The 143,698-nt window shown below is 48.2% G+C and overlaps 1 protein-coding gene and 1 pseudogene across 3 annotated transcripts; both read left to right on the forward strand.

Annotated features, from left to right (window-relative positions):
• LOC100623026 lies at window positions 303–3,174 on the forward strand (annotated as a pseudogene).
• On the forward strand, window positions 12,159–117,189 carry EVA1C (eva-1 homolog C). 3 transcript variants are annotated; one of them, XM_021070917.1, is made up of 8 exons: window positions 12,159–12,679; window positions 52,525–52,721; window positions 55,857–55,980; window positions 65,738–65,890; window positions 92,020–92,166; window positions 103,607–103,687; window positions 104,675–104,764; window positions 116,622–117,189. In XM_021070917.1, exons 1-8 carry the CDS (start codon window positions 12,520–12,522, stop codon window positions 116,996–116,998), a joined length of 1,329 nt encoding a protein of 442 aa, XP_020926576.1. In that variant the 5' UTR covers window positions 12,159–12,519; the 3' UTR covers window positions 116,999–117,189. The 3 variants fall into 3 exon arrangements, with proteins under 3 accessions (XP_020926576.1, XP_020926577.1, XP_020926578.1); XM_021070918.1 differs by having other exon boundaries at window positions 12,341–12,679; window positions 65,741–65,890; XM_021070919.1 differs by having other exon boundaries at window positions 12,341–12,679; window positions 55,860–55,980.

A 143,698-nucleotide genomic window follows, 5' to 3' on the forward strand; every position in this document is an offset into this window, starting at 1 on the left:
TGTTAAGGATTCAGGGTTGGCACAAGCTGAGGCATAGGTTGCAGATATGGCTTGCATCCGGTCATCGCTGTTGCTGTGGCTGTCGTGTAGGCTGATAGCTGCAGCTCCAACTCAATCCCTAGCCTGGGAACTTTCATATGCTGCAGGTGCAGCCATAAAAAACAAAGAAAAAGTTTATTCAAAAGAAAAAGACCTATGCATGTACAGGAACTTGATACATGATAAAGATCCACTACTTTTTTGCAATGGGTTTTCCACCAGAACACACGTACTGTGAAACCCACCACTGGATCTAAGCCAAAATGGGAAAGGAAAAGACTCATATCAACTTTGTCATCTTTGGACATGTTGATTCAGGCAAGTCTACCATTAATGGCCATTTGAGCTACAAATGTGGTGTGATCGACAAAAGGACCACGGAAAAATTTAAGAAGGAGGCTGCTTAGATGGGAAAGGGCTCCTTCAAAGATGCCTAGGTCTTGGATAAAGTAAAAGATGAGTGTGGTATCACCCTCAATACCTCCCTGTGGAAATTCAAGACCAGCAAGTATGATGTGACTATCACTGATGGCCCAGGACATAGAGACTTCATGAAAAACATGATCACAGTCAGGTCAGCCACACTGTGCTGCCTCGATTGTTGCTGATGGTGTTGGTGAAATTGTCTCCAAGACACACATACCCGGAAGAGTTAATATTATCAAAATGACTATACTACCTAAGGCAACCTACGGATTCAATGCAATCCCTATCAAATTACCAAGGACATTTTTCACAGAACTCGAACAAAATATTTTCAAGTTTTTTTGGAAGCACAAAAGACCCAGAATAGCCAAAGACATCCTGAAAAAGAAAAATGGAGCTGGAGGAATCAGGCTACCGGACGTCAGGCTATATTACAAAGCAACAGTCATCAAAACCGCATGGCACTGGCACAAAGACAGACATGTAGATCAGTGGAACAGGATAGAAAGCCCAGAATTAAACCCATGCACCTACAGCCAACTAATCTATGACAAAGGAGGCCAGAATATACAATGGAGAAAGGACAGCCTGTTCAATAAGTGGAAAACTGGAAAAGAATGAAATTAGAACACTCCCTAACACCATACACAAAAATAAACTCAAAATGGATTAAAGACCTAGATATAAGACCAGACACTATCAAACTCCTAGAGGAAAATGTAGGCCAAACACTCTCTGACATAAACGACAGCAACATCTTCTCAGATCCACCTATCAGAGTATTGACAATAAAAAGAAAAATAAACAAATGGGACCTACTCAAACTTCAAAGTTTCTGCACAGCAAAGGAAACCCTAAACAACACAAAAAGACAACACACAGAATGGGAGAAAATCTTTGCAAGTGAATCGACTGACAAGGGATTAATCTTCAAGATTTATAAACAACTTCTGCAGCTCCATACCAAAAAAACAAACAACCCCATCCAAAAATGGGCAGAAGATCTAAACAGACAGTTCTCCAAAGAAGACATACAGATGGCCGAGAAACACATGAAAAGATGTTCAGCGTCACTCATTATTAGAGAGATGCAAATCAAAACCACGATGAGGTACCACCTTACACCAGCCAGAATGGCCATCATCCAAAAGTCTACAAACAACAAGTGCTGGAGAGGGTGTGGAGAAAAAGGAACCCTAGTACACTGCTGGTGGGATTGTCAATTGGTGCAACCACTGGGGAAAGCAGTATGGAGATGCCTCAGAAAACTAAACATAGAACTACCATTTGATCCAGCAAGCCCACTCCTGGGCATCTACCCAGAGAAAACCACGACTCGCAAAGACACATGTACTCCAGCGTTCATTGCAGCACTATTTACAATAGCCAAGACATGGAAACAACCTAAATGTCCATCAACAGAGGAGTGGATCCAGAAGATGTGGTATATATACACAATGGAATATGACTCAGCCATTAAAAAGAACGAAATACCAGCATTTTTAGCAACATGGATGGACCTAGAAACTATCATGCCAAGTGAAGTCAGCCATACAATGAGACACCAACATCCAATGCTTTCACTGACATGTGGAATCTGAAAAAAGGACAGACTGAACTTCTTTGCAGAACAGATGCTGATTCACAGACATTGAAAAACTTATGGTCTCTGGAGGAGACAGTTTTGGGGGTGGGGGATATGTGCCTGGGCTGTGGGATGGAAATCCTGTGAAATCAGACTGTTATGATCATTATACACCTACAGATGTGATAAATTCATTTGAGTAATAAAAAATTTAAAAAAGAAAAAAAAAAGACACACATACCCATGGGCATGCCCTTCTGGCTTACACACTGGATGTGAAACAACTAATTGTTGGTGTTAAAAGAAGAGATTTCTACAGCCAGAAAGAGATATAAGGAAATCATTAAGAAAATTGGCTGTTAACACTCACATGGTAGCATTTGTACCAGTTCTGCTTGGAGTGGTGCTAACATGCTGGAGCCATGGAAAGCCACCCATAAAGATGGCAATGCCTGTGGAAACACACTTCCTCAGGCTATGGATGGCATCCTGCCACCAACTTGTCCAACTGCCAAGCCTTTTTTGTCTGCTCCTCCAGGATGGCTACAACATTGATGGAATGGAATGGTACTGTCCCTGTGGAGACTAGTGTTCTCAAACCCAGCATGGCAGTCGCCTTGGCTGCAGTCAGCATTACAACTGTAGTCAAGTCAGTTGAAATGCATCATGAAGCTTTGAGTGAAGCTCTTCTTGGGGACCATGTGGGCTTCGATATTGAGAAGGTGTCTTTCAAATGTCTTCACCATGGTCCTGTGAGTTTGACAGCAAAAGTGACCCACCAGTGGAAGCTGCTGACCTCCTGACTCTCCTGAATCATCCAGGCCAAATCAGTGCTGGCTACCCACTTGTGTGGCTTGTCATGCAGCTCACAGTGCTTGCAAATTTGCTGAGCTGAAAGAGAACCTTGATGGCCATTCTGGGAAAAAGCTGGAAGATAACCCCAAATTCTTGAAATCTGGTGAAAGCTTCGTGCCTGGTGCATTTCAACTGCCATATTGATATGGCTCCTGGCAAGCCCATGTGTGTTGAGAGGTTCTCTGATGATCTTCCTTTGGGTCATTTTACTATTTGTGACATGAGACAGCTGGTTGCTGTGGGTGTCATCAAAGAAGTAGCAAAGAAAGCTGCTGGAACTGGCAAGTTTAGGAGGCTAAATTAATATTGTTCCCAATACCAGTGACGAAGAATGATCTCGGAACTCTTTGTCTCAGTTGGCCATTTAGGTTTAATAATAAAAGACTAGTTAATGATAATGTATCATAAAAGCTTTTGAGGGAATGAGAATTTTTTTGTGAGCCCTGCGTGCACCTACATCACCTACAGAAGGCGCCCTTGTCAATTCCTAGTACCTTCCCTTGCTGGGTTGCAGGTACTGTACCTTTTGAAGTGGCAGGTTTGTTTATCCCCAGCAACTGTGCAGCATCCTTGGCCTCCCAAGGACTTTCCCCATCCTTCTGAGGCTTTTGCTAAAGGATTTTTATTGCTGTTGACCAAAGGGAAACAGACTGGGCTCATATATGCCAATCCTTCTTTTTTCCTTCTAGGAGAGAAACAATTACTAGCGGGGCCGATGTGGTCAATATATTCACCTTTTAAAAATGGTGAAATTAAATTTTAAAAAATTAAAAGTTTAAATTAAAAAATTTTAAAGCAGAAAGATTTTTTTAAAAAATGGGAAGCATTTAAAGAAGAAGAAAAATGAAGGTGCTAATGTGTATTTTACCACAGTAAAAAATAATTTAGGAAAAGCAAGTTTAGAGAGTGTCAGCCTTTGAGGATTGGAGGAACTGATGTCAAATTCGGCTGGCAATTTATGTCGTTGCTTTTTTGTTTTGGAGGGTGGTTTGGCCACGTCCATAGCATGTGGAAGTTCCCTGGGTCAGGGATGGAACCCACACAACAGCAGCGACCCAAGCCACAGCAGTGACAATGCCAGGTCCTTAACCCACTGAGCCACCAGGGAACTCCTCGGCTGGCATTTTGGAGGGAAGAGAGGTCCCAAGAACTCAGCTATGTCACAGTGGGCAGGAAATGGGTGAGGAGGTCATCAGAGTGGCCAGAGGTGGGGAGAAGGAGGGTGTTTGGAAACCAGGGTCAGGGAGAGTGTCCCAGCCAGTCCACGGAAAGAGAAAAACAAAATGCTGGTGAAGAAGCCCAGCCCAGTTTCCTGACAGGGGACCAAGGTCACTGGCATCCAGAGAAACAAGTTGGAAACAATTTCCATCATTACCTAACAAGGCAAAGGGCATTTCATCACAAAGACATCCCTAGGGGGTTATATAGAAACCAAACACTGTCTTATGCTCAAGAAATACTAACATACTAAGCTATGAAGTGGTTATTATTATTATTGTTTTTTTAGGGCTGTACCTGTGGCATATAGAAGTTCCCAGGCTAGGGGTTGAATTGGTGGTGCAGCTGCAGGCCACCACCACAGCCACAGCAATGCCAGATCTGAGCCTCATCTGAGACCTATGCTGCAATGTGCAGCAATACTAGATCCTTAATCCACTGAGCAAGGTCAGGGATCAAACCCACATCTGAATGAATACTCTTCGGGTTTTTAACCCACTGAGCCACAACGGGAACTCCTGAAATGGTTATGGTTATTACCATGGGTGAGGCTTCTTCTCTGACTAGCCTGAATTTCAGCTGTTGGCTCTAAACTGTACCACCATCCACAAGTACCAGTAGTGGCAGAGGTGGGATTCGAACCTTTGAACTCTGACCATGGAGTCTGTACAGTTACTCACGGCCTTCCACTGTGTCAGCTGGCAGGGCAAGCCTGGTGGTTCTGAGCTAAATGTGCTTCTTTCCAATGTACTGTGGTGATTCCTTCCATCAGCACGCTCCCCCTCCGCCTTTTTTTTTTAGGGCTGCACCCGCATCACATGGAGGCTCCCAGGCTAGGGGTAGAACTGGAGTTATAGCTGCTGGCATACACCACAGCCACAGCAATGCCAGATCTGAACCTCATCTGTGACCTACACCACAGCTCATGGTAACTCTGGGTCCTTAACCCCCCGAGTGAGGCCAGGGATCGAACATGAGTCTTCATGGATACTAGTCAGATTCGTTTCCACTGAGTCCCAACAGGAACTCCCAGCACTCTTTCCTTTCTGATGGCAGAGAATGAGGTAGGAAGAGAAGGGGGTTGGGGTCTCTGAAGCAAACTGCCCTGTCTTTTTTTCTTTTTAAGGCTGCACCCATAGCATATGAAATTTCCCAGGTTAGAGGCTGAATAGGAGCTACAGCTGCCAGCCTATATCACAGCCACAGCAACGTGAGATCCAAGCTGTGTCTGTGACCTGTACCACAGCTCATGGCAACACCAGATCCTTAACCCACTGACCGAGGCAGGGATTGAACCTGCATCCTCCTGGATACTAGTCAGGTTTGTTTCCGCTGAGCCACAACAGGAACGTTCAAATGGCCCTGTTCTTGGAGGGGGCCCAGGCAGGCTGGATGCCCTGCAGCATTTGCTAGAGGCAGCGTGTCACTGGTAGCAAGGAGCAGTCTCAGACCTTCTGGCGGAACCCAGAACTTTCCAACCTGAGAGGTGTCTATTCCTTCTAGGATGGAGTCACACTCTCCTCCAGAAACTGAGCTTACTGCTTGGAATACCTGGGCATTTTCACACTGAAATCTCTCACAGATCAGAAATTAATCATTCATGATCTCTAAGAACCGCCCCCCCCCCCAAATCTGCTTGTGCCACGAGACATTCCTTCATTACAAAGAGAAAAAATATGAATAACATAGAAACAAACTGAGAGCCAAAAAGAAAGAAGAATATGTATTTAACAAAATATGAAGGGAATTCCCTGGTGGCTCATTGGATTAAGGATCCAGCATTGTCACCGTTGTGGCTCGGGTCACTCCTGTGGCACAGGTTTGATCCCTGGTCCTGGAATGTCTGAATGCCATGTGCATGGTCCAAAAAAAGAAAAAGAAAAAGATATCTTAAGGAATGGCAAGGAACCAGTATAGATTTAGCCCAATTTCCTGAAATCTCACATCGTATTTAAATAAGCTATGGGCTTTTAGAGCCAACATGACTTTTGAGTCCAACATTGTCATTTTCCCAACTTGAAAAACCAAAAAGCAGGGAGGTCCAAGGTGGGTGACTGTTTGTCAGTGGCAGAGGACAGACTGCTGCTCTCGATAACTTTGACCTTCATGGACACCGGTTTTGAGCCAATATGTAAAGGCCGCCTTCCATAGGCTTTCGGGCCAAACGTTCCCCACACAGCCTCTCTAGAGCACCCCAGCTTTCCCAGTCTTCAGGGAGCAGACTCTTTGCTATTGATATGGCTCTTTGGTGCCAGCTCTATAAACAAACCACTGTTTGTTGCTTTCTAAAAATAAGCCCTTTTAGCTCTGGACAACATTCGGCCTCACTATCCCGAGCTGAAAGGTTGGTTTCTTTGCAGCGGACAAATGGTGGCTTATGTCTTCTCGGAACGGCTGCAGCCCATCTTTGCTGAAAGCCCCAAAGCCTTCTCTTGATGGCCCAGGGAGAGGGCAGGCTCAGGGCCGGACTTAAGTGCACAGCATACAAGCATCCTCCAAAGCAGGTTTAGGAGGGAAGTGGCCAGGATCTCAAAGAAGGAGGAAAATAGAGATGCGACTTAGAGCAGGAGAGGAGGAAAAAGGTTGCTTCTAAAAGGGAAAAAAAAAAAAAAAAGGCAGGAATTAAGGTACGTAATTTACAATGTCCTACAGGGATGCCTCTCATGTACAGAATAGTCCACAGAGTTGTGGTTGCCAAGGGTGAGGTTGAGGCGGGGGTGGGGAAGGAGATTGGGAGTTTGGGGCCAACAGAGGCAAACTATTGTATATAGATGGATTAAACAACACAGCCCTACCATAAAACACAGGAAAGTATCGTCAATAGCCTGTGACAAACCATAATGAAAAAGGGCATATATCTATACATATATATACACATAACCATCTCACTTTGCTGCGCAGCAGAAATTAACACACCACTGTAAATCAACTATACTTCAATAAAATTTTTTTTAAAAGACTAGGTGTTCAAGGTACAGAAGTACTTCTCAAACTCATGCAAGAAGGGGCAAGATGACCAGGGGTGCCGTCACGTGGAAAAGGACACTTTCATTTTACTCCATCTTGGCATCCATTCCCTAAGTTCTGTGCCTTTGCTGTAGAAGACAGCTTCAAATCCTGCTGCAGATGATCCGTGTGAGTTGTGGTGTTGGTCTCTGCGTCTGAGACATGGGGATGCTGGGAGTACCAGGGCCAGCTTCATGGGCATATGGCCCTGTGCTCAAAGAACGCACACTGGGAGTTCCCAATGTGATCAGCGGTGTCTCTGCAGCTCCAGGACACAGGTTCAATCCCTGGCCCAGCAGAGTGAGTTAGAGGATCTGGAATTGCCGAGGCTGTGACGTGAGTTGCAATTGTGGCTCAGATCTGATCCCTAGAGTGGCCAAAAAGGACCAAAAAAAAAAAAAAAAAAAACAAACCCCCAAAAACCCACTTTGGATTTAATGCCCTGCTATCACTCTCTTGAAATTCGAAATCTTTTTTTTTTTTTTTTTTTTGGTCTCTTTTTAGTGCCGCACCTGCAGCATATGGAGGTTCCCAGGCTAGGTGTGAATTGAAGCTGCAGCTGTCAGCCTATGCCACAGCCACAGCAACGCCAGATCCAAGCTGAATCTGCAACCTAGACCACAGCTCACAGCAATGCCGGATCCTTAACCCATCGAGCAATGCTGGGGATTGAACCCTCGTCCTCATGGACACTAGTCAGGTTCGTCACCACTGAGCCACCATGGGAACTCCTCGTAATCACTTTTGAAGAAGGAGCCATGCACTTTCATTTTGCGCTGGGCCAGTGAATTATGTAGGTGGTCCTATATGATTGTATAATATGTTCAGAGAGGGAAGTGGGGGTGAGGAGCAACCGGCTTCCTTTTTGTTGGGGGCACAATAAGTCTGCACACCAGAGAGGGAAATAAATGGAATTCTTTAATTTTCTTGCAAGATTCCAGCGTTCTTAAAGAGATCAGATTAGGATTAAGATCTGATTTGCCAGAGAGTAGCTGAGGGGCAAAGCAGAGGGCAGGCAGGGACCTTACCCACGACCCACAACCACCTAGTCACACTGCCCTCTCCACGCATCCCTCTTAGCTTTCTAATCTGGCCACTTTGCTTTTCTCTCTGGGCCTGCAAAGCCCCAGCGCCTTGCACAGGCACAGCCTCCGGGCTACCCTCCCCTCTTGATCATCCCCTTATCATCCACTTTGTGATCATAATTTGATATTTAAAAAAAAAAACAGCGTTATGGAGATATAATTCACATACCCCACAATTCACCCATTTAAAGTGAACAGTTCAGGAGTTCCCATTGTGGCTCAGGGGTAATGAACCCGACTAGGACCCATGAGGACAAGGTTCGATCCCTGGCTCCACTCAGTGGGTTAAGCATCCAGCGTTTCAGTGAGCTGTGGTATAGGTTGCTTATGCAGCTCAGATCTGGCATTGCTGTGGCTGTGGCGCAGCCCGGCTGCTGCAGCTCTGATTGGCCCCCTAGCCTGGGAACGTCCATATGCCATAGGTGCGACCCGAAAAAGACAAAAAGAAAAAAAAAAAGAAATAACTCTCCACTCCTCTTTCTCTCAACTCTTGGTAACCTCTAATCTCTGTCTCTATGAACTTGCCTATTCTAGATATTTCATGTAAGTGGAACTACACAATATTTATCATTTGTGTCTGGCTTACTCTACCTAGCATCATGTGTGTAAAGTTCGCCCATGCTGAAGCCTGTTCAGTGGGTTTTGGCATGTTACATTATTAATTTGTTTGAAGTTGTGGCAAATTCTTTACATAAACATTGCCATTTTAAGCGTACAGTTGAGTGGCATTAATTACATCTATGGTGTTTACAGCCATCACTACCATCTATTTCTAGAACTATTTCATCACCCCAAACAGAAGCCCTATAACCATTACAAAATAACTCTTGGACTTCCCGTTGTGGCTTAGCAGTAGCAAACTTGACTAGTATCCATGAGGATTTAGGTTCGCTCCCTGGCATCGCTCAGTGGGTTAAGGATCCGGCGTTGCTGTGAGCTGTGGTTTAGGTCACAAACACGGCTCAGATCCCAAATTGCTGTGGCTGTGGTGTAGACCAGCAGCTTCAGCTCTGATTAGATCCCCTAGCCTGGGAACTTTCATATGCTGCAGGTGCAGCCCTAAAAAGAGAAAGAGAAAGACAGAGAGAGAGAGGGAGAGAGAGAGAGACAGACAGACAGAAAGAAAGAAAGGAGGGAGGGAAGGAAGGAAGGAACTCTATTCCTTTTTCTCCCAACTCTTGGTAACCTCTAATCTCTGTCTCTATAAGTTTGCCTATTCTAGATATTCCATGTACGTGGAACTACACAATATTTATCATTCATGTCCAGCTTAATCCACCTAGCATCATGTTTGTAAGGTTTGTCCATTCTGCAGCCTGTATCAGAAGTTCACTCCTTTTTATGACTGTATAATATTCCGTATTTTGTTTATCCATTGATCTGTCCATTGATGGACACCTGGGTTGCCTCTACCTTTTGGCTCTTGGGAATAAGGCCATATGAACATGGGTGTCCAAATATCTCTTGGGATCCCTGCTTTCAATTCTTTCGGGCATATAGCCTCTGGACCCACTGCTGACCCTTCCAGCCCAGTTTTGCTCATCAGCCAGAGACACCATCACACACCTGATTGCATCAGTCATCTGCTTACAACCCTTTGCTGGCTTATGATGGAAATGCGCACAAGGGCTTAGGATAAAGATGTAAGTGCTGGAGTTCCCGTCATGGCTCAGTGGTTAACAAATCCGACTAGGAACCATGAGGTTGGAGGTTCAATCCCTGGCCTCGCTCAGTGGGTTAAGGATCCGGCGTTACCATGAGCTGTAGTGTAGGTTGCAGACCTGGCTTGGATCCTGAATTGCTGTTGCTCTGGCGTAGGCTGGTTGCTACTGCTCCGATTAGACCCCTCATCTGGGAACCTCCATATACCTTGAGAGCAGCCCTAGAAAAGGCAAAAAAAAAAAAAAAAAAAAAGATGGAAGTGCTCACCAAGGTATAGGTCCCTGAGCTCTGGCCGCTGACCTCTCTGTGTCACCTTGCCCTGCCCTTTTCTCTCTGCTCCATCCCTTCCACGCTTCTCTATGGAACTGTGCCTCTTGGGTCTCACATATGCTGATCCCTTATCCCAAGATGTTCACTCCCCACAGATACCTAGCTTTCGTTTGGCCAACTCTTCCCATCTTTCTCAACCATCTTGTCTTATAAAGGTCCCTAGCACCTCCCTCTCCTGCTCCTTCCCTCCCCTCTCTGGCTCCTTCTCATGGCCCCTTGTCATTCACTTGGCATTACCTGTTCTACCTTGGTCTTCCTGGCTGTACCAATGACCACTACTGACTGAATGCTTGCTCGTTCCAGGCCCAGTCCTACCCATGTCACCCGTATCAACTCATTAAATCCACACAGTGAGCCTGGGACATTTACAGATAAGGAAGCCAGGGGATGCTGTCACAGCAGCAGTGCTCCCACAGGCATCTGGAAGCCTGTGCATCCCTATGGGACAGTTGGTGGCAGCCCCTAGGCCTGAGGGAGCCTGGTTCCCTTCTGGTGCCAGCACTCCCAGTTCCCAGCAGAGGATCTGGCACACAGGGGTACCGAATTCACATCTGAAGTAAATGAACGGAATGGAAAGAATGTAAGGGAACTGAGTTTTGAGCAAACGTCCCTTACCGAACGGCTTTTAAGTGCCAGGCATCCTTACCCACCCTCCTTGCCTCAGTTTCAGAGACCTAGAAAGTAGGCAGGAATACTTACATCCAAGGGTTATTGAGAAGGTTGAGTACTTTAATGTAGATTTTAAAAAATCATTGTGTTTGGCAGGCTGGGTCCTACGAACAAATACTGATCTTTGCATCCCCCCATTCCCACTCCCATTCCCAAGACAGGGAAGAAGGGGCCGGCATCTCAGTTCCCCCCACCCTGCCCCGGGGACCCTGGAGCACTAGGTGGGACCCTATGACATCCGGTCCTCCACGATCCCTGCGGCCGGCCTCTAAGAGGGTCCTACAGGTAGGCCAGCGAGTCTCGGTTTTCTTTCTCCAGGCCTCCGCGCCTCCTTCTGCGGCGTACGCGGGGCAGTTCGGACGGAGCCTGCGGGCGCACTGTGCCTGGTCCCGCCCTTGGGCCTCATTATCTACATTTCCGCGTCAAGCCTGCCGAGAACTTGGCAGGCCCTCCCGCGGTGTTCCGGAACACTTTGTGCCCAGCGCCCGCCGGCCCGGCTCTCCTCCCTCCCGCCGGCGCCGCCTGGCCCGGACGCCCCGCGTAATCCGCCGGTTTGGGTCGGTGGACCCCAGGGACCACAGCCGGCATTTCCCCCCCCACCCCACGCACTTGTCTTCGGTTCCCCCGAAGCCAGGCTCTGCAATCTGCTCCTCCTCTTCGGGCTGGGTGTCCAAACGTGGGTTACACCGCGCGTAATCGAGAGGTTCAGAAAGATGCTGTGGCCCATTTTAAAACAAAGCCCAATTATTAGCTTTCGGCGGCTGTTTGTGCCGGTCCAGTGTCAGATCCCCTGAGCGCGGCGGACAACCAATACGCAAAAGAAAACAGTTGCAGCAAAAAGAAATCGGCTCTGGAGCCGCCTGATCCAGAGAACAATGCCTGCCCCGCGATGGTTCCCGTCCTGGCTGCCTAAGACTTAGCAATGCTCTGAGTCTCAGTCTCCTCTTCTGTGAAATGGGGATAACTGTGCGAGCCTGGCGATTCGGCACGTGGAGCGCTGCAGGTCGCAAAGACGTCAATGCTGAGTTCCACACCTCCGGGTCCCCACCGTCCCGCGGCCCCCACCTCGGCCTCGGCCCCGCCCCGGGGCGACGGGGCTCTACGCGCAGCGCTGGCTCCAAAGTGCGTCACCGGCACCGGCCGCGCTCCTCCAGCGGCCAGGGCGAGGCTGGCACGGGGCCAGCGGGCCCGGCCGGGGGTGCCGGACCGTCTCGGGGCGGGGACCCGGGCGGGAAGGGCGCTCAAGTTGCGCGGCTCGCGGCGCGCTGCTGGGGGCGCCCTCTGCGGCGGGCGGCGCGCCAGGGACCAGCCTCCGCAGCCTCGGAGCGTGAGAGGCTACACTTTCCCTTCGCCCCCCGCCCTCGTTTCCTCCCGCGCGGCCGCAGCGGAGATTTCCTCTCGGGGAAACTACGCGGATCCTTCCCGGGGCTCGTGGCCCCGCCCCAGTTCTCCGCCCCCTCCTCTCTGCTGGGGAGCCGGTGCCGGCCCGCGCCGGGGAGGAGGCTCTGGCAGCCTGGGCCAGGAGGTGGCAGGGGGCCGCGGATCCGCCGGCTACCGACTCGTCCTGCCATGTGACGCTGCCCTCCGCCCAGCGACCCCCGGCGCGCCCCTGGCCCGCGCTCGCGCTCCTTCGCGCTGCGCACCATGCTTCTGCCGGGACATGCGCGCCCACTGCCCGCGCCCCAGCCCGCACAGCATCCCGGCCTCCGCAGGCAGGTAGAGCCGCCCGGGCAGCTGCTGCGCCTCTTCTACTGCACTGTCCTGGTCTGCTCCAAAGAGATCTCAGCGCTCACGGACTTCTCCGGTAAGAATCGACCTCCCTCCCTGTGTGCCCCCGGCGCCGCCGTGCACCCAGCTGAACCCTAGGTTGAAGGGGGGCGGACGCCCGAGGGGTCAAGGCCGGGTTGGTTTAAAGTTGGGGCGCAATCAAAGCTGGTTTTCTTGCCCAGTGTGAAACCTTAGTATATGTAGCTGCGTGTGGGGTGGCAGCAGGGGATGCCCCACCCCCGAAGGAAGGGTCCATATGGTGTTTGGAGTTTCTCTTCCAGTGAGTTGACCTCGTCACTTTCCCAGTGGCAGGACCCGGCTCTGATGGGTGAGGGTCCGCTGGTAGCTCCTTAAGTTGATAAGCTGAGACCTGTGCCCCTCTTGGCGCTGTTGGTACACGTGTTGGTTCACGTTGCACTTGGTTTGCCATCCGCATAGTCTGAGTGTGCCCCGACCAGCCTCTCGGGTGCCCATGTAAGGAGACCAGCCCAGGAGACCCTTGACCTGAAGTCTATACGGACACGGGCTGGGAGGTCTGGTGGAGATGCAGTGGGAGATGAGTTAGAAGCTTACAGAACAGAGAGGAGACTCGGTAACCTCTCTTCACTAACCAAAAGTACCAGCATCTGCCCCTGGCAGCCCCAATGCCTTAACCAAAAATAACGACCTCCCCCCCACCCCCCAGTAATGGGTGAGGTTTTTCTTTTTGGTGACTGGGACCAAGGGCCCCGGCAGCTGATCTCGGTCAGTTCTGGGATGGTAGGTGTGGTGCTGCAAAGTGAGAGAAGTTTCTGGGTTGATGAGGGCTATAGGAGCTGAATTTTTACAGCCGGGCTTGCTTAGCCCAACAAGGTCCCTGTATCAGACCTGGGTTTCCCCCTGGCCAGGTTGGAGGCCTTTCACCCTTTCCTCACCCCTTCCCAGCCCAGGAAGCAGCCCTGAACCCCACGCTCCCCCTTCTCCAGCATCTTCTGCCAAGTCCATGCTCCTGTATCCCTGCCTCAGGGTCTTTTGCAATATAATCATGGTCACTCCTCAGCCCTATTGGTGCGGTAGACTCCTACATGGCAGGGGACCCTGGCAAAGCAGAGCTGAGTTGGGTTTCTAGTTTACTTACAGAGAATGTCATTGTTAGCTGAGAGCCCTTGGGTCAGAGGTTCTTTGCTTTGAATATTTAATATCAAGGCAGTGTTTCTACCTAGCAAAAGAAGCCAAGATATGCCTGTTTGGCAAGGAAACTGTGGTCCTTAAAATCCAGCACCAGAGGGTTAGAGCATTGTGGTAAATGTGCTGGGAAATGCTGAATTTCAAGTGCTATCGACTTTTGATTTTTTGTAAGAGAACTTTCTTGGCTGCTAGAAAAGTTCTGTCTTTGCTGATGTAAGCTATAGAAAGCAGTGCTGAATTCAGCCACCATCAGGCTCTGAATATTGTTAAGCAAAGAACTGAAAGCCGACAAGCCCTTCTTTTGTGACATCATTGTAACTGAACAAATATTGCTTGAGGTAAATTGCGGTGTAACCATTAGATTGTTTTCACAGATTATAGACCCTTAGCGTTTGTTTCTTTAGTGAAGCAGTTACAATCCTTGAAGCAGGCTGCAGGTTACCACCCCAGCCTGGGATTGTCTGTATGCAGCAACTGTTGTTACAGAGGGTGAAACTTGAGTTATCAAACTGGGATGCTCTGTCCTGGGAAATAGCTGTTTTCGTACATGGTTTTCTACATGAATAAATGATAAGAGGAATTTTCTTCTGCTTTCAATGGGAACCTACATTCCAGGGTTTAAAACTCCCCGAGCCAGTGTTTGATGGGAGGTGATATTGCCAGATCTAGCCACAAGGAGCTCCCATTTTTCCTCTGGTCAGCCTTACTCTGGAGATCTGAAGATCAGGGAGAAAGTGTCAGGGAGCCTCTTGGGGAGAGCGAAAGAAAAATAACCTCTTAAATCACAGACATGTCTAGATGGAAATTCTTTGTGTGGCATTCGGAAAATGTCAGAAAAGGCTCAACTGAGGAGAAAGATGAAGTCTTCCGAAGTTGATTGATTTGACTTGAGACTTAATTGACCTGTAGAGATCCCCTTACCATGTGACATACAGCATCCAGGAAAATTCCTGTGCTCTGAAGATGACAGTCTGAGTGTTCCCTTGAATGTTTTAGTTGAAGCAGTGGCTCTTGATCACGTGACTCCCCACTCCAGCCCACCCCTCTCCCATCCCTGTGGCCTCAGAGCCTGATGCCCTGTTTTCCTGGGGACAAGCGGTCCTGTTCCTTTTTATGAACTTGGAGGGCTGTGTAGAAATCAGTGCCTATAAAGAGACAGCGGACCCTCCCCCGTGGAGCTTGATGGCAATAGCTGAGCACTGGAGAGCAGCATCTGACCATGCAGTTACTTGCTTACTTTTCTAAACAAGGAAACATCAAAAACCGAGACAGAGGGAGGGTGGAGGGAACTTGGGACCCCCTTCAATCTTCGTGAAGAAGGATGGTGAATCCAGGTGAAAGAAAGTGCCAGAAGGAAAGAGGTCCCAGCCATTGTCTGTGCACTGTAGGGCCTCCTGGGAGATTAGCAGTGCAGAGTTTTTGGAAAGTTACTTAAGCCTTTCTCTCTTCTTTGCAGTTATTCCTTGAACCTTTTTCTGAGGCTGTCAGCTGGTGTAGTTTTCCTGGGTCATTGATTTTTTTTTTTTTTTTTTTTTTTTTTTTTTGCCCCGGGGATTCCAGCATCAAATCTCACTCTTAATCAGCCAGGGGCTGCATCAGAGACTCCTCCTCCTCCTCCACAGGCTCGTGACTGGTGCTAATCACCTACAAGCCGGCCAGGAAACAGGCTCCCTAAACACCCCCTTCCCTCTCCTCCCTGAAGACATTGAGATGCTGCCAGCGGCCACTGGAAGGCTATCATCACTGCATTAAAAACGCATCCCAGGAAGGCCAGAACAGTTCATACAAAATTAGTGCCTCTGATCCTTAATCCCAAACTTGAATGCACTTGGCTTTCACCCATTTTCCTCCTTGGGATCTGTTCTGTTCTTTTGACTGCATTCCCAAATTGAGGATTTGGCCTGAGAGGTCCAAACGGATCATTGATTTTTTTTAAATAGAAATATAATATCAGCATCATCTTTGTTCAAAGAACAAGGGAGGGGCGAGGGTAGAGGGGAGGGAGAGGTGCCTTTCTGGTTCCAGCCTTAAAAAGCTAAGGATCCTCTTTTGGTCCTGCTTTAAAGAGTGATGTTTCAGTGTCTCTGAACTTGCTTTGCCACATCCCGCAAGGCTTGTTCCTTTTTTACTCTCCGCTGAGAGCAAGAATCAGTCTTCTCTCTCTGCCCTTCGCTTTCTCTCTTCTGTTTTGTTTTTTCTGTCTTTTCTTTCTTCTCTAAGAAGTTCAAGGTGATTGATGGGCTAATGGGGAGGGAGGAGAGGAAAGGATGGAAAATTCATCAAGTTCCCACTTGGATCCCTAGAAAACTCCTGGCTTTTGACAAAGTGGTCGCGACCATATGTTTACACATTTGGTTTTACCCTGGAGCACGTAGTGGTGAGTGTGGGAAGCAGAAAGGAAAGGTGATGAGAAACAGGGACCTGGGGCAGCTTTTAAGGCCTTCCTTTTACTAAAGTGTCCCCAGATGTCAGTAAAGGGCACTGCATTGTGGGAGGGGGTCTCTGGGCAGAGGTCCTACCCTCTCACCCTGCCTTCAGTAGCCCAAGAACTGGGGCTTGTGATCAGATCATTTGCAGCCCAGTGACTCAAACTGAGCCTAGCTCCTTATTTCATTGACCAAGAATTTCTGAATGTAGAAAAATGGTCGTTCTGTTGATCTTGGGGGCTCAGGGATGGGAACTTGGTCCTGATGGAGCTGTCCGTTTCGGTTGGAGAGTGAACCTTCCAGTTCTGCTGCACGCTAGAATCGCTTGAGTCTAAACAAAGGTATGGATGCTCTAGCAGCAATGTAGGGCTCCTGATTTAATTGATCTGGGAGAGCCCGGTGTTGGTCTCTTTTTCAAAGCTCCCCAGGCAATTCTTTTTTCTTTTTTTACTTAATGATTTTTATTTTTTTCATTAGAGTTGGTTTGCAGTGTTCTGAAAATTTTCTACTCTACAGCAAAGTGACCCAGTCTCTCTCTCGTTCTCTCTCACACACACACACCTTCTTTTTCTCACGTTATCCTCCATCATGCTCCATCACCAAGTGACTAGATATAGTTCCCAGTGCTATACATCAGGATCTGATTGCTTGTCCACTCCAAAGGCAATAGTTTGCATCTATTAACCCCAGACTCCCAGTCCATCCCACTCCCTCCCCTCACTTGGCAACCACAAGTCTGTTCTCCAAATCCATGAGTTTCTTTTCTGTGGAAAGGTTCACTTGTGACATATATTAGATTCCAGATATAAGTGATACCATGCGGTATTTGTCTTTCTCTTTCTGATTTACTTCACTTAGTATGAGAGTCTCTAGTTCCATCCATGTTGCTACAAATGGCATTGTTTTGTGCTTTTTAATGGCTGAGTAGTATTCCATTGTGTATATGTACCACATCTGCTTAATCCATTCATCTGTCAATGGACTTTTAGGTTGTTTCCATGTCTTGGCTATTGTGAATAGTGCTGCAATGAACATATGGGTGCATGTGTCTTTTTCAAGGAAAGGTTTGTCCGGATATATGCCCAAGAGTGGGATTGCTGGGTCATATGGTAGGTAGTTCTATATTTAGTTTTTCGAGTACCTCCATTCTGTTTTCCATAGTGATTGTACCTTTTTTCTTTTTTTAGCCACTCCATGGCATATGGATCAGATCCAAGCCACAGTTGTGAGCTACACTGCAGCTGTGGCAATGCCAGATCCTTAACCCACTGTACCGAGCCTGGGATCAAACCCATGTCTCAGCACTCCAGACGTGCTGTGGATACCATTGTGCCACAGCAGGAGCTCCAAAGCTCCCCTGACAATTTTAGTGTGCAGAGTTGAGAACCATTGCTCTGGTATTAAGAGGACAAGGCTGCCTCCTGCCCCTGTAGTCAGTTCACCTAGAGGCACCTGGGAAAGATGGGGGTCTCCCTGCTCCCGGCCCCTCTCAACCAGAGCTCACCACTGGGGTGACCGGGATGTGTTTTCCCAGCTCTCAGTGTGTGACTGTATCTCAGCACACATGTATGCACACACTTATACATACGTGCACCTGTGCCTGCGTGCACACACACAGCTCTGCCTTTTATTATGCCTCCATCCCATCATCCTTTGCTTCAGGACTGTCCTTACTTTCAAAACTTTTATGGAGCAAAAAGTCAGCTTGTAACCAAAGAAAAACAAAGCGAATGTCTGAAGGAGTTGTCCAGCTGTCAGAGAAGAAGAGCGATGAACAGTAAGCATCTCAAACGGTTAGTCTGTTTCCATGGAAAGTAACTACATTTGTAAAGTGTTCTGCCGGCTCTTTCTCTAGCTGAGAAAGAGGAGTCTGGGCAAGCGAGTGGTCCTTTATTGATGGTTTTGGTCTCCCAGGCGTTTTATTGGAAAGGGCAGCCTAGCAGCCGTTTCAAGGAAGGAACAGAAAGAAAGGCAGCGAGTAAAAAGTAGTTGATCACAGTGTTATCTGATTTCAGGCTCGTAGCAACCCTGTGACACAGTAAGTAGGGTGTGTGTGGGGAGGTCACTTTACAGATGAGCCGCCCCACTCTCAGAGGGGCCTAGCTAACTTGCCCAAGACCCTTCAACTAGGAAGCAGAGCAGAGGCAGACCCTAATGTGAGCCCAAGGGTGGGGCCAAACTGGAGGACTTGATCTGTGCAGGTGCTGAGTGGGGGACAAAGCCAGAAAAAGGGTGCTATAATTGGCCTAGCCTTCCTAAATAGTTCTTGGATCGACCTTGGCAATCTCAATTGCCCTCTAAGTAGACTGACCTTTGCCCATTCCTTCCTTCAGCATCTTCCCATCACTGCCCACCCAAAGTAGATGCACACGCAGGGCGATCAGAGGATATAAGAGAAAACATTAGACGTTCTGTTCTTTTCTATTTGTTTCTTTTCTGTCAAAAAAAAGGAGGGGGGGGCTGTGTTTTGCCTGTAGTTAACATGTAAGTTGACAATAGAACAGTACATACTTTCTAAATAAATTATGGACATTGGAGATGTATTCTCAAGATGTTTTTACTGATGGGGTGTTTATGATTCTAAAAATTTAGAGGCCACTGTTCTTCTCAGCCATCCTGTCAGCATCTTTAAAATTCTTGAAAAAGCACCACTTTGGGGGTAATGTACACTGTAAGAACAACCGCTCCCCTGTAACCCACCCCTATCCCCACCTTGCCCTGTACCCCAGTTGCACAACCATTGGTGAAATTCAGAGACAGGATATGAATCCAGTAAGTGGTTTCCCAAAAATCCATACTCCTATCATTCAAGCTAAGTAATGAAGGTGGAAGCTTGGGGCAAGGCTCTGTAAACTTTTTTTTTTTTTTTTTTTTTTTTTTTTTTGTCTTTTTGCTATTTCTTGGGCCGCTCCCGCGGCATATGGAGTTTCCCAGGCTAGGGGTCTAATCGGAGCTGTAGCTGCCAGCCTACGCCAGAGCCACAGCAACGCGGGATCCGAGCCGCGTCTGCAACCTACACCACAGCTCACGGCAACGCTGGATCGTTAACCCACTGAGCAAGGGCAGGGATCGAACCCGCAACCTCATGGTTCCTAGTCGGATTCGTTAACCACTGCGCCACGACGGGAACTCCGGCTCTGTAAACTTTTATGGCACTTGGCCACTATTTGAAGGAGACTAGGGTGTTTGTATCTTTCTGGAAGGAAATAGCATAATGACATTAGTCCTAGAGTCTCCTAAATTTTAGCACTGGATGGTGACTCTTAAATAGGAGGGTGGCTCATCAAACGACTCTAATCTGTTTTCTCTAAGCTTCTTTTTTCCCCCAAGGAGGGTCTCTAATTCTGCTACCCTTTAGCTGGCCCCAGGGTGTGCACCATCTCAGTTTAAATTCTGACCCAGCATAGGGGATAACTTCTTTCTTTGGTTACCTCAGCACAAGTAAGAGACATTAGTGAATTAAAGGCACTACAGTGTGTCAAGCATGTAGAGCACTCTGTGCCACACAAAGTTCTAAGAACTTCATGTTTATCAACTCATTTAATCTTCACAACCCTATGAAGGGGATACGGTTATGATAAGGTAAAAAAAATGGAGGCAAGAAAGTTTAAGTAACTTTGGGGGATTTGAACCCAGGCAGCTTCTCTAATACTAAAACAAATTAATTTCAGGTTGTTTAAAGCAATGCCACTGCTGTGATAGTTATCTCTTAATCTCCCAGATGCAAATTTTCCCAGGGTTTATAGGTATTGTCCATTCCAAGTTGTGTCTAAAGATATCACCATTCAGCCCTAAATAACTGATTATGATATAGGAGCTAGAATCCATTTCTGCAAATCTGGTGGAACTAGTGTTCTAAAATTATTTCCCCCAAAAAATACCTAGATCTACTGAATAAAATATAATAAGCATCCTTTAAATGCATGATTGAGTGACTAAGTGGAAGGAGTAGCAAGGGAACAAAAATGAAGAAGAATCAGAGAACCAAAGAAGTTAGCTGGCACTGACCCTATGGCTACACTGGGGCCTTTGATGGTCTTTAAACCACTTTAAAACCAGGATTTAATAGGTACACAAAGACAAGGGACAAGGCATTAGACCAATGTCAAGTGAGGAATTGGAATAAAGATCTCCATATAAGATCAGGACCTGGAAGGGCTAAGCATTCATAAAAGTATGCATGAGAAACAAATCGACCTTCCTGCAAAGAAAGATGACAAAGAAACATCTTAGCCTGGGTTCGAAATTGGAGGAAAAAATAATCTCCCTTGAGAATAAGTAACCATAATTCTGCCATTTCAAGAGTCTGGGTTTTGAATTCACTTTACCTTTACCAGGAAACCCAAGTGGAGAAACTAAAAATGTTCCCAGGGTATGTGAAAAAGGCACACAAATACCTCCTGCATAGAAACATAGGCCCCACAAGATTCCCATAGATAAAATTCTGATCGTGAACACACAATCCAAAATTACATTACATGAACAATAGCACCAAAACAACAGAATTTTTAATAAATAAAAGAGAACATAAAACACAAAAAAATAAAAGAGGGAATATAAAATATGAGGAAGAAATGAAAGGCTATCAAGAAAGAAGTCTTTTTTTTTTTTTTCTTTGTATGGCCATATTCGTGGCATATGGAGATTCCCAGGCTAGGGGTCAAATCGGAGCTACAGCTACTGGCCTATACCACAGCCACGGCAACTCTAGATCTGAGCTACATCTGTGACCCACAGCTCATGGCGATGCCAGATCCTTAACCCACTGAGCAAGGCCAAGGATCGAACCCGAAACCTCATGGTTCTAGTTGGATTCACTTCTGCTGTGCCACAACAGGAACTCCAGAGCAGGCATATTTTTTAAAGAACCAATGTATCTAATAACATAAAAAATATATTCCTAGGAGTCCAAAGCTTGATGGATGGGTTAGATATAGCTGAAGATAGAAATAGTGAACTGGAAAATAAAGCTGGAGAAATTGTCCTGAATGTAGCAAAAGAGATAAAGACATGGAAAAAAAGTTTATAAGATGTGGAGGGTGAGATGAAGGCTTAAAGAATAGCTGCTCAATATTCTAGAAAGAGAACATAGGGAAAATGAGGGAGAGGCAGCACTTAAAGTGACAATTCCTTCGAGGCAGTTTTCAAGAGTTGATAAAAGATTCAGTTTCAAGCATCCCAAGGAAGATAAATAACAATAATTTGTACCTGTCATCTTAAAATTATAAAATACTAAAACAAAGTGGCAGTCTTAAGACAATCAGAACGCAAAAATTTTTTCATCTGTAAAGGCTTTGCCATGACAGTATAAGCCAGAAGCCAGTGAAATATTTGCCAGGTTTGGGGGTGGGGCAAAATCTGTCAGTGCAGAGCTATATACCCAGCTAAACTATCTTCAAGCATGCATGTGAAATAAGGGCAAGTGTACTACTAATAAATCCTACTGAAAGAACTATTAAAGGGTACACTTCCTGAAGAAAGACACTGGGTCTAGAAGGAAGGACTGAGATATGAAGAAAATGAGCAGGAGTTCCCTTGTGGTGCAGCAGAAACAAATCTGCCTAAGAACCATGAGATTTGGGTTTGATCCCTGGCCTCACTCAGTGGGTTAAGGATCTGGTGTTGCCATGAGCTGTGGTGTAGGTGGCAGATGTGGCTTGGATCTGGCGTTGCTGTGGTGTAGGCCAGCAGCTGTAGCTCCAATTGGACCCCCAGCCTGGGAACCTCCATATGCCATGGGTGCAGCCTTTAAAAAAAGAAAGAAAGAAAAGAAAATGAGCAAAGACATGGTATAATTTCTAATGCACTTTACTACATTTCTTGCTGTCTTCCTTCTTAGAGAGTGCCATCTCCTTGTCTTGAGAGAGATGTTCTCTGAGATATTTTGTCTTTTGGCAGCTAAAATCAGGAGTTTTATTAATCCAGTTGAACTCTTCCTCAGCCTCAGGTACCCAAGACTTCCCCAGGTGGGCATTATTTCCATCATGGTCACACAGTGGAAGATTTATGTGAAAGAACAGGAACTATTCTCAAGTCTTTCAGTTATCAGGTGCTGTGCTAGGTGTCATATAGGCCTACTCTAAAGAGTCAGTTCTGTCCTGGCAAAGCTTCCTTCTCAGTGGTTTCATGGTCACACAGATAACAAAGCAGTTTTGAGGGATGAAGCTAGATTTGGCAGGTTACGTTCTCCAAATGGTGTCCAAACCACAGGGCTCGGAATTGAGGGTTTAGTAGCGTACCCAGATGAGACCTACCAAGATGGACCAGTGGCACAATGGATGATGCATCTGACTACGGATCAGAAGATTCATGGACCTACCAGACAGCATCGCTCATGCATAGATTTGACATCCCCACACCTCCCTTTCTGGACCCCCATGTCATTTGCTCAGCTCTGGCTCCTGAAGTTGAATTTCTCCTGCATCACCAAGTTAGGGAATGAAGTGATGCTGAGAGCCAAGTTTTCCACCCACCCTGAATCAGGCAGACATTAAAATTCAAAACTCAGGCCACTGAATCTGAAATGTATGTTTGCAAACTGTCTGATTTCATGTCTGCCTTAGATGTCCCGTGCATACCAATCGCCTCATTTGAGGTTGGAGGAGCAGGGAGGAAGGAACCTAAGCATGATCTCCAAAACAAATCTTGAATTCGGATGAGGATAATAGAATGTAATCCCGTTTCAAGTCTGTCAGCATTCCTTTGATGATTACAAATGAGTCCCTTTGCCCCTGCAGCGTGGGGGAATAATCTGGATAAAATAACCCTTTTTGTCTGCGAGGGCCGGAGCGATGCATACTGGGGACAGCTTTCAGAGTAGTGTTTCAGAGTCTGAGAAGGGTGCTCTGCGACCAAGTCTGCCTTTCTCTCATCTTAGAAGAGTTTTCACTCTTTTCATGTTCAGCGGCTTCCAAAGTTCTCAGGCTTAAAAATCATAAATCATTGCACTGTACCCTGGAACGAGAGTACCCAGGGTCACGGAGCCCTTTTTCCTCTGTTTGTTCATTGGGAGACAGGTGGCGATGAGAACGCATGATCTTATCTAGAAGGCCAATTTGTACAGCTTTTGAGGACTGCGCCTGAAGGAGTGCACGCAATTATAATCCCCTTTGTAGTAAAAAAAAAAAAAAAAAGTATATGACCCAAGTTCAGGCTCACACATCACTTTCTTGTCCATTTGATGGTGAAGCTAAGCGACAGTTGTTTTTATTTTATTTTATTTTATTATTATTTTTTTGCTTTTCAGGGCTGCGCCCACGGCATATGGAAGCTCCCAGGCTAGGGATCGAATTGGAACTATAGCTGCCAGCCTACACCACATCCACAGCAACGCAGGATCCGAGCCGAGACCATGACCGACACCACAGCTCATGGTAATGCCAGATCTTTAACTCACTGAGCGAGGCCAGGGATCAAACCCGCATCCTCATGGATCCTAGTTTGGTTCATTAACCTCTGAGCCATGAAGGGAACTCCCAAGGGACAGTTGTTTTTAAACACCTTCCTCTATTGTGTGAGGCCTAAACCACCTTCCAGAGTTAACAATGCAGAGTTCCTGCTGTGGCTCAGCAGGTTAACAATCCAACTAGCATCCACGAGGACATGAGTTTCCACGAGGACACAGGTTTGATCCCTGGCCTTGATCAGTGGGTTAAGGATCTGGTGTAGCCATGCGTTGCAATGTAGGTCACCGATGCAGCTGTGCCTGCGGTGTAGGCTGGCAGCTGCAGCTGTGATTTGACCCCTAGGCTAGAAGCTTCCATATGTCGTGGGCGCAGCCCTAAAGAGACAAACAAAGTTAACAATGCCAGATGCTTTGTGGGCAGGTCAGACCAGATGCAAAGACAGCCCCATCCACAGCCTTGGGATGAGAAGCTGGGTCCAAGTTCCCCAGAACCACAGGACTCACTTGTGTGGAGTCAGTCGTACAGCCTGTGGTCTTCTCTGTTTTGCTTCTTTAAACCTGAGTTCAAGTCTAAAGTTCCCTCTCTTCTGAGTTACTTTTTTTTTTTTTTTAAGCAAGGGAGCCCCAGGACTTTTCCCTCCAAGATTATGTGTAAACAGTGTTATGACTCCCTAAAGCCATAAACCAGAGCTTTGAGAAAAAGTCTCCTTTGTCTCCCACTCTGTTTATCTCTGGCCATTCAAGGTGAGTTAGTTGGGCTTGTCTGTCTTCACCAAAAATGCCCTATGGTCCTTATAGGGCATGGCTGTCTTTAGTCCGTGAAAATTTTGTTCGTTCCTAACATTTAGGCTAACCCAATGATTCTTGATATTGTGCTTGGTGGAATGTCAGGCAGAGAAAGACAAGTACTGTCTAATATCACTTATATGTGGAATCTAAGAAATAAACCAAATGAAATGTATAGACAAAACAGAAACAGACCAGGCATAGAAAGCAAACTAGTGGTTACCAAGGGGAAGGGAAGCGGGGAGGGACAAATTAGGGGCATGGGATGAACAGATACAAACTACTGTATATCAAAGAGATAAGCAACAAGGATTTACTGTATAGCCCTGGAAATTATACTCATTAGCTCGTAATAACTGATAACGGAATGTACTTTGCAAAAAACCCGAATCACTTTGCTGCACCCTGAACCAACCAAATGTTGAACATCAACTCTACCTCAGTTAACAAAAAAATTTTTTGGAGTTCCCATGGTGGCTCAGTGGGTTAAAGACCTGACATAGTCTCCATGAAGATGTGGGTTCAATCCTTGGGGAGGGAGTTAAGGATCTGTTGCCGAAAGCTGCATAGGTCGCAGATGTGGCTCAGATCTGGCATTGCTGTGGCTGTGGCATAGGCTAGAAGCTGCAGCTCTGATTTGACCCCTAGCCTGGGAACTTACATATGTTGCCTGTGTGACCATTAAAAAAAAATTTTTTTTTTTAAATAAACCAATGATTTTCAACCCAGGGAGATTTTTGTCTCCCCAGGAATATTTGGCAATGTCTGGAGGCAATTCTGTTTGCCACAGCTAGGGGTGCTGCTGGCATCTAGTGAGTAGAAGCCAGGGATGCTGCGAAACATCCTAAATACAAGGCACAGGATGTCCCCCAGAGCAGGGAATAATCTGGACCTCATTCCTCAGGCCGAGGTTGAGGAATGCTGGGTCTGGCCAGCCCACATGTCCTGGTTTTATTTTCTACATGTTTGGAATCTGAAGAAGGTGGGAAAAATTTTTTAAAAACCAAGGCTGAGTCTAGAAAATTTAGAGATGGCTCCATGACGCTCTTCTCAAGGCCCACTTGCCTCCTGCAGCTGCCAAGGAGTCTTCAGTTCCTCAAAGCCAAGGTCAATGCAGGCACTGCTGTACCTCCTCACACTCTCTCATCAGGAGGGTTTATTCAGGCCCCCGTACCTCCACCTTCCTCTGTGGAACTTGCCTCTGTCTTTGGCCCTTTGGTCTTCCTCATTTCAAGCTCAAATACTCACCATCATTCATATCGATGTGAAATATCCCTCTGGATGGAGAGGTGTTCAGACTTGACGTTGGTGGCTTGCTTGCAATTCGAGGATGTACTTGCAGCACCTCTCAATTATGTCACAACTTTAGTGAAACAACCCTGGGGTGGGGATGGGGGCTGCAATTTCATTTGAATTTTTTTGTGGCAGGGGGAGCTATGTGGAAGTTCCCAGGCCAGGGATTGAACCCTCACCATAGCAGTGACCTGAGCAGCGCCAGTGACAACACCGGATCCTTAATCCATGGCACCATAAGAGAACTGACTTGAATTCATTTTTTAAACTTTTTTTTTTTTTTTTTTTTCTGTTTTGGCCACCCCTCGGCATATGGAGTTCCCAGGCCAGGGATCAGATCCAAGTCGCAGCGGCAACCTACTCTGTGACTACGGCAATGATGGATCCTTTAATCCACTGTGCTGGGCAGGGGATTGAACCTGTGTCCTGGAGCTACAGAGATGCTGCTGATCCGTTGCCCCATTAAAGGAGCAAGCAAGTCTTGAAGACCTTGCGCAGATCTGCTTTTCTTTGGCTCCTCCCACTGCCAGCTCCTCCGTTCCTGCTTCTGGTTTGTCCTGCACCCTCTCTATTCCTTCCACCTGTGCACCCACAGACTGAGACCTAGGTACCCGCTGCTATTTCTGTGCCTCTCTGTGCTCTATGTTATACACTCTCTAAAGAGACCTGTTCAAAGACGATGCTAATTGCATGGCTGTGCAGTGCTGATTCAGTGCAACCCTGTTCACTCCTCTGTCCCCAACGCCTTCACCTCATCAGGCCACATTTGAAGCTCCTGGGGTCATGGGATTGGGCACCATTGCAGTGCCCACACTGAGTAGAAGGAGAATCACATGGATTCCTCTAAAATGATCCTTCCCACCCCTGCTCAGAAGCCACCAGCCCGGAGGCCAGCCACCCACTGTCAGAGCTTGCCTCCCTCCGCCACCCTCCTTCCCAACAGGTTGCAACTCTCGTTAAAATATTTCTTTCCTTCTGCCAAACAACAGCAAAAATATAGTATTGTTTCCAAAAGAGCGAGCAAGGGCACCAGCAGGAATGGGTGTGCAGTATTTGTACAGTTTTGTGACTCAGTACATCTGAATCTCCAAGCATTTTAAGAGCTTTGTCCAAAAAAAAAGGTCTATTGTGTGGCTCTTGGCACCGAAAAAATAGGCCTGTCAGAACCCTGTTTCAGATTTAATTTTAAAGTGGGTGATGGAAGAATGCTGTCCAACAGGAGGCTTGGCTGTTTTTTTCTCATTTCTGCCCATTCTGGTGTGAGAGAGCTCGAGTTTTCAGAACCGGTCCGTATCAAGAGATCCAAGCACCTTTCCTCGACACCTTCCTTAAGACATCACATTCCTACGCCAAGTAAAGTGTGTCGTTAAAATGAATAGGACTTCCTTCGATAAAAGGAAAAACAGGAGTTCCCATTGTGGCTCAGCAGTAACGAAATCAACTAGTATCCATGAGGATGCGGGTTCGATCCCTGGCCTCGTTCAGTGGGTCAAGGATCCCGATTGGCCGTGAGCTGTGGGTAGGTCGCAGACACGGCTCAGATCTGGCATTGCTGTGCCTGTGGCGTAGGCCGGCAGCCGTAGCTTTGATCCCTAGCCTGGGAACTTCCATGTGCCACAGGTGCAGCCCTACCAAAAAAAATAAAATAAATAAAAACATATTTGACTATATATATATTTGATTATTTGACTATCGTTGTGGATGTGTATATATTTATAGACATACAGACTATATTCTTGCAGGATTTTTTTTTTCAGGACACTTAGAGAATTATTTTTTCTAAGTTAAAGTATAATTGATTTAGATGTTTGAAGTGTACGCAAAGTGATTCATATATATAGTCATATATATATATATATATATATGCATGAAGAATATATGCATATATTCTTTTTCAGGTTCTTTTCCATTATAGGTTATTACAAGATCCTAAATACAGTTCCCTTTGCTATACAGTAGGTCCTTGTTATTTACATGTTTTATTTTTTATTTTTTAATTTTTTCCTTTTTTTATTACTCAAATGAATTTATCACATCTGTAGGTGTATAATGATCATAACAGTCTGATTTCACAGGATTTCCATCCCACAGCCCAGGCACATTCCCCCCAGCCCCCAAACTGTCTCCTCCGGAGACTATAAGTTTTTCAATGTCTGTGAATCAGCATCTGTTCTGCAAAGAAGTTCATTGTGTCCTTTTTTCAGATTCCACATGTCAGTGAAAGCATTGGATGTTGGTGTCTCATTGTATGGCTGACTTCACTCAGCATGATAGTCTCTAGGTCCATCCACGTTACAAAAAATGCTGGTATTTCATTCTTTTTAATGGCTGAGTCATATTCCATTGTGTATATATACCACATCTTCTGGATCCACTCCTCTGTTGATGGACATTTAGGTTGTTTCGGCTATCACAAATAGTGCTGCAATGAACGCTGGAGTACATGTGTCTTTGCGAGTCTGGGTAGATGCCCAGGAGTGAGATTGCTGGATCAAATGATAATTCTATGTTTAGTTTTCTGAGGCATCTCCATACTGCTTTCCCCAGTGGTTGCACCAACTGACAATCCCACCAACAGTGTACTAGGGTTCCTTTTTCTCCACACCCTCTTCAGCACCTTTTGTTTGTAGACTTTTGGATGATGGCCATTCTGGCTGGTGTAAGGTGGTACCTCATCGTGGTTTTGATTTGCATTTCTCTAATAATGAGTGACGTTGAACATCTTTTCATGTGTTTTTTGGCCATCAGTATGTCTTCTTTGGAGAATTTACCTGTTTTATATATAGAGGTGTGTATCTATTAATCTCAAATTCCCAATTTATCCCTCCCCCTCCCTTTCCCCTTTGGTAACTATAAGTTTATTTTCTATGTCTGAGTTTATTTCTGTTTGTTTCAACACACTTTTGACAATAAAGGCTTAGAGACATTATCGATTTTCCCAAATGCTTCATGCATTTGGTATTTACTTTTCAAATAGATGTTATAAAAAATAAGCAGAAAAGGAGTTCTCGTTTTGGCTCAGCAGTAATGAACCCTACTAGTACCCATGAGGACACAGGTTCGATCCCTGGCCCCTCTCAGTGGGTTAAAGGATCCGGTGTTGCCAAGAGCTGCAGTGTAGGTCAAAGATGCAGCTCAGATCCCACATTGCTGTGGCTGTGGTGTAGGCGACAGCTGCTACAGCTCCGATTCAGTCCCTAGCCTGGGAACTTCTGTATGCTGCAGGTGCGGCCCTAAAAAGAAAACGAAAAAAAAATTAAGGGAACCGAAGCATCATTTTCAACCCTTGGATTCAGCTGAACTAGGAGTAGGGGGTACCTCTGGGCTGGGAAGCTCTCTCACGATGTTGCCACGACATGGGAGTGACTTTCTACCCAAACCAGTTCTGGGGGCCCTGCCTCAATGCCACTGGTCCTCAGCAAAACAACGTGTATTTCCTTCTTCCTGGTTTCTTAAAAACTCCCTTGAAGACCTGGTCGGTGACTGAATTATATATTTTTTTTTCTTTCTTTCTTTCTTTTCATTTAGAAAGTGGGGGACCAGGAGGCACTCTGTTCCGCAGAACAAAGGCGCCAAGGCTTTAACCCACATGACTTTTATTAAGGAAGGTGATGAGATTATTATTAGTGGGATTAAGGAAGGTGACAAGATTAGCGGGCAGGAACAGGCATAGGCAATAATGAGGTTATCTTCTTAGTGACACAAGGGGGTATCCTTAGGACATAGTGCAGCAGTTTATAGAATAACCTGGTTAATATATAATCCTTCATCTTGTTTTTGAAGGAGACTCTCTACTTTAGAACTCTGCGTCCATCATATTTGCCTTCTGCAGAGTTCAGCTGTTCCGTGGTCTCACCATCACCCCCTTTTTTATGTGTTTGTTCATAAAGACAATCATTGTAAATTTTGATTGTAGGGCGTTCATTGGGTTTCTATGGATCAACCCATAATTCTGCAGAAGTATTAGGTGGCATGGATGGCAGTTTGAGATACTGAGAGTTTTACTTTTAAAATGTCAAATACGGAGTTCCCTTCATGGCTCCGCAGTAACGGACCCAACGAGGATCCCTGAGGATGTGGGTTCGATCCCTGGCCTCTCTCAGTGGATTAAGGATCTGGCATTACCAGTGAGCTGTGGTGTAGGTCACAGACATGGCTTGGACCTGGTGGTGTTGTGGCTGTGATGGGCAGCTACAGCTCTGATTTGACCCCTAGCCTGGGAACTTCCATATACAGTGGGTGCCCCCCCCCAAAAAAAAGACCAAAAAAAATGTTTGGTCAAATGTTTGTGATTCAGTCTCACAGATTGGGTTCAAATTGCAGTGCTGAGTGTTAGGTTGTAAATTTCTGTTCTTATCTTTATTAATATTCAGCAAGCTGTGAGGAATGGACATGGCAAGACTGTATCTACACTTTCGTGGGCTCTGGGGAAGGGTCAATTTGATGCAGTCACAGGAGCCTGAGAACCTTAGGAGAAAGCATTAAGCATTTCTCACTGCAGGGCATCTGGGGTCTGGGGCTGATGCCACTGCATACAAGATCCTTCCTTGATTGGATTTTAATACAATTATCACCAGGGAATTAAGTCACAAAAGGACAATATACAGACTTCAGAACAGAGCTGTCCAATAGAAATATGATGTAATCCACATAGTTAATATTAAATATGATAGTAGCCACCACATTAGAAAAAGTGAAAGAGGAGAAATGAATTTCCACAGGAAATTTTATTTAACCCAATGTGTATTATTTCCACATTAATTAGTGTTTTAAAAATTATTGATGAGATGGGATTTTTGTTTGTTTTTTGCTTTTGAAGACTTGGAATCTGATGTGTACTCTACACTTACAGCAATCTCAGTTCAGACTGGCCACATCTCAGATGCTCAGTATCCACCTGTGGCCTGGGGCGCCGTCCTAAGCAGCGTCTTGTTAGAAGATTGAGCAGGGCATGAAGGTCTTTAGGAATCTAGGGCAGAGTTGGGGCCTCAGGTATCACCTCTTTGTAGGGGTACCTTCCTCCCATGGAGCCCCACCAGGCCTGCCTAGTGAAGGGGCCGGGGACAGCTGCCTCAGTCCCCTGGGAGCCTGGCCTCCCCAGCTGACCCTTGGCCTCCTGCCTCCCCAGCCCTTTCCTAAGAACCCTCTTAGACATCCATCCTTGAGAAGGGAGAGGTCTGGTAGGAGTCACCAAACTGGGACAGAACCTTCCAGAACCTTCCAGAAGTTGGTCTTCCCTACTCACCTTCATCCCATTCTGCCACCTAGACATCAAAGGATTTCAGGCTGTGCAAACGCACTACGGAGCATCACAGCCCAGAGACGCAAGAACTTTTGAAGGCTGCCCTTGCTTAACCTCATCCCACAGCAGAGAGAACCCAGACTGGGCGCCGAAAAGGGATTTGCTGGGATATCTCCCAGGTTGTAGAGTCAGGACTGAATTGGACCCAGGACCCTGCCCTTGTTTAGAGTCACTGTTCTGCCCTCACGATCAGCTCTCAAAAGGGACAGATGTGAGAGGTTCAGAAAGACCCCAGCCCAGAACCCTTCCCACCCACAATATCACGGGCTGAACTGGCTGTTTACTCTCTGGGCTCGTACTAGAATCATCTTGGATTGCTTTCAAATAAAGCGGTGTCAGGAGCTTTCCCCACCCCAGGCTAAGTGAATCAGACTTTCTGGGCTGGGGCCTGGGCATTGATATTTTTAAACCTCTCAAGGTGATTCTGATGTGCAGTCAAGGTTGAGACCTGCTGGAAAGCATTGCGCAACTTTTAATCTATCCGTATATGCATGAAATAGTAAACACTTTTTATGATGTTTTTCCAGACGTAGAAAATGTGTAATACCAGTACAAAGTCTTCCTTTGTACTCTTCACCCAGATTCCCCAGATGTTACCGTTTATCACATCCACCTTATCCTTTTCTAAGTTGCGGATAAGATGTCCCTACTCACAAGCTCTTCCATGTGCTCCTCAAGAACAAGGATACTCTCTTTCCTAACCAAGAGCAGTGACCAAAATCAGGAAATTAACCTGCTATAATATTGTTTTCTAATCTGTAGACTTTGTTCAGATTTCACCCGTTGTCTCAATAATGTACTTTAGAGCAAAAGAAAATCCCAGCGTGTGCACTGTTTTCAGTTGTCATGTCTCTTTGGTCTCCTTGCAAGCTACAACCGCTCTGCAGTCTGTATCTTTCATGACACGGGCATTTGGGAAGATTATAAGATGATCATTTCGTAGAATGTCCCTGAGTTTGGATTTGTCTGTTTTTTTTTTTTTTTTTTTTTTTGTCTTTTTGCCATTTCTTGGGCCACTCCCGTGGCATATGGAAGTTCCCAGGCTAGGGGTCGAATCAGAGCTGGAGCTGCCAGAGCCACAGCAACGCCGGATCCGAGCCACGTCTGCGACCTACACCACAGCTCACAGCCACGCCGGATCGTTAACCCACTGAGCAAGGGCAGGGATCGAACCTGCAACCTCATGGTTCCTAGTCGGATTCATGAACCACTGCGCCACGACGGGAACTCCCTGTCTGATTTTTTTTTTCATGGTTTCTTCTTATGCGTTTGTACAGGATGTCACAGCAGTGAAGCTGTGTTCTTCTTGATGCATCGCATGGGGAGGAATGGGGTGTCGTCACCCCGTTAGTCTGAAGTGACATTGATATTTGGAGAAGGCATCTTTTAGGTGACAGGTGCCCTCATCAGCCATCCTCATGCAGGGTGAGTCATTGTAGTTAGCAATATATGTAGCAAAGCTGCAAGGGTCTTGAACTCGGGAGAAGCAAGTCTTAAAGCGGAAGAGGAGGAGGAAAAAAAGATTCTGGAACCTGGAGTTTGGGCAAGGGGACCTAGTCCCGAAAAGGCATCCCCAGTGTTGCTCCTGCTGTTGGGATGAAGTGACAGGGGAGCATTTGTTCCGGAAGGGGCTTAGGATGAGGAAGAGCATCAAGGAAGAGAGACGCTGCTCACCTGGGGCTTTGGTGAGGACTAAGATGTTCCTTTTCAATGCTCCATCTGTCACAGGTCAACGCTCTTTCTAAGCTTTGGAGCACCTTGCAGCTCCATCTGCTTTTCCTTTGGGATTGATGGCTTCCACTTTAGCCCCAGACATAGTTGCTTTTAAGATGATGACCAGCTTGATACTTCTGGTAACTCAACCTGTTTATTATCTATTGCTTATCTCTACATCAGATGTGGTTCTTACCACTTCAAAGAATGCTAGAAGGTCAACTGTTTGCTTCTGGCTCGGAAGACCTTCTTACTCCACATATAAACCTATTCTTTGTTTTATAAATGATCAAAACTTGGGTTTCCTTCTGTGTGTATGTAGGGAACAGGCATTGGCAGAGGGGGAGCAGGGGATGATGTTTACTTCTGTCCATCTGGTGCCCCAAGCCTCCCCAGGACCCCTGAGGAGCGAGCGGTTTCCTTGGGGCACGGCTGTCGGTATTTCTGCTCATGATTGTCTTTGGCTCATTGTCAGAATGTGTCATTCCTTTTGCTTTGTTCCTGCTCCTTACTTCATATATTTACCTTCACCTGGGCTGTTGGAGAAACATCACGTAGTCATGGAGATAGTGGCCACAACAAATGGAAGTTCCCCAAACTCACGTTGTCCCGCAGTCACTTCCTCATACCTTGGAACCAAACACCAACGAATGGAGGTGATAATAAGAAAGATGAACATTTATATAGACTTGACTCCTGAGGTCTCCCACAAAAAGATACGCTGGAGGTTTCACCCGGTACCTGGGACCTGATTTGGAGATTGTCTTTACAGAAGTAGTCAAGTTAGGAGTTCCGTTGGGGCGCGGTGCAAACGAATCTACAACTAGTATCCATGGGGGTGTGGGTTCCATCCCTGGCCTCGCTCAGTGGATTAAGGATCTGGCATTGCTGTGAGCTGTGGTGTAGGTCACAGAATTGGCTCAGATCCCAAGTTGCTGTGGCTGTGACATAGGCTGGGAACCTCCATATGCCAAAGGTGCAACCCTAAAAAGCAAAGTTAAGTTAAGGGGAGGTTATTACAATGGCCTCTAACCCAATATGACTGGTGTCCTTATCAAAAGGGGAAATTAGGACAGAGTTAGACACATGGGGAGAATGCCATACAATGATTACAATTATGCTGCCCCAAGCCGAGGAGCAACCAGAAGCTGGGGGAAAGGCCTGGCAATAGATCCTTCTCTAGAGACGTTGGAGGGAGCCTGGCCCTGTTGATACCTTGATTTGGGACTTCCGGCCTCCAGGCCAGGGAGCCAGTACAGTTCTGTTCTAAGCCACCCGGTTTGTGGCATCTTGTTACAGAAGCCACAGGAAGTTAATAGAGCAGATTTCTGAGCACTCTGCGTGTTATAGCTCATTTACCCTTGACAGCGGTCCCCTAAGATAAGTGCGTTATTATCGTCTTCAGTTTATGGATGGCTGTCTTGGGTCCAGAGGGATCGGGCAGCTGATAAAACCCTTCTTTACCCAACCCCCTAATATCCGCCTCCGGCTGTCATCGTATTTCTCGCCTCTCCTTCCACAGCCACCCTGTGCCTCTTTTTTTTTTTTTTTTTTGGCTTTTTTTTTAAGCTATTTCTTGGGCCGCTCCCATGGCATATGGAGGTTCCCAGGCTAAGGGTCTAATCGGAGCTGTAGCCGCCAGCCTACGCCAGAGCCACAGCAATGCGGGATCCGAGCCGCGTCTGCAGCCTACACCACAGCTCATGGCAATGCTGGATCCTTAACCCACTGAGCAAGGCCAGGGATCGAACCCGCAACCTCATGGTTCTAGTCAGATTGCTAACCACTGCACCATGACAGGAACGCCACCCTGTGCCTTTTCTTGCCTTCTGGCCTCCTCCCTCTCAGTCTCCTCTCGGGGGCCATCGTTGTGTCCATCTCTTAAACATCTGCATCCCCCGGCGTCCGGCCCACAGGTGTCCCACGAACCATTCCCTCAGGTTTCAGCTGCCACCTGTGCGCAGATCACTTGCTGGTTTCTCTCCTCCGAGGCCCTTCTGGAGCTTCTAACTCCAGACACGCAGCTGGGATGCCCCACAGGCACGCAGAACAGAATCACAGACCCTGCTCTTAATGTCAGATTTCCCAAGAGGATGGCACTGCCCGTTCAAAATCTGGGAGGCCTCCCCAGGTCTCCCTTGTCCCTGTGCCCTCGTCCCCCTCACCCAGCCCCACGGACTCTAGGGCTATGTCACTGTCATTTCAGCCTGGACCAGCTGTGTCACTGCCAGGCCCCAGTGCAGAATAAAAATAGGGGCCCCTTGTTCAAAAATGCAGAGGAAAGAGCTATTAAAGGCCCTAACATACCTTTTCTTGTCATGTTTTTTTTTTTATTGGCTCTTCAATAATTTTTAAGTTTTTTAAAAAATGAGACTTTGAATTATTAGCATGGATTTTTTTTTTTTTTTTTTTTTTTAGGGCCTCGACTCTGGCATATGGCAGTTCCCAGGCTAGGGGAAGAATCGGAGCTGCAGCTGCCAGCCTACACCACAGCCGCAGTAACATGGGATCTGAGATGTGTCAGCAACTTACACCACAGCTCACAGCCACACCAGACCCTTAACCCACTGAGCAAGGCCAGGGATCAAACCTGCATCTTCATGGATACTAGTTGGGTTTGTAACCCATTGAGCCATGACGGGAACTTCTGCATGGATTATTATTATTATTATTATTTTGCTTTTTAGGGCCATACCCGTGGCATATGGAAGTTCCCAGGCTAGGGGTCCAATTGGAGCTGTAGTCACTGGCCTACACCACAGCTCATGGCAATGCTGGATCCCCAACCCACTGAGTGAGGCCAGGATCAAACCCTCATCCTCATGGATACTAGTTAAATTTGCTTCCTCTGTGCCACAATGGGAACTTCTGGAAAGCCTTCTATTAAGGTTGAAAATTTTATAAAAGAGGAATGAGTGAGAATTCCCATCATGGCTCAGCAAAAACAAATCTGACTAGTATCCATGAGGATGCAGGTTTGAACCCGCATTATATATAGAGAGAGAGAGAGTCAATTATATAGTCAATTATATCTTACCGTGGCTGTATTTATCTCACTCTAGTTCTAATAAAGAAAGACCTGGGGTGTGGAGTTCCCATCATGGCTCAGTGGTTGACGAATCCGACTAGGAACCATGAAGTTGCGGGTTCAATCCCTGCCCTTGCTCAGTGGGTTAAGGATCCGGCGTGGCCGTGAGGTGCGGTGTAGGTCACAGACACGGCTTGTATCCCGAGTTGCTGTGGCTCTGGTGGAGGCGTGGCTACAGCTCCGATTCAACCCCTAGCCTGGGAACCTCCATATACTGAGGGAGTGGCCCTAGAAAAGGCAAAAAAAAAAAAAAAAAAAAAGAAATACACTGGGGTGTTCCCTGATGGCTCAGCAGGTTAAGGATCCAGTGTTGTTGCTGCTGTGACCCAGGTTGCTGCTGTGGGCTGATTTGATCCCTGGCCCAGGAACTTCCGCATGCCATGGGCGTGGCCAAAAAAAAAAAAAAAAAAGGGAAAGAAATACAGTGGGTTCTCATTATTCAAGGTGGTATGTGCTATAAAACCCTGCTGTACGCATTGAAATAGCAAATCCTGAGCCATCATTCCCAGGGGAATACAAACCTGGTTTTATGCATGTTTGTGTTTCAAGACATCTTATTTAACATGCCTTGCTGATTCGCTAATGCTGACCTCATTGCCAGCAGCATTGTGATTTGTGCCTAGATGCAGCCACTCTAACACATGCATTTTCTCAGTAAGGCTCATCCCAGCTTCTTGTGCTTAGGGACACGAAACAAACACCACCACGCTTGGGGCTGTTTGACACAGCAAAATCACCAGCATAAAGCACAGAAATGAGAAAAGCATTGCACCAGCTAGCCCTGAAAAGGACAGGTGTTTATGTGTGCGAGCCGAAACCAGCAGGCAGGGGGTCCATTCCAGCTGGAACCATGCAAGTTGGAAGACTCGGATTTTTCTGAGAATGGCTGAGAAAGTCCCAGGAGAATTGATGTTGCGGTTGCAAATAGATATGAGTGAGTAGGTGAGTTTGCAAAAAAAAAGCAGTCTGCGAATCATGACAGGCAGCTGTCTATACCAACGAACCAGGGTCGGATTTTCCTCCGGTTAATCATCCAGAAGCTGGCCAGCAGCCCGTCCGTGGAAAAGACTCCAGCGTGGTAGTGAATAAAGCAGACATAATGGGATGTGATCACTCAGCTGTCACCCCAGCGGTTGTGTATAAAGAAAGCAACAGCCTCAGAATAGCAGGTGTAAGCTGAGGGCCATCAGAAGTAAACAGGTTCTCAGCCAAAAAGGAGAATGGAAGAGTAGGCAAAGAGAGCCTGGGAGGAGCTCCTGCTGGCCAGTGGAAACGCATCCAACTAGCATCCACGAGGATGCAGGTTCATCCCTGGCCTTGCTCAGTGGACTGGGGATCTGGCATTACTGTGAACTGTGGTGTAGGTCACAGATGCGTCTCGGATCCCACGTTGCTGTGGCTGTGGCCTAGGTGGGCGGCTACAGCTCTGATTCGACCCCTAGCCTGGGAATTTCCGTATGCTGCAAGTGAGGCCCTGAAAAGCAAAAACAAAAAAACAGAGCATTCAGGAGAAGGAAGAAAGCCTGGGCCCCCAGGGACCCTTGAGGGAAGCCGAGCCCACTGGAAAAGGTTTACACCAGGCCCAGGGGCAGGCGTGCCAGGGGTTCAATTAACGGTGAATATAAGATGGAAGCCAGGCCAGCCTGATTACCAGGCGGGCGGCTTTATTTCTCTGTATTTGCCAGCCTTTCCTGTTTCTGCAGAATGCAAAGGAAAAATGCTGCTACCTCCCCTAAGTCGAAGGCGAAACCAAAGAAGGGGGAGACCTGCCCCCAAACCCTCTGTTAGACCAACGAGGGGAGCTGTCACAGATACAGTCTGTCACCTGGCCTGTTCCCTAAGCGTAGCCACTTGCATGGGAACGTCACAGCTGTGGCAAGTTTGAGAAACTTCCCTGCTCTGATTTTGCTACCTGCTTAGGCAACAGAACATGTTTAGTCAAAAGTACAGAAATGGGAGTTCCCGTCGTGGCGCAGTGGTTGACGAATCCGACTAGGAACCATGAGGTTGCGTGTTCGGTCCCTGCCCTTGCTCAGTGGGTTAAGGATCTGGTGTTGCCGTGAGCTGTGGTGTAGGTTGCAGACACGGCTCGGATCCCGAGTTGCTGTGGCTCTGGCGTAGGCCAGTGGCTACAGCTCTGATTGGACCCCTAGCCTGGGAACCTCCATATGCCGTGGGAGCGGCCCAAGAAATAGCAAAAAGACAAAAAAAAAAAAAAAAAAAGTACAGGAAATGTGCCCTGCCCCCAAATCCAATCATTTTCACCTCCCCAGTAGCTTTATTTATTTATTTATTTATTTTTTTTTTAGGTTTACAGTGTTGCTCACCAGTCATCATCTTGGAAAGCTAAAAGAAAAAGTTTTATTATTAAGAGTAGTGAAAGCACTATATGGTTTTCCAATGAATTGAATCAAGCACCAAATGCGTGCCCTTGTCTTCATTTCTGCCTTGAGCGGCATCACCGCTGCCTGATCATCTACACGGCTGAGGGTGGCCCACCGTGAACTAAACCATCTGGAGTCGAAAGGCTGTTTCGGGGGCAGTTGGGAGGCAGGCACCTGTCCGCCCCCACATCCGTGTGTTGGGCCGTGTTGAGCCCTCTGGTTGCTCGGCTTTCCTGAGTGTTTCTGAGAGCCTTTTGTTGTCAAGGGGGCCAGAGCCACTAATTTGGCCAGTGCCAAGCAGAAAAGATCAAGTGTAGATTTCATATCTGAGTTTTAAGTGCTGCTAAAAAGTCGCATGAAGTTATCAAATGCACCTCCCTCCTGCCTTCATCGCCAAGTGGCTCTGTGGTTTAGGGGGATACTCTGCATCCCAAAGAAAGAAAACGTGTTCAGTGTGAATGCCTTGGGTATTTGGGTAAATGGGGATCGATCCACTTACTTTTCGATGAATCTAATCCAGATGTTGTTGGTTTGACCACTTTCTGGGTGGGTACCTGGTTACCGAATAAGGTGTTCATTTTTATAAGATGTGAACTCTGGTTGAAAAAGCTCAAAGGAGGAGTTCCCATTGTGGCTCAGTGGTAATGAACCCAGCTAGTAACCATGAGGCTGTGGGTTCAATCCCTGGCCCCCCTCAGTGTTGCTGCAGGCTGCAGTATAGGTCATAGATGTGGCTTGGATCTCGTGTTGTTGTGGCTGTGGTATAGGCTGGCAGCGGCAGGTCTGACTGAACCCCTAGCCTGGGAACTTCCATATGCTGCAGGTGAGGCCTTAAAAAGAAAGAAAAGGAGGAGGGAGAAGGAAGAGCTCAAAGGAGCACCCATCAGACTGTTCAAAATAAAATGTGAAGGTGCAGCAGAAACTAATCCAGCTAGTAACCATGAAAACTCAGGTTCGATCCCTGGCCTCGCTCAGTGGGTTAAGGATCCGGTGTTGCCATGAGCTGTGGTGTAGGTCACAGGCACAGCTTGGATCTGGAGTTGCTGTGGCTGTGGTGTAGGCCGGCAGCTGCAGTTCCATTTCAGCCCTTAGCCTGGCAACTTCCATATGTGGTGGGTGTGGCCCTAAAAAGCAAAAAAATGAAATGAAAAGATAAAATGGTGAGGGTAATCGCACAATTGTAATTCAAGCTCAGTCCAGTGTATTGAGAATAGTTTATAATCAGATAATTCATATCTTTCTCTATTTCTCTTTTTCTCTGTGTATAAATATACATATATGTATTATTTGAGTATAGAAATATGCATGTATATAATATATGTATATATGTGTATATATACATTCCTGTGCTATAAATGGCGCAGAAAATCCTCTTTGGGGGCTCTTGAAAGATCATGCTAACATGGAAATTGCACTCAGGCGAATGGAATTGAAGGATCCATTACACTCACAGGTCCCACAGGAGGGAGACACAGCAAGCCATGCAGGGCTCCATATGGGCGAAGCACCCAGGGGGTGGCTCAGCCACGCAGGTGGGGGGGCTGAGAGAGAGAGAAAGAGAGGACCCACGGGCAGGTGCCTTCACTGGCAGACAGAGTGGCACGCACTGCAAAGTCATGAGGAGTTGTATTGGTGTGTTGGAATGTCACCGCTTCACAGTCAGGGGAGCCCAGGGCAGGGACCAGGCTTATCACACGAGTGTAGCTGATGGTCTGTGCAGGATGCTCACAGCCCATTCATGGGGATGTGGAGGCACTAGGAAGATAGGAGGTTTACAGCGTTCCCTGGTGCTGCAGTGGGTTGGGAATCTGGGGCTGCTGTGGTGCAGGTTCGATCCCTGGTCTAGGAACTTCCACTTGCTGTGGGTGTGGCCCAAAAATGGACAGTGCAATTACCAGCAAGATCTCTAAGTACTGGACAATGGTGGTGCTGTGAGTATTGATCAGAATCTGAGTTCCCCTTGTGACTCAGGGGGTTAAGGACCCAAAGTTATCTCTGTGAGAATGCGGGTTTGCTCCCTGGCCTCATTCAGTGGTTAAGGATCCCAAGTTGCCACAAGCTTAGGTTGCAGATGTAGCTCAGATCCGGTGTTGCTGTGACTGTGGGGTAGGCCGCTGCTGCAGCCCCAATTCAACCCCTGGCCTGGGCATGTCTATATGCTGCAGATGTGGCCATAAAAAGAATCTACTGCTCAGCCATTCATCTCTAGCCTGTTCTTGCTCTGCTGGTCTTGTTCACACACTTAAAAACTATTCATTACCAGGAGTTTCCTGGTGGTTCAGCAGGTTAAGGACTTGGCTTTGTCACTGATGCAGCTCAGATTCAATCTCTAGCCCAGGACTTCTACTTGCCGTGATGTAGCCACAAAAACCACAAACAGAAGTTCTTGTTGTGGCTCAGTGGTTAACGAACCCGACTAGTGGCTCAGCGGTTAACGAACCCCACTAGTATCCATGAGGACACAGGTTCCATCCCTGGCTCACTCAGCAGGTTGAGTGCTGCCCTGAGTGTAGTGTAGGTTGCAGACATGGCTCGGATCCTGTGTAGCTGTTTCTGTGGTGTAGGCTGCCAGCTACGTTCTGATTCGACCCCCAGTCTGGGAACCTCCACATGCCTCAGACGTGGCTGTAAAAAGGAAAAAAGAAACAAAACCAACAAACGAAAATCCCCACATTATTCATTGCTTTCCTTCTATATGTCAGACTTTCTAGCTTCTGGAACTAGAGCAATAAATAAAACAATATCCCTGCTCACATTCAGGAGCGGGAGAGAGTGACAGCGCATCTGCATGTAGTGAATTAGCAGAATCAGGGATAGTGGGGCAGGAAGGGCGTGTTTCTCAGAGCAGCTCCGAAAAGCCTGTCTGATAAGGTTACATGTGAACAACGGGCAGGATGAAAGGGTAGAGGGGAGAGAGAAAGCAAATATTTGGAGGGAGAAGCTTTCTGGAAAAGAGAACAGCTGAAGCAAAGATCCTAAGGTGGGAGTACGTGTGGCCTTTTTGAGAAACAAGAAATTGGAGCCGATGGGAAGAATTATAAGGGTGAGGTCAGGTAGGTAGTGGCGCAGTGGTTAACGAATCTGACCAGGAACCACGAGGTTGCGGGTTCGATCCCTGGCCTTGCTCAGTGGGTTAAGGATCTGGTGTTGCCGTGAGCTGTGGTGTAGGTCGCAGATGCAACTTGGATTCGACCTCTAGTCTGGGAACCTCCAGATGCCATGGGTGTGGCCCTAAAAAGACAAAAAGACAAAACAAAAAATCAGAGGGTTGGTGTGCAGAAAGAGAAAAGAGGGGGTGTTGGGACAAAACACTAACAAGGCAAGAGACCATTGAATAAGTGATCGTCAGAAACCAGGGTTAAATACAAGAACTCGAAGCCACGGGAAGTGGGAAACGGCGCCTGGTGCCACATGGAAGAAGAAAAGCGTTCATTCCTCAAGGCGGAAACATCACAGAGAGAACTGGGAGCCGTTCCTTTAATTGTCAAATGTTAGCAGCCAACTTCCAGGGTTAATTTTTTCCATTATTATGGATCAGAAATTGGAGAGTAGGAGTCCCCATCATGGCTCAGTGGTTAACGAACCCGACTAGCATCCATGAGAACGTGGGTTCAATCCCTGGCCTTGCTCAGTGGGTTAAGGATCTGGCCTTGCCATGAGCTGTGGTGTAGGTTGCAGACTCGGCTTGGATCCAGTGTGGCTATGGCTGTGGCATAGGCCGGTGGCAACAGCTCCAATTCCATCCCTAACCTGGGAACCTCCATATACTGCAGGTATGCCCCCCCCCAAAAAAAAGAAATTGGAGAGTATTTTAATCCCATACACTTTGGGGTTCCTTTAAATGCTCTTGAAACTATGGAAAGCATGGAACATTTTGCAGTTTTTGTGCCTTCAGAAATAGTATTTTGGGAATTACCGCTGTGGTTCAGCAGCAATGAACCAGATTAGTATCCATGTGGATGTGGGTTTGATCCTGGCCTCAACCAGTGGGTTAAAGGATCTGGCGTTGCTGTGAGCTGTGGTGTAGGTCTCAGACACAGCTCGGATCCCACCTTGCTGCGGCTGTGGTGTAGACTGGCAGCTGCAGCTCCCATTCCACCCCTAGCCTGGGAACTTCCATAGGCTGCAGATTTGGCCCTAAAAAGGAAAAAAGAAAAGAAGAAAAGAAAGAAAATCAAGCAGCTTTATTGTCAAAGAGAATAGCTTGAGTTTGTTGAGAAAAAAGTGGTCAGATTGGATTTTCCCGAATTTGTAGGTGTAAAAGTAACATCTCAGGAGTTTCCTGGTAGCTCAGCAGGTTAAGGATCCAGTATCGTCCCTGAGGTGGCTTAGGTCGCTTCTGAGGCACCAGTTCGATCTCTGGCCTGGGAACTCCCACATGCCTCGGTGGGGGGGGGGCGCTCCCCCCACCCCCGCAAAAAAAAAAAAAAAAAAAAAAGTAACATATCAGAAGCCAGCAAGTTAGCCAGATTAACACTCAGCTGGTTCTTTTCAAGAAGCACAAATGATTAATGGTATAATCCCCGCCATGAATATGAGCGTGTCCTTAGGGCAGTTTTATAGAATATGAAAGCAAACGTCATTTACTCTTTTCCCGGATGTCTGAGTCCTAAATCTAACTGAAAGCTAAGCCAGGAACCAGTGGATTCAGGGCTACTTGTCCTTGCCTGTTTGAGGGGCTCCCTCTTCCCTAGAGATTGAACTCCCCATCTCTTTTCCACCCAGCACCCCCATGCAGTCCTCAGGGAATGAAACTGACATGCCCAGCCGGTGTGTAAGGTGCTCTCCTTGTGCTGTTTCTCATCACCTGCCTGTCAACCCTGTAACGTAGGTATGTCTCCTATTTTACAGATGAGCAAACTGAGATCTAAAGGAGTTATAGTTAACGTGCCTGAATAAGCAAGTGATCTGAAGGATTGCAAAGCCTGAATTCCCTGCATCGCAGCTGTGGCCTCCACCTCTGTGCTTTGGCGCTTCTTTTCCAGGGCCACACTCATTGGAGAACCACCCAGTCTGCCTGGTCATATCCCCTCTCTCACACACATCAGCACATGGAAACCTCCCTGCCTGTGGGCATTCCATAGAAGCTCACTCAGTCTCTGCTTCCCACTTAAACTAATGCAGTGTTTTGACGTCAGTGGCAGGAGTTCCCACTGTGGATTAATGATCCTACTTGTCTCCGTGGAGACTCTGGTTCAATCCCCAGCCCAGTCCAATGGGTTGCTGCAGCTGTGGTGTAGGTTGAAGCTCTAGCTCAGGTTTGATACCTGCCCTGGGAACTTCATGTGTCTAGGGGGTGGCAAAAAAAAAAAAGTGGCATTGTGAAGGGTGGTGACTAGTAGGCTAATTAATGAGACTGCTAATCCCTTTTATCTCTTTAGTAATTTTACTGACTTCAATGGTAGCCTTTCAGTAGCAAGGTCTTAGCTCAAAGAAATGATTTCCCCCAAGGGGACTGAAGGTCACCTGGGATGGTGTCAAACACAGTCACAGACCAGTGAGATGTGTTTGGTGAAAGTTCTTGTACTCAAAGACCTACCTGCTTCCTACCCAACACAAGTACTAGTTGACAGAATGCCAGAGTATTAGTCAGAGTAGGCCAGCTGCTGAAACCAGCAACTCCCAAATCTTGGTAGGATCATCAAGATAACGCATTAGCTCTTGCCCATGCCCTGGTCCAGTGGAATTGGACAGGCAGAGAGGCTGTGCTCCATGCGGTCATTCAGGGACCCAGGTTCCTTCCATCTTGTGCTTCCACTATCTCCTGCGTCCTCAGAGTTTGTCCATGTTGTGTCACTCTCTCACATGTGACAGCAGATGGGGAGAGAGAGTGAGTAGAGGATCACACGGGTTCTCGAGGGACAGATCTGCAAGTGACAAGCATCACTTCTGCCCTCTCTCCACTGGCCAGAACTTTCCATGGTCCACTATATTATCCGGAGGCCTGGAAAACCTGCTCCTCCCATGTGTGTCTGCCCTGTGTAGATGCTCATGTTACCTCTGTCCTCCTCTGGTCTGTGTTGGGGTCTGAGCACATCATTTAAGAGCAGCACAGTTCCCTTCATCGCCCAGGTCACTTGCGATGCCCTCTCAAATCTCTAAAAATAGTCTGATGGCTCTAGTTGTCTTCATTATCAACCTCTAGCATCAGCTCTTTCCTGCCAAACCTGGGACTAGAGAAGGACTTAAAGTCTAAATTCACTTTTTGATCTAAATGCTCTTGGGTGTGTGGTGCCCAGTCATGAGCCCTTTATCCATTGTGGGGTTTTTTTCCTGCATCGTTAGATGCATTGACTCATTGCTCTAAAGCCCCGTGGGCTGCCCTTTCCTCGTGCTTTAGCCAAACTTTTGAAACACACTCACAAACACAAAAGAAAAAAAAAATACCCTTTTCTGGAAAGAACTTCAAACAAGTAGAAACACCTTTAAGTATTTGTGAATAAAAGGGTGTAGTCTCTTATCTAAAGCATTAACTGACTGGAGGGTGCTGCTTTCTTAAAAAAAAAAAAAAATGGGGGTGGGTGGCTAGCGATGATAACACAATTGAATCCCATTCTCTTTCCAGAAGTCAGGCTGTGAAATTGGCCCCTGGTGATTAGGGACCGGAGGGCAAGGATGTGGGGTCCGGGCCTAATGTACTTGTATCTTGCACTTGGAGTAACTCAGGCCAACATCAGTCCTTGGGAAACTTGGACTTTTGTGGCGGCCTTCTGGCTTCAGAAAAAAAAGAGCAAGCATTCACAGCCAGCTTGGCGCAGAGGAAACGAATCCGACTAGGAACCATGAGGTTGCGGGTTCGGTGCCTGGCCTTGCTCAGTGGGTTAAGGATCTGGCGTCTTGGTGAGCTGTGGTGTAGGTCGTAGACGTGGCTTGGATCCCGCGTTGCTGTGGCTCTGGCGTAGGCCGGTGGCTACAGCTCCGACTGGACCCCTAGCTTGGGAACCTCCATATGCCACAAGAGCGGCCCAAGAAATGGCACAAAGACAAAAAAAAAGAGAGAGAGAGAGAGAGCGACCCCACAGACTCTCCTTCCCCTTCTACCACATGAGAACACAGTGAGAAGAGGCCAGCTCTGAACGAGGAAGAGGGATCTCACCAGAATGTGACCATACTGGTGTCTCGATCTTGGACTTCCAACCCCCAGGCCTGTGAGAAATGAATTTCCATTGTTTATAAGCCACCTTGTCTGTGGTGTGTCGTGATAGCCTGAATGAACTAAGACAACAATATAATGGGTTGACTGTCCCCAACACATGGGAAGAGTGAGTGGGCTCATTGGGGAAGCCAGAGAGCACACTGGAAGGGGCTTTAGACTGGGAGCTGGATCATCTGTCATCTGCCCTTTGTTCAAGGTCAACCTTGGCAGCAGGCTCTTCCTCTTGCCTGTTCCTACCTTCATCTTGGGAGGGGCCTAGTCCAGAAGGCATCTTCTTGGCTCCTGTCATCCTCATTTCCAATAACCTTTTCTTCCATTGACCTCTTACACCTTCTTCCATGGGCATTTCCATCATCCGAAGCTGCTCCATCTAGGAATCCATTCAAGCAATGTCTGGGCACAAGGTTGCTGGTGTCATTGACTGTCCCTAGTCTGGCCTTGTTGGGTCTCAGCAGGGCCTCTGTTCCTTGGGCCTCTCCTGTGCTCATTTGTTTCCCTGTATTGAGCTTGGAGCCTACAGTCCATCATTTCAACTGTCTCTTGCTAACACCCACTTTCAAATTTGTTTGACCTTAACCCACAGTAAGAAATAGAATTTAATAGGAATCCCATTGTGGTTCAGCAGAAATGAACCCATGAGGATGCAGGTTCGATCCCTGGCCTCGCCCAATGCGTTAAGGAGCGGGAGCTGTGGTGTAGGTCACAGATGTGGCTTAGATCTGGTTTGCTGTGGTTGTGGCATAGGCCAGCAGCTATAGCTCTGATCTGACCCCTAGCCTGGGAACCTCCATGTGCTGTGGGTATGGCCCTGAAAAAAACAAAAAACACAAAGAAAGAAATAGAATTTAATATAACCTAGGGCTCATGTGTATATATATTTATACACACACAAACAAATATGCATAGACCTCTCCCCACTTTTAAACAATCGTAATTATTTCAAAATCTTTCCCTGGACATTAATTCTTAATCAATAATCTTATTTCTCTCCTCATCTTCAGCAAGCTATTGCAAGGGTTACCTGTACAAACTACTAGTTTCCCACGGCTGCTTGTGACAAATTATCACACACTTAGTGGCTTGAAACAACACAGGCTTGTTTTCTTAGGGTTCTCAAAGTCAAAGTCTAACATCAAGGTGTTGGCAGGGCTGCATTCCTTCTGGAGGCATCAGGGTACAATCTGTTTCTTTGCCTTGTCCAGTTTCTAGAAACCGCCTACATGTTTGGCTCCCGGCTCCCCCATTCCAACCTCTGGTTCTGTTGCCACATTTTCTTCTTCTGACCTTCTTGTCTCCCTCTTGAAAGGACCTTGTGATCAGATTGGTTCCTCCCAGACCACCCAGGAGCATCTCACCAGCTTGAGATCTTTACTTAGTCCTTGTGGCAAAGCGCCCCCCCCCCTTTTTGTCTTTTCTAGGGCCACACCTGCGGCATATGGAGGTTCCCAGGCTAGGGGTCCAATCGGAGCTGTACCGCCGGCCTACACCACAGCCACAGCAACTCGGGATCTGAGCTGCGTCTTCGACCTACACCACAGCTCACGGCAACGCCGGATCCTTAACCCACTGAGCAAGGCCAGGGGTTGAACCAGCATCCCCATGGTTCTTAGTCCGGTTCGTTAACCACTGAACCAGGACGGGACCTCCCCGAGTCCCTTTTATAATGTAAAGTAACCTATTCAAAGGTTCTGGGCACGGAGGGGCTGTTATTCTGTCTACCACGTGACCCATCTTAGATTTTCCTTAATTTCCTCTGACTTTTTGACCTTTTCTAAACAGACTTCGGTTTCCCCCTCACCATCCCAGATGCCTCACCAAGGGGCCTCGGTGCCCCCCATGTTGCTAACAGCAGTGGGTAGTTCTTTTTTTTTTTTTTTTTTAAGGGCTGCACCTGCGGCACATGGAAGTTCCCAGGTGAAAGGTGGAATCAGGAGCTACAGCTGCCGGTTTTCACCACAGCCGAAGCCATGCAGGATCCGAGCCGTGTCTGCGACCTACACCACAGCTCACGGCAACACCGGATCCTTAACCCACTGAGTGAGACCAGGGATCGAACCCGCAACCTTATGGTTCCGAGTCAGGTTTGTAACCCACTGAGTCACGACAGGAACTCGCCGCAACGGGCAGTTCTAATTGTTCTTCTTCTTGACCTCTTAGCAGCTTCTGACACAGCATGTCATTCGGAATGGGGTCTGGGCGGGCACCTGTGGAGACCACAAGGTGGGAAGGCCGGTGGCCTATCCTCACATGTGCTTCCTGCTGTCACTGCGGAGGAGGCCACGTGCAGGTGGGGCCACCTGCTGTAGACGGTGTTCATGACCCTTTGCTGTGTAAATCAGCCACAGGCTCCACACTGTCTAGACTTTATTGGTATAAAGTCTTGGTCACAAAACTTTGCAGGCACAGGTTTTTTAAACAAACATTTTTATTTAGCTACCCACAAAAAAAGTACACAGATCCCAAGTGTGTAACTGGGTGAACTTTCACAGTGAAAGTAAAACACATACCCCACCCTTCAGGTCAAGAAACAGAGCTTTGGGAGTTCCTGTCTTGGCTCAGTGGTTAATGAATCCGACTAGGCACCATGAGGTCGCGGGTTCGATCCCTGGCCTTGCTCAGTGGGTTAAGGATCTGGCGTTGCCGTGAGCTGTGGTGTGGGTTGCAGACGCGGCTCGGATCCTGTGTTTCTGTGACTCTGGCATAGGCCTGCTGTGACTCTGGCTAGGGCTCCAATTAGACCCCTAGCCTGGGAACCTCAATATGCCGCGGGAGCAACCCCAGAAAAGGCAAGAAAACCAAAAAAAAAAAAAAAAGAAAGAGAGAGAGAGAGAGAAAGGCAGAGCTTTGTCAGCTCACACGCACCCCACCTCCTGTCCCCTTTCTGTCACTAACCCCTCTCTTCCCCCAGGTAGCATTATTCTGGGGAGGCATGGGTGGTTTTATGCTTTTTGGGTTTTTTTCTCTTTAAATGGACTTTTTTTTTTTTTTTGGCCAAGCCTGTGGCATGCAGAAGTTCCCAGGCCAGGGATTGAACCCAGGCCACAGCAGTGATGCCAGATCCTTAACCTGCCACCAAGGAACCCTGAATTAGAGTATCTTTTTAAGAGAAGTTTTAGGAGTTCCCAGTGTGACCGGGTGGGTTAAGAACCCAGTGTTGTCTCCCTGAGGATGCAGATTCCATCCCTGGCCTTGCTCAGTGGGTTAAGGATCCGGCGTTGCCAAAAGCTGGGGCATAGGTCACAGATGCGGCTCAGACCCAGTGTTTCTGTGGCTGTGACGTAGGCTGGCAGCTACAGCTCCAATCTGACCCCTAGCCCAGGAACTTCTATATGCCACAGGGGCAGCTGTAAAAAGAAAAGAGAGAGAGAGAAATAAAAAGAGAAGTTTTAGGTTCACAGCGAAATGGAGCAGAAAGTTCAGAGTTTCCCATACACCCCTGCCCCCACACTGGCAGAGCCACCCCCACTGTGGACACCCCATACCAATGGTGCATTTGTTATAATCAGTGAACCAACTTTGACCCCTAAGTATCACCCAGAGTCCATAGTTTACACTAGGATTCACTCTTGACATTGAACATTCTACAGGTTTTTAAAAAATGCATAAGGACATGTGTTCCCCATGATGGGGTCAGGAAGAGTGGTTTCATTGCCCTAAGATTCCTCTGTGCCCCATCTATTCATCCCTGTCTCCCCCTGAATCTCAACCACTCCTGCTGGCCATGAGCAGAGTCTCCATAGCTTTGCCTTTCCTGGACATATAGTTGGAATCCCATGGCGTGGAGTCTTTTCCAACTGGCTTCTCTCACTCGGTCATATACATTTAAGTTCCCCCATGTCTTTGGGGGCTTCATAGCTCATTTCATTTTAGTGCCGAAGAATATTCCATTATGGGATGTAGGCACAGGTCTTCGAAGAAGGAATTGGGCTGAATCTAGAGCAAGTTCTCCTGCTGAAGTCTCTTCTTTGTACTTGTGGCCTGTTAGGACTGATAGACTGGGAGGGGGCCTCCCCTCTCCCCTCAAAGTACAGAAGGGCCCCAAAGACCTGGAGTTAGTTCTGGGCATTCAGCATCTGCCTTTAGAATATCACTCTCAGAACATGCAGATGGGATGCTGGTGGGCTTGGACCACTGCACTGCATCGTACTGTGTTTCTGATGTACATGGTTCCATGGAGATCAAGTTCATTTACTGGGGACAGACTACATGGAAAAGAGGGTGAACAAAGGTGATGGCCCGAGCACAGAAGTTCCTTTCACACTCGTGGAACAGTCTGTGGAGCAGGCGGTGGTGCCCTCGATGAATCTGGGACCCAGGCCCCTTCTGTCTTGTGGCTCCACCTGCCTCGGGGCCTTATCATTACCTTCGTGCATTGCCTACAGTAATGCACAGCCTTTTTTCTTTCTTTTTTTCTTTCTTTCTTTCTTTTTAGGGCTGCAGGTGCATCGCATGGAAATTCCCAGGCTAGGGGTTGAGTCGAAGCTACAGCTGCCAGCCTACGCCACAGCCATGGAAACACCAGATCCGAGCTGCGTCTGTGACCTACACCATAGCTCATGGCAATGCCGGATCCTTAACCCGTTGATCGAGGCCAGGGATCGAACCTGCATCCTCATGGGTACCAGTTGGGTTCATAATCCGTTGAGCCACAGTGGGAACTACCGCACGGCCTTTCGAACAGATCATAAGCCCTAAGCCGAAGGCGTGGTCCCAGAATTACTCGAACATTTCATCAGCTGCTCCGCTGTAATGCATGATGGGGTGAGGAACAAGAAAGTTTTAGTGACAGAGCTAAAGAGACCCAAGGATGGGGGTACCAGCTGGGGAAACTTCAGGGTGGGGCTGGCCTAGGGGCAGCATCAGTACCACCCTGAGTCCCCTATATGGTTCATAACAGGATGCTGAGATTCTATGAAGAAGGCTGGGACTTACACACATCATGGCTTTATCCGGGCCTGCCTGTGTCCTACATGATGACACTGACCTGGGGCCCCTGGACCCCTGGAGGCCCAGTCCCTCTCAGTGTCTGTGGGATGCACCTTGTGAGTGACAACATTCCAAAAAGCAGGACCTGGCTCATATGCCTGCTGCCTGATGGCAACTTTGCTGCTCAAGCTAGACTTTACTGCTCTAAGTCAAGTTAACTTGGGGTAGCTGATTTCTTGGCTATGCTTATGATGGTTTTCAAGGGTGGGAAGACCAAAAAAAAAAAGGAGTTGCAGTGCGAGGCCACCCGTCTGGATGAAGTGTGCTGGCGAGGATGCCCAGTCTCCATCCTCAGATGGGCATGCGTGGATTGGCAGGTGTGACCACCCTCTGGCAGAGCATAGAGTCCCTTTTCTGTAACTGAAACCTAAGCAGGAAGGAGTTCCCGTCGTGGCTCAGTGGTTAACGAATCCGACTAGGAACCATGAGGTTGCGGGTTCAATCCCTGGCCTTGCTCAGTGGGTTAAGGATCTGGTGTTGCCTTGAGCTGCGGTGTAGGTCGCAGACGTAGCTCAGAATCTGCGTTGCTGTGGCTGTGGTGTAGGCCAGTGGCTACAGCTCCGATTGGACCCCTAGCCTGGGAACCTCCATATGCCGCGGGAGCGGCCCAAGAAATGGCAAAAAGACAAAAACAAAAAACAAAGAAAAAAACCAAACACCTAAGCAGGAAGAGCTCAGCACCACCAGTCTGGGTGGGAATCCGGGAGTTCTAGAGTGCCTTCCTCCACGCCCCCTTCCCCCCGCGCCCCCATCAGAGGCCGAGGGCTGCCAAACCATCTCCCACGCACCTCGCCAGAAAGTCCCTGGCTTCCCTCCCAGCTGCCTTGCGATTGACCTTATGAGGTGTGAGAAGGAGGAAAGGAATCTACATTTCAGATCAACCTTCCTTCCTCCTTTCTGAGAAACAGGCCAGGCCTCCAGCGCCGGCCAGCCCTCAGAGCCCAAGGCCTACAGGACTCCCCCCAGCCTGCTGGAGATCCCGGGACGCTGGGATCCGGAGCCCGTATGAGTTTGCCAGAGCTGCTGTAACAAATAACCACATACGTGGGTGATCAAAACCAACAGAGATGCATCCTCTCACAGTTTTGGAGGCCGGAAGTCTGAGATCAGGGTGTGGGCAGGGGAGTTCCCATTGTGGCTCAGCAGGTTATAAACCTAACTAGTATCCATGAGGATGCAGGTTCGATCCCTGGCCTGGCTCAGTCCGTTAAGGATCTGGCGTTGCTGTGGCTGTGGTGTAGACTGCCAGCTGTAGCTCCAATTCGATCCCTAGCCTAGGAACTTTCATATCCTGCAGGTGTGGCCCTAGAAAGAAAAGGTGTCGTTGGGCCAGGGTGCCTTGAGAGTTTCCAAGGGGGCCTCTTTCCCTACTTCTTCCGGCTCTGGTTGCTCCCGACAGTCGTTGCTTGGTGTTCTCGCGGAAGCATCACTCTGGTCTTGACGTGGCCGTCTCTCTCCGCGTCTCGGCTCATCAGGACACCAGTCATGCAGCGTTGAGGGCCTCTCTCACTCCAGTGTGACCTCATCTTAACTGATTACATCTCCCGCAAGCCTAGTTCCAAACAAGGTCACGTTCTGAAATTCTGGGTGCACTTGAACTTGGGGAAGGGGCACCATTCAACCCATAACAGGGCACGACCACCTGCCCCTTCCCCTCCCTTCAGAGAAGGCGCTTATCGAGGGCAGAGGGCCCACCTCGTTTTCTCCTCCAGGACTGAGGCAGGCCAAGGAGCGAGTTCCTGAAATAAAACGGCCTCCCCTTGTTCCAGGAAGGCCTGGCCCCCTTAGTGGGAGATGAGAGAACCCAAGTCTCCCCAGGACAGGCCTCCATATGCCCAAGGGACATCCACTCATAATTTTTTCCTGCTTTAGAGAGATGCTTCAGGGCCAGTTGGCTCCTGGCCAGTCCCTTCGTGCTTCCTGGTGGGAAGGTGCTCCCGGAGCCTTACAAGGGGCCATCTCAGATGGAAAAGCTGGCACCCGCTCCCACCGCCCCAGGCTCTGGGCTGTCCAGGGTCCTCTCGGGCAGCAGCTGAGCAAACCCCACCCCCCGCCCGCCCCCGTCTTCCTCACAGACCGCCCTTCCTCCCGGGGGAGCCCACGTCCTCCTGTGCTGAAATCCAGGAAGGAGGGGTGCGTTCCTGGGCCTCTTGTAACCCAGCTGAATATTTTCCAGGTTACCTCACCAAACTCCTGCAAAACCACACCGCCTATGCCTGTGATGGGGACCACTTGAATCTGCAGTGCCCTCGGCATTCCACCATCAGCGTGCAGTCGGCATTTTATGGGCAAGATTACCAAATGTGTAGCACACAGCAGCCTGCCTCCCAGCGGGAAGACAGCCTAACCTGTATGGCGCCTACCACCCTGCAGGTATGGCCTTTCCTAGATGCTGAAAGGTGACAGAACGGTTTCTTCACACTGTCCCTCTCTGTCCCCTCTCTCTCTCTGCATATACTTATGATTATATAGTTCACTCAAGAGTTCCCGCTGTGGCACAGAGAATGGCTCAGTTTGCTGTGGAGTTGCGGGTTCAATCTGGAGCCAGGCACAATGAGTTAATGGATCCTGCGTTGCTGCAGTTGCAGCTTGGGTTCAATCCCTGGCCTGGGAACTTCCAAATGCCACGGGTGTACCCTCAAAAATAAATAAATAATTAAATAATAAATAAATAAATATTTTAGTCAAAGCAAACCTGATCCATGAAAATCTCAATGTAGATAAACCGCCAATTTTCCAGGTGAGCTATTCTTCGCGTCTCAAAAAGATTCTTTATCAAACAAGTCTACATAGAATTCCTTCTTATTGGTGCGCCCCCGAATGCACTCACAGAATGAATTTGTCCATAGACACACTCACTGCAGTAAAGCAGAGGACGGTCGTGTCATGTCCGGCTTCAGTCTCCAGGCCCACGTCCCCCATCCGCGTCCTGGTAGAGAGGGAAGGCTGTGGGTTCTTTAGTGGAAACCGCAAGGCAGACATCAGAGGTCATGATCAAATTCTTAAAGAATGCATTTAAGGAAGGGATGTATCAGTAATTATTCTCTTTTTTTTTAATGGCGTGCTTCTATGGTTGTAGATAATCATGTTATTCTGGTTTGGGGTACTTTGGGCAGCCGCTGCTGGTTCATCCTTCTAGATAGTACCAGGAATTAGGGGTGGGAGTGGAACAGAATCATTCTTTCTTCAGTCGGCATTAGGGAAACATTTGATCTTCGAGGAAGCCCAAACCAATATATCAATGATGACCTTAGACTGCTTTGGCTTCCAATGATCCAGGCAACCTCTACTCACTGCCCCTGGGCCCTCAATGATTATAACTAATTGGCCAGGGCTACAGAGTCACTTGGCCTTGAATTTTTTTTAATGCTTCCAAAGTTCCATGTGAATCCATTGATGTCAGGGTAGTTAGAGCAGGCAGCAAATTAGATGTCAGCTCGATTTTGTCAGTCGTGGGAAATGGTGAGTAAAGGTAAATTTCCTAGAGCAACTGAGGAGAAATGGAATTAGCTTTAATGCTGTGCTGCTCTCCCTACAGCCTGAAGAGGAGAAGCAAACATGATGTGATGATGGAAGGATTTTTCTATTTTGTGTACTATGTATTGCTCCCATCCCAAGCATTGTAAGATCTGGGTAGAGACACCAAATGAGGAGCCAAAAGAATGTGTTTGAATGAATCCCTTGGTTTCCACACCCTGAGGAGAGATTACAGGTTCCTTGTGGAGCCAGGCAGTTCCTTTCCCTGTGAGCCCCACCCTATCCCTGACCCTTCCCTCTATCCTCAGAGGGCCCCATTCTTCACCCCAATAGCCCTATCCACCCATCCCTGCTACCCAGGCAGTCTGCTGTCCTCCTAGGTACAAGAGAAGAATGTTGGCCAGTGCCACCAGGGCGGAAGTGCCTACTTTGTGAAAGTAGGAACTCCTGGCACCCTGCAGTCCCAAAGCTCTGGCACCAACCTCATCCTCCAATGTGGGTGCCTGCCTCTGCCAGGCATCCCCGAGGGAAGAGGATGTTCCCATTACCAGGCAGACAAGTCAGCATTTGTGAACACAATTCTGATGTTGTTTGCAAGATGTGTTTGCCAGAAACATCTCTGGGCGCTGCTCTTTCATCTAGAAATCAAGAGATCCTTTACTTTGTGTCTTTTGACCTGCTTTTGGGAACTGAGGCAAGGTGCTTCCTCAGAGGGCGGTTGCTTAAGGAAGAAGAGAGTGGGTTGATGTCTGCACAGGAGCAGTTCACCTGACCTAGCCCATGGCTACGTGGCTACAGGAAGCCCCCACCGCATTTTCCAGCTGTAATACAGTTTGGAGGGAGCTCTGCCTTGGGACTCGTTCTGTGGTTGCAAAACAGGGATCCATCCAAGAGCTGTGTTATTTCATGCTGCTCTCAGCCACGAGAATATGCATCATCACCTGGGTCCTCTGGGTTTCCCTGTGCATTTTTCCTGATTTTATGCTTATCTGCAGGGCTTCTGAGGTGATGGGGGACGCCTGGTAGGGCCAGTATCTTTCATGGAGATGTCCCATGAGCTACTATGAGAACATGGCGACTCAGGTTCCTGAATCGGCACTAAATTCAGTCCAGCAGGAATAACTAAATTCTTGGGAACATTTTTACTGTACTTAGTGTCCTTCTTAACCAAAACCAAGAGGAGGACCTCTTTGTTTGTTGTGGGCAGGGCCCGATCTATTTGGGAGCTGAGAGGGCAGCAGTGGGCACCCACAACCCACTGTTGGGTGTTCCACGAGCTTGCACAGAGCACACTCGCTCACAAAGGTGTGATCTGCCTGGAAAAGGTCAGGAGAGATTTGAAGGAAAGGTTTTAAGCAAAATGCTCAACGGAAGGCCTGAGTATTCCACTAAGAAAATCGCTCCACTGGGGAGAAGTGGGTCCGTGCCCTTGAGGTTGGTGAGGGTGGGAATCAGCTTTTGAATTTTCATTTGTTGGCCTGGGTTTGGGTTTGGGTCTTCAAGGGGTCCCCCAAAAGCTGAGCACTGCCATGGCCGGGTTGGGGCATTTCTAAGGATGAGAGGCTATGGTTACAATTCCTGATCCCCCTCATGCTCAGCTATAAAAGCAGGGTTCCCTCCTGGAAGGGGACCTCCAAGGACCTTCTGGTTCATCCCTGGTACCCCGATTCTGCTCCCCACCCTGGGAACCTCCTTGAGGGGGCGCTTTTGCCAAAACTGTCAGCAGTGATGTTGGGTGAGGCAAATTGGAGGCTGCTTTTCTGCTGGGGGCCCAGTCTGTTGGAGCAGGGTTCTTCTTCTAGGAGGATGGGGAGACAGGGAGTTGGAGGCAGGGAGCCCACCGGCTCAGCCATGTGCCTGTGCTTCTGTTTTTAGAGGCAGCCGGTACCAGCATGAAGGTTTTAAAATGTGAGTCCCGGGCCAGACTGGCACGTGCCCTTCCCGCTCAGAGCCCGGAGCTGCCCAGGTATGGGGTCTCACAGACAGTGTGTGGTTTTTAAGTCTGTCCCTTTTTCTACCCCCTTGTTTTAGAAGGTGCTGGATGAATGCCAGAACCAGCGGTCCTGCCATCTCCTGGTCAATAGCCGTGTGTTTGGACCTGACCTTTGTCCAGGAAGCAGTAAATACCTCCTGGTCTCCTTTAAATGCCAACCTAGTAAGTAACTTCCGAGGGGGACAATGTGTGGGGGTGTGGGCTCCCTGTTTCATTCACACCCTGGACGAAAATGCTCCACCAGTTGGCATTTGTCCAACTTTGAAACTCTTAACAGGAATGCTGGGCCTCATCCCATGTGGCTTTTCAATTTGTGTGTTTATGTGTGTGTGTGTGTGTGTGTGTGTGTGTGTGTGTATGCACATGTGTGTGCACTTACCTGTGTGCATTCTTGCAAATCCATGAATTAAAAAAAAAAAAATCCAGGAGTTCCTGCTGTGGAGCAATGGGGTTGGTGGTGTCTTGGGAACGCTGGGATGCAGGTTCAATCCCCAGCCCGGCACAGTGGGTTAAGGATCCAGCATTGCCACAGCTGCAGCTTAGGTCACAACTACGGCTTGGATCTGATCCCTGGCCCGGGAACTCCATTTGTTGCAGGGCAGCCAAAAAAGGGGGAAAAAAAGTCCTTCCTAATATGTAAAACTCAGATGTATGGATGCCGAAGGTACCAGGGTGGCAGGAGGCTGCAATTGGGTTTCCGCAGTAAGAGGTGCTGGCTCTCCTTTGGAGAGGAAGGCTTGTCACGGGGCTCCCTCCCAGCTGAGGGGCGGCTTGCTCTTCTGAGGGGGTCGGGGGCACAGCTGCCACCTGAGCTCAGGTTTCCAGATCTTTAAGAACCTGCTTCTTTCCACTTTCATCTTGAGCGGGGCGGTCCGGAAGCAGCACCCTTTCCTAAGGAGAAAGAAAGAGGAAGCGGACTTGGCTGGAGCATCCGCTTCTATTCTGCCCTTTTCTCTACTGACTTTTGTCATTTCTAATGCACCCTGTTTTGCGGTCAACCCAGAATTGCCCTTCAGTTAGTAGGTTGCACCTCCAAGCGTAAGTGGTCTGCCTAAGAGAGGCCATAGGTAATTACAGATTCCTGGTAATACTTGAAAAACTTGTTGAAAAGACAGCAATGGTATAGGAATGACATTTAGACAAACATAAGGGATAATAAATGTTTAAAAAATTTTTATTGGAGTATAGTTAGTTGGCTTACAACGTTGTGTCAGTTTCAGGTGTCCATAGAGTGAATCAGTCATACATATACATATAGCCATTCTTTTTCAGATTCTTTTCCCATATAGCTTATTAAAGAATATTGAGTAGATTAAGAGATAATAATTTTTAAAATTTTGCACTGCCACCCTAATGCAACTGTTCTCATTGGAGTTTTTTTGCATTTTGTTTGTATTCTGTTTTCAGGGGTTTGTCTGTTTGTCTGTTTTTTGCTTTGTTTTCTAGGGCCGCCCCCACAGCATATGGAGGTTCCCGGGCTAGGAGTCGAATCGGAGCTATAACTGCTGGCCTGCCCCACAGCCACAGCAACTTGGATCCAAGCTGCATCTGTGACCTACACCAGAGCTCACAGCAACGCCGGATCCTTAACCCACTGAACGAGGCCAGGGATCAAACCTGCATTCTTATGGATACTAGTCAGATTCATTTCTGACTTAGAACGAGGCCACGAACCTGCACCTTATGGATACTAGTCAGATTCATTCTGCTGGGCCACGGGAATCCTGTTTTGGTTGTTTTTTTTTTTTTTTTTTTTGCATTTGGTTTCTGCCTCTGGGGCCCGCATCTCCCAAGACGCTGGTGACCTGGGTCCCCTGGTGGGTGACAGGTTGGCGACGCACATGGAATGGTCTCAGGAACACATCTGCGGAGGCACCCTGTATCCTTTCGACAAACATTCAGGCTTCTGTCTCAAACCCTTTCTTGCTGGGGCCCAGATACTTCAGAACCGCCCTGTGGCTCAGCCCAGACAATGCATTCAAACACACACTCCAACTCACACATACACTCGCATGCGCACTCTCACACACAGCGCACACACGTAGACTCTCACGCATGCGTGCTATCACATCCACACGCACTATTATACAGGTACACATGGTCTGCATGTAGTCACACATGTACACAATCACAAACCCCCGCAAGGAAGCCCAAACGTTGCAGAACAAGCTCACACCCCCACCCCCGTCCCTGCCCCCACCCCCACTTCCCAGGAATTCTCACCAACTCCAGCCCCACTCAAGAGACTCAGGAAAATCACTTCTCAGGAAGATCCCCGTGTCCTTAGTGATATCCCACCACGGCTAAATCTCTGAAATGACCATGCCCTGGCTGTGTCTTTGGCCATGCCCTTGGCCTCGCCCTTGACCGCCTTAGCTTTGCCTTCTTTTTCTCTTCTGTCCATGTACTGCCACAGTCTCTCCTTTTCTGTATGTTAGAAATTTTTCATAATAAAAAGCTGGGCAGGACTAGCCTCGTGAAGAAGTGAAAAGGCCCTTGCGAAATTGGCAAGACGTGCCAAACCAGTGCCAGGACTGCTTCGTTTCTGTGTGGGGCAGTTAGGGCCATTTGCTAATTTCATTTCAGCAAACACTTATTAAGCACTTGCTGTGCACAGGCGTGGACCGGGTTTTGGCTGTGCAAACTCACATCTTGGGGAGGATTCCTGGATGGTGGCTCTGCCTTGGACATTTTCCAATGTCCCTTCATCCAGCGAGTGTTTCCTAACACCTTTTTTTTTGTTTCTCTTTTTGTCTGTTGTCTTTTTAGGGCTGCACCCGAGGCATATGGAGGTTCCCAGGCTAGGGGTCCAACCGGAGCTGCAGCTGTTGGCCTACACCACAGCCACAGCAACGTGGGATCCAAGCTTCGTCTGCGACCTACACCACAGTTCACGGCAACGCCGGATCCTTAACCCACTGAATGAGGTTAGGGATGGAACCCACAACCTCATGGTTCCTAGTCGGGTTTGATAACCACTGAGCCACGACAGGAATTCCATCCTAACATCTTCACCCGGCAGGTTGCTTCTCATCCTTTAGATTCTAGACTAAATATCACCTTTCTCCAGAAAGACTGTTATCTGTCCCAGAAAACATTGGAAGAAGGCCCCTGGGCCCGTGGTGCTAAGCTCAGAGGAGGGCTTGACCTTGGCCCGGGTTCAGGGAGGGCTTTCCTGGCAGATTGTGATGAACTGCAGGGGTGAGGTCAGGGCACAGAAAGATCACTCCTTAGAGAAGCTGCAGCTGGAGGGTGCACGGGGCTGGAGGGAGCAAAAAGGAGCACCAGGCAGAGAGCTGGAGCAGGATCCAGGGCCCTGACAGCCAGGGAAGGGGGCGGAGCCTGCCTGTAGGGTAGCATTTAAGCAGGAAGGGTCCTGGGTAGCATCACAAAGCCCCTTCTGGCTGCCCCGGGCATAACAGATGAAGAGGGGCATCACAAAGCCCCTTCTGGCTGCCCCGGGCATAACAGATGAAGAGGATGCCCCTTGTATCTGCATCTGTTTGAGCTGCTATAACAAAATACCGCAAATTAGGTGGCTTCTCATCAACGGAAATTTATTTCTCTCAATTCTGGAGGCTGAGAAGGCTGGGATCAAGGTGCCCACGGATGTGGTCTCTGCTGAGGGCCCGCTTCCCTATAGACGGCTGTCTTTTTACTCTGACTACACTTGGCAGACGGGCAAAAGGAATCTCTCCAGGGTTTCTTTTCTAAATGTATGAATCCCATTCAAGAGGGCTGTACGCTTGTGACCTAAGCACCTCCCAAAGGTCCCACCTCCCTAAAACCATCACGCGAGCATTAGGATTTCAGCATATGCATTTTACAGTGACACAGACATTCAGACCAGAGCCCCTCTTGTGACCGGGACATGGGTGGCCCGAGGCACTGCAATTTGGGAGGCAGCTCCTATTGCTGCTCTGAAATAGAGGTGGAAGTGAGGTTGTCCCCACGCCATCCTGCCTCTTTTTCTGCCATCCTCTCGCCTCAGGCACTCCTCCATCACCCCAGTTCCAGCCCCTGCGTGACACTCTGATAGTCCAAAGGCCCCCCTGCAGCACCAGGAATGCGTGGACCCAGCGGTTACAGTGAGAGCCAGGCACACCCATCTCTTCCCACCCCTGCCTGTGTGCCATGAAATCTGCCAGGGAAGAAGTATTTACACCAGGGAAATTGGCAAAGGCTACAGGACTTGCTTTTATGTTTGTTTTTTGGAAAGTGTTTTACCAGAAAATTCTCACTAGAACCTTCTTTTCCCTGACCTTGTGCCATGCTTCATCTCCTCCCTAAATCTCATCCCTTTGGAGATTTTTAGTTTCAGCAAGGCTTTGAATTTAAACAGCTCTGTGTTCATAGTCCTGTCTGTTGTGTAGCTGCTGTGTGACCTTGGGAACCGTCTGAGGCCCCATAACTCAATTACGAAATGAAGATAATACGCTTTCTGCATAGGTCTGTTGTAAAGACTCTAAAAATACCATGCTCTAGGTAAAATGCTTAGCACAGGCTCAGCAACTGGTAGTTCTTATTCCAATAGGCAAATTAAAGTAGTTCTTGTTGAAGATCTGAATGACTGGGAGTTCCTGTTGTGGCTCAGCAGTAACAAACCCTCGTATCCATGAGGTCGCAGGTTCGATCCCTGGCCTCACTCAATGGGTAAAGGATCCGGCTTTGTCCTGAGCCACAGTGTAGGTCACAGACATGCCTCGGATCTGATGTTGTTGTGACTGTGGCACAGGCCAGCAGCTGTCGCTCCAACTCAACCCCTACCTTGAGAACTTCCATATGCCATGGGTGTGACCCTATAAAGAAAAAAAAAAAAAAAAAAGACGTGAATGATAGAAGGCAGTGATAATTCCAACGGATGGGTTGAAAGGGCTGTGGTCTGCCCTGGGTGCGGGCAATAGCGGCATACACAGTCAGCTGAGTGAACAGTAAAACACAATACAAACCCAATTAAAAACACAATAAAAGTAACTAAATGTGTCTGCACGTTATCATTGCCAGGCACTGGCAGTCGTAAGTAATGTCGGGAATAACATATTTTCATCAGGGCAGATGACTCCTTCCGCCCGTCTTCAAAAGACCACTGCTGATGTGCAGAAACATCTGTGCATTTTTTTTTCTTCCTTTTAGGGCCACACCCTCGGCATATGGAGGTTCCCAGGCAAGGGACTGAATCAGAGCTGCAGCTGCTTAGCCTACAGCACAGCCACAGCAACTTGGGATCCAAGCCGCATCTGCGACCTATGCCACAGCTGGCAGCAAGGCCGGATCCTTAACCCCCTGAGCGAGGCCAGGGATCGAACCTGCACCCTCACGGAGACTAGTTGGATTCTTAATCCGCTGAGCCACCCCAGGAACTCCTGTCTGTGTGTTATTAAAGAGGATTGAATCACACACATAGTCCTTTAATTAGGACAGAGAATTTGTTGCTCTTGTCCTTCAAGCAGAGTCATGGTTCCAAATCCACAGGGATATTGGCGCCTCCTTTCTGGAAGGCTGTCCATCCCTTTTCTAATCGAGACAGTTGAGCACTCTGACTCAGCTCTAAAACAAATTCTAGCTTCTCTAAGAAAAGCAGCAATGAGGTTAAGAGTCCCCTTGTTCTTAGAACCTAGAAATGTCACTTTTTTTTTAATTTGATAATGATTTTTATTTTTTCCATTATAGCTGGTTTACAGTGTTCTGTCAATTTTCTGCTGCACAGCAAGGTGACCCAGGTACACAAACATGTATGCATTCTTTTTTCTCACATTATCATGCTCCATCATAAGTGACTAGATGTAGTTCCCAGGGCTATACAGCAGGATCTCATTGCTTATCCATTCCAGATGCAATAGCTTGCATCTGTTAACCACAAATTCCCAATCCATTCCGTCCCCTCCCCCTCTCCCTTGGCAACCACAAGTCTGATCTCCATGTCCGTGATTTTCCTTAGAAATGTCCTTCTTGGAGTTCCCGTTGTGGCACTGCGGAAATGAATCCAACTGGGAACCATGAGGTTGCGGGTTCGATCCCTGGCCTCGCTCAGTGGGTTAAGGATCCAGCATTGCTGTGAGCTGTGGTGTAGGTCACGGACGTGGCTTGGATCTGGTGTTGCTATAGCTCTGGTGTAGGCTGGTGGCTACAGCTCCGATTAGACCCCTAGCCTGGGAACCTCCATATGCCACGAGTGAGGCCCTGAAAAGACAAAAGATAAGAAAAGAAAGAAAGAGAGAGAGAGAGAGAGAGAGAGAGAGAAAGAAAGAAAGAAAGAAAGAAAGAAAGAAAGAAAGAAAGAAAGAAAGAAATGTCACTCGTAAGTGACAGTGAATTAGTACCTTCCCAAGGAACCGATCAACTCAACATCATACCGCAGTAACCCCCAAGCAAAGACCATGACACAGGTGCCTCCATTCCAGGAGATGCTTTGCCTGTGATCTGGGGACAGGAATCACTGGAGGCCTTACGGGGGAGTGTTGTGTTACTCTGGCTGCGTTTGGCTGGACCACGGCTACCTGTAAAGAATGGTTCTTGATCAGGCAGATGGGAGCTACTGAGTGCATTTCATGACATGCCTTTAAAAAACAAAACAGGAGTTCCCATCGTGGCGCAGTGGTTAACGAATCCGACTAGGAGCCATGAGGTTGCGGGTTCGCTCCCTGGCCTTGCTGAGTGGGTTAACGATCTGGCGTTGCCGTGAGCCGTGGTGTAGGTTGCAGATGCGGCTCGGGATCTGGCGTAGGCCGGAAGCTATAGCTCCTATTCAACCCCTAGCCTGGGAACCTCCATATGCTGTGGGAGCGGCCCAAGAAATAGCAAAAAGACAAAAAAAACAAAAACAAAACAAAGCAAAACTCTTCTTATTTTTAAAAATTCTGATAAGAAGGAAAGAGAGAAGGAAAGAAACCATTCCTGTTCAGAAGTTTCCGGTTGCCTGAGATAAGGCTTGGTTTTTCTGTCCTGCCTTCTCCCCCTCCTTTTTGGTAAGCTCTGCCAATGGAGGGCATTCTTAGCATTTTTGGTATTCTTCTTGTTGGAAGGGCGCTGGAGCTCTTTTGGTGTGTCTACCCAGGCCCTCTGTTCTCCATCAAAGGCCGTCGTTCATGCTGGACCTTTGAAGTCAGGCAGTATTTCGGTGTTGGTGGGATTTAGTGTTTAGTCATCAAAAGCACTGAAAAAAAAACACCCCATACCCGTGCGGATATGACTCACCGAAATCAAACCCGCCTATGTCAAGGTCAGACTCAGTGTTCTTTTTATTTAGCAAAAGAAAACAAAGCTTTTCTTGGCTCTAAGTTTAAACTGTTAAAGATTCCAGTTAGCGGGTCAAGGGCATCCTAAACATTTGCTGAGTCATCTTTCACCTTGCCCTCCTCTGAGGCTTCCTCAGGTGTGTTCACAGGCTAGAGAGGAGGGGGAGTCGGTGAGCATCTCTCAGTGGGTTTCTGCCCTGCGTCTTTTGTTAATGAATCTTCCCACCGTCAGGTTTGAAAGAAACGTTGCCAAAGTTTTCCGGCCCCAGAGCTGATGATCATCTTGAGATCTGAAAACTCTTTCCTGCAGTTCAAAAGTTTGGCCTCAGAGTTCCCGTCGTGGCGTAGCGGTTAACGAATCTGGCTAGGAACCATGAGGTTGCGGGTTCGGTCCCTGCCCTTGGTCAGTGGGTTAACGATCCGGCGTTGCCGTGAGCTGTGGTGTAGGTTTGGCCTCCCTGCTGCTCCTCTGTTTTTAGGGAGAAGGCATGAGGATTTATAAGTTACCAAAAGATGGAGTTTACATTTGGAAATTATTTTCTTACTGTTTTTTGTTTTTTGTTTTTGTTTTTGTTTTTTGTTTTTTGGTTTTTTTTTTTTTTTTTGGTCTTTTTAGGGCTGCGCTCACAGCATATGGAGGTTCCCAGGCTAGGGGGCTAATCGGAGCTGTAGCCGCTGGCCTACACCACAGCCACAGCATCATGGGATCCGAGATGCGTCTGTGACCTACACCATGGCTCACGGCAACGCGGGATCCTTGACCTCATGGTTCCCAGTCAGATTTGTTTCCACTGCGCTGCTATGGGAACTCCTCATATATTTTAAGTATGAGATTTAAGCATCAGCAAGTCCAAGATCTGAAGGTCCCACCAGCCACCTTTGCCTTGGTGTTTACCACTCATAATTTCTTCTTCAGGGAATTTCAAACTGTTTTTGTTTGTTTGTTTGTTTGTTTAGGGCTGCACCCTCAGCGTCTGGAAATTCCTAGGCTAGGAGTTGAATCAGAGCTGTAGCTGCCGGCCTACACCTTCCAGCTTCCAGCAACGCTGGATCCTTAACCCACTGAGCGAGGCCAGGGATCGAATCCTCATGGATACTAGTCAGATTCATTATTACTGAGCCACAGCAGGAACTCCTCAAACTGGTTGAATTGCAACCCAGAGTAAAAAAAACATTTTACGTTTTGGCCCAACATAACATACACACAACTGAAAAAAAAAAATCTTTTCAGTTATAAAAAGTGTGCATCCTTATTTTGTGTGAGGTAGTTTGATGTTTTCCAAGCTATTCTTTATTTTTTAAAAAATCCTGGTCACAACTCATGAAATAAATTTTATGACCTATTAATGGGCCTCGAATGACAATTAGACTACTTTCGAGTAAGGGATCAGCCTGCACCTCCAATCCAGGAAAGAAAAGTGGAACTAAAATATGAGTGGAGGGAGTTCCCATTGTGGCTCAGAGGGTTATGAACCCCACTAGTATCCAAGAGGCTGCGGGTTTGATCCCTGGCCTCGCTCAGTGGGTTAAAGATTCGGTGTTGCTGTGAGCTGTGGTGTAGGTTGCAGACATGACTCAGATTCTGAGTTGCAGTGGCCGTGGTGTAGGCCGACAGCTGCAGCTCTGATTTGATCCCTAGCCTCTGAACTTCCTAAAAAGACCAAAAAAAAAAAAAAAAAATCCGACTGCAGCAGCTCAGGTGCCTGTGGAAGCGAAGGTTCAATCCCTGGCCTGGTGGGTTAAAGGATCTGGCATTGCTGCAGCTGTGGCTCGGATTCAGTCCCTAGCCTGGGAACTTCCATATGCCATGGGTGCTGCCATAAAAATGAAATTAAACAAAAGCAGACCCCCCAAACCCAGTAAACTATATTTTCCTCAGGGTGCATTTATAATGTCAATTCTTTATGATGTTTCAAAGGGAAATGTCACTGTGGTACATGGATTAAACAAATAAACTTTCCCTAAATACTTAGGGAATATGCTATGAGCTGGCTGGAATCTTCCTGTCCCAGGACACATGACAGCCCAGGTGCTGGTTCTTCCTGGATCGCCTGACTTAGGGCCAGCTTTTCACACTTCTCCAAAGAGGAGTCCTTCACAGACATGGTGCCTTGTTTTATTTTGTTTTGTCCCCCCTCCCCAGAAAGGAAATAAATTACTTTCCTATCATTTCTCTCTGTGTAAATAAATACACAAATGGGTGGCTGGAACATTATGAAGTTGGGTGATGAGGTTTAGCTGGACTCTCTCTGAGGTTCATCTTCTCTCGGTAATTCCTGGTCTTTACCTGTGTGCGTCCCAAGATGACACTTGAGAAAAGGCTCCTTTCAATTATGGAATATGTGACCTCAAGTGGGGAGAGAGAGGAACTTCCTCGGTGGCCAGGTCCGTCCCACGACCTAGCCCAGCGAGCCCAGCCATCTTCATCTGAGCATCTCTCCTCCTCCGTTTGGTCCTTAGTGTAATTGCAGGGTCTTTGCACTTGTCCACAGATTGTTTCCACCCGCCTCCTGCAGAAGGATGCTAGGGTCAGAGAGCCCGTGGCAGGCAGGACCATCCTGTCTCCTTCTCTGGGAGGTGGGGGGCAAGCCCCATGGGGATGGGACGGGTCCAGGATGGGGGCGTGCCCGCTGATTCCTCCTGAGGGAAGCTGATGGTGCCGCTGATTTTTGTTTCTGCTTCAGATGAATTGAAAAACAAAACTGTGTGTGAAGACCACGAGCTGAAACTGCACTGCCACGAATCCAAGTATCTCAACATCTACTCTGCGACCTACGGCCGGAGGACCCAGGAGAGGGATGTCTGCTCCTCAGAAGCTGGGCGGCTCCCCCCCTTCGGTACGTGTTTTTATGTGACTGTTATCAGGATGCTGTTGGAGAGATTAGGTCTCTGGCTCCCCCAGGAAAGAGGTCACGCGATGGCTGGGACCTGGATCAGAAGGAAAGTCAAGGGCAGGGGACAACCACCCATATCAGGGTCCTGCCTCCTTCTGCCCCGTATTCCCAAATCCTGTAGGAGTTCCCTGGTGGCTCAGTGGTTTAAGGATTCAGCGTCGTCTCTGCTGTGGCTCAGGTTACTGCTCTGGTGTGGGTTCTATCCCTGGCTCCAGGAACTTCTGCTTGCCACAGATGTGCCAAAAAAAAATCCATCTGTTGTTGTTAATCTATGCTGAGTAGTTATTGAGTGCCTGCTGTTTGCAGGGCCCATTCTAGGAATGTTGCTCAGTGACCAACACAGAGTCCACGTGGAGCTGGCCTTCCAGCAGTGGATGAGGAGGCAATGAGAAAGCAGATAATAACTGAGCTAATATCGCATTGCAGGTGCAGATATGCATCCAGAGAAAAGCGCATGGGGAAGGGAGGGAAGGAAGGCACAGTCGTATGGAGCGATGGGTGTGCTGAGCAGAGACTCGGGGGAGGAGAGGCTGCAGATACCTGGGGAAGGTGGCTGAATGGAAAGAAGGTCCCTAAAGCTGTGGCAAGGGTTAAGAAGAGCTCAGGGAGTTGTTCTTAGAAGTCTGCAACTTGGAGCCAAGAGATGATGGCCAGGATATGCCCGAAAACGCCACCCTTCAGAGTCACCCTGTATTATTATTATTATTATTATTTTGTCTTTTTGCCTTTTCTAGGGCCACTCCCACGGCATATGGAGGTTCCCAGGCTAGGGGTCTAATCAGAGCTGTAGCTGCCACCCTACGCCGGAGCCACAGCAATGCCAGATCCGAGTCATGTCTGCAACCTACACCCAGCTCACGGCAATGCCAGATCCTTAATCCACTGAGGGAGGCCAGGGATCGAACCCGCAACCTCATGGTTCCTAGTCGGATTCATTAACCACTGAGCCATGATGGGAACTCCACCCTGTATTATTATTAGTCAGGGTTCTTCAGAGAAACAGAACCAAGAAGATAGATAGATAGATAGATAGATAGATAGATAGATAGATAGATAGATAGATAGATAGATATACACACACACTTTTTCCATGTATAGAAAGAGAGACGGATTTTAAAGAATTGGCTCACACAATTATGGGGGCTGGCAAGTTTGAAATCCATGGGACAGGCTGGCAGTCTGAAAACTCTGGTAAGCGTTGATGTTCAGTCTTGAGTCTGAATGCCATAGGACACCAGGCTGGAAACCTTGGCAGAAGTTCTCCGTTGCAGCCTAGAGAAAAAGCCCTTTTGCAGAGAACCTCAGTCTTTGCTTTAAGGCCTTCCATGGATTGGTTGAGGTCCGTTCTCGTTATGGAGGATGCTCTGCTTTGCTCAACACCTACTGATGGAGGACTTCCCGTTGTGGCGCAGCAGAAATGAATCTGACTAGTAACCATGAGGTTGCAGGTTCGATCCCTGGCCTTGCTCCATGGGCTAAGGATCTGGTGTTGCCGTGAGCTGTGGTGGAGGTCACAGACATGGCTCGGATCCTGCATTGCTGTGGCTGAAGTGTAGGCCAGCAGCTGCAGCTCCAATTTGACCCCTAGCCTAGGAACCTCCATATGCTGTGGGTGCAGCCATAAAAAGCAAAAAAAAAAAAAAAAAAAAAAAAAGTCTTGTGATTGAATGTGGGTCATATCTTTTTTTTTAAGTTGAATTACAGTTGATTTACAGTGTTTTAGGTGTATGGCAAAGTGATTCAGTTATACATATACATATATTTTTTCAGACTCTTTTCCATTATGGGTTATCACAAGATACTGAATATAATTCCCTGTGCAAATTCCGGGTCCTTGTTGCTTATCTCTCATATATATAGTAGTGTGTATCTGTTAATCCCACATTCCAAATTTTTCCCTCCCCTTCTTCCTCTTTGGTGACCGTAAATTTGTTTTCTATGTCTCATGTTAGTGATATCTTAAAAATACCTTCACAACATCTAGACTGGTGTCTCACTAAACCGCTGGGCACTGTAGCCTAGCCACAATGACATATGAAATTAACCATCACATACCCTAATCTGCGGTGGTGAAACCGTCTGACCTCCACTTGCCATATTACCAGAGAGAGCAGACTCATTTGTGAAACAGCCCAAGAAGTTATGCTTTATTCATCCAGTCTGTAGTGAGCTCCTTAATGGGCTAAATTGCTACAATTGCTCTGTGAATCCCATGTGAAATTAAACATTGCCTTTAACAAGAAGTTCATGTGTTAAGTAATCTCTTGGATCTAGGGAGCCAAAAAAAGGAACATAAAGTGACCCAGCTACATAGGCCAGCTCTCAGACAAGACTAGAGAGAGAGGAGTTCCCCTTGTGGCTCAGCGGTAATGAACCTGACTAGTGTCCATGAGGATGTGGGTTTTTGATCCCTGCCTCTGCTCAATAGATTAAGGATCCAGCACTGCTGCAAGCTATGGTGCAGGTTGCAGACATGGCTCAGATCCCATGTTGCTATGGCTGTGGTATAGACTGGCATACCATTTTGACCCCTAGCCTGGGAACTTCGCTATGCTGAGGGTGCAGCCCTAAAAAGACAAAAAAAAAAAAAAAAAAAAAAAAAAAAAAAGGCTAGAGAGAGAACCACTTCCCAAGGAACCGGTGTCATGCATCACCAAGGCTCCTCGCCCCAGCATTCATGGAAGGAAAGTTCTTCCATCAGCATGCTGGAGGGATGTCTGAAGGGCAGCTCAGGCAGACCGCAGAAGCAGGCATCCAGCCACTCTTAATTAGCTCCCGTCTTAATAAGCTTGGCTGCCACGTGGGGAGAGAGGCACTTGCGAGGGTGGTTCCTGCTGCCCATCCCTTTCCAGTGCTCCAGCCATTGACCTGTGAGGTTGGAAGCTCCATTTTCCCTCTCGTGTAACATCTGCATGCTCAGAATGTCTCCACTCCCTCCTCCCTTGTTCCTGCAGCTGCGTTAGGTCAAGGGACCATTGCTGGGTCATCACCGGCGTCCCCCTGTCCTTAGACACACTTTCTCCCTGCAGTGGCTGGAGGCAGCCTTCTAAGAGGCAGATCCGATCACTCTTCTCCTGAGCATCCTGCGGGACTCCCTGTGTTATCTGGTTTGCTTAGCTGGACAAGGCATCGTTGATGTTCTGATCTCTTTCTACAGAGAGGGACCCCACTTCTTAATATAAGGGTGTGGCGCCCTATTTCTCGGGCTCCCTGAGTCTAGCTTAGCCACGTGTGTTTTGGGAGACAGCCGAAAATAACTTCTATTTCAGTGGATCTTTTGAGCAGATGTTGGTCAGCCAGGTAGGTAGATCTGATCTGTTTGTAGGCTGAAAGACAAACAGCCATTCAATGTGTAGGTCTCTGTCTGAGGTTACTGGGAAATTGGATGGGAGTTAGTCCCCACCGCTCATAGCATATGGAAGTTCCTGGGCTAAGGGTCGAATCAGAGCTGCAGCCACAGCAACACCAGATCCAACCTGCATGTGTGACCGATGTTACTTGCAGCAATGCCAGGTCCTTAACCCACTGATCAAGGCCAGGGATTGAACCCACATCCTCACGGACACTACGTCATGTTCTTAACCCACTGAGCCACAACAGGAACTCCGGGAGTTAGGTTTAAAGGGAAAGTCATTAGCCAAAGAAAACATTAGCAGATGCCATGGCTGAAAGACAGGTTTCCATAGAGAGTTCGAGAAATCCTCAGGTCACCAGGCTGTTCTGATGCCATAAATAAGCCTTGTTGACTCGGGAAAGGTCTGTGCATGGGAGACTGGGCCCTTTGCTTGGCAATCCTGATTTAAAAGCTTGAATCCCAGCCAAGTTGCAGGGCAAAAGCAGCCTGCCCGCCCCTCTGCCCACTGTCCCTTGAGGACCCATGAGGCTGAGGATCAGGTACTTCCCTGCCTTCACGAACTGCAGTCCACATGCTGGAAGCTCTCTGGCCCTGAGCTCTGCAGGGCACAGGGGCTCAAAGGGAAAACGAGAGGGTCCTCGAGCGAACCCCTTCATCTCAGCATCTTGAATGCCCATTCACCTCGTGTGCAGAGATATGAACCACAGGCTGCCTGTGCTGATGAATCCTCTTCGTCTAACCAAAGGCTAGGAAACAGTCCACTCCTTGGCCCAGGTCAACTGGACGTGAAGGCTTAAAACTGCACTTGGGGAGTTCCTGTCGTGGCGCTGCGGAAACGAATCCGACTAGGAACCATGAGGTTTCGAGTTCGATCCCTGGCCTCGCTCAGTGGGTTAAGGATCCAATGTTGCTGTGAGCTGTAGTGTAGGTTGCAGACACGCTGGGATCTGGCATTGCTGTGGCTGTGGTGTAGGCTGGCAGCTACAGCTCCAATTCGACCCTTAGCCTGGGAACCTCCATATGCTGTGGGTGCGGCCCTAGAAAAGAGACAAAAAGCAAAAAAAAAAAAAAAAAAAAAAAAGTCACTTGGCAGGTTCACCCCACAAACTCATCAGTTTTCCCTTTGGGGTAGACACACTTTAATTTTACCCCCTCTAAACAGCACCCTCTTTTGACCTCCTGTCTCCCATCCACTGCCTCTGCCAGTCCTGTAGGCTCTCCCCCCACCCAGCATCCTGACTCCAGCACATTCGCTCCCAGCCCACCCTGAGCTTCTCTCACCTGGACCATCCTGGCTGCCTGCTGACTGATCTCCCACCTCCCTTCTCCTCGATTCTGTTCCCTCCCTGGGTCCCCTCCTCACTTAGCCATCAGAGGGGTTTTTATTTAAATCAGATTAGATCACATCCCACCCCACCCTCAACTTAAAGCCCCCCCCCTCTGCCCCCTGGAGTTAGAATAAATCCTGCCACCCCCCTCCTTCCTTCAGTACCTCTGGAGCACTCTGCACATTTATACCCCAGGGCCTTTGCACAAGCTCCTCCTTGGGCCTGGAATGTTCTCACCCCACAACTTGGTGTGGCTGGCTCTGTCTCATCCTTTAAGAATCAACTCAGGGAGTTCCTATTATAGCTCAGTGGTTAACGAACCCGACTAGTATCCATGAGGATGTGGGTTCGATCCCTGACCTCACTCAGTGGGTTAAGGATCTGGTGTTTCTGTGAGTTGTGGTGTAGGATGCAGATGTGGCTCAGATCCCGCTTTGCTGTGGCTACGGTGTAGGCCAGCAGCTACAGCTCCGATTTGACCCCGAGCCTGGGAACCTCCATGTGCTTCAGGTGCAGCCCTGAAAAGACAAAAAAAGACAAAAAAAAAAAAAGAATCAACTCAGGAGTTCCCGCTGTGGCACAACGGGATCAGCGGCATCTTGGGAGTGCTGGGATGCAGGTTCGATCCCTGGCCTGGTGCAGAAGGTTAACGATGCAGCATTGCTTTGGCTTAGGTCTTGACTGTAGCTTGAATCTGATCCTTGGCCTGGGAACTTCACATGCTGCGGGTTGGAAAAAGAAAAGAAAAGAAAAAAAAAAAAAAAAAGAATCAACGCAGACATCATCTCAGAGAGGTTTTCCCAGGTGCTGTGCCAGCATGTCACCTTGTCCCTGCTGTTCCTCCCGAGCTGTCCTCCTATTTGATTGTCTCTGTAACATGGAAATAGCTGCTTATTGGCTATGGTCTCTCTCCCCAGGAGAAGGGAAACACTACAGAAGCAATGGTGGTCTCTTTCCTCCTGAACTTCCAGCAAGCAGAACAGGGCCTGGCTGGCATAGAGTAGGCACCCATGTGAATCTTGAGTCCCATGAATGAATCAGAACCACCCCCGCTTCCTAAGTGAGGCAGCCCCACTGGCTTCGGTCAGGTAGATGGTTGCGAGCCTGGTGTAGTCACAGCTTCCACCCTCTCGTGAGATGCTGGAAATCCGACATTTTTTCTTAATGTGAAATTTTCCAACTTTTAAAACACAACGTGAGCCAAGCAAAACATGCCTCCAGGCTGCATCCGGTCCCGGGGCCGCCTGTCTGTGATCTCTGCTCTCGCTTTCCAGTTATTACTGCAGCTCAGCCGCATCTCTTTGAAGAGGGAGGCGGGCTGTTTATTTTTAACCCTGGAACCTGGCACGCGTTTCGGAGGATGATTGCCTAAAGGCGCGTGATCGGGTCTCACCGTGGGCCTCTGAAGGGTCAAGTGTGTGCTTTTCCTCTGGCGTAGGAGCTGAAGTTGGGTGCCACACCCCATGCTCATGGTCTGGGTGCCCCCTCCCCAGCGGGCCCCGTACCAGGCTCCGTGTGCAGTCAGCAAGCAGAGCAGAGTGGGCTTTTGTATCAGATACACAAGGAGAGCATTTTTAGTCCTTTTTAAAGATGATTATGGGGAATATTGCTGTTTTGCACAAGCGCCATAATTTTATTGAGCAGAAATAAGAAGATTCAGCTACAAATTTTCTTTTTCTTTTTTTTTCTTTTTTTTTATTTTTTTATTTTGCCATTTCTTGGGCCGCTCCCACGGCATATGGAGGTTCCCAGGCCAGGGGTCTAATTGGAGCTGTAGCGGCCGGCCTACACCACAGCCACAGCAACTCAAGATCCGAACCACATCTGTGACCTACACCACAGCTCACGGCTAAGCCGGATCTTTAAACCGCTGAGCAAGGCCAGGGATCAAACCCGCAGCCTCATGGTTCCTAGTCGGATTTGTTAACCACTGAGCCACGACGGGAACACCACAAATTTTCTCATTAAATGAAAAGAATCTCTTCCAGGTCCTGGTGTATGAGCTGAGAACAATTTTTATATAATAGCAATTCTAAAACAGATACCTTTGAATTATGTTTTGTGTTTGTTTTGCTCTTTAGGGCCACATTGCAGCACATGGAAGTTCCCAGTCTAGGGGTCAAATCGGAGCTGCAGCTGCTGGCCTACGCCACAGCCACAGCAACACCCGATCCTTAATCCATTGAACGAGGCCAACGATTGAACCCACCTCCTTATGGATACTTGCCAGGTTCATAACCCGCTGAGCCACAATGGGAACTCCTGAATTCTGCTTGTTGTTGTTGTGTTTTTGTGGGGTTGTTTGTTTTTGATGTTGTTGTTGTTTTGGCTGAGCCATGCAGATGTTCCCAGGCCGGGGATCGAACCCTCGCCACAGCGGTGACAACACGAGATCCTTAACCACTAGGCCATTAGGGAACTCCTGAATTCTGTTTTTGAATTTAACTTTATGTCTTGGCTGGTTTTGCACATGGCCAGCAGAATCCTAACAAAGTCAATCCCTCCCTCCATGAAGGGATACAGTGTATAACTTACTTAACCATCTAGAGGCTAGATTATTTCATTGGTTCTGTTTTTTAAATATCATAAACAATGTATAATGAACTTGTGCTTGTAGCCTTTGCTTTCTTCTGGATTATTTCCTTGGGATAAATTCCCAAAAGTTTTATTCCAAAAAGAGGGGAGGGGCATGTTGACAATTTGTTTTGTTTTGTTTTGTTTTTTTGTCTTTTTAGGGCTGCACCCAAGGCATACGGAGGTTCCCAGGTTAGGGGTCTAATCAGAGATGTAGCTGCCGGCCTACACCACAGCCACAGCAATGTAGGATCCGAGCCATGTCTGCGACCTACACCACCGCTCACAGCAACGCCAGATCCTTAACCCACTGAGCAAGGCCAGGGATCGAACCCGCAACCTCATGGTTCCTAGTCAGATTTGTTAACCACTGTGCCATGATGGGAACTCCTACAATTCTTCATAGGTCTTTCCAAAATCTTTTCATACCAATTTATATGTGTAAGCAGCAACATAGAACTATGGGTTTCCCTACAAATTTGGCAGCATTGCGTGTGATTTTTCTTCGTGTTTCCAAGTAAAGAGGTATAAAATGGCATATATATGTATGTATATACATATGTGTGTGCGTGTGTGTGTGTGTATATATATAATTTTTTTTGTCTGCCCCGAGGCATATGGAGTTCCCAGGCCAGGAATCAGATCCCAGCTGCAGGTGCAACCTACGCTGCAGCTGCAGCAACACAGGATCCTTAACCCACTGTGCAAGCCTGGGGATCTAACCCTTGTCCCAGCGCTCTAGATACACCCCTGATCCCATTGCGCCGCACCGGGAACTCCTCCTTTCTCTCTATTTTTATTTGCTTGTCTTTGATTGTTAATGACCTTGAACTTCTCTCCATGCTTTTGTGATTTTGTATTTGTGCTCGCACACATTATGTCTCTGGCCTCTGTCCTTTTTAAGGGTGTTGTTGGCGTCTTTATTTTTTTCATAACTTTTATGAGCTTGAGACAGAGTAGAGATATTAACCCTTTACAAGCTGTTTCTGCTGTAAGTACACCACCCCACAGTATGTTTTGTTCTGAACTTGTCGTCCAGGTTTGTTACAAAGGGCTGGTTGCTTCTGCGTACTTCATACATAGGCAGAGTTCAAGAGGAAAGGGCGGAGTGCTGGTGGAGTGGGGGACACCCCTGGTGGGAGCCAGGCATGTGCATGTGACACCCTCCCCCCCAAGTCAGGGTGTGATGTCATCATGCTCCTCCCAGCATCCTCAGGGCCCCCCAGGCTTGGTTGCCAGTACCTCCCCTAGTGAGACCCAGGCTCTTACTGGACATTGCCAAGGTCATGAGGGTACTCATGCCATCCTCAGTAAGGCCTCGGGGTCTGGGCCTGGAGGAGGGTGGGCAGAGCCTCCACGTTCTGTGTGTGATGCTCTAAGCTGGTCACATCTGGAATGTGTCAGGGCAGGTGCAGCCATGGTGAGGCGCAGTTCACTTGCCACACCCTGGCTTTGAACAGTGCTTCCCAGCCTGCCCATGTCATCACGCACAGAAAATCATACTTGTAGGGCCCGATGTGGTAAAGGAGGAGCTGTCTAACCTCAAAATCAATAGCCTGAAGCTCCACCCTGAGGATGCACCTGCCGCAGGGTGCAAAGGTCACAGATGCTGGACTTTTCCTCAGCGCCCTTAGATTTTCACTGACCACCTCCTCAAAGGCCTTTCAGCGTGTGTCCCCTGCTCAGTCCCAAAGCTAGCTTCATAGTTTTAGGATTTTGTTACTTCAGCACCCCGCTTCCAAGTATCAGAATGTGTATCTGTTTTCTATTGCTATGTAGTGAAATACCCCCAACACTCAGTGGCTTAGAACAAAAGTGAACCTCTATTTCCTCGCACTTTCTGTGGGGCAGGGATTCCGGGGTAGCCTGGTTGAGAAGTGTTTGCTTAGGGTCTCAAGGGGTCTCGAGAAGTTGCCACCAGGATGCTGGCTTGGGCTGCAATAATCAAGGCTGGACTTGCAAGGCGGCTCATTCACATGGAGGTCAGATCGGTGCTGGTGGGTGGTGGGAAGCTTTGCTTCTCCCCATGTGGGTCTCTTGAATGTCCTTGTCACGTGGCAGCTGGCCTCTTCCAGAACCCAAGATGCAGCAGAGCAAATGGAAGCCACGTCTGTCAGCTCCGTTAAACTTCATAGGTCACACAGACTGGCTGATTCATTGAGGGCGGGGTCTGCACCCAGGAGTGAATCCCAGGAGGTGGAGACTATTGGGGGCCATCTCAAAGGCTGTTATGGGCTGCATCACGTCCCTAAAATTCCTTTGTCATGGAGTTCCTGTCATGGCTCAGCAGATAATGAACCCGACGAGTATCCATGAGGATGCGAGTTCCATCCCTGGTCTCGTTCAGTGGGCTAAGGATCCAGTGTTGCCTTGAACTGTGGTGTAGGTCAAAGATGTGGCTCAGATCCTGTGTTGCTGTGGCTGTGGTGTAGACCAGCAGCTGCAGCTCCGATTCGACTCCTAGCCCGAGAACCTCCATATGCAGTGGGTGTGGCCCTAAAAAGGCAAAAAATAAAATAAAATAATAGAAAATTCCTTTGTTGAACTCGTAACCCCTGGTCCCTTAGGCTGTGGCTGTTGAGGGAGATGGAGCCTTCAAAGATGGGACTAAATGAAACTGAGGTCCTGTGGGCGGGTCCTGGTCCCCCGTGGCTGCTGTCCTTGGGAGAAGAAGAGGAGATTGGGACACGGGCACACACGGGGAAGAGGCGTGAGGACCCGGGGAGAGGCTGGCCATTTGCAGGCTGAGGAGAGAGGCCTCAGAAACAGCCAGCTCTCCTGACATCTTGGACTTCTGGCCTCCATCACGGAGAGGAAACAAAATTCTGCCTTCAGGCTGCCCGGTTCGTGGTACTTGTCACTCCAGCCCTAGACACGAATCCGAAGGCTGACCATCATGGCTATCAAGTAAGAAAGAAGAGTGGCAAGGCGGATGACCATGCCATCAGTCAAAAAGTGACATCTTACGGTCACACAGGTTCAAACACAGATAGATCTGGTGTCTCTTCGGGAGGGTGGTAACCCAAAGACACTTTTGAAAGAACTTCTAGCAAGTCAGATCCCTCAGAACTTCTGCCTCATCTGGGGAGTTCCCATGGTGGCTCAGTGGTAATGAACCCAACTAGTGTCCATGAGGATCTGGGTTCGATTCCTGGCCTCGCAGTGGGTTAAGGATTCGGCATTGCCACAAACTATGGTGTAGGTTGCAGATGTGGCTTGGATATGGTTTTGCTGTGACTGTGGTGTAGGCTGGCAGCTGCAACTCTGATTCGATCCCTAGCCTGGGAACTTCCATATGCTGTGGGTGTGGCCCTGGGGGGGGGGGAATCAGTCAATCAATCAATCTTATGTCTCACCTAGTGGAAGAGAACCTATAAGGAAGGTATGAAGGTGATTGATCAAGGAGTTCCTGTTGTGGCTCAATGAGTTAAGAACCCAGCTAGTATCCACGAGAACGTGGGTTCAGTCCCTGGCCTCACTCAGCGGGTTAAAGATCTGACATTGGTCCAGATGTGGCTCGGATCTGATGTTACTCTGGCTGTGGCGTCGGCAGGCAGCTGCAGCTCCCATTTGACCCCTAGTGAGGGAACTTCCATGTGCTGTGGGTGTGGCCCTAAAAAAAAGGAAAAGAAAGCGACTGATCATTATTGGTTCTAAATGAACACCAGTGAAACAGCATCCTAACCCCAGAAGGGAGTGACCCTTCCCAGAGACCTGGGCATGAACTTCAGAAAGCAGACCCACGGAAAGGTCCCTTGGCTGGGTGTCTACAGTGGCCCGTCATTTCCTGCTGCAGCTACGTTTTCTGGGTGGGCTCCAGGGATTCTGTTTCCTTAATAAGAGAGTGAGAAAACTACACAATAGGCCTCAAAGGCTGGGCTCAGGGTGCCCCAAGGCCCAAGTGTGGGCAGGTCTGAACTTCTCAGCCAAGGATCAAGGTTCCAGGGCCTCCCACTGCCAAGACAGAGTCTCTTAAGAGCAAGCAGCCTCATTATCTAAATAAACACAGGTTGGAAGGAGCAGTTAACTTCAGTTTCAGTGTTCAATGGTAGCCAAGAAAATAAAAATTAAATGGCTGAATATCTTGTTATCACATGTGTTGGGGCAGAGGGTGCTTTGCCAGGAAGAGAAGGTGCAAACAAAATCAGCCTGGGAGGGAAATAACCACTTAAAAAAAAAAATTCCTGCCAGTGGTTCAGAGCTCTGTGTCAACAAGGAAATGGTCAGACCTGAATCGGACCTGAATTAGCTTGGGCCTCTTCCTGAAAACATGCTGTGGGTTCTTTCACTCTCACCAAGATAAATTCTTTCGCTCCCAGGGCCGCTATGAGGGCCAAAGCATGCCTCCATAAATCACGCGGGTCACAGGACCTCCTGGGTCCAAGAGGATTGTGGTCTTATCAATGGGAATCTTCTTTTTTTTCCTTCCTCTAGTAGCCTTAAAGAAAATGGCCGGGCTCACGTCCTAAGAAAAGATAAAGTTTCTAGGGCTCTCCTCCAACTCCGACAGGAGTGCGAATATTGGTCTAACTTTCCTGGATAACACTTTGGCCGTGTGTATCAAAAGCCTGCGTGTTTTGAATGCCCTTTGACGAAGCGATCTACTTCCAAGAATTAGAACCTATCATGGTTGTGTACAGATATTAAGCTCTGAGGATGTTTCACATAGAATTCTTTGTAACATTAAAGAATGGAGATCATCCGAAATGGGGATCGTCACTCTGGTGGGGTATTGTAAATAGAGCCAGTACCTCCACAAAATGAGAAACTCTGCAGCTCTGGAGTTCCCATCGTGGCGCAGCACGAACAAATCCGACGAGGAACCATGAGGTGTCAGGTTCGATCCCTGGCCTCGCTCCGTGGGTTAAGGATCCGGCATTGCTGTGAGTTGTGGTGTAGGTTGAAGACTCGGCTCTGACCCTGCATTGCTGTAGCTGTGGCATAGGGCGGCAGCTGTAGCTCCGATTAGACCCCTAGCCTGGGAACCTCCATATGCCACGGGTGTGGCCCTAAAAAGCAAAAAGAAAAAAAGAAAAGAAAAACTCTGCAGCTCTTTAAAGTGATCTTATGTTAAATTTTTTCACAAATACCTTAATAAATGAGAAAAAGTAGCCTACGGAATAATACGTATTGATCCTTTTGAGGGGGAAAGACATACAAGAGTGACTAGAAGGATGTTATTTAAAGGTGACTTTTTTTCCCTTGAGAGTGGGATTTAGTGGGATTTTTATTTTCCTGCATTCAGCATATTTGTGATTTTAAAGTTTTCAATTACAAACTTATATTTATTTTGAAACAAAAAAAACAAAAGGGAGTTCCCGTTGTGGCGCAGTGGTTAACGAATCCGACTAGGAACCATGAGGTTGCGGGTTCGGTCCCTGCCCTTGCTCAGTGGGTTAGCGATCCAGCTTTGCCGTGAGCTGTGGTGTAGGTTGCAGATGCAGCTCGGATCCCGCGTTGCTGCAGCTCTGGCGTAGGCCGGTGGCTACAGCTCCGATTTGACCCCTAGCCTGGGAACCTCCATATGCCCAAGAAATAGCAACAACAACAACAACAACAATAACAACAAAAAGACAAAAAAAAAAAAAAAAAAAAAGTATGGGAAAAACATCAGTCGTTGTCGGACTTCTAAGAATAATTCAGACTGTTACTTCTTCCTGATGGAAGCGGCTTATATAAAAATTATATAGCTCATCCTCAGATCTCTTGGGATTTAAGGTTTGTTTTCACCTGAGAGTTGTGCTTGGCTAAGAACCCCAAATAATAATGAGACGCCTAAAGATAGCAAAAATATTCACGAGCAACCCTGTGCATCCGGAAAGCAGTGAAAATAAATAAATTGGAAGACAATTCAAAGGATACATCTTTGCTCCTCAACTTTTCATGGCTTCTGGGGCAAACTGAGTCATCCAAAAGTATAGGTTAGTATTACACGTGCAGAAATTTTTACATTTCTGACCAAAAAATCGCCTCAGAGACCCTCATATTTAAAAGCAATCATCTACCCAGATGTGAATTTTTTCTTTTCTTTTCTTTTCATTGTTCTCTCTGTTTTTTCTTTGTTTGTTTGTTTCTCTTTTCTTTTTTTCTATTTAGAGCTGTACCCATGGCCTATGGAAGTTGGCACGCAGGCTAGGGGTTGAACTGGCCTACATCACAGCCATAGCAGTCAGATCTGAGCCGTGTCTGCAACCTCCACCACAGTTCACGGCAACGCCAGATCCTTAACCCACTGAGCAAGGCCAGGGATTGAACCTGTATCCTCATGGAGATTAGTCAGGTTTTTAACCCACTGAGCCACAATGGGAACTCACTGAATTTTCTTTTTAAGAAAGTTCATTTTCTACACATTCATTTCAAAGCAATGTAAGCTCACAAAAAGTTGGAAAGTACCTTAAAATTGATATGGGGGAAAAAACAAAAAAACTTCTTTCCCTTAAACCTCCCCAATATCCTCTCTTACCATCTTGGAGATTCTCCTTCCAGTCTTTTTTTTTTTTTTCTCTTCTTATTTGCAGGTTAAGCTTTAATATTTAGGTCTGAATGTATCATACCCTACATGCTTGTTTTCACTCAACAGAACCCAAAGAAAGCAAATAATTTAGATCATTGCCGAGACCAGCTCAGCAGGATGGGACTGAAGAACAGGTGCTGTGAAACTTAAGGAAAAAAGTCAACATAAAACAAGACACAGAGGGAACTCCCGTTGTGGCTCAGTGGTTAACGAATCCAACTAGGAACCATGAGGTTGCGGGTTCGATCCCTGGCCTTGCTCAGTGGGTTAAGGATCCAGCTTAGCTGTGAGCTGTGGTGTAGGTCACAGACGTGGCTCAGATCCAGCATTGCTGTGGCTGTGGTATAGACCGGTGGCTACAGATCCGATTCGACCCCTAGCCTGGGAACCACCATATGTTGCAGGAGCGGCCCAAGAAATGGCAAAAAAAAAAAAGCCAAAAAATAATAATAATAAAACAAGACACAGAGACATTTATCTTAAGTAAAGGTGGGAACCGGGGGACTCAAGGTCTCAGGGACCAAGAGCATCGCCTTAAGAAACCACACTGCTTTTATTGTATTCTTTAGGATGACGTCAAGTGAGAAGGGGATTGTAGGTGCAGGATATAGGTTTTTTAAGTTATTTTAAAAGTCACAGAGCCGGTTGCTGGTTAAGCTTTTACTCTGACCTTTAGGCACTTAACGATCATTAGCATTTGAGGAAGCTTGGCGTCAGCTATCTATGCACAGCATCTAGAGAATCACCATTGTGCTTCTGCAGAGGGCATGCCTGTCTGCAGCAACCCAGGGTGCCTAGGTTTGCACCTTGGTTCTCCTCACTAATGCATATCCTGCTCACAACCCCTCTTAAACCCCTTGGGGCCATGGGGCTCCTCTTTTATTCTTAAGAGGACATAGCATGCTGTGCAAACGGCGTGCCAATCTGCGCAGGTCGGGTGTGCCCAGACCAACACATTAAGTCCTCATTCAGCTGAGCACATGAATAACTTATGCCTTTAGGTCTTTGTTCTTAAGCTTAAGTCATTTACCAGCACTGCGACTGTTTTCCAAGCAGGAAGATGGGGTAAAGCGGGACCGGATGGAGTTTTCAGCAAAGAGACCAAGAAAAGATTGTGGAAACATGTCTCGTGACAGATTATAAATTCTCTAAATCCCAAAGGCCTTTTTTGAAAGTACCGTTTTCCCATCTAACGTATGTCAGGGGCCTGATAGCAGTAATGGTAGGTGACACCCATCGGGCCCTCCACACGTGGCCTGTGTGGAATCGTTATGACCACCGGTGAGCCTGCTCCCTGTATCTTCATCATGCAGCTGAGGAAACAGGCTTAGCAAGGGGCTGAGCTACCCACTGCTCCATCCTGCCCCTCGCAGATGCCACAGGCAACGGGTCTTCTGGGATCTTAACCACAGGAGGTATTTCATTCAGGCTCAGAGACGGCTGCTGAGCACAGCTCCCATTTATGTGGGCTTTGACTTCTGCAGTTACTTTGTGCAAACCTCATAGAAAGCAAGTAAAAAGGGTGTTCTTCGTGCTGCGTGGGAGGGACACAGTCTGAGTGAGTTGAGCAGATACCAGGTGCTGGGCCAGCCACAGGGTGACTGACTCCCTGTGCCCTCCGGGAGCTCTCAGCCCCACGAGAGATCCAGGCACAAAAGCAGCTAAAGTAACACAACACACTGGAAGCATCCCTGCTGCCCACCGCAGACCTGAGTTCCGTGGGGCAGCCCTCTCCCCTGTATTCTTATTTTTTTGCTTTTTAGGGCCGTACCCGCAGCATATGGAGGTTCCCAGGCTAGGGGTCCAGCTGCCGGCTTACACCACAGCCACAGCAACTCGGGATCCGAGCCGCATCTTAGACCTACACCACAGCTCACGGCAACGACGGATCCTTAACCCACTGAGCGAGGCCAGGGATCGAACCCGCAACCTCACGGTCCCTCGTCAGATTGGTTTCTGCTGTGCCACTGTGGGAACTCTCGTCCCCTGAGTTCTGGAAACCACTGCCTTTGCCCCTCGGGATTGGGGATAGTAACATTTCTCGCTGATCCTGACCCTGGGCTCCTGCACTGACTCTGAGGTGTTCGCATCCCCATTCACACCTTCGTAGAGTCTCTTTATCAAGCTGGCTTTCCATTGTCCAATGTGAGCTGTGGCTGACCTGCCAGGACCACGACCAAGCCTTTCAATGACTCTTCCTCTTCACAGAGACATATTTGATGCTTTGGCACTTGAAACATTTCATTCCATCTTCCTCGACTGCTTGACATGCTCTGTTCACCTTTTTGAAAAAATTTTTAAATTGTCGTTGATGTACAATGTTCTGTCAATTTCTGCTGTCCAGCAAAGGGACCCAGTTATACATACATATACATTCTTTTTCTCACATTATTCTCCATCACGTTCCATCACTAGTGACTAGATATAATTCCCTGTGCTATACAGCAGGATCTCATTGCTTATGCACTCCACATGCAAAAGTTTGCATCTACGAACCCCATACTTCTAGTCCATCCCACTCCCTCTCCCTTGGCAACCACAAGTCTGTTCTCCATGTCCATGCGTTTGTTTCTTTTCTGTAGATGGGTTCATTTGTGTCGTATATTAGATTCCACATGTAAGTGATATCATATGGGATTTGTCTTTCTCTTTCTGACTTCTTTCACTTAGTATGAGAGTCTCTAGTTCCATCCATGTTGCTGCAAATGGCCTTATTTTGATCTTTTTTATGGCTGAGTAGTATTCCATTGTGTATATGTACCACATCTTCTTCTTTTTTTTTTTTTTTTTGTCTTTTTGCCATTTCTTGGGCCGCTCCCGCGGCATATGGGAGGTTCCCAGGCTAGGGGTCCAATTGGAGCTGTAGCCACCGGCCTACACCAGAGCCATAGCAACTTGGGATCCGAGCCGCATCTGCAACCTATACCACAGCTCACGGCAACGCCGGATCGTTAACCCACTGAGCAAGGGCAGGGATCGAACCCGCAATCTCATGGTTCCTAGTCGGATTCGTTAACATCTGCGGGACGGGAGCTCCCCCCTTTTTTTTTGTCTTTTTTCTTTTTTTTTTTTTTGTCTTTTTGCCATTTCTTGGGCGTACCACATCTTCTGAATCCATTCATCTGTTGATGGACATTTAGGTTGTTTCCATGTCTTGGCTACTGTGAATAGTGCATAGGGGTGCATGTGTCTTTTTCAATAAAAGCTTTATCCGGATTTAAGCCCAGGAGTGGGATTGCTGGGTCGTATTGTAGTTGTGTTCGTTCATTCATGAGAAGCCGCCAGGTTGGGTCCAGGGAGCTGCATCCTTTAGGCTGGAGTATTCAGAAGCAGTCAAAGATGACTCTAAGTCAGAGTGAGTTGCAGAGAAGAGCTGAGCCAGGGACCGACAGGAGGATGACAGCTCCCTGACACCCCTCCAGGCAGCCTTTCTCAGCATAGATTTGAACTCAAGGGCCACCCCCGCCCCCAACACATTCTGAAGCCAGGTACATGGGATGTTTGCACTCCCTGGTGTCCATCTCAGCTCAGTCATTCATTCATTAAATGCATCATTGTTGGGGGCCTCCTGTGAGCCCAGCACACCAGTGATCAGGCACTGTGAAATTGGATTTAGCAAAATCAATCAGAACCTTCATGAAAGTACTCAGATCAAGTGTTTTTATAATTATGTTCCTCACCATTTGTGGCTATATACATATTTATATACATTTATACATTGGACAGGTAAGAAATATATACACGCATCATCACATGTAGGCACATACGTATATACGTGTATGTTTATATGGTCTGTATATACATGCTTCGTATATTTTAGTGTGAACAAATAATATACATATTTCAGTAAACAGATGTATACTAAATATCTATTTCATTTTATCTTATTTATTTTTTCCTTTTTTTTCTTTTAGGGCCACCCCTGTGGCATATGGAAGTTCCTGGGCTAGGGGTCGAATCAGAGCTGCACCTGCAGGCCTACGTCGCAACCATAGCAACATCAAATCCAAGCCACGTCTGTGACCTACACCACAGCCCACAGCAACGCCAGATCCTTAACCCACTGAGCAAGGCTAGGGATCAAACCCACATCCTCCTGGATACTAGTCGGGTTCATAACCCGCTGAGCCACAACGGGAACTCCTAATTTATATATTTTGTATGTGTGTGTATATTTATTTGTTTATTTAACTGTCTTTCCCCACGAGCCTTGTCTTTCCAGCATTTTATGTTCACCACAGATCCTTCCTTTCATCTGGGCACTTTCACAGATCTCTCTTGAATGTAACAGACAAAGATGGAGCTTCTGCATCTTCCTCTAGCCGTGTGTGCCTGGGGTACCGCCTCAGAACCTGGAGTTCCCTGGAACACAGTTTGAATGCCAGTGCTCTTGGTTTTTTTGTTTTGTTTTGTTTTTTTGTCTTTTTGCCTTTTCTAGGGCCATACCTGTGCAGCATATGTAGGTTCCCAGGCTAGGGGTTGAATTGGAGCTATAACTGCTGGCCTAAGCCACAGCCACAGCAACGCGGGATCCGAGCCGCATCTGCAACCTACACCACAGCTCACGGCAATGCCGGATCTTAACCCACTGAGCGAGGCCAGAGATCGAACCCGCAACCTCATGGTTCCTAGTTGGACTTGTTAACCACTGAGCTACAACGGGAACTCTGATGCCAATGCTCTTGGAAGAGGAACTACCCTTTACTCATGGGGGGCTGGGGGGGGTCAGATGCTCTGCGAGCCCCTTTGATGCACGTGTTTAGTCTTTGTCTCCACGTGTCAGCCCTTTTAGGTTATCTGGGCCGTGAATTTGTCTCTGACTCTTGCTTCTCTTATTCTGACCCTTTTCTCTTGGGGGCTCATTGGTCTCTGGTTCAGGCCCCAATCTGTCTTCTGCGAAGGCGTCTTTGGTCCTCACACCCCTTCCATCAAGCCTGCTGAGCACTGCCCTGACTTTTTGTTTTGTTTCGGTTTTTGGTTTTGGTGTTTTGTTTTGTTTTGTTTTTTGTCTTTTTGCCATTTCTAGGGCTGCTTCTGCGGCATATGGAGGTTCCCAGCTAGGGGTCTAATCAGAGCTGTAGCCGCGGGCCTACACCACAGCAACGTGGGATCCGAGCCTCATCTGCAACCTTCACCACAGCTCACGGCAACACTGGGTCCTAGACCCACTGAGCAAGGCCAGGGATCGAACCCGCAACCGCATGGTTCCTAGTCGGATTCGTTAACCACTGAGCCACGACAGGAACTCCTGCCCTGACTTTGCATCACCCATCTTGTGTGCTTCTGTCTATAACTAGCCACCCACACCGGAGGAAGCTCAGGTCCCCTGCCATCTCCAGGCTCATTAAATTCCCATTCACAGTGAGGGACTGGCTTTTGTCCCCTTTGGTGGTCTTTCTGTTTGTTTGGTCATGTCCTTGGCATGTGAAAGTTCCTGGGCCAGGGATTGAACCCGTGCTACAGCAGTGACAATGCTGGATCCTTAATCCTCTGAGCCACCAAGGAACTCCCCTTTGGTGGTCTTTTCACTCCACAAGCCTTATTGGTCACACTTCCTCCCTTCCAGATCCTTCCAGAGACCAACCCCTGTTCTGAAGCCATCAAGCACATGCACGCTTCTTCCCATTGTTGACTTTCTCCTCCCTGAACCCTCCACCCTCTTGTTTTTCCCCAACTGGGCCACATCGTTCACATGTGCCAAATATGTGTGCATACCTGGCACTTGCCTTATTTACTTACTTATACTTGAATCATTTAGACTTTCCCTAACCCCATCCTGTCTTCTTGAGCAGACTCTCAGGAGCCAGAGCCCTAATTTCTTCTTCATCATAGCCCAGTCTTTTATCCTCTCTCTCCTGTCAAATGTCTGAGGCCACGATTCCCCCAGTACCTCTTCCCATTCTTGTCCAAGTAGGGAAATCATATTTAAGGGCACAGTCTTGAATGCCAACCAGAGTAAGATCTAGGGTGCTCACTTCCACTCAACACTGAGGCCTTAGGCAAGTTCCATGACCTTGCTAAGCATTAGTCAAGGCAATTAGCATTAACTGTTCAACAAACAACTCAGTGGCTTATCCTGGTAAAGGTTTATCTCTTGCTCACATCACTGTCCCATGGGGCTTAAGTGGATTTCCTGGGCCGCTCTCCTCCAAGCGGTGACTCAGGGATCCAGGCTGCTTCCTCCTCATGAGGCTTCAAGATAAACAGGGAAGGAACATCATCAGAGTTGTACCTTTTTTTTTTTTTTTTTTTTTTTTTTTGGCCTTGCCTGAGGCGTGTGGAAATTTCCAGGCCAGGAATGGAACCCACACTATAGCAGCAATCCAAGCCACTGCAGTGACAGTGCCAGATCCTTAACCCATGGTGCCTCAAGGAAACTCCCCAGAGTTGTACTTTTTTAGAAGTTGGTTCTGGCAGCATTGTTGATTTGATAGCCTAAGGATACCAAAGGGAAAAAATGGACGTGGGCCTGTTGGTCTTACTGTCATTGTGTGCCTTCTGTTTCTCCCTGTGTTCACGTTTCTGCCAGACATTGCTGCTTCTTGTATGTCTCTATGAGACATTTCTGGCTTAATATTGGGACAAATAAATATTTATATTTTTCTGTGTTATAGCATTACTATTATCTGTCTGCCTCAAACATCAATGTTCTCCATCTGATGTAAAAGAGTTCAGGAGAAAAATCTTGAAAAAGGATTTAGTAGTCCTTTTTTTTTTCCTTTTTAGGGTTGTACCCAGAGCATATGGAAGTTCCCAGGCTAGGGGTCAAATCAGGGCTGTAGCCTCTGGCCTATGCCACAGCCACAGCAACGCCAGATCCAAGCTGCATCTGCCACCCACCCCACAGCTCACGGCAACGCTGGATCCTTAACCAACTGATCAAGGCCAGGGACTGAACTTGCATCCTCACAGAAGCTAGTCAGATCTGTTTCCGCTGAGCCACGACGGAAACTCCTAGTAGCCCATTTTTTATTTTAAAATTATTTAATATATTTGATGTAAGCAAAAGAGCATATGTAACACTCATGCAAATTATAAAGCAGAATAATTTACACCCCCGAAGAATTAGAATCCTGCCAATAACCTGCCTCTAGTCCTCTGTCTCGCCTTCTGTTTCTCCCAGTGGCAGCAGCTATTTTGAGATTTGGGTTTATTTTTTTCCCTTTTTCACTCTTGTTTTATTTCATAAGTGTGTATGTTATATACATGCTTTTTTTTAGGGTTTTTATTTTGGCTAATAACAATAGTATCTAGCGGCATGTATTTTTCTGGGACCAGCTTTTTTCAATCACCGTTGTTTCTGTGGTTCATCCGTATCATGTGTGCGGCTGTATGGTCCTTTCATTCATGCTGATGAGTGACACTGCCTACTTTATTCATTCTTATGACGATGGACATTTGGGTTGTGTCCAGGTTTTTGTTGGTAAGAATTATGCTGCTCTGAACATTCTTGTGCATGTTTCCTGGGGGTTATGTGCGTAAAACTTCCTCGAGAGTACAAGTCTGCAATCCCTTGTTGCAAGGCTGCAAACCCGAAAGCTCTGAAAAATATCAAGAGCTTTTTTTAAATATTCATGTGGCAGAAAAAACCTGATAGAACCAGAATTAATGTAAGGTTTTGGTTAGTCCCCATTTATTTCATGTAATGTGCTTATTTCTATGTTTTACCTGAGAAATAACAGGATATCTGTCCCAATGCATAAGATCACCTCCCCCAAACTGGAGGAATTATAAATTCTGAAGAATTTCAGGAAAGGTATGTGTGCACGTGTATACTTTTGGGATGGAAACTATTGAGTCTTAAACTATAAAAATGTTCAAATTGGGAGTTTCCATCGTGGCTCAGTGATTAACAAACCCAACTAGTATCCATGGGGATGCGGGTTTGATCCCTGGCCTTGTGCAGCGGGTTAAGGATCTGGTGTTGCTGTGAACTGTGGTGTAGGTCACAGATGTGGCCTGGATCCCGCGTTGCTGTGGCTGTGGTGTAGGGCAGTGGCTACAGCTCCGATTTGACCCCTAGCCTGGGAACCTCCATATGCTACAGGTGTGGCCCTAAAAAGACAAAAGACAAAAAAAATTTTAAAATAAAAAATAAAAAACTTAGAATGTTCAAATTAAAAAGATGCCAGAAATGCAGTTACTAGCCATGGTCAATAGCTTCCATTGTTCCACAGCTTCTGCAGCGCTTGGCATTGACAGGCTTCTTAATTTTTGCCAATCTAGAATATATAAAGTGGTATTTTCATTGTGGTCCTCATTTGCCTCTTTCTCATTGCTAATAAGAGTAGCTCATTTCAATATATTCAATATCATATAATAAGCCATAATGGAAAAGAATATGAAAAAGAATATGTGTGTGTGTGTGCATAACTGAATCACTCTGCTGTACACATGAAACTAACACAACTTGTAAACCAACTATACTTCAATTAAAAAGAAGAAAGGGGAGGGAGTTCCCCATGTGGCTCATCAAGTTAAGAACCCGACGTAATATCTGTGAGGATGTCGGTTTGATTCCTGACCTCACTCAGTGGGTTAAGGATCCAGCAGCATTGCCACAAGCTGCAGCACAGGTGGCAGATGTGGCTCGGAGCCCACATTGCTGTGCCTGTGGTGTAGGCCAGCAGCTGCAGTTCTGATTCGAACTCTAGCCCGGGAACTTCCATATGCAGCAAGTGTGGCCATACAAAGAAAAAAAGCTTTTCTTAAAGGGAAGAGAAAGGATTAAGTTTGTTTCCATATATGTATCAGATGTTTTCTCTTCTGTGAAATGCCTGCTTATGATTTTTGCCCATTTGAAAAATTGAATTTTTGGAGTTTCTGTGTGGCTCAGTGGTTAAGGATCTGACCTGGTCCCTGCAGTGACTCAGGTCACTGCTGTCATGCAAGTTCAATCCCTGGCCTGGGCACTTCTGCATGACACTGGCACGAGCCAAAAAAAAAAAAAAAAGAAAAAAAAAAAAAAAAGAAAAATTCGATTATCTATTTTGTATTTATTTGTAGAAGCATTAAACCATTTGATTTATCTCTTTTCTGTTTGTGGCTTATCTTTTTCTCCCTATCACCTATAATTTTTTTTCTTCCAGTTTTATTGCGATACAATTGACATACAGCACTGTATCAATTTAAGGTGTGCAGCATATTGATTTGACTTACATGCATCACGAGATGATTGTCACAATAAGTTTAGTAAATATCCCTCATTCCATGTAGAGATACAAAATTAAAGAAATAGAAAAAGACTTGTTTGTGTGTGATAAGAACTCAGGATGTACTCTCTTAACTTTCATGTGTAACACACAGCAGTGTTAATTACATTTATCATGTTGTACATTGCATCCCCGGTACTTATTTATCTTATAAGTGAGAGGTTTTGGTTCCTTTTGAGCACCTCATCCAGTTCCCTCTGCCCCCACCCCCTGCAATTGTGCTTTGTCTTTATTGCGTATTTCAATGAGCAGTGGTTCTTAATTTTAACATGTATCAATATTCTTTTTTTTTTTTTCAGTTAGTGCGTTTTGTTTTTGCTGTTGTTTTGTTTTTTCAGGTTTTTTTTTTTGTTTTTTTTGTTTTTTGTTTTTTTTGCCACTCCGAGGCATTTGGAGTTCTGGACCAAGGATCAGAGCCAAGCCACAGTTGCCACGTGTGTTACAGCTTCAACACCACTGGATTCTTAACCCACTGTGCCTGGCCAGGTATCAAGCCTGGGTCCCATCACTCCCAAGAGCAGCCAATCCCATTGCGCCACAGCAGGAACTCCACTTTTTGTATTTTATTTAAGAAATCTTTTCCTGGAGTCCCCATCGAGGCTCAGTGGTTAACGAATCCGACTAGGAACCATGAGGTTGCGGGTTCGATCCCTGGCCTTGCTCAGTGGGTTAAGGATCCGTCGTTGCTGTGAGCTGTGGTGTAGGTCACAGATGTGGCTCAGATCCTGCATTGCTATGGCTCTGGTGTAGGCCAGCGCTGTAGCTCCAACTCGACCCCTAGCCTGGGAACCTCCATATGCTGCAGGTGCGGTCCTAGAAAAAGACAATCAATTCCTTTGGGAATTGATTTTTATATGGGGACCCGACCCTACTCTTTTTCTGCGGGTAACCAGATGCAGTGGAGGTAGGGGGCAAAGACCTTTCCAGAAGTCTGACCGAGAAGGAAAGCCATGAGGCTGGAGAGATGTTCTGGAATTGTGGGAGTGCAGGAGTTTTGTCTTTAGGGGGTAGGAGTTTGTCATTTATGAGACATGAACAGACAGCTCAAGGCAAGTCCTATGCCGGCGGGTCCTTGATGCAGGGCGCTGCACTCCTGGGGACAGGCTTCAGCAGCAACAGCCCCTAGGGCTCTGCAAGCCTGATCCTCCCACGGGCATCTCTGGATCCAAAACTCTCTTTAACGGCCCCTCCCATCTCAGGGCAGAATAGCTTTCTATTTTGTTCGCTTTAGTGAGTGCATTTACAGTTTTGTCTTCTGAATGGCCTGCTGATTTCCCCTTTCCTCAGCACCACTTCCACTGGCTCCTCTGTCTCCAGGCTGAAGATTTGAGTCTTTCTCCAGGGGGACCTCACCCACCCTCCGCTGAGCCTGGAGGGTAGAGTTTAGAGGTTAAGAAGTTAAACCTGCAGACTCGGGGAGGGGGGGGCGCGCGGGGGGGGGCCTTGTCCTGGTGTTCACATCCACACACACTCTCTCTGTATGCGTATCTATAAACATATATGTAATAAACCTATTTATTTAAACAACCTATTATCTATTAAATAACCCATTACAGATTCTATAAACATATTCTCTATATGTACCATATAAACTATACGATATATAATAAACCACCTTTCTCATAGGATTGCTGGAACATTAGATCAGTTAACATCCAAGTGCTGAGAACAGAGCCTGGCAGAATGTTAGCCCTTATCATGAGCGAGCTGAAATTTGCAAGGTCTCTGAAATGCTCTCCTTCTCTGGTCCCTACTTGCTTCCATATTGGTCTCCCTGCCTTTGGTTCCTTTTCTCTCCCAGGGCATCCCATACCCTGTCCCCAAAAGACATTTTGGGGGATATTTTCAGGGCATTTTTTAAGGCTTCCCATGGCTTGCAGAGTAAAGTTCAAACTCTTTAGCTCAGCGTTCAGAAGTATCTTGCTCCTGCTCTGTTTGACTTTTCCTCACTGTTCTTTGCAGCGTCACTGTTCCAGCTCACTCTCAGCCCCTAGACTCCCTCTAGGTGCTTCTGGCCCACTTACCTTGGTGTTTAGACCTTTCTCTCTTGCCTGCCTCTACCCAGGTCATGATTCTTCTCTCATAACCAAGCCCCTCTCCTCCATAAAGCCTGTCTTGACCACTCCAATCCCCAACTGTCTCTCCTACCTCTGATCCCAGCATCTCTCATCTGGACCACTCCCTGTTTCACATAATTAGACAGGTTACACATATGGGTCTGTCTCTCCAGCCCCATCACACTTCCCACAAATGCAAGGTAAGCTTCTTCTGACTTGTTTTTCTGACGGTGCATAGCACAGGACCTCATCCTCCATACAGGTTCAGTGAATACTGACTGATTGTGATGACACTGTGCCGGGGTGCTAAAAATGATGGCCTCATATTTATTCATCCATCTGTCCATCGACTCAGTCATTATTATTGGGTTTCCGCAGAGGACCAAGGTATGGGAATTACAGGAACAGAATAGAAACTGCCTTCTTCTCATGGAGCTTGTGTTCACATAGGGGAGAGGGATTCTCAAAATAAACCAATAAATGAAATATTTCAAAGAGTGGGTAAGGGCCCTAAAAGAAATAAGAATCTTTATTCAGTGTTTTATATATTTTGCCTGTTCTGTATGCAAAGCCAGTTACATGACCAGGGGCAAGGGTGGTGCCAGAGCAAGATGCAATACAGGGTCCCTTGTTCGGAAATATATAAGCCTTCCTAGACAATTACAGCAGAGTATTAGAGGAAGCTGATGAAGCCCTTCTAGGAGTTCCCTTGTGGCTCAGCAGGTTAAGGGTCTGGCATTGTCACTCCAGCAGCTCGGGTCACTGCTGTGGTGCAGGTTTGATCTCTGGCGAGGGAACTTCCACGTGCTATAGGCTCAGCCAAAATAAATAAAGTAATACCTTCTAGCCAGCCCTGCCTGTAGGGTACTTGGCCTGTACGGGGTGCTTTCATGAGGCAGAAACTAATCAGAGAAATGATCTGCATGGGATTTGAAATCCAGCTCAGTGTACTTATTTCCGGAAAATAACAGCAACTATGCACTGGCGGTAGATGGAATCTGACGTAAGTTCTTCATGTTTCCTGCCTCTCAGATTGCTTGTCTTACGCAGCAGCTTTGCAAGTGTTATCCAGGAGGTGCTACGGGAAGCAGAGGTGCAAAATCCTGGTCAACAACCACCATTTCGGAAGCCCCTGTCTGCCAGGAGTGAAAAAATACCTCACTGTCACCTATGCATGTGGTAAGAACCCTCCCTCCACAAGCTACTTTGAGACCCTGCCTCTCGGGGAGGGGTTGAGCATGTAAACAGAAGGAATTTCCCAGTAACAGGCTGTGGCATTCACCCTACCTCTGACACTTGTTGAGATCCATGCACGGGTTGGAAAAAGAATTTCCAGATTCATAGTGGGGTAAAAGGAAAGAAAAGGTTCTAGAGATAAGAAACACTGCTAGTGCAGTGGGATGACTTCCTGATAATCAGGGAGAGCTCTCCTCACGTGTGTGGTCATGTCTGTTTCTATAGCCCAGGGAGAGGAGAGGTCTTAGGATACACCTGCTGACCTGCTGATTGGTCGGGGAAAGAGGGGGCTTACAAGACACTCGCTGGTTGGTTGGGGGCGTATAAGGCCCCTCTAGGGGCAGGGTGAGGAGTGGGCCAGATACCTTTCCTAGTAAGGGGCGGGAAGGAGTAGGCCAGGTTGCTCAAGGGGGGGAGGGGAATTACAGTGAGACAGGCGGATGATAAAGGTCTCGTAATTCTTACCTCAGCCAGAGCCTTTGAGTTTTATCTCCTAGGACAGGCCTTAAAGTCCCACAAAAGTGTGTTGCCATCCCGGGTGTTTGCGGGCCCTTTCTCTTATCTTTTATCCTTGTTCATGACATTTATGTTGGATGAGCAATAGAATTTTCTCTGGTCAAAATTTGTTTTAAAAGTGTTTTTACCTATCAGATTGGCAGCAAGTGCAGAGGATAGGAAAAGAACAAGCAAATGGAATCAAATTGATGTCACTGAGAAGAATGATTTTAATCTGGGTGCTTAGAAGGCTCTCAAATGTATGGGTCTGTCATGCAAGTGCACTGAGTGCTGCCTGACTCTTAGTTAATCATCCAGTCCTGCGTTTAGGCCCTAAAATGACAAAGTCTCTATGCTTCCAACAGCCATTGTATCTATATACCTCTGGGGTTGAGCCAACAGATCAAATGCTCCCCATAAAACCATTAAGTAGGTTCCACTTTGTTTTCCTAGTGTCTTCAAAGAATAGCATGAAATTCCTGGCTCATTTGATTCTGATTTTATAAAGTTACCTTTTTGTCTTTTGTCTTTTTAGGGCCACACCAGCAGCATATGGAGATTCCCAGGCTAGGGGTCGAATTGGAGCTACAGCTGCCGACCTACACCACAGCTCATGGCAACTCCAGATCCTTAACCCACTGAGCAAGGCCAGGGATCGAACCCAAAACCTCATGGTTCCTAGTTGGATTCATTTCCACTGTGCCACGACGGGAACTCCTAAAGTTACCTTTAAAAATCATGTGTTAGGGAGTTCCCGTTGTGTCTCAGTGGCAACAAACCCATAGCATATGGATCTGGCCTTGCTGTGACCATGGCTGTGGCCGGCAGCTATAGCTCCTCCGACCCATAGCCTGGGAACTTCCATATGCCATGGGAGTGGCCCTAAAAAAGAAGAAACAAAACAAAACAAAAAATCAGATGTTCATTACTCTCTGAGCATGCTGTGGATTTCTGATTTGTCCTCCTGACATGTGAACTGTTTTGTTTTGTTTTTGTTTGTTTTTTTTAGTAAGTATAGAAGCAAAGAGCATCATAACTGATGAACCTGCTACCTATGATCATTGAAACCCCCTTCTTGGGCCGGATACCTCTCACCTTTTTTTTAAGGGGGGGAACAACTTTATTGAGATACAATTCACAAAGTATACAATTCACCCGCTAATCATACAAATCAACGGTCTTGATAGAGTCACAGAATTGTGCAACTACCACCACAGCTAATTTAAGAACATTGTCATCACCCCCCCAAAGTGACCCTGGACCCTTTGGCAATCACCTCCCAATCCACCCTTCACCCCCCACCCCAAGCAACCACCAACCTTCTATCTTCATGGATTTGCCTCTTCTGGACTTTTCATGCAAATGGCATCAGACAGTGTGTGGTTCTTTGTGACTGGCTTCTTTACCTAGAATATGTTTTCAAGGTTCATCTATGTTGGAGTACATGTCAGTACTTCACTTCCTTTTATAGCCCAATAATATTTGTTGCATCCCCAGTCTTTTCTATCCTGAGCTTAAAACATTGTCCTCTGCAATATCAAAGCTGTACTGTATAGTAAAATGACCAAATACATGTAATCCCAAAATAATACACCCAGGGGAGTTCCCACCATGGTGCAGCAGAAACAAATCCAACTAGGAACCATGAGGTTGTGGGTTCGATCCCTGGCCTCGCTCAGTGGGTTAAGGATCGGCGTTGTCATGAGCCGTGGTGTAGGTCAAAGATGAGGCTCGGATCTGGCATTACTGTGGCTGTGGCATAGGCTGGCAGCTGTAGCTCCGATTAGACCCCTAGCCTGGGAACCTCCATATGCCACAGGTTCGGCCCTAAAAAGCAAAAAAAAAAAAAGAAAGAAAGAAAAAAACGCCCACATTCACATTCCAGGAAGAAGGTTTTATTTTCACTTCAGTCTTTATTCTGGCTCCCATGTAAAACAGCTCTGGGCAGCATGGAGCCCATTCGGCTGTTTCCCCAAGAAGCCACAGAGATCTCTCAGAAGTTCTAGTAACTTCAGGCCTCCCCAGCTGAGTGTTGAAGGAAGGACAGGATGATACCCTACAAATTAGGTAAATTTCCTGGTTTGCCTTCAAGGACGAGGAGAGAGCAGTTCCCAGGCTAAGGCTCCTCTTAGCTAAGAGAAGGTGGGCTTTCAGGGCCTGGGGGTCACACGCTCTAGTCCAGGCTTCCTTTCCCTCATTCACTGGTTTAGCACATTGCGGGCATGTTTTAGTTAAAACAGAAAAAAGGTATGGTCCTTGTCCCCAAGAAATTATCAGATGGGGGAAAGAGACGGCCATTAAACAAAGAACCAGAGAAGTCTGTTGTTACCAACTGTGATATATGCTGCTTCAGAGAAACCCAGGATTGGAGTTACTGTTGTGGCTCAGCAGGTAAAGAATCTAGTCCGTATCCATGGGGTTACCGGTTCAATCCCTGGCCTTGCTCAGTGGGTTAAGGGTCCAGCGTTGCCACAAGCTGCAGTATAGATCACAGATGCAGCTTGGATCTGGCATTGCTGTGGCTGTGGTGTAGGCCAGCAGCTGCAGCTCCGATTTGACCCTGAGCCTGGGAACTTCTAGATGCCACAGATGGGGCCCTAAATAAATAAATAAATAGAAAGACAAGATTTCGAGTTTCCTGGTGGCTCAGCCGGTTAAGGATCTGCCACTGTCACTGCTGTGGCACAGGTTTAATCCCTGGTCCAGGAAATTCTGCATTGGAACCTCCATATGCCACAGGTACGGCCCTAGAAAAGACAAAAAGACCAAAAAAAAAAAAAAAAAAAAAGATGCTCTTGGAGTTCCCGCTGTGGCGAAGTGAGATCTGTGGCCTCTTGGGAGTGCTGGGGCGGAGGTTCAATCCTGGCAGCACATTGGGTTAAGGAGCTGGCATTGCTGCAGCTGCGGCATAGGTCACGATTTCGGCTTGGATCTGATCCCTGGCCCGGGGACTCCATATCCTTTGAGGCGGCCAAGAAAAAAAAAAAAGATGCTTTTACATAAGGGGCTCTAGGACTGTCCATCCCAACAGACATCTATTCCAATACGATAACCGGCTTCTGCTGCTGCTGCTGCTTCTCCTCCCCCTCCCCCGACTCCTTCTTCATCTCCTTCCCCTCCCCCTCTTCTCCTCCGCCTTCTTCCCTCACTTGTGGCCTGCAGAAGTCCCCAGGCCAGGGATCGAACCCACACCATAGCAGTAATGACTCCAGGTCCTTAACTGCTAGGCTACCAGGGAACTTCTAATACCTGGCTTCTAACTGCAGCGATGTCCAACCAGGCTTTGCTGTTCCGGCCAGCAATCTTGCTGTGCCCACCAAGGAGATACACTACCCCTCGGGTGGGTGGGGGTGTGTCTGTGTGGTGAGCATTAAGATCCCTGCCCTTAGAGTTCCCGTCGTGGCGCAGTGGTTAACGAATCTGACTAGGAACCATGAGGTTGCGGGTTCGGTCCCTGCCCTTGCTCAGTGGGTTAACGATCCGGCGTTGCTGTGAGCTGTGGTATAGGTTGCAGACGCGGCTCGGATCCCGCGTTGCTGTGGCTCTGGCGTAGGCCGGTGGCTACAGCTCCGATTCGACCCCTAGCCTGGGAACCTCCATATGCCGCGGGAGCGGCCCAAGAAATAGCAACAACAACAACAACAACAACAAAAAAGACAAAAAGACAAAAAAAAAAAAAAAAAAAAAAAATCCCTGCCCTCATGGGCTATAGGATCAAATGGGGTGATTGCAGGCCCTGGTGTCTTGGGGGACCAGGCCGGCTTCCCAGGGGAGGTGGCATCTGAGGCAAATAAGATGGATGTGTAGGAGTCAGCAAGATGAAGGGCAGGAAGAGGCTGGGAGGTGAGCAGGACGTGGGAGGGCGGGCAGGTCTGGAGGGGTCTTGGGGGATGGGAGATTAAGGCTCGGCCTATGCCTAAGGGCAGCATGGAGCCCTTGGAGGGTTTTTTCTCTGGGGACAGAAGCAGTTTGCATTTAATAGAAACACTCCTTCCAGTTTATAGATTCTTTTAATTGAGGCTATCCCGCCCACACAGCTCTTAGTCTGGGCGGAGAATTTCAGCATCTCAGTGCACCATCTGGGGAATGGTTCCGGCACAGAGCACTTGGTCTTTGATTGAGCTGGAAGAGGCATCGAGCATTCTTCTTCTTCTTTTTATTTTATTTTTTTATTTTTTTGTCTTTTTAGGGCTGCACCCATGGCATATGGAGGTTCCCAGGCTAGGGGTCAAATTAGAGCTACAGATGCCAGCCTACACCACAGCTACAGCAGCACAGAATCTGAGTCGTGTCTGCAACCTACACCACATCTCATGGCAATGCTGGATCCTTAACCCTCTGAGCCAGACCAGGGATCAAACACTCGTCCTCATGGATACTAGTTGGGTTCATTAACCACTGAGCCGCAATGGGAACTCTCAAGTACTCTTCTTTAATGCATTGCTAGATGAGGTCCTCACTCTCGTTTTTTTATTTTCAGGGCCCCACGTGCAGCATATGGAAGTTCTCAGCCTAGGCGTCAAATAGGAGCTGCAGCTGCCAGCCACAGCCACAGCCATAGCAATGCGGGATCCGAGCATTCCTTGTGGATACTAGACCAGGCTCATTACGGCTGAGCCATGACAGGAACTTCCAGCTCTCAATTTATCCAAGTTTTATTATTAACCACACTTCCTGGACAGGATAGACTTTAGACTGTCCTCCGAATAGAAGGAGGCAGGCCTGGAGAACTGGCCCCCTCTTCCCCTCACCTCTGCAGGGAGGGCTTCTCCCCAGGTCCGCAGCCACTGGTCCTGGAGGGTCCCCAAGACAGAGGCACAGCCAGCAGCCCCACCCTGACAGGAACGGGAAATGTGTGGACCTTAGGCTGGGGCCTGCAGCTCCTCCCGGGAGATGGGGCAGGCAGATGGGTACCAGGATTTGGGGGGTTAAAATGACAGGGGCCAGGATTTAGAGACAAGAGGGATACTAGTAGCGGGTATCGATGAAAAATTAACCAATAGTCAATTTAGAAAGACATGGAAATTTTTGTTCAAGCCAACCTGAGGATTATAACCTGGGAGAAAGTCTTTCAGAAAGCTCTTGAGGGAGTTCCCACTGTGGCTCAGCAGTAATGCATCTGACTAGTATCCACGAGGATGCGGGTTCAATCCCCGGCCTCACTCAGTGGGTTAAGGATCTGGCGTTGCCATGAGCTGTGGTGTAGATCACAGACGCAGCTCAAATCCTGCATTGCTGGGGCTGTGGTTTAGTCTGGCAGCTGCAGCTCTGATTATGCCCCTAGCCTGGGAACTTCTTCCATGTGCCACGGGTGTGGCTGTAAAAAGCACTCCCCCCCAAAAAAGAAAGCTATAAGGTCATAGCACAAGTATATAAATTTTGGAGACAGGAGTTCCCATAGTGGCTCGGTGGTTAACGAATAGGAACCATGAGGTTTTGGGTTCGATCCCCGGCCTCACTCAGTGGGTTAAGGATCCGGCGTTGCCGTGAGCTGTGGTGTAGGCCCCAGACCTGGCTCGGATCCCCAGTTGCTGTGGCTGTGGTGTAGACCTGTGGCTACAGCTCTAATTAGACCCCTAGCCTGGGAACCTCCATATGCCGCGGGAGCGGCCCTAGACAAAAAAAAAAAAAATTTTTTTTGGAGACAAAGGGTTGTACACCAAATGACATAATGTGAGAGTTTACCCAATCATCTACACTTCCAGAGCGAGTAGTGAGTTGTGGCTCTTTGAGACCCCAAATAAGATTAAGGAAGGTTATCTCTGAGGGGGTTGGGTTGATGAAGATGCACGATACACACTAAAGGGGAGACAGGAAGCTCAAACAGCAGAGAAAAATTTATGTTTAAATCTTTCTTGTATTGTCATAAAATGAGTTTATTTTATTTTATTTTATCTTATTTTATCTTATTTTATTTTTTGTCTTTTTAGGGCCACACCTGCAGCATATGGAAGTTCCCAGGCTAGGTATTGAATCAGAGCTATAGCTGCTGGCCTACACCCCAGCCATTGCAACATGAGATCCGAGCCTCGTCTTCAACGCCAGATCCTTAATCCCACTGAAAGAGGGCAGGGATCGAACTCACACTCTCATGGATACTCGTCGGTTCAAAACCTGCTGAGCCACAATGGGAACTCCCATAAAATATGAATTTTTTTTTGTCCCAGGACTTGGGAGCAGGAGAGAAAGAAGGATGCTAGGATTTGGGGACAGGAGGACCTGGTGGCACAGGTTTGGGACAAGCAGGGTAGGGAGACGCCAGGATGTAGAGGGGCTCATGCAATCTGGGTACCTACTGAGAAGGAGAAACAGTTAAGGGGAGCTCTTTCGGAGTGAGTTCCCTGGTGGCCTGGTGGTTAAGAATCTGGCATTGCCACTTCCATGGCTCAGGTGACCGCTGGGGTGCTGATTTGATCCCTGGCTTGGGCTGGCCTTGGGATCTTCCCCAAGCCATTGACATGGCCAAAAAAGAAAAGGAAAGAAAGAAAAAAAAAAAAAAAAAAAAGCAGAGATCTTTTTGTCTTCGATGTGAAAAATTCTTTGGGGCCTAAGGCCAACCCACGGAGGCTTCTTTCTTAAAATCTGCCCTGATCCAAACTTGACAGATTTACAGGATAGATGCCTGCCCCAGTTTAGCGACGAGTTCAGGCCCAATAAATCATCCTCTCTGGTTTCATCTGAAAGACTCTATCTGAATGGGCATCACTTTGCCATCTTTCATCTTTTTTCTGGTTCCCAGAGGGCGGAAGGTCCCAGCACCACAAAAAAGTACAAGAGGATGTGAGTGAGACGTAGAGCAGAAGCGTCACCCTCTGCTGGGGGAAAGGCGCATCTCTGAGCCTCCGTTTTCCCATCTGCAGGAATGGGAATGAGACTCCTTTCACAGGGTCGCTAAGAGGGTTGCACAGGAGGCCCTATTTAAACACTGAGTACCGAGGCACACGGTGGGAGCTCATGACAAGTGGCCCGCTGGTGTTTGCACAGGTGTACCTAGTGCAGAGGGGTGAGTTTGAGAGACAATAGTAAGTCATACCATACTCTCCTCATTCTGAATCCACTTGAAATGGGAGGTATGGGAATCTGACAGGTGTGTTGACCCCTGATGTTATCTTAAAGGTCCTAAAAGATTCTCCCGGAGCTCCTGTTGTGGCTTAGCAGGGTACGAACCCAACATAGGTTCGATCCCTGGCCTGGATCAGTAGGTTAAGGCCATCTACATTGCAAGCTGCAGTGTAGATCGAAGATGCAGCTTGTACCTGGTGTGGCTGTGGCTGGGGTGTAGGCCTGCAGCTGCAGCTCTGATTCCACCCCTAGCCTGGGAACTCCCCTATGCAGCAGGTGCGGCCATAAAAAAAAGAAGAAAAAAAAATAAAAGATTCTCCCACTAGTACAGCCATTTTCATGTAGTCAGTGGACAAGTTCGTGACATGAGCTTATCGCACACACAGGGGATTCAGTGCTTTCTTCTGTAAGAGATCATCCTACAAATCCCTTCCTCTCTGAGCAGCTCCTCCTTCTTGCACTGTAAGACCTCTGGCACTTGCAGAGTCCAGCCCTCCTCTCGCCATATCTTGAGAACAAACTAAGACATAGACGCGAGAAAGAAGGGCCACTCCTCCATCAGTGCATGGAAATGACAGAGAGGCGCTTTCCTCAGAAAGCATCGTGGGGAGTTCTCACTGTGGCTCAGAGTAACCTGACTAGTAACCATGAGAATGCCCATGAGGTTGCGGGTTCAATCCCTGGCCTCACTCAGTGGGTTAAGGATCTGGCATTGCTGTGGTTATGGTGTAAGCTGGCAGCTGCAGCTCCAGTTCCACCCTTAGCCTGGGAACTTCCATATGCCGCAGGTGGGGCCCTAAAAAGCAAAAAAAAAAAAAAAAAAAAAAAGGCATCTCTGGCAGCATAGCTCAGCTCTCCGGGGCGCTGCCAGGGTCTCAGGATCAGCCATGTGCCCACTGGTCGGCCAACAGGCATTCCTGGGGGGCCCCAGGCAGCTTCTGCCGCTTCCACCACCATCACCGTGCCACCCTGTAGAGCAACCCTCGCTGCTGATGGTCACAAAGGCGCCAGGGCCCCCTGCATGTGGAAAATTCACAGTTTAGGAATGTCCCCTGGTTGTCGATCCTGGGACACCCCCAAAAGACTTTAGTTAAGCACTTTGGGGAAGAAAATGAGGTTGTCTTGCTACTAAAGATGTCTCTCCAGCTCTTTTTGAAAAAAACCAGTGCCGTTGAACTTGCCTGGTTTGTATTGGCTTCACTTCTCTTTCCTGTTGCCACCTCTCCCAGATACCAGCTGGGCTGAAGAACAAACAAAAATAAACAGTTTTCTGCAGCAAAAACATTTAGCTTCCTCTCCTGTCTCCTAGCCCGCGACAGGGCACTGAGTCTTCAGAAGTCTTGCTTTGCTCTCCCGTTTGTCCGTTTTGCCCGGAAGGTCTTGAGAGCTGGATGGTTTATCCTTAGGGTCAATTCCATAGAATCTTTAACCTCCTTCCAAAGGAGGCTGTTACACTGCCCTCTCTCTTCATCTTTCTGGTGTCTTTTCTTGCAATACTGAGAGCTTCATTCTAGCATGGAGCCTTGGAGTTCTCTGCAGGCTTATTAAGGAAGTAATGTGTTAGGATTCCTGCTGTGGAGCAGTGGGTTAAGAATCCGACTGCAGCAGTTCAGGTCGCTGAGGAAGCTCAGGTTCAAACCCCAGCTTTGGGCGCAGTCGTTAAAGGATCCAGCAGCTGTGGCTCGCATTTAGTCCCTGGCCCAGGAGCTTCCCTATGCCATGTGTGCAGCCATTTAAACAAAACAAAACAAAAACCAAAAACAAAGGAAGCATTGGGTTAAGGAGCTGGGACAAAAAGCAGAATTGCAGCTGGGAGAGGTGAGTGGTGGTTTTCAGTTGGTTACAGTCATTTTGTTTCACCGCATCTCAGGGAAGTTTATATTCAGAGTTAACAGCATGATCGAGGCGTGATTTATATACCTTAAAATTTAAATTGTTTTATGTGAAAACAATTCAGTGATTTCTGGTCAATTTACAGAGCTGTGCAGCCTTTACCACAAACTCCAATGTTAAAACATTTCCAGAGTTCCCCTTGTGGCTCGGTGGGTTAAGAACCTGACATAGTCTGCTTGAGGAGGCAGGTTCGATCCCCGGCCTCGCTCAGTGGGTTAAGGATCCCGTGTTGCCACAAGCTGCGGTGTAGGTCACAGATGCGGCTTGGATCTGGTGTTGCTCTGACTGTGGCTGTGGCTTGCAGCTTCACTTCGACCCCTAACCCTGGAACTTCTGTATGCCACAGGTGCAGCCATAGAAAGGAAAAAAAAATCTCCACGATCCCCCAAAGTGCCCTCGTGCCCGTTTGCAATCAGTCCCCATTCTTACCAGTAGCCACGAATTCATTCTCTGTCTCTATACATTTACTGTTTCTGGAGAGTTTTTTTTCCCTTTTTTGGCCACACCCATGGCTTATGGAAGTTCCCGAGCCAGGAATCAGAGCGCAGCTTCAACCAGCTTCAATCTGTGGCATGCCAGGTCCTTAACCTGCTGCACCATAGCGGGAACTCCTGGAGATTTCATATTCATGGAGTCCTACCATGTACGGTCTTTGGCGTCTGGCTTCTTTCACTGAGCATCATGTTTTGGAGGTTCATCCACGTGGTAGCAGATGTCAGCTCAGCAGCCCCACTGTATTTGCAATTCCGTATCCATAGAGCCAACCAACGATGGACTGAAACTATTGGGGAAAACATCCTAGAAAGTTCCAAAACGCAAAACTTGCATTTGCTGCATGCCAACAACTAGTTATATAGCATTTCAATTATATTTACAGCTAGTTACGCAGCATTTTCATTGTGGTAGGTATTGTAAGAGATGATTTAAGGTATATGGGAGGATATGTGTAAGTCGTGTGCAAATCATATGCCATTTTATGGAAGGGGCTTGAACATCTGTGGATTTTGGTGTCCGAGGTGGGTCCTGGGACCAATCCCCCAAGGGCACCAAGGGACAGTTATACTTCCTTCCTTGTTATTGGTAACCGTTATTCTATCAATAGATATACCATATCTTGTTTATTTATTCTCCATGATGTTGGTTTGGGTTTTTTTTAATACTGCATGATAGGCCTAAAGTTTAATCTTTCTGGGACACTGGATGATCACACGGGCTCTGTCGGTGTAGGCATGGGGGTGTATAAGACAAGGAGAGTGAGTGATTTAGGTACTGGTTTGAAAGTTGATTTTTTTTTCTTTTTTTTTTTTTTTTTGTCTTTTTGCCATTTCTTGGGCCGTTCCTGAGGCATATGGAGGTTCCCAGGCTAGGGGTCAAAACGGAGCCGTAACCACCGGCCTACACCAGAGCCACAGCAATGCAGGATCCGAGCCGCATCTGCGACCTACACCACAGCTCACGGCAACGCCGGATCCTTAACCCACTGCCCACTGAGCAGGGTCAGGGATCAGACTTGCAACCTCATGGTTCCTAGTCAGATTCATTAACCACTGAGCCACGATGGGAACTCCTGAAAGTTGATTTTTTATATTATCTACATTGCATTTTAAAGATAGGTAGATAGGAGTTCCCGTCGCAGCGCAGTAGAAACGAATCCGACTAGCATCCCTGTGGACGCAGGTTCGATCCCTGGCCTCCCTCAGTGGGTTAAGGATCCGGCCTTGCTGAGAGCTGTGGTGTAGGTCGCAGACACAGCTCAGATCGAGTGTTGCTGTGGCTGTGGTGTAGGCTGGCGGCTACAGCTCCGATTATGCCCCTAGCCTGGGGGGCCTCCCTATGCAGTGGGTGTGGCCCTAAAAAGACAAAATAAATAAATAAAGATACATAGATATGTTATGTGTGCCAAGTATTGAAAACATTTCTTTTTGGTTTTTAGTTCCCAAGAACATACTCACAGCGATTGATCCAGGTGTTGCTGATCTCAAACCTTCTTCGACGCAGAAAGATGGTGACTACGGTAATTTTTTTTTTTTTTTTTTTTTTTTTTTTTTTTTTGCCTTTTGTCTTTTGTCTTTTTAGGGCTGCACCCACGGCATATGGAGGTTCCCAGGCTAGGGGTCGAAGTGGAGCTGTTGCCAGCGGCCTACGCCACAGCCACAGCAACGCCAGATCCGAGCTGTATCTGCGACCTACACCACGGCAGCTCAGGGCAACGCCCGATCCTCAACCCACTGAGCAAGACCAGGGATTGATCCCTCGTTGTCATGGATACTAGTTGGGTTTGTTACCGCTGAGCCACGACGAGAACTCCTAGAGATAACTATTGCTAATATATTCATTCTGCCCTTCCAGCTCTCCACCAGGCTCTGCCTCTGCCAGCCCCTCTGCTGTTTCCTACAAGGCTCCCAAGTGGATCCCATGAATGTCTTGGTCCCCCCCGCACTAGAGGCCTGAGAGCCCCACCTGACATTCCCCTTAGGCTGCTCCATAGGGGCTCTTCAAACCCCATCAAAGCAGCTTAACCAGACATGTGAAATCCAAGCTGTCCTGCACTTGGCTGTCATTCCAAAAATAGCCCAACACACCCTCCCTTGATAATTCAGGCCCTTCTCTTCTGTGGTCAGCAGAGCAGACAGCAGCTCTGTGGTTAAGTAAGACATTATTAAATCTCCCAGAGACACAATGAGTGCCTTTGCCTTTAGAATGGAAAAATAAACGTGTTCCCTTCTGCAGTAGAGTGGATGAGTGAGGTTGGAACTGACCCGTTTTGGAATATCTACATCCCCTTTTTTCACTTAATATTTTCAGACTGCTTCCTACGTGTTCTTCCTGGCCTAGTCTTTGGCAAGGTAGTCAGAAGTCCACTTGTTAGATGTCTATGACTTTTTATTTATGATGGCAGTCTTGGATTGGGAACAAAAAGCCTACTGTGAACAGCTGTGGATTCATCAGTCTTGCCTTTTGTTTTTTAATGTTTATGTATTTATTTTTTTATACGAAACAGGTATAAAGTTTGACCCAAGAGAACCGAGGGTTCTGAGGAAAGATGGAGTCATTGTCAGCCACTCTCTGGCAGCATTTGCTTACCTCCGAGGTAGGTCAGTGAATTGAAGCTTTCTAGAATGTCGATGGATGTGCCGAGGTCTTACAAATGCTCTGTTTAATTATAGCACATGGATAGCTCAAGAAAAAGGACTTTAAAAAAAAAAAGAAAGGAAAGGAAAATCTAAAACTAAACTTTAGAAAACTAGAGAAAAAGTTTGACATTGCAACTGCGGTCTTCGCCAGAGGCCTGAATTTAGGTAGAGTTCCCGCCGGTGACCCATATAAGAACCACACGCACAGGGACGTAACACACGCCAGAGTCACACACACTCTCTGGCAGCTGGGCTCCACGGGGAATGTTCTGATTGGCAAAGTAGGAAGCTGAGGAATGCATTTTCCTGCTCTAGAATTTGGGAAGGGCATAGGATTATCGAATTCCACCCTTGGCTGGAAGAAAATTGAGCTGAAAGATGACTTCGTGGATAAAACAGGTCATGCCCTGTGAAGGCAGAGCCCCTGTCTGAGTCACCAGGGTTACTTCGCACGGTTGCCAAAGTTCCGCTGGATAATCTTCCCCTCGAGAAGCGAGTCAGACTCAGCCCTGCTTAATTAGCAGAGCCCAGCTCGCTCGTCAGCGAGGCGGGGTGCGGGCCCGTCTTTCCTCGCCCGCCTCTCCGCTGCCCTCCAGAGAGGCCGTATTTTGGAATGTGGGGTCTGCAAGTTGCAGCAACGCCTGCCCGACTCTGTGCAGGGAGCCAAAGCCTCTGAGGACGTCTGTAAAATAGCTGATAATATAATGCCTGACAGCACGACTTACTCAAGGCCTGCCAGAGTGGGGGCCGTTTGGAGTAAGCCTTCCTCAGAGGAAGATAAAGCCTTAAGGAAACATCTCAACGCGGGAGTTGAAAAGTCTTGGGACCCTCTTGGGACCAGTCGTCTTGATTTTTATTTATTTATGTTTATTAACCTATAGTTGATTGACGATGGTGTGTCAACAGCAAAGTGACTCAGTCACACACACACACACATACACACATATGAAAGTTCATGGCAATGCCAGATCCTTAACCCACAGAGCAGGGCCAGGGATTGAACGCATATCCCCATGGATACTAGTTGGGTTTTTAACCCACTGAGCCACAACAGGAACTCCTACATATGTATATTCTTTTTCTCATATTATCTTCCATCATATTCTATCCTGAGAGATTGGATAGAGTTTCCTGTGCTGTACAGTAAGACCTTATTGCTTGTCCATTCTAAATATGATAGTTTGCATCTACTAACCTCAAACTCCCCGTCCATCCCTCTTCCTCCCACCCCTTGGCAACCACAGGTCTGTTCTCTAGTCTGTGAGTCTGTTTCTGTTTTGTAGATAGGTTCCTTTGTGCCATATTTTAGATTCTACATGTAAGTGTTATCATATGGTATTTGTCTTTCTCATTCTGACCTACTTCATATGAGAATCTCTAGGTCCATCCATGTTGCTGCACATGGCCTTACTTCATTCTTTTTTATGGCTGAGTAGTATTCCACTGTGTATATGTACCACATCTTCCCAATCCATTCATCTGTCAATGGACGTTTAGGTTGTTTCCATGTCTTGGCTACTGTGAATAGTGCTGTAGTGAACATATGGGTGCATGTATTTTTTTCAATGGAAGTTTTGTCTGGATAGATGCCCAGAGGTGGGATTGCTGGATCATATGGTAGTTCTTTATTTAGTTTTTTGGAGGTACCTCCGTACTGTTTTCCAGAGTGGTTGTAGGGACCACTGTTCTTCCTGTATGGTTGTTAAGAATCTTCTCTTTTCTAACCATCCCCCCATTTCCATTTCTTGCTCTTCCTGATAATTGTCAAACTTAAGAGATGTAAGGGTTTTTATTGTCGAGAGTATCCCCATGTTTTTGAAGTTCCCAGAGAGCCTCTTGGAGGAAAGGCACCTTGAAAACACTTCACACAGAAGAGAAACGAGAAGGCTTCTTACTGTGCTATGGCCACTCCGGGTTGTGTCATTTCCTCCCAACAACTGTCTTGGTCCATCCAAGTGGCCGTACATAATAAGATACCCTGGGCTGAGACTGAGTAGCTTAAACAACAGAAATTTATCTTCCTCCAGGCTGGAAGGCCATGATCAAGGTACAGGCAAGTTTGGTTCCTGGTGAGAGCTTTTTTCACGGCTTGTAGACAACTGCCTTCCCCCTTTGTCCCCACACAGCAGGGAGGGAAAGAGAGAGAAAGAGAGCTTTTTTTTTTTTTTTTTTTTCTTTTTAGGGTTGTGCCTTTGGCATATGGAAGTTCCCAGGCTAGGGGTTGAATCAGAGCTACAGCTGCTGGCCACAGCCACAGCCACAGCCACGCAGGATCCGAGCCACATCTGCAACCTACATCACAGCTCACAGCAACACCGGATCCTTAACCCACTGAGCAAGGTCAGAGATCGAACCTACAACCTCATGGATCCTAGTTGGGTTTGTTAACCACTGAGCCATGAAGGCAACTCCATCTCTTCTTATAATAACACTAATTGTGTTGGACCAGGACCCCACCTGTATGACCCCGTTGAACCTTAATTGCTTCCTTATAGGTTCTATCTCCCAATACAGACACATGGGGGCTCAGGCCTTAACACATGAATTTGGGGGGATGCCATCCTGTCCATGGCAACAACCCAAAGAGAAGGACTCTTCTCTCCTGCCTACACACGGGGAGGCTGAGCCTCAGAGGAGTTGAGCCATTTGCCTGAAGACACTGAGTAGCCAGCAACAGGGCAGGATTTGGGCTCAGCAGATGCAACCTGCCTTCCAGCTTCTCGAGGACAGAAGTATGCCCTTCAGAATGGTGAGGGACTGAAACCTCATGACCCGGAGTGACGCGAATTACTTACTTCCATCCCTCTGTGTCCTTTGACGAGCTCATCACTCCCAGAAGCCTTTGGAGAGGTGTATTTGTTATGCATCCATCTCTCCACTTGACATTGTGTCATAAGGCAGGTGTTTGTCATCTGGCATCTAGTTAGTGCCTGGGACAGAACCAGCATAGAGTCGAGTCCCAGGAAGTAGTTACTAAGTGACCAGGAGTTCCTACTGTGGCTTGGTGGGTTGAGGGCCCGATAGAGTGTCTGCGAGGATGCAGGTTCGAGCCCTGGCCTCGCTCAGTGGGTTAAGGATCCAGCATTGCCGGAAGCTGTGGCATAGGTCACAGATGTGGCTCGGATCTGCCGTGGCTGCGGCTGTGGCGCAGGCCAGCGGTGACACCTCTGATTCGACCCCTACCCTGGAAACTTCCATACATCACAGGTGTGGCCATAAGAAGAAAAAAAAGGGATCAAATAACGAGTCCTCCTCTGGTGTCACAAACTTCCCTGCACCGTATTATCACCCCATGGTTTCTAATTTTATGTATTCAATTTTAAAGAAATTAAAGGACTCGATGGGTTATTATTTGGTTGTATTGAGGGATGTTTAGGCACATGCATCTCAGCAAGGAGCGACCAAGCCTAAATTTCATGTCAAAGAGAAAGGGGCTCTGAACATGCTGTGTCAGGTGTTAAGGAGATGAAGTGGCTACTGGAAGTCCTTGCATCAAATCCCAGAGGCTCACCAAGTCTTATGGGAACACGAGCCTCGAACCATGAAAACACCCTCCTCATTGTAGCTAGAAAGTGGTCCCTTTGCCAATTCTGACGCATCTTCATCCTCAGTGTAGGGATGCGATCTGAAGGCTGGACTGGGGTCCCTGGGCCCCCACCAAGGGGAAGAGGTCCCCATACAGGGGAGGCCCCCACAGGAGCAGCCAAAGAGACTGAGCTGGGAAGACTCTGACAAAATCGGCCAAAGAGACAGTAGAGAGAACGCGTCCAAAAGGCCGGGTCCACAGGTCAGGCTGCAGGTAGCTTTGCCACCTTAGTGTAGCCAAGTGCCCATAGGGGACCAGCAGACTAGAAACCAGAATCAAGGCGCTTGTCCCCTGATGTCGAGACACAGATGCTGGTGGAACAGACACGAAAACGTCCAAGGGTCCCTGATGAGCGATTTCTCTTTTTAGTCATTTCAGGGGCCTATGAGGCATCTTGGGAGCGTTCGAATTTGTCCTCCTCTCAATAGTATAGATCTACTCTTTGAATTCATTCTAGGATTTAGACCATAGGTTTGAAGAAGCTTATGGAAAATTTTTGAAATTAGGGAAATGGAATAAGGTGCCTGCATATGTGTGTGGGCAGATGGATGTGTGTGTGTGTGTGTGTGTGTGTGTGTGTGTGTGTGTGTGTGTTGGGGGTTTGGGGAAGGCAGTTTCTTGGGCAGCTCAGCCATTGTACCCCTGCTGATTGTGCTGCAGGAGACTTATTTAGACATTTGTGCTCAGAGGAGTTCCTGTTGTGGCTCAGCGGAAACAAATCTGACTAGCATCCATGAGGACGCAGGTTCGATCCCTGGGCCTCGCTCAGTGGGTTCAGGATACGGCGTTGCTGTGAGCTGTGGTGTAGGTCACAGATGTGGCTTGGATCCCGAGTTGCTGTGGCATAGGCCAGCGGCTACAGCACCGATTTGACCCCTAGCCTGGGAACCTCCATATGCTGCAGGTGCAGCCCTAAAACACATACAAAAAAATATATTTTTTTTAAATAGACATTTGTGCTCAGAACCTCATGTCTCCCATCCCACCCAGACTATGTTTATCTAATTGCATGCCTGGTGTGGCCTCATATTTCTGTCACTGCCTTGGGCCTGTGTGCATCTTCAGCCTCTGCAGGGCTGACCATGGACTTCTGGGGTGTGTGGGGTACCTGGGGCCGTGGGTAAGAAAGCAGCGCTTCTCCTGAGTTGGGAGAGCCCTGTTGTCTCCTATGAAAGGAACTCCGGGACCTCAGACAAACCCACATTGAAACAGAAGTATAATAACACATTCCACAATCCGAGTTACACGATCCCCTGTCGGGGAGGATGGCTGGAGATCAGCGCCGCCTTGTCACCTGGGTGTGTGTTCTGACGTGTTCCCATGGCCTGTCATCTTTGGTTCCATGACAGAAAGGTGTTATCACACCCCTAAGTGCTGTCAGACCAGGCCCAGGACGCTTTGCGCTTTCGCCCAGTGGAAGCAGGGCCCCTCGGGTGGCACCCTCGCCCCCGCCTCTCGGTGTCTTGTTTGGACGCACATAAGCTGGAGTTGGAGCTTGTGTTGGCTCCAGACCAGAGAGTCAAGGGTCCCTGGGCCTTAAAGGTCACGGGCCACCGTGGTGAGTTTCCCAAGGACCACAGCTGATGAAACTGAAGTCAGGTTCACTTGAGCCTGTGACGAACTGACATGAAAAGGGGCCCAAGACCAACGGCAGCAAAGGGCAAAGATGCTGTTTAAGAAGGAGACGACTGCCTTTACGTTTCCAGAATATATGCTAGGAGAAAGGGTCACAAAAGCTTAAAGTGGTCTGACTGGTTTCAGAAAACACGTGGCGTCCCCTTGGAGTAAAGCCCAGGGCTTTGGGAGCGCCCTGGCCAAGCTTGGGGTGCCGGCCTGGTGGCAGCTTTGGCCAAGGGGAACAGCTGGGACAGGAGGAGCAGGGTCCGCTGACTGCCAGGGCTCCGTCTAACGAACATCTGGTGACTCTGTGACTTCACACTTGTTGGTTCGATTGACCAGGAAGCCTCGTTTCCAGGGGGCCAGCTGTGCTCTCCATCTTTGATCCGTGGATCTCAGCAGACTCGGTGTCCACACAGCCCGAAGAGTGACGGCTTGGCAGGGAGTAAACCTGAGCCAAGAGGGACCCAGGGTCTGACGCATGCGAAGCTCTCCTGATGTTAGAAGCCAGACCTTACCCCCTGGATGGAGGGAGAGAGGAGGAAAGGCAACTAGCATTATGGCGCCCCCACCCACAGGGTACCAAGCCAGGAGCTGCAAACTCAGGACCCCTCCCCTCACGTACTCAGCAGAGAGCCGTGTCCCTTCCTGCTTTGACTGGGTGCTGGGGATTGGGCGAAGAACAAGGCTGTTTGGCCCCAGCCCTTGCATCCGATGGGGCAAGAAAGGACAAAACACACTCATTGACTTAGTGACATTCGAGGTGCCATGAGACCTATGATGGGGGACCTCATCCAGACTGGGAGTGGGGTCACAGAGGGCTGGACAGAGAGGGAGAAAGAACATTCCTGGCAGAAGGAACCGCACTTGCAAAAGCACCAAGGTCTAAAGCCGTCTCGCCCCCTTTGAGGGCTGGAGAGAGGCCAGTGGGTGGGAAGGCAGAAAGCAGAGGGATGAGTCTTTGGAGGTGAACTTGGGGAGGGGGTTGGACAGCCAGCTCCTAGCCAGCATCCTAGGCCGTGGTCAGGTTTGGCTTCTTACCCTATGGGAAGAGAGGGACTGTTTATACGTTTCTTCATTTGCTTGCTTTTTAGGGCCCCACCTGTGGCACCTGGAAGTTCCCAGGCTAGAGGTCACATTGGAGCTGCAGCTGCCAGTCTACACCACAGCCACAGCAATGCCAGACCCAAGCCGTATCTGTGACCTACACCAGAGCTCATGGCAACACTGGATCCTTAACTCAGAGGATCAAACCTGCATCCTCATGGAGACTAGTTGGATCCATTTCTCCTGTGCCAAAAGGGGAACTCTAGGTTTTAAGTAGGGCAGTGATGTCTGATGTGCATTTTTATTTTATTTTATTTTATTTTATTTTATTATTTTTTTTTATTTTTGTCTTTTTGCCTTTTTATATGGAGGTTCCCAGGCTAGGGATCTAATTGGAGCTATAGCCACCCGCCTACGCCAGAGCCACAGCAACGGGGGCTCCAAGCCGCATCTACAACCTACACCACAGCTCACGGCAATGCCGGATGCTTAACCCACTGAGCAAGGCCAGGGATCGAACCCTCAACCTCATGGTTCCTAGTCGGATTCGATAACCACTGCGCCACGACGGGAACTCCAGATGTACATTTTTAACAAGATGACAATGGCCACAGTGGAAAGATGGGTGAGGAGACCAGCTGGGGGCGGGGAAATGGAGAAGAGCAGTGTCATTGTTCCTATTTTTCAGATAAATTCACTAGATCACAAGACAGGTTCATGAAAGGAAAACACCAGCCACTCACCAGGAAATATTGACAGTATATATACTGTCAAATGATTATTATCAAGAATATATATTGGAGTTCCCATAGTGGCTCAGTGGTTAACAAATCTGACTAGGAACCATGAGGTTGCGGGTTCTTTCCCTGGCCTTGCTCAGTGGGTTAAGGATCCGGCGTTGCTGTGAGCTGTGGTGTAGGCCGGCGGCTACCGCTCTGATTAGACCCCTAGCCTGGGAACCTCCAAATGCCGTGGGAGCGACCCTTTCTAGAAAAGGCAAAAAGACAAAAAAAAAAGAATATATAGCAAGTTCCCACTGTGGTGCAGTGGGTTAAGAACCTGACTTGGGCTGCCTGGATCACTGCAGAGGTTCGAGTTCAATCCCCAACCTGGTACAGTGGGTTAAAGGATCTGGCATTGCTGCAGCTGTGATGCAGGCCACAACTGTGACTCGGATTCAGTCCTTAGCCTGGGTACTTCCATGTGCTGCAGGTGTGGCCATAAAACAATTTTTTTAAAAGAACATATAGAGATTTTATATATATATGTGTGTGTGTGTGTTCTTTTTTTTTTTTTTTTTTTTTGTCTTTTTGTCTTTTTGTCTTTTAGGGCTGCATTCACAGCATATAGAGTTTCCCAGGCTAGGGGTCCAATCACAACTGTAGCCACCAGCCTACGCCAGAGCCACGGCAACACAGGATCCCAGCCATGTCTGCAACCTACACCACAGCTCACGGCTACGCCAGATCCTTAACCCACTGAGTGAAGCCAGGGATCGAACCGGAGTCCCCGTGGATGCTAGTCGGGTTCACTAACCACTGAGCCACGACGGGAACTCCCTATATATATATTCTTTATGTGTAATAGGGACCACACAACAGCCCAGCGTTTTGAGAAGAGAGAATAGATAAGCATCTGAAGAGTTGTAATCGGGGATCAGGGAAATACCAGCCAAGCCTTAGTGAGATACAATTTTATGCCCGTACGATTGCAAACAAGCTGGAAGCCTGTCCATACCCTGTGCTGGAGAAAGTGAGGCGTCACTGGATTCCTCACACGTTGCCACCGCTTTGGAAGCCACTTCGGCACCATTTCTCCAAACTCACATACCTTACAACTCACCCAGCTGCCTTCCTAGGTCAGTAGGAAACCCTTGCCCAGGTTCACCAGGGACATTTGCAGGAATGGTCAAGGTCACAGGGCCCACAGACAGAAACCTGGCAGCCACCCAGATGCCCAGCAGCAGGCGTGTGAGTGAAGCAACTACAGTGCAGTCAGGACGACGGAGTAGTAGGCGGCAATACTCCAAGTGAAAAACAAACACACACCAACGCCCCAGGGCTATTTGTAACATTTTACCCGTCTATCCTTTTCAGAAAGTTTTTGAGGATACGTAGAGGTGTAATAAGGTATATAAAAAGGCAAGCAAGGGAGCAATGACCGTGGAATTCGGGTGGTAGTTAATTTGATGGGGAGGAGGGGCTGGCTCGGGGGAGGGGGACCCACAGGTTAGACCAGGTTAGACATGGGTATTGCCAAGGCTCCAGCTTTCCTGCTGGGGGAGGTGCTTATTCACAGTGCAGGTGCTGATGACCGAATGTAAATTAAAAGGTAAGGTAATTAAATAAATAAGCATAAAGGAAAGTCTATATTGCCCAATAAAGAGGATGCGTCATATCCTGAGAATTTATGGTTCGTTTAAGTCTTCCTACCTGGAGTCTTTAAGAAGAAATAAGGTTGGGAAGAGAGAGAGAGGGAGAGGGAGGAAAGCAGGGAGGGAGGAAGGCATGATGGACAGTCACTAGCCCAGTGTTACCTGCCCGTCTGGGGCAGAGCCAGACTTTGAAGCCTCCTGTCCTGGGGAGCATCTGGTTCACCCACGACAGCACCACTGGGAATGGTGGTCTTGGGAGAGGAGAGGAGGGGCTGTGGGTGATACTTATTTCCCAGACGCTTGAGCAGCACGAGCTGACCCTGTCTTGAGCCAGGATGGCTGGAAAGGCTACTATGGATGGGACTCGTTTCCCCATCGGCAGCACTCTTTATAGGCGCTGCAGGAGGTGATGGCTGCAGACGTGGCTGTGGTCGGACTTAAGGCTTATGCTTTCCCAGGAGAAGCAGGAGGGGAATCGTGGCTGCACTGAGAGGCTCTATCAGAGTCAACACGAACAGGAGGGTTGGAGAGGACAGTGGCTGGGAGGCTCCGGCGGGGGAGGCAGCAGGGAGAGGAAAGGAGGAGGCTTCAAAGGAAGGAAGGTGAGAGTGAAGTGATGAGTCCACTCCCAGCAGAGGCTTTGATGTGTGTGTGTTGGGGCCGGGATCGGGGAAGGATTTGCCCCATCAGATCCGAGCCTCGGGTCTTAGCATCATTTTTGTATGTCGTGGTTTAATGACTGTGTCTCAAATGCCAGTGTCTCACAATCCCCCTTCCACTGCCACTCTTGGCAGTGAAAGTGGCACAGAGGATGTGAGGCGGGTCTATATTTGCACACATCTTCAAAATACCCTGGCCCTTAGGAAAGATGGACAGTTATTAACAGCACTACAGGGAGTTCCTGTTGTGGCTTGGCAGGTTAAGAACCTTCCAGAGTATCGATGAGGATGCAGGTTCGATTCCGGGCCTCGGTCAAAGGATTAAGAATCTGGCCTTGCTGAGAGCTATGGGGTAGGTCACAGACATGGCTTGGATCCTGTGTGGCTGTGGCTGTGGTGTAGGCTGGCAGCTGCAGCTCCCATTCGACCCCTAGCCTGGGAACCTCCATATGCCACAGGTGCAGCCCTAAGAAGAAAAAAAGAAAAGAAAGAAAAAAACAGCATTACAGACGCAGCTTGCTTCCCCTCCTCCAGCCAAAATCAGTTTTGCCTTCCAACTTCTGTCTTAAAAGGGGTGATGAGATTGTGCCCATCGGGGCAATGGCAACAAAGAACCTCAGAGTCTAGTGCCTTGAGCCTTGGGTGGAGGAAACCGAATGGCGAGGTTTCCAGTTTCCAGAAGATAATGTGTCCCGCTTAGATCTCTCCTGTCAGATCACAGCTGCCGTATCCCTTGACTGTACATGAAACGGAACAACCCTGGAATTCTGAACCTCCAGTCTGCACCTCTGCGGAAGGACAGAGGCAGCAAAGACAACTGTTATCTCTACTGGCGGGTAGTGACAGGGGAGGCTGAGTGCCTGGAGGAGGATGGTTCCGTTGAGACGTAGCTGCGAGGCTGGTTGTGCCAACAGGACATCTCACGAGGCGCCCAGCTCAGGAGCTGGCTTCCCATCCAGGCTGCACTTAAAGAGACCAGCTGAGCTGACGCGGTGGCATCTCCCCTCCTCAGCTTGAGTCTCTATGTCAGGGATCCACAAAGTACGGCCCACTGGCTGATTGTATAAATAAAGTTTTATTAAAACACAGCCACACCTCTATCATCTTTAGTGTTACAGCAGCAAAGCGGAGTAGGTGCAACACACACTCTATGGCCCACAAAGCCTTCAAGTGTGTACTTTCTGAATCTTTATAGAAAAAAAATCTTTCAGTGCTCAACCTATATTAAAAAGGCATTAGCTGGATCATCACTTCCCCAAATGGGAGCGCTAATGCCTCAAAGCATACGCAAATGAAGAGTAATGGTCCTTTCCATGCAAGATTGATATAAGGATTAAACATATGTAAGGATTTAGACCAGGATACATAATACCAATAAATACTATTTCTATTTCTATTACACAATAGATAATAGATAATAACAAATAATTTTTATTTATTTTTTTAATCTAAAAGAAATTAAGCTTTGTAACATTTACTGTATTAGTACTTATATGTATATTTAAACCTTTTTTTTTTTTTTTGCTTTTTAGGGCCGCACTTGCGGCATATGGAGGTTCCCAGTTCCCAGGCTAGAGGTCCAATCGGAGCTGCAGCTGTTGGCCTACCCCACAGCCACAGCAACACAGGATCTGAGCCACATCTGTAACCTACACCACAGCTCATGGCAATGCCAGATCCTTAACCCACTGAGCAAGGCCAGGGATCAAACCTGCGTCCTCATGGATGCTAGTCAGATTCGTTAACTTCTGAGCCACAAAAGGAATTCCTGTATGTATGTTTATAAATAAATTTTTCAAAATGTCCTCCTGTTACAGTTTATTTAGCGTTCGCTATATGGCATTGAGTGTTCTGAGAGCCTCACAAGAATTAACTCAACTCTATGATAGAAAGGGGCTTTTAGGAGTTCCCGTTATGGCTCAGTCGTTAACGAATCTGATTAGGAACCATGAGGTTGCGGGTTTGATCCCTGGCCTTGCTCAGTGGGTTAAGGATCCAGTATTGCTGTGAGCTGTGGTGTAGGTCGCAGATGTGGCTCGGATCCCGAATTGCTGTGGCTCTGGTTTAGGCCAGTGGCTACAGCTTCGATTAGACCCCTAGCCTGGGAACCTCCATATGCTGCAGGAGCAGCCCTAGAAAAGGCAAAAAGACAAAAGGGGGGGGGGGGTTAGCTCCATTTTATAGGTGAAGAAACAGAGGCACAGAGAGGTTATATAATTTGCCAGAAGTCACACAACTAGTGAGTGGCAGATCCGCATTTGAGCTTGCGGCGGGTGGGTCCAGCTTCTCAGTTCCATTGCTATATATGCTCTCATAAACACACCTATATTGACTATATATGCTCCAAACTTGTTTTGATTATTATTAATGAGAGTATATGACCAGTTAGGTATGGATGGTCTCCAAGGGGCTGTCCAGGACTGGCATCTGCTTTCACCACCTGCCTGGGCACATGCTTGTTTCTTTGGGACTTTGCTCTGGTGATGACTGATAGCTCCTCCAGGTCCTGACATGTTCTCTCTCCCTTGCAGCCCACCCTGAGAGAGCTGCCCTGCTGTTCGTGTCCAGTGTCTGCATCGGTCTGGCTCTCACGTTATGTGCCTTGGTCATCAGAGTGTCATGCACCAAGGACTTCCGGGAGTTGCAGCTGGCGAGGGAGCACCTGGTGCCAGGAAGTGACAAAGCCGAGGAGGACAGCCAGGATGAAGAGGAAGAAGAGGACTCCTCTGACTCCGACTTTCCAGGGGAACTCTCGGGGTTTCGTAGGACTACATATCCTGTCTACAGTTCCATCGAGGCTGCAGAGCTGGCAGAAAGGATTGAGCGCAGGGAGCAAATCATCCAGGAAATATGGATGAACAGTGGTTTGGACACGTCACTCCCAAGAAACATGAGCCAGTTCTACTGAAGCACAGATGCATTTCGATGCCCAGCTACGGAAGAGGGAAAGAGCCAAAATGCCCCTCCAGTTCTGTTTCACTTGTACCTTCTATGAAGGAGAATTTGTCACGTTGTCAGTACTGGGGAAGCCAGCATGCTCTTAAAGGGACATGTCAAACTGTTTACAGCACATTTTAAAATAAATTAGGAGGGAACAAGTCTTTGTTTCTTGTATTTATTTAAATTCAGGTCTATATGATAACAGAATTAGAGTTCATATTTATCAAGTACCCTGTTTATCAAGCCAGGCACTGTTCTAGCTTTTCGCATATTAAAACATTTAACACAAATGACAAAGTTGTGAAATCGTGTTCCTTCTCCTTTTACAGATGAGTAAACAAAAGATCCCTATCTATTCATAAAAGAAGTATTAATATTCAAGATGGCACGTGTGAGTTCAGTCACCATGGGTTCAATAGTGGTAGATTTTAATTACCAATATAATTTGTTTAGAGAAGGGGTTGACAAAAAAAAATTCTTAAGGGACAGATGATAAATTCTTTGACCAAAAAATTCTTAAGGGAAAGATAATAAGCATTGTAGGTCATATCGTTTCTGCCACAACTACTTTCCTCTGCCCCCCATAGCTCAAAATAAACCATAGCTAATACATCGTGAATGAACATGGCTGTGTTTCAATAAAACTTTATTTATGATCTGGTGTTGCTATGGCTGTGGCATAGGTTGAAGCTACAGCTCCAATTTGACCCCGGCCCAAGAATTTTCGTATGCTGCAGGTGCAACTGTAGAAAGAAAAAAGCAATAAAAATTAAAAAATAAAACTTTATTTATGGAAACTGAAGTTTTGAAATCAATTTGTTTCACGTGTCACATATTCTTTATTTTTTTAATCAATTATTTTAAAATGTAAAAGCCAGTCTTAGCTTGTGGGGTATACAACAGGCAGTAGGCTGGGTTTGATCTGCCACTTGATTTTGTAAATAAAATATGGCTTACAAAGCATAAATATTCACTCTTTCGCCCTGTACAGAAAAAGCTTGCTGACTCCTGGCTTTGATTTTAAAACTGCAGAACTTCTAGGGGTTAAAACAATCAACCAGGAGTTCCCATCTTGGCTCAGTGGTTAACAAATCCGACTAGGAACCATGAGGTTTCGGGTTTGATCCCTGGCCTCGCTCAGTGGATTAAGGATCCGGCATTGCTGTGAGCTGTGGTGTAGGCCGGCCGCTACAGCTCTGATTGGCCCCCAGCCTGGGAACCTCCATATGCCGCGGTGGCCCTAAAAAGACAAAAACAAAAAAACAATTAATCAGATTTCCCAGCAGTCCCGTGGGCAAGGATCAAATGGAGTTCCCTTTCTAATTCATGCACAAATAGGTACTACCATATTAAGGGGAGGGGAAGGTAAAGGAGCAAAAGAAAAAAGAGTTAAGCAGACAAATTCCTAGTGGGAGCCCTGGTGGTGGTTTCTTGTAAAGCTCTCTCTGGTGGATAAGAGGCTTCTAACTGTGAAGTGGACCAAAAAGCGTTTTTTTCTTTCTGGTCCCAATGGGGCTGAGAGCATAAAAATGATGGTATTTTATCTATTTCATATGCTGACTATCAAGGAGGCCTCCCTGCCTTATCTCACGTCAACCCTGAAAGCAGGTGTATGTCAATGAGGATGCTGAAGGCTGACAGGTTAAGTGATGGAGCCAAGTCACATGGTACCAAGTGCTGAAACTGACTCAGGGGAAAGGTGATCAGGAAATACAAGCTGTTCTCTCAGGGACCCAAGCGATGACAAGTGCAATAGAAAGCACTTCTTTATTTTTTTTTGCTTTTTAGAGCTGCACCTGCAGCATATGCAGGTTCCCAGGCCAAGGGTCACATTGGAACTACAGCTGCCGACCTACACCACAGCCACAGCAACGCAGGATCCAAGCCACGTCTGTGACCTACGCCACAGCACACAGCCACGCTGGATCTTAACCCACTGAGCGAGGCCAGGGATCGAACCCGCAACCTCATGGTTCCTAGTCAGATTCGTTTCCACTGCACCACGATGGGAACTCCAGAAGGTACTTTTTCAGTCCCCAGATCATGAGGGTGAAGGACCCATCTAAGGAACACAGAAAAGGGTGGATGTGGAGGGAGGGGCCTGTCTCTTAGCAACTAGCCCAGCTGTCCCGATGAGGGAGGGGCTGCATCTTTGGTTTTTTCAATTCAGTTTGTCTTAGTTCATTCAAGATGCTATACCATAGACTGAGTGGTGCTCTAACAAAAATACCATAGATCGAGTGGCATATAAACAACAGAAATTTATTTCTCACGGTTTTGGAGGCTGGGAGGCCCAAGATCAAGGGGCCAGCAAGTTCAGTGTCTGGTAAGAGCCTGGCTTTCTGGTTCGCAGCTGGCCAACTTCTCGCTGTGTTTCCCCCCACCCCCAAGGCAGAGGGCAAGAAGCTCATGGGGTCTGCCCATGTGACCTATTCCTCTGTTAAAGGTTCCAAGATATCATCATATTGGGTGTTAAGCTTTAACGTGAGTTTCGGGGAGGACACAAACTTTTAGTCTACACCAGAGTTGAAATTCACATGAAGGAAAATTAACCATTTTAAAGCACGCAATTCTGAGTTCCCACTGTGGCACAACAGGTTAAGGATCTAGTGTTGCTGCAGCTATGGTGTAGGTTGCAGCAATGCCTCAGATTTGATCCCTGGCCATATGCCATGGGAGTAGCCAAAAAAAAAAAAAAAGGAAAATAATTATTTATTTATTTATTTGCTTTTTAGGGCCACACCCATGGCATATGGAGGTTCCCAGGCTAGCGGTCGAATCGGACCTGTTGCTGCAAGGCTATGCCAGAGCTACAGCAACGCCAGATCCAAGCCATGTCTGTGACCTATGCCACAGCTCACAGCAACACCAGATCCTTAACCCACTGAGGGAGGCCAGGGATTGAACTTGCAACCTCATGGTTCCTAGTCGGATGCGTTTCTGCTGAGCCACAACAGGAACTCTGGAAAATAATAATTAAATAATAAATAAATAAACCATACAATTCCAGGGCTTTTAGTACATTGATAGTGTTGTGTGACCACCACTAGTTCCAAAACACTTTGAACGCCAGCAAATAAAACCACCTACCCATTAAGCAGTCCCTACCTGTCCCCCCTCCCCCCAACCCTGGCAACTACCAATCTGCTTTCGGTATCCATGCATTTACCTATTCCGGACAGTTCATCTAAAGGGAATCACGCAACATGTAGTTTTTGGTTACTGGCTTCTTTCACGCAACATAATGTCTTCAAGGTCAAGTTCATCCATGTCAGTGTGGATAAATACTTCCTTTTAATGGCTGAATCATATTTCTTTTTCTTTTTTTTTTTCTTTTTAGGACTGCACCTATGCCATATGGAAGTTCCCAGGCTAGGGGTCTAATCGGAGCTGCAGCTGAAGCCACAGCCCCAGCCACAGCAGATCCGAGTCACATCTGCGACCTACACCACAGCTCACGGTAATGCCAGATCCTTAACCCACTGAGCGAGGCTGGGGATTGAACCCGAGTCTTCACGGACACTAGTCAGGTTCATTACCAGTGAGCTACGAGGGAAACTCCGAGAATCATATTTCACTGCATGGCTACATCATGTTCAGTTCTCATTAATTCGTCCGTTGGTAGGTTGCTTCCACTTTGGCTGTTGTGAATAGTGCTGCTATAAACATTCTTGTGTGATATGGTATTTTTTTTTTTTCTTTCGTGGCCACCTTGCAGCATAAGGAGTTCCCTGGTCAGGGATCAGATCTGCTGCAGTTGCGACCTACGCCACAATCCTAGATCCTTAACCCAGGGTGCTGGGCAGAGGATTGATCTCATTGTGCCACAGCAGGGAACTCCTCCTGTGGGATGTGTGTGTGTGTGTGTGTGTGCACTTTTGAGGGCTGCACCTGCAGCCTATGGAAGTTCCCAGGCTAGGGGTTGAATCAGAGCTATAGCTGCCAGCCTACACTCCAGCCACAGCAACATGGGATCCAAGCCCGAGTCTACAACCTACACCACAGCTTCCAGCAACGCTAGATCCCTCACCTGCTGAGCAAGGCCAGGATCAAACCCGCATCTTCATGGATACTAGTCGGATTCCTTTCTCCGGCACCACAATGGGAACACCCTGGTGACATTTTAACAGTAACAGCAGGGCGACCACACACGAAAAGGGGAATCCCAGATAAAGTTGATGGGAAATCCCAAGGATACCTCTCGACAAAGGGGGGAGGGAGGGAAGACAAGCCAGTGTCACACCTCCTCTCTGACTCTCTAACTTGCTTCTGGCAATTTCAAAATGCGCTTTTACACTTACCCGAGAAGGTGGGTGGCGGGGTGGAGCCGGGTCAAGAGAGGTGTGGTTTGGGCAGAGGCTGACACGCCTCAGGAATTCCAGGTACCCGAGTCCTCCACCCACAACACAGGGGCTGGGGAGAAATGGGCAGGGGTAGGATGATTCGTTTTCAGTCTGTCATTAGCGACACATCGCTTCTAGGTCATAGCAGAGGATGAACATAGGGCTCCGTGGTCTAACTCCTTCATGAGCTTTTTGTTCTAATCAAAGACAATCCTTGGAGGACGGGAGAGGGATGGATGGGGGGTTTGGGGTTAGTAGATGCAAGCTATTCCATTTAGAATGGATAAGCCATGAGGTCCTGCTGTGGCACAAGGAACAATTTCCAGTCTCCTGGGCTAGACCATGATGGAAGAAAATATGAGAAAAAGAATGGGTTTATTCTTTATACACATAAACACATACACAAACACATTTTACTGTACAGCAGAGATTAGCCCAACATTGTAAACCAACCATGCTTTAATTTAAAAAAAAAATCAAAAGGGAGTTCCCGTTGTGGCTCAGGGAGTTAAGAACCTGAATAGTATCCATGAGGATGCCGGTTCGATCCCTGGCCTCGCTCAGTGGGTTATGCATCTGGCGTTACGGAGAGCTGCAGTGGAGGTCACAGATGTGGCTTGGAGCCTGCATTGCTGTGGCTGTGGCGAGGGCCCGCAGATGAAGCTCCGAGTCGACCCCTAGCCTGGGACCTTTCATATACTGCAGGTGCAGCCCTAAAAAAAAGCAAAGATGGAGAGAAAGCCTCCTTGCCCCCTTTATTTCCCGAGCTCAGCAAGAAACACTTCGGCACTGTCTCAGCTCTTAGAGTAGCCCCCACCCCACCGCGTGGATTCTATTCCTAATTCCCAAGAAGCATCATCTTCGGTCTCTGTGACCATAATTACTGTCCATCTGACGACTTCTTGGGGCTCTTTTCACTTTTCCTGTTGGAGGCAGGGCTGTGCCCACACTGACTTCAGTCTCAAAGCTCTTGTTGAATGCCACGATGGTTTTCCCTGACCAGTCTCTCCTCCCAAACCCCAACCCCCACCTCCCACACACCCCTCCCAGGACCCCCCACCGAGGCAGCTGGAGGACAAGCCGGGCCAAGGCTAGGGGCAGGCTTTGGTCTGTGCAAATGCAATGAGTTGTTTATTTGCATTTTCTGAGCCTCCTGCTGTGTCCTCACGTGGTGGGGGAGACAAGGGCAGCTCTCCAGAGCCTTTTATAAGAGCACTCCTTCTCATGGAAGGAGCCCGAGAGAGCCTGCTGAGAATGTTTGGATGGGCATCAAGCCCAGGAGGAAAAGGAACAAACCAGATTTGGATGAGGGGTTGCTGATGGAGCGTGGTGGCTAGTGGGAGCTCCCGGGTGGAATTCCTCCCAGGGAGCGTGGGGCACATACGGGCTGCTCCTTCTGGGTTTTGTGCATCTCTGGGCCACAGCCACCCCCACTGTTTCCAAGCTGTGGGGTCCCGGAAGTCCTGGGGAAAGAGGTCAGTTCTCCAGGGGAGATTTGCCCATGTCATTACCTCAGTTCCTGGCTGCCAATGCTGTTTCAAGATGCAAGACGCCTGCTGTAAAATCGAGCCCTTCTGGATTCTCAGAGCTTGTTAGCAGAGCAGCTCTGGCTTTGTCGAGGCTGGGGCATTTGCTGCCGATGCAAGGAGAAGCAATGCACACCCAGGAACCAAGCAGGTCTTGGGAGGCCCCATGAGCAGCCCCACTGATGTCCCCACAAATGGGCAGAGTGAGAGGCTGCTCCCGCCCAGACCCCTGCACCAGGCCTGGCACCCCTTTCTCACCTTTCACCCCCAATCCCCCGCTGCTGTGACAGTGGCTGTGAACAGCCCGCCACTGCCATCTTCTGCAGAGCATTGGCCCCTTCCCTTTTTTGGGGGGGGGCGCTCTTCTTTTTTAGAGCCACACCCAAGGCATATGGAGGTTCCCAGGCTAGGGATCCAACTAGAGCTACAGCTGCCGGCCTATGCCAGAGCCACAGCAACACGGGATCCGAGCCACATCTGCTACCTACGCCACAGCTCACGGCAACACCCGATCCCCAACCCACTGAGTGAGGCCAGGGATCGAACCTGAGTCCTCGTGGATACTAGTCGGGTTAGTTACCACCAAGCCACAATGAGAACTCTGGCCCCTTACCATTTTTGTCCTAGTCTGTTTGGGCTGCTATAACAGAAATACCACAGAGTGGGTAGCCTATAACAAACAGAAATTTTCAGAGTTCCCGTTGTTAAGAACTCAGGGGTTTAAGAAGCCAACTAGTATGTGTGAGGATCTTAAAAAAAAACAAAGACAGACAGAGACAGAGAGACAGACAGATATTTCCCATTATTGCTCATCGGGTTAAGAACCTGACAGTATCCATGAGGACATAGGTTTGATCCCTGGCCTCGCTCAGTGGGTTAAGGATCCTGCATTGCCATGAGCTGTAGCGTAGGTCACAGGTGTGGCTCCAGTCTGGTGTTGCTGTGGCTGTGGCATAGGCTGGCAGCTGCAGCTCCTGTTCAACCCCTAGCCACATGTGCGACACTAAAAAGAAAAAGAAAAAACCCAGGAATTTCCTTCCCATAGTCTGGAGGGTGGAAGTCCAGGCTCCGAGGGTAGGACCCTCTCCTGAGTTGCGGCCTCCTGCTGTGTCCTCACGTGGTGGGAGAGACAAGGGCAGCTCTTCGGAGCCCATTATAAGGGCACTGATCTCACTCATGAGGGCCCCGCCTTTATGACCTAAAAACCTCCCGAAATACCATCACTTTTGGGGCATAAATCTGGGGGGACACAGATATTCAGTCCTTGGCAATTTTTTATAAGTATTACTTCTGAGTGCACTCACTGCTTCCATAAAACACTTATTCAAGCATCTCAGGAGAGAGCTCCTGTTGTGGCTCAGCAGTGATGAACCTGACTAGTATCCATGAGGACTTGGGTTCAATCCCTGGCCTTGCTCCGTGGGTTAAGGATCTGGCGTTGCCCTGAGCTGTGGTGTAGGTGGCAGATGTGGCTTGGATCCTGCATTGCTGTGGCTGTGGTGTAGGCTGGCAGCTGCAGCTCCGATTAGACCCCTAGCCTGGTACCTTCCATATGCTGCAGGTACGGCCCTAAAAAGCAAAAAAAAAAAAGAATTTTGGGAAACGGACCTTGGACATCCAGTGTGAGGGGACTGGGGTGTGTATGGATCCCTACTGGCCAACACTGCTGGCACAATGTCACCCACAGCCTCTGGGGGAGCCAGTGTGGAAGGAACATGGGGGACCCTCCCCCTCCCCCCTGGCAAATGACATTAGAGAAGAGCCAGCCATTCACAGCCCTGGCGTCTGGTGAGTCTCAGCAAAGGGTGCCCACAAGGGCCCCCTTTCAGTCTGCCCACACCCTTCTTCATGGGTGGGGACACCTGTTCCTGCTCCAGGTTACCTGGGGAAACGAAGCTGGATGCTGAGTCCTACCTGGCAGTGGCCGGGGGCGGGGGCGTGTGACTGTTCTCATCCATTTTCCCCAGGGGCTAGTCCACTCTCAGCAGCCTGTTTTGTCTAGTGGGGGCCTCCTGGAAACCCCACTGCCCTGAAGCTTTCACCCCACTCTCCCGCCCCAACACCCAGACCCTGGAACCCTGATGTCAAACCAGACTGAACAGGAGTCAACCCCAGCCCCTGACTCAGGGTCCCCCTCCTGCTGTGCCACCCTCTCATCTCCCAGCTTCTGTCTGACTGGGTCCTATCTTGGTCTCAGGTGGACTTCTCTATGCCTCCATTTTCTCATCTGTAAAATGGGCAGCATAATAGTACCTCCTTCCTATGACTGGTGAGAGTGACTGAGTTTCACACCTAATGGGAACTGCCGTACATCTAAGCTTTGACCATCAGTTAGGTCTTTCTCCCGAGCATCAGCATCCAGCATGGCCAAAACAACAGCAGTTACACCGTACTCAGGGCATCAGACGGAATTCAAGGGCAAAATAAAAACAGGCTGCTGAAGAGCAGGACAAGGGAGCCCCTCCAGCCTGGCCGCAGAGGGGAGGTTGGAGGAGGAGTGCCTGTCTGCGGAGCTCTGAGCAGAGCGTCAAGGTCTGACCGTCCTTGGACTCTTCAGCCAAGTCCATTGTGTAGTCTCCCCCACTTGCACTTGAAGGATCGGGTCCCGTTTTGGCAGGAGACTTATAAACCCGGAACTCTGGTCATCTGGTTGTGAGAAGCCCATTGTAAGCCTGACCACCACTGCAGAGTTGGCCAAACTCCATCCCATGACTGGATGGTCGCCTCAGAGATTAAATCCTAAATAAATACGCCAAACTAAATGCCCTGTCGCCTGGAAGCCGTGCCGGTCTATAGCTGGAAATAAGGCAAGAGAGAAGCAGGATCACATCAACCAGATAAGGGAGAATTCAGGAAGCCAGCTAATAGTCAGCCAAGGCCATCACATGCTTTGTATGCATGTCACATCCACAGGCACCTCCCTGCGGGCGCAGCGCTAGGCTCCCTGGGGAATGAATGAATCCGTATCTAATCGTGATGCTGATAATCCAGCACGGAGCCACCAGCCACACGTGCTTAGCTGGACCTAAACTGGAATCAGTTAATAGCACTTCAAAGTTAGCGCCTCAGTCCCACTTCCAGCGCTCAGCAGCCACGTGGCCAGTGGCTACTGTCCTGGAAGCTGCAGAGTTCTGCTGGGCGATGCTGGCCTCAGGTATTAAATCAGACACAGAGGCACAAATACAACTCACTGCCATGAAACCGAGCAGATGTTTCATTACCACCCAATGGGGCAATTGGATCCAAATGCAGGCACAGGAATATGGGACAAAGATGCCATCTGCTCCTACCTCGACTCTCCCTCCTGGGGACACCCCCACATGTCCTCAGTCTCCAAACCCTGGGGGTTCGGTCCTCCTCTCCTGCCTTGGTGCAGCCCAACCTCTGTGGGCACTAAGCCCTGCGGAGCCGTGGCTCCAGGTCTGCACATAGCACACAGGAGGCCCTTTTGAAGCCAAAACACCTCTGACTCGAACACAGCCTAAATCCAGATTGAGACTCGAACCACGGTTTTTTCATTCATTCATTCATTCACTCATTCATTCATTGATTTTTTCTGTTTTAGGGCTGCACTGATGGCATATGGAAGTTCCCGGGCCAAGGAGTGAATCAGAGCTGCTTACACCACAGCCCCAGCAACTCGGGATCCAAGCCGTATCTGTGACCTACGATGCAGCTGGCAGCAATGCTGAATCCTTAACCCACTGATCGAGGCCAGCGATCATACCCACCTCTCATGGATACTAGTCGGATTCTTAACCCACTGAGCCACAACCGGAACTCCCAGGTTTTTTGTTTTTCGTTTTAATTAGAATCACTCACCTTGTGTCTGGACTTACTGAGCTTCAGGTTCTTTGTGTCTCAAAGCAGAAGGAATTCAGCCAGAGACAAAGTGATAGGTAAGAAATAGATTTATTAAGATAGGATGCTTCAATAGCCAAGACATGGAAACAACCTAAATGTCCATCAGACAGATGATTGGATTAGGAAGATGTGGTATATATACACAATGGAATACTACTCAGCCATAAAAAAGAACGACATAATACCATTTATAGCAACATGGATGAAACTAGAAACTCTCATACTGAGTGAAATAAGTCAGAAAGAGAAAGACAAATACTATATGGTATCACTTATAACTGGAATCTAATATACAGCACAAATGAACATTTCCACAGAAAAGAAAATCATGGACCTGGAGAATAGACTTGTGGCCACCCCCGGGGAGAGGGAGGGAGTGGGAGGGATTGGGAGCTTGGGATTATCGGATACAACTTGGAATGGATTTACAATGAGATCCTGCTGAGTAGCATTGAGAACTATGTCTACATACTTATATTGTAACAGAACAAAAGGTGGGAAAAAATGTACACATGTAAGTGTGCCTTGGCCCCCATGCTGTACAGCGGAAAAATAAATAAATAAATTAAAAAAAAAAAAAGATAGGATGCCTGTGAGAGATGTAAGCAGGCAGGGAAGGAGGCTCTGCCCTAAGGATTAGGTGGGCTACAGTTTTATCATCCAAGGAAAGTGGGGAGGAGAAAAGACTGCCTCCTCCCTTGTCTTTGAGTGGACATCAGGCTTACAAGTCATTAGCTTCTCCTTCGTATCCGGTAAGAGAGTATTGGGCCCTATGAGATCAAACTAGGACTGTCAGGGCGCGTATTCACATCAGCGGAAGGGCGGTAACAGATGCTAAACTATGTTGAATCAGGTCGGGTTTCTGTACAGTGAGGGTCTCCTACTCGGGAAATGTCATCTTTCCCTTCAATTCCCATCCTTGGTCCTAAGGATCATTGTCTTGCTGAACTTGAAATCAGGCCTCGTTTTCTCTCTCATTAAGTGGTGAATCTCTCATCTCTCACTTAATGACCTGAGGCATATCTTGTGCTTTTATTTACGGTTTTATAGTTAAGCAAGGCTGCTTCGCTCTAGGATGCTCTTTTTTTTTTTTTCTTGCCTTTTTTTAGGGCCGCATGCATGGCATATGGAAGTTCCCAGGCTAAGGTCGAATTGGAGCTCCAGCTGCTGGCCTGCGCCACAGCCACAGCAACTTGGGATCTGAGTGAGCCACGTCTGCAAACTACACCACAGCTCAAGCTCAACCTACTGAGGGAGGCCAGGGATCGAACCCGCATCCTCAGGGATACTAGTCAGATTCGTTTCCGCTGCGCCACAACAGAAACTCCCTCTATAATGTTCTGATGGCTTTCTTTCCTTTTTTTTTTTTTTTTTTCTTCTCTTTTTTGACTGCCCAGTGGCATGTGGAGTTCCCCAGCCAGGGATCAGATTCGAGTTGCAGTTTCCATCTAAGCCACAGCTGCAGCAACGCCGGATCCTTTACCCACCGTGCTGGGCTGGCCTGCATCCCATTGCTCTCAAGACACTACTGATCCCATCGCGCCAGAGCGGGAACTCACTGCTCTGACGACTTTTCTGAGCGATTATTAACTTCCAGGGATCTCCCAAAATTCCCCAGGTTTCCCACTCTTTCTATGGTCCCCTCCTGGGACCTCTACAACTCCCTGTGAAACTCTCTTACTCTATCACATTGGCTGTGACCACTTATCCTGCGGCAGCTGCTGCCACCATCCCTTCCTTGGGGACCATTGCTGTTGTTAATTCCTCTTCCTTTGCTCCCTGTGAACATTGCAGCTAACTAGATGGGCCAGCCCCTGCTTCCTCCTGAGCCCGCAGGCTAGTGGCGCCCCCAGGAACATTCCAGAAAAACCCTAGGGTCCTGCATCAGACAAAGAAAGATGATTGGCCAGAGGAAGCCCGGAAGGGCTGGCCCCATACGAGTAATCTAAATGCCTCCAAAGCACAGGTTGGTGGCTCTTCCTCTTTCTCTCCGTCTCTGTCTCTCTCTCCACCGGCCTGCCTGGACCAGTGCCTTCTCCACACCCATCTTCCCTCTCCCCTCTTTTAATAAACACTTGTTTGCCTCACAACCCTCAGTCTCTTTGCAGGATTCTTTCTCCAAAGGAACAAGTTCTGGAGTTCCCGTTGTGGCACAGCGGAAATGAATCCGACTAGGAATCATGAGGTTGCGGGTTCGATCCCTGGCCTTGCTCAGTGGGTTAAGGATCTGGCATTGCCGGAAGCTGTGGTGTAGATCGCAGACGTGGCTTGGATCCTACGTTGCTGTGGTTGTGATATAGGCCGGCCACTGTAGCTCCAATTCGACCCCTAGCCTGGGAATCTCCATGTGCCGCAGGTGCGGCCCTTAAAAAAAAAAAAAATGGGGGGTGGCGGGGGGACAAGTTCTAGGGACCTGCATCAAGTGGTTTGAGTTCAGCATTCTCATCCCACAGCCACTCACTCAGAACATACTCAGCAGCCCCATGGCCAGGGATGGGCAGCGGCCAGGCCTCGAACTCTTGGACTGGTAATTTTAAGGTTGCCAATCACTCTCCCATTCGTCTTAATATCGTAGAAAGTACCAAATCGCAGCTTCACTTTCTGCTGGAGAAACTAAACAACGTTCTTAGAAAGCTCTTCCTGGAACTGACTGGCGAGGGTGCTTTAAGAGGCAATGAACTTCTCCGATGCGAATATATGTCAAGGGCCTGAATGATGACGCCTGGCAGAGCCCCCCCTTTGGAAGGTTCCCCATCTCTGCCTGGAGATTGCTCGCAGCCTCACTGCATCTCTTTCAGATGGGTCCCACAAAAAATCCAATGGGGGATTTATCTTGAGGAGAAAACGCAGCCTTCCTGCTTTGAAGCAAACTGCCCGCAGTATCATGAGCTCAGCCTGCCGGCCTCGGCTGAACAAAGGCAGGAAAGCTGGTCACTTCCGATCGGGGGGTGCAGGTTCGTTCCCCGGACTTGCTCCGTTCCAACGCATGACTCCATGGAGGGAGTTCTTTCAAGAAAAGAAAAATAGACCTTGTCATTTCCTATTGTTTCAAAGACAAAATCCAGCCTGGGAAAGATTACGGCGAGAGGAAGGGGACTCGTGTTCAGATGACTAAACACCAATCTGACCTGGAAAATGCTCCATTAGTTTCCGAGGAAGGGAGGGAGCCGCAATTAGAGGCGTGTGTAGAATCATGACATGCCACCTCGCTCAAGGAGAAAACGCAAAATGTTCCCAACTCGCTAACAATGGACCCGCGAGAGAATGTGTTACGAATCCATGAAGAATGTGCAGACCCGGGGAGTCGCCGCCCAGCTCTGAGCTCCCGAACTTCCTTCCTTAGCGCTTGCTCTGATTGTAAAGCCTCTGGATCCTGGGAGAGCAGGCGGGTGCTGTCAGCAGAGGGCTGGAGCCAGGCTCGCCTCCGCCCAGAGGGTCCTGCTAAATGCCACTCAGCTCAGGCACGTGGAAAACTTCTTTTCTCATGGAAGATGTCTTGGGAAGAATGCCAACCGTTCTGGAAAAATTAGAATAAAGCTGCCTTGCGTTGTGTCTTTAAATAAAGGAAATTGCTATGCACCAACATGAAAAAGTCAAAGTCATGTGAGTCAAGGAAAAGTGCAAACTGGAAAGTAACACATATCATAATGTGTAAAAAAAAAAAAAGATTCTACATAAAACGATATTTTCCTATGTATGCATAGAACTCTCTAGGGCTGCCTCTCGTATTTGCAGGGTCTGAGAGTAGAAATGAGTGTTACCTACCAGCCAAGCATCCACATGTTCCATACCTTGAGCCAAAACCAAAAGTTATATAAAAATATTCTTTTTCCTTCCTTGACAAATATACCCTTATGACGACCTTGAAGACCAAGTTCAAATTCAGAACCGTGCTGTGGCTGCTTGGGGTGGGGGTTGGGATCTCAGACACTGACCCCTGACCCACCTTTCTCATCCTACCTCCTCTCTGTCCCCCCCTGTTGGGAGTCTCACATCCTTAAGCAGGGAGGACGTGGTTTCTGCGACCTTGCTGTGTTCCATCCTTGCCCCCAAATGGGCCCCTCACAGGGAGGGACAGAGGGGAGGGAGGACCGGAAAGGGAGGTTGGGGCCAGAGTCGGAGACTGCCCTCCCAACCCCATGCGATGGCATATGGCAAATGAAGATGCTGGGAGAATAAACACCTGACCTCCCGCCACTCCCTCCCTCTCATCTCCTGCTGGGGACCTCCCTCCCCCACCCACCCCCTGTTCCCCCCTTCCCCAGCCCAGGGGGAAGTCAAAGAGGGGCTGGGAAGTGGGTTGACAGTGCACTGGGGTGAAGGTCAAGGTGGAAAGGCTGGAAGAGAGTGGAGAGCAGATGCATCAGGACAAAGGGAGGGGATCCTGAGAAAGCGCAAACAGAGAGCCCATATGCGGGAGCTGGGCCCTAAGGATGAGCAGGGGCTCATGGGAGCCCAGGCAGAGGCCAGGCCAGGCCTCTTGGCCCCACCTGCCCATCAGGAACCCGGAGGGGGGTGGGGCTCATGCTAAGAATGCAGATTCCTAGCCCCACCCCTGCCACTTGTGGTTTTTTTGTTTTGTTTTGTTTTTTGTTTTTTAGGGCTGCACCTGTGGCATATGGAAGTTCCCAGGCTAAGGGTCAAATCAGAGCTGTAGCTGCTGGCCTATACCAGAGCCACAGCCATGCGGGATCCGAGCCCCCTCTGCAACTTACGCCACAGCTCATGGCAACGCTGGATCCTTAACCCACTGAGCAAGGCCAGGATCCAACCTTCATCCTCATGGATACTGGTCAGATTTGTTTCCGCTGAGCCGCAAGAGGAACTCCTGGGTGGGGATTTGGAACCTATCCTCTTAGAGGATAGATTAAGAGGGGAGGAGCTTCCTGGTGGCCTAGGGGTTCAGGATCTGGTGCTGTCACTGCTGTGGCTTGGGTTCAATCCCTGGCCTGGGAACAAAAAAAAAAAGAAGTGGTAGGGATGCTGCAGATGGCCTTGACTGATGACCAGGACTGGTCTCTGGGTGCTAGGGGTCCTTGGCCTGGGAAAGGCAGGGGCAGGAAGCCAAGTAGGTAAAGACAGCTCAACTTCACGCCTCCAAAAACCCCAGACCCTCTTTTAAGCCTGTCTAAAAGCTCTCACTGGCCCAGATTGGGTAGCCTTGGGTGTCTGCTTATAGCCGGGATGAATGGGTTTGTTCGTTTGTTTTTTTCTTGTTTTTTTTCTACAGCCCCACCTGTGACATACAAAAGTTCCTGGGCCAGGGGTTGAATCGGAGCCACAACCGCGGACAATGCAGCAATGACGGATCCCAGCCGCATCTGTGACCTATGCTGTATCTCTTGTGATAACACTGGATCCTTAAGGCACTGAGCAAGGCCAGAGATGGAACCTGCATCCTCATGGATACTATGTTGAGCCCTTAACCCTCTGAGCTCCAACGGGAACTCCGTGAATGGGGTTTTATGAGCAGCTCTCGGATCCGTAGGCATTTCAACTATGGTGCCCGAGCATCCTGGTTTGCTGGGGGCCAAGGGGTTTTCTGCAATGCAGGACTCTCTGTGCCAAAACAGGGGGAGTTGTCCTGGGGCAGCTGGTGATGGACAGGTGGACACACCTGGGTGGTCACCCTCATTCTCACCTTCTGATCAGGCGGCATTGAGCTCACATTGCAGCCACTGGGTTCGAAATCTCCTTCTCCTTAACTCCGTGTCCCTAAGACATATTATCGCAGTTGCTCCTTTTCATTTTCTAAGACATGTTGAAAAAGTGCCATTCATGTCTAAATCCTTCTTTTCAGTCACTTTTAATATCCTTTTGAAAGGAAAGAAGGAAAGAGAAGAGGCTCTCAGGACGAAGCCTTCGCATACTTGGACTGAACCCAAAGGTGAACATGTATTTCAGCAAAATTCATTCAGGGTCTTGAAAGTCAAGTGTGTGGCTATAAAATACACCTGTTCAGTCTGAAAGAATGCCCTCTTCTGTGCTTGGCTGGCTGAACCGTGAAATGCCAGCGCTCCCAGGAATGGGACGCTAGAAAACCAGAAAGGGGAGCAGGATGCTTATAGAGGCGGGGGCTCCTCAGGCTCCAAGGCGCTGCCCAGGCTGGTGGACTGACTTGGGTTCTGGAAGGGTCTGGTCCGGTGGCCTCACCCAGGTGCTGCTCCCATCTTATTCCCTCGCGGCTCTTCGGGTCTGTTTAAAGTGCTTTTGCAAGCAGGCATCACTTGTTTCAGCTTCATCTCCTCACCCTGATTCCAGCATTCAAGTGCGTCTGGATCTCACACAAGGTACCCCCGTGGGGGTGGGGATCCCTCAGTGCCTGTATGTTTCAGCCCTATCAACATGGGGACAGGAGTTCCCATCATGACTCAGCGGTGAGTGAACCCGACTAGCATCATGAGGACGTGGGTTCGATCCCTGGCCTCGCTCGGTGGGTTAAGGATCCAGCCTTGCCATGAGCTGTGGTGTTGGTCATAGACACAGATCAGATCTGGCATTACTGTGGTTGTGGTGTAGGCCAGCAGCTACAGCTCCGATTCCATCCCTAGCCTGGGTATATTCATATGTCGCGGGTGTGGCCCTAAAAAGACCCTACTTATAAAAATACAAACATTGGAGTTCCTGCTGTGGCTTAATGAGTTAAGAACCCAACTAGTATCCATGATGATACAGGTTCGATTCCTGACCTCACGTAGTGGGTTAAGAATCTGGCATTGATGCAAGCTGCAGTGTAGGCCACAGATGTGGCTCGGATCCTGCATTGCTGTGGCTGTGGTATGGACCAGCAGCTGCAGCTCTAATGCGACCCCTAGCCTGGCAGCTTCCATATGCTGCAGGGGTGGCCCTAAAAAGAAGAAAAATGTATATATAAACATCGACATAGCAGTGATATTCACAAGAGCCAAAAAATAGGAGCAACTTAAGTGTCCATTAAGCAAAGAATGGATAAGCAAAATGTGGTTTGTCTCCACCGTGGAATATTACTCAGCCTTAAAAAGGAAGGAAACTCTGACCCAAGCTACAACACATGAACCTTGAGGAAATGATGCTCAGTGAAATGAGCCGGACGCAAAAGGACCAATACTGCATGATTCCACTTCTACGAGCAGTCAAATCCGTGGAGACAGAGAGCAGAGTGGTGGCTGCCAGGGGCTGGGGCTGGGGGTGAGGGGAATGGGGCGTTGTTATTTAATGAGTGTAGAGTGTGCAGAATTTCAGTTTTGTAAGTCGAAAGGCACTCCAGAGGCTGGTTTCACACCAATGTAAAGACACTCAACAGTACTGAACTGAACACTTGAAAATGGTTACGGTGGTAAGTTTTATGTTACGTGACTCTTACCCCAATTCAAAAGTCCATGCAAACATGGGTATTCATATCTAAAAATGGAAAGTTAACATTACAAAACCAGATACGTGTGTGAGTCTGCCCACGGTTAGTCCAGGACTTCTCAACCATCCTCAGCCCACATTTCAGAGCCTGAGAACACCGTTCTAGGGTGAAAGCAGTCCTTTCTCTCCTGCCAGGCAAAAAGCCCATTTTCAGGAACAGCAATGAGGAAAAAAAAAAAAAGATGACATAAGATGCAGGGGACAGGAAGTCCCTTCGTGGCTCAGAGGTTAACAAACCTGACCGGGATCCAAGAGGATATGGGTTCGATCCCTGGCCTCGCTGAGTGGGTTAAGGATCTGGCATCGCTGTGAGCTGTGTGTGGTGTAGGCCACAGATGTGGCTCGGATCCTGAGTTGCTGTGGCTGTGGTGTAGGCTGGCAGCTGCAGCTCCGATTTGACCCCTAGCCTGGGAACCTCCATATGCCGCAGGTGCAGCCCTAAAATGCAAAAAAAGAAAAAAAATGGATGCAGGATGCCGGCTGTGCAGGGATACAGGGGGTGATGGCGACGAGTGGTGAGCGAGAGTGAGATGGGTAGGAAACTGGAGTCTAAAGGAGCCCAGACAAGCTCACTGTACGATCCAGCAACCACGCTTCTCAGTCTTTACCCAAAGGATCTGACGCTTCTGTCCACACACAAACCTGCACTTAGGTGTTCACAGCAGCTTTATTCATGGTCACCCCAACTCGGAAGCAACAAAGAGGTCCTTCAGCAGGGGACTGGATAAATGAACTAGGAAACACCTAGACCATGGATGAAAGGAAATGAGCTACCGAGGCATGAAAGACATGGAGGAAACGCGCATGCATATCACAAAGTGAAAGAAGCCAATCTGAAGAGGCTACATGCTCTACAATCCCAACTATATATTCTAAAAAAGTCAAGACTATGGAAACATAAAAGCACCCGCAGTTGCCAGTGTTAGATGAAAGAGAAGGATGAATACGTGGAGCTCAAAGGATTTTTAGGGCAGTGAAGATACCCTGGATGATATTATAATTGTAGATACATGTCATGACATTTGCCCGAGCCCATAAAAAGGACAACACAAGGCGTGAAACTTAAACTATAGACACTGGGTAATAATAACATGTAATTTCACTGATTGTGACAAATGCATCACTCTGGTGTGGTGTGGGGTGTCAGTAGTGGGCTAGGCTATGCCTGTGTGGGCACCAGTAGGTATGGGACCTGTCCGAGCTTGCCTTTCAATTTGCTTATGAACTTAATACTGTTCTAAAAAAAAATAAAGTCTATGTGCTGGGCGGGGCATCTCCTTGGTCCAGGAGAAGTCAATTATCACTTGGCTACAGAGGGTCTGACTCGCCTCAGATCACATCTCCTGAAACTGTGAATAGCAACTGAAGATCGTGGACCTCTTTTTCTAGGCCACATTGAGTGCTTTTACAGGGAGGATGTCATTTAGTCTTCACAACAACGCTATGAAATGAGGTGTATGATTGTGCCCATTTCACAGATGAGGACACTGAGGCAGACAAAGGTAAAATAACTTGCTTGGGTTTCACAGCTGGCAAGGGGTGGTGCCAGGATTTGAACATCACCCTTGATCTTCACCCAAAGTCACCCACCTGCTACCAGCCCAAGCAAGCCCCCAAATGCCTAACCTGACATGTTCGCTGTCAGCAGCATAAGGGGCATTGCTCAATTACCCCAACTCTAGAGTTAAAAAGATTCAAAAATTACTCCCCAACTTCTCCCCATAGTCACTCAGCTATGATCAGCTCCTACTGTTTCTTTCTTTCTTTCTTTGTCTTTTCTAGGGCTGCACCCACACCATATGGAGGTTCCCAGGCTAGGGGTTTAATCGGAGTTGTAGCCACCAGCTTACGCCACAGCCACAGCCACACAGGATCTGAGCCATGTCTGTGACCTACACCACAGCTTACGGCAACTCTGGATCATTATCCACTGAGCGAGGCCGGGGATCGAACCCGCAACTTCATGGTTCCTAGTCGGATTCGTTTCCACTGCGCCACGATGGGAACTCCCCGTCTTTTCCTTCCTCAGTTAAATGGCCAAATAGTGCCTGCAGTGATGACTTACCATTTGGAAAACTGCCAATAGAAGAGGTTCAGCAGAGGAAAAAGAGAAGTTGCCAGATTAGATGTTGACTCAGGAGCAATGAGTGATTCCCACATTCGGGCATCTGACAATCCAGATCTGCAGTGTCTGGCTTGGGTCTTCTTTTGAGCGTAGAACTCAGGAAGACTCTTTGAAGTGTTTCTCGGTTCTCCTCTGGCAGGAGGGGTACCTTTCCGTCTTTTAACACTCCTGCACAATGCGCTGGCTCAGTGCATCATGATTTTCCACAGCCAGAGGCAACTTTACCAATCCTGCCTCTGGTTTCTCTCGTTTACATTGTTAAGCACTGCAGGAATGGGGCCACCATGCAGTGAGAAAAAGACCAGATGGGTTATATTGCACTACCAATTAGATTGGGTTCATCTGCAAATAACCTAGTCCTGAAAATAGCGACTTAACCTGTATAGAAGAACACACACAGGCATTCCTGAGTGGTGCTACAGCCCCAGGTTCCTTCTATATTATCGATCTATCACATATGGCTTTCTTTTCCAAGGTCATCTCATAATCTAATGTGGTTGCAAGAGCTCCAGCCATTACCTCTGCATTCCAAGTGATAGAAAAGAAAAAAGAGAAGTCACTTTTAAAGAGATGTTTCAGTACTATCTCCACCCTTTCATTTTAATTTCTTTGTGTAAACCTTTATTACATGCCTGCTCCTAGATATAAAGAATCCTAGGGGATGTAGTGTTTCAGCTGGTAGCACTGTGTCCAGCTTTAAAAGAAAACTACAAAAAAAAAAAAAAAAAAAAAAAAAAGAGTTCCTGTCGTGGCAACAGCAGAAACAAATCCAACTAGGAACCATGAGGTTGTGGGTTCGGTCCCTGGCCTCACTCAGTGGGTAAATGATCCGGTATTGCCGTGAACTCTGGTGTAGGTTGCAGACGCAGCTCGGATCTGGCATTGCTGTGGCTCTGAACTGGCGTTGCTGTGGGTCCGGTCTTGGCTGGCGGCTCCAGCTCCAATTGGACCCCTAGCCTGGGAACCTCCAGATGCCTCAGGTGCAGCCCTCAAGAGGACAAAAAAGACAAAAAAAGAAAAAAGAAAAGAAAATTAGTGCTCCTTTGCTAAGAGAAAAGGAAAGAATTGCCACTGGGAAGCAAATAGGAGGCTTTGTTATAGTTACTCTCATATGTGACAAGAAGAAGGTCAAGGCCATGGATTCAGGAAGAACCGGGAGACATGCATGTGTCAGGGGCTGGCATTTGTGGACAGCCTATGCTCTGAAAGCATACGCAGGCTAAGCACCTGGAGGTGAGTGGTTAAGGGTGATTTCTGGCCCCCATGGAGCAGCCTGGGGGTGGAACGTACAGGGGGCTATTTATTTATTTATTGTCTTTTTAGGGTCACACCCACAGCATTCGGAAGTTCCCAGACCAGGAGTCAAATCAGAGCTGTAGCCAATGGGCTACACCAGGGCCACAGCAATGCCAGCTCCAAGCGGCATCTGAGACCTACACCACAGCTCACAGACCTGGTCTGGCATGGAACTGGCTTCCTCAAGCATGGAGCCGGTTCCACAGGTTACCGCTGAGCCACAACAGAATTCCACAGGGGGCTATTTCAATGATAAAAGTAAGACATTCAATTTGTCTCTTGGCCAGTTCAAGGGGAGGCTCCACTCTGTTTCATCACGGCAGGGGCGAGGGCTCAGCACTATGGGGTGGCTGTCTGTCTCCCTTTATTCTGCCATCCAGCTAATCACTGCAGGATTTTTGACAATGTCACAGAGAGTCAAGTTCAGGATTCACCCCACCTCTCATGAATTCAGACCAGTTATTAGAAAGGTCCATGCACAGCCCAGCTTTTCCAGGCTCAGAAAGCCACCCACGTAGAAGTCTCAACTGGGTCAAGTTCAAGGCCCCCGCTGGCCAAGGTATTGCCTCTGAGACAATTACCAAAACAATGTTCTTCCTCTAGATGGATGCCGCCCCTGAATACATGGCCTAGTGATCAGATCATGCTTGTGGAAAATAAGAAAAAGATCCTCCCTCTAAGTAGATGCAGTTCCCTGTGCCATCTCAGCCCTGCACAGCCTGGAGCATTTGTGCTGTGCACAACCTGAGCAGCTGTGAATGGCCGCTGTGATAAAGAGGATATATACCAGGGCCTGGCATTATGTTTCCTGGTCACCAAACCATCTTGAGCAATTATTTCCCAAGGAGAACCTTGTACTCCTGCCCCACTGATGTGTGCCCTCCCCCTGCCAACCTGGAGAGGATAGAGCAAAGCACTCATGAACGTAGGTTTAGACTTAGATAAACCCGGACTCAAATCCTAGACTTGCACTTATGAGCTGGCAGACTTTGAGCAGCCTATGGCACCACCCACCCCGCGAGACTCAGTTTACTTGTTTCTAAAATGAGAAACATAAGGAGTTCCCGTTGTGGCTCACCGGGTTAAGAACCCAACATAGTGCCCATGAGGATACTGCTTCGATTCCTGGCTTTGCTTAGTGGCTTAAAGATCCAGCATTGCCACAAGCATGTGGCTTGGATCCGGTGTTGCTGTGGTTGTGGTTAGGCCTTAGCCGCAGCTTTGATTTTACCCTGAGCCAGGAAATTCCTATATGCCATGGGTGTGGCTGTGAAAAAAAAAAAAAAAGTAAATTAAATTAATATGAGAATCATAGCACCCATTTTAGGATTCTTATCAGGGAGAGATAACCTATGTGGATTAGTTAGAATTTCATCTTTTTTATTTATTTTTTTGTCTTTTTGCCTTTTCTAGGGCTGCACCTGCGGCATATGGAGGTTCCCAGGCTAGGGGTCTAATCGGATCCGTAGCCACCAGCCTACACCAGAGCCACAGCAACTCGGGATCCGAGCCACATCTGCAACCTACACCACAGCTCATGGTAACGCCGGATCCTTAACCCACTGAGCGAGGCCAGGGATCGAGCCCCCAACCTCATGGTTCCTAGTCAGATTCATTAACCACCGAGCCACGACACAAACTTCAGAATTTCATCTTTGCGAAGTAGAATAACCCAAAACAAAAATAACATAAAAAGAGGAGATTCCATTGTGGCTCAGTGGTAACAAACTCGACTAGTATCCATGAGGACTCAGTTTCAATCCCTGGCCTCGCTCAGTGGGTTAAAGATGTGGTGTTGCTGTAGCTGCGGTGTAGGCCAGCAGCTGCAGCTCTGGTTTGACCCCTAGACTGGGAACTTCCATATGGCGCAGGTGCAGACCAAAAAAGGAAAAAAGAAAAAAAAAAAAAAAAAGGAGTATTCTGAGACTTCTCTTTCTAGCCAAAATGGAGAACCCAAGACTGGACTTATCATCCCACCAGAAACAACCAAAAGAACTTTGAAAAGTTGGAGTTTCCTTGTGGCCTAGCCGTTAACGTATCTGGCATTGTCACTGCCTTGGCTCAGCTTCAATCCCTGGCCTGGGTGTAGCCAAAAAAAACCCGAACAAACACACACACACACACAAACTTTGAAAAGCCATGGAACCATGTCTTCAAGACATTGGCCATCAGGAGGGGCCAGTGCTGGACCCCTCCCTGGCTTGGGAGCAGTGTAGGCAGGGATCACCCAGCAGGGGCCCAGTGGACAAGCTGAGTTGCAGATATAGTGCTGAGGATCCAGGGTGACCCAGTGGCCAGAGCCCCCAGGACAGAGTGTCAGAGACGACAGAGGTGCCCAGAGAGGGAGAGAGAGAACTTGAAGTTGATCAGAGACACCTCGATTGCGGCCCAGAGCCTATCAGCACGTGCCTGTGCGGGAACCACCCAAGGCCCGGGAGAAGCCACAGGAAAGGATGAGAAGGGACCTCCTGCCAAGTTCTACAAGTGCCTGTTCCAACAGCCAGACTGGAAAACCTGCAGAGTCTTGAGCGGTGGGCCGGGCACTCAGAGGGTCTTTCTTTAGCCGTGGTGAATGATTAGCCCCATGGAGAAGGTGGGCCTTTGACCTTTGGAGATTCTTTTTCTTTCTTTCTTTGTCTTTTTAGGGCCGTACTCACAGCACATGGAAGTTCCCAGGCTAGGGGTCCAATCGGAGCTGCACCTGCTGGCCTACACCACAGCCACATCAACCCAGGATCCGAGCTATACCTGCGACCTATGCCACAGTGCTCAGCAAAGCTGGGTCCTTAACCCACTGAGCGAGGCCAGGGATCCAGGATAGTAGTTGGGTTGGCTATTGCTGAGCCATGATGGGAACAGGAACGCCGACCTTTGGAGAGTCTGCTCCACCTGTAACCTGGCAGTTCCTGGGTGACCACCTCCCCGCACCCAGCCCAGCCCCATCACCCTGAGGGGTGTCTGCTTCCCCACAGCTGAGAACCAGTCTGTCCCTCTGACCTCCCTTGGCCACTACACGTGCTTCTGGGGAGTCTGCTTGGCCTCCAGCTATTGAAACTCCTTCTTACAATGCCAAGATCTAGAGCTCATAGGTAACCAGGCTGTGTTTGTATCCAAGGAAGTTCTCCATTTCCCACGGCTTTCTATAAACTTCCTGTTCCTGAAGCAGCCCAGAACGCATCTGGGTTCACAGGCTGTGAACCTTTCTTTGAAATTCTAAACTTAGCAGCTTTTTCACCCACCTCGGTTCCCCAAACATGGGTTCAGCTAGAGCCCACACCCTGGAAAGCCAAACGTCTAGCCACTGCACCCCACCCAGCTTCCTGACCAGTGTGACTGGGAGAGGTGGGTGAGGCTGGACGGTGGGGTGTGGGTCAGATAGCCATGTGGGGAAGAGCTGCCAAGAAGGGCCACCCCGGAGGCAGGGGCAGGTGTCCCCATGCTCCTGTGCATCCCATCTCCACGGACGAAGCGGCACCTTCAGAGCTGGGCAGAGGCACGGAGCCCACCCAAGGCCAAATTGCACACCGGGAGCCCAGCCTTGCCCCCAGGCCCGAGCTGTTCTCAAAACCACTTGGGCTTGCGTATTTTCGTCTTATCCTCTGTGTTAAAATAATAGGTTCTAGAGCTTCTGTTGTGGCTCATCAGTAATGAACTCGATTAGTACCCATGAGGATGCAGGTTCAATCCCTGGCCTCACTCAGTGGGTTAAGGATCCGGCATTGTCGTGAGCTGTTCTGTAGGTCACAGATGCGGCTCTGATCCTATGTTTCTGTGGCTGTGGTGTAGGTCAGCAGGTGTAGCTCTGATTTAACCCCTAGCCTGAGAACCTCCATATGCTGCAAGTGCAGCTCCCCAAAGCAGAAAACAAATGAACAAAAAACCCCACATAGGTTTTATTACTATTTGCAGGCAGTGAAGCCAACAGATCAGGAGACAACAGAAGACAGCCTGGGAGCTCCTGTCGTATCTCAGCGGAAACGAATCTGACTAGCATCCATGAGGACACAGGTTCGATCCCTGGCCTCCCTCAGTGGGTTAAAGGATCTGGTGTTACCGTGAGCTGTGGTGTAGGTTGCAGACACAGCTTGGATCTGGCGTTGCTGTGGTTGTGGTGTAGGCTGGCAGCTACAGTTCCGATTTGACCCCTGGCCTGGGAGCCTCCATATGCCATGGGAGCAGCCCTAAAAAGACAAAAAAAAAAAAAAAAAAAAAGAGAGAGAGAGAGAGAGAGAAGAGGCAGCCTGTTACTTGCAGTTCCCAGGAGGAGGGGTATTTGCGGGGCCACAGGAAGAGGCACCAGAATTGGTCAGGAGATGGAGATGGAGGGATTGGAGGGGAAACGTGAGCAAAAGCCTCCTCTGTGGTTTAACAGGAGGGAATGGGCAAGGCAAGCAGGCAGGCTGGGGACTGGCTAGTTTGAACCGGTCCAGCAGGCTCTGGAGTGTAGGGCTGTCCCTAGCTGTCTGATACCTGGCCCTGGAGTGACTGGGGCAGGGGGATAAGTGGCCTTGAGTGTGAGAGCTCGGTAAGGGAGGTGGTCGGGGTAGGCTCTGGATTGGCTGGTTTGCGCATGAAAGCTGTGTTCCCAGGCCAGTTACCTGCTGTCTCTAGGAGTCGGCTCACCCTGGGAGGGGCCGTCCCTCCAGGGCCAGCAAAGTCAGAGCCTCAGAAACACATGGAGGTGTCCGTTCTCAATGTTGACCCTCCCTGATGGGGGTCAGAACAGCGGGACCTTGAGATGCTCGGCCAGCTGGCTGCTCAGCCTTCTCTTTTCATTGGTCTTGCCGTCACGGGCTCCTGCATTTACACAGCTGATGATGTTTCAAGAACTCACGTGTTGATTCATGGCTGAGTTTTCTGTCACCTTCCCTATTCATTTGTCTGCCTTCACACAAGAGATCTCAATTAAGGCTTCAACCACCCTGAGGTTAGGCACGGAGGATATGAGTAGTTGACTGTCTCATATCCTTTCCCCTTTTCTTCCTCACTAGCAGAGCTCCGATTCTGCTCAAGGCAGCAATGAACCTGGTTACGATACTGACCCCTCCATGCCCCTTCGAGGCTAACATGATGCAACAATCAGCTCTAGCCAGTGCAGCAGAAAGGAAGGAGGTCCGGGAGTTCCCGTTGTGGCGCAGGGGTTAACAAATCCGACTAGGAACCCTGAGGTTGTGGGTTCCAATCTGGCCTTGCTCAGTGAGTTAAGAATCCAGCGTTGCTGTGAGGTGTGGTGTAGGTTGCGGACGTGGCCCGGATCTGGCGTTGCTGTGGCTCTAGCATAGGCCGGTGGCTACAGCTCCGATTCGACCCCTAGCTTGGGAACCTCCATATGCCGCGAGAGTGGCCCAAGAAATGGCAAAAAGACACACACACCAAAAAAAAGAAAAAGAAAAAGAAAGAAGGGAAGGAGGTCCTAGGAGCTTTTTCAAGAGGGAGCAGACACCCATGGCATCCACGTGGCCATCCTTTGGCCATTCGCTTCTCCCCTGTCATCCTGCTTAATGTACAAGTCAGGTGCTTAAAGGCAGAAGAGCCAAGCTTTCAGATGATGCTTGATGCAGGAAGCCAGAAGGAGCCTGGTTCTTGATGGGTTCCTCAGCTGCAGCAACCCTGGACCATCTGCTTCCAGCTTCCTGTTGCTTGAGAAAAGTGCAACCTCTATTTATTTGGTTAATTTACGGTAATTACGTTAATTACGTCTTTGGTACCTGCAGCCAGATGTAGTCCTCATGGATGAAATAAGCAATGCTATCTGCTATCTTTCCCTTTTAGAGAGGAAGAGACGGAACCCTTTAATGTTAATTATCCAGGACCTTGCATCTCTTAAGTGACCGAGCCTGCTATGGACAGAACTGTGTCCTCCCCAGATTCGTATGGTGGAGCCCTCACCCTCGGGTATCTTAGAAGTGACGGCACTTGGAGATGAAGTCAAATGAGGCCATTGTTATGCGCCAGTCTTAGTCTGCCAGTAACCGATGTTGTGGCTGGAGCAGCCCTTGTGGTTGTTGTGATTGCAAGATGCTTCAGCAATAATCATCAGGAAACTTTGAAAAAAACATTTATTACTCATAGGACCCAGAAATTACATGCCATACCTGGGGCCACACAGCAAGGTCATGGGG

This window comes from Sus scrofa, chromosome 13 (genome assembly GCF_000003025.6).
Source record: "Sus scrofa isolate TJ Tabasco breed Duroc chromosome 13, Sscrofa11.1, whole genome shotgun sequence".
Taxonomy (NCBI): Eukaryota; Metazoa; Chordata; class Mammalia; order Artiodactyla; family Suidae; genus Sus; species Sus scrofa.

Coding starts and splice junctions, on each gene's coding strand:
- EVA1C (XM_021070917.1), top strand. CDS start 12,520: ATGCTTCTGCCGGGACATGCGCGCCCACTGCCCGCGCCCCAGCCCGCA. Junction 92,167..103,606: donor CACTGTCACCTATGCATGTG/GTAAGAACCCTC, acceptor TTTGGTTTTTAG/TTCCCAAGAACATACTCACA. Junction 103,688..104,674: donor GCAGAAAGATGGTGACTACG/GTAATTTTTTTT, acceptor TATACGAAACAG/GTATAAAGTTTGACCCAAGA.